Source organism: Xiphophorus hellerii, chromosome 22, assembly GCF_003331165.1.
Source record: "Xiphophorus hellerii strain 12219 chromosome 22, Xiphophorus_hellerii-4.1, whole genome shotgun sequence".
NCBI classification, from domain to species: domain Eukaryota; kingdom Metazoa; phylum Chordata; class Actinopteri; order Cyprinodontiformes; family Poeciliidae; genus Xiphophorus; species Xiphophorus hellerii.
The window spans coordinates 22,551,408-22,695,586 of record NC_045693.1 but is presented as its reverse complement, the minus strand read 5'-3'; the positions used below and the strand labels follow the sequence as shown (position 1 = coordinate 22,695,586).

The window sequence follows — 144,179 nt, the reverse complement described above, 5'->3', positions numbered from 1 at the left end:
TGCTCATTTTTTCATTTCAGTCCCAGTCTGCTGTACAGTTAGAAACTCCAGCTATTGATTCAGTTCAGATTTTATTACTAAGCGAGGAAGTGTTTCTTTGCACCAAGGCTCCACACCACACCGGCGCTAACCTAATAAAAACATAAGGAAATGGTTTCAACAGCAGCACAAAGAATTGACCCATAAGATGAATGAAGATCCAAGAGGCAGTTTAAGGCGCGTTGCAGCACAGAGCTCTGCAGAAGCACACAGTGAAAACATTTACTCTCAGTATTCCCACGTTTTTTTGTTTTTTTTTTGTGCTGTGAAAGCAGAGTGCCAGCTCAAAAGCACAAAGGTTTGATCACATCAAGGTGACGGCTGTAACCTCTCTTTGCCACAGCCATCGGATATTGCAAACGGATAATTAAAAGTCACACACTTCTAAGCTCCCGTTGTGGGACTGAACGGTACATCTGGGACATTTGAAACAACAACCAAAAGAAATCTAAAGTAAATCTCTCAGCAACCTCGGAGAAAGAAATAACTCCGTCTAAAGCCGTAGGAAAACAATGTCTTCCAGAAGTATTTAAACCCCCATAACTTTTTCCATTTTTTCTCCAAACACAAACTTCAATGCCTTTTTTTTTTTTTTTTTTTTTTTTTTTGTTGTTGCAATTTTCAAATATTCAAAGTGGTGTGCTTTGTGGGCTCCTCTTAGCCTGTCCTATGTAAAGCCATTTTTCAATGCACATACAGCCGCTTGTGTACGGGAATGTCAGGAATGTGAGTGTTCAGCATCTACAGACTGCAATTTTTCTTTGGGAAACAACTTCGATTGCATGGTGAGCAGCTGTGAACACCAATTTGTGAAAGTGAACAAAAATGATGAATTAAGCTCTGGACTTTGCTAGATTTTGCTTTTATCTACACCGTCCCATTGGAGCCGTGGCCTCATGTTTAAGGCTGTTGCTGAAAGATGAATCTCCACCATGATCTCAACTTTTATATTCTGTTAAGTCCTCAACCAAAACTTACCCAAACAGCTACATTTATGCTGAAATTAAGTTACACTGTTTACTAATTGGATGATTTGTGGAGTCATTTGAGTGAACTTGATTTTATTTAGCTTGTCAGAGTTAGAGGGGCTGAATAGTGGCTCGACAGGCACCCTTTTCTTTGCACTTTACGATATTTTGCTGCCTTTTAATGGTTTATCACCTAAAAACTGAAGATGCCTTGGTTGCAAAAGCATATCAGCTAAAGCTATTTCAATAAATGAAATGATTTCTCATAAATTGGAAAGTGGAAAACCATATGTTCTGAGTCACCTCTTCCTCTTGATCCTCCTGGTTTTTTGGGCTCTGCAGTTTGTGCACAAAATTGCTTTGTGCCAGAATTAAAATAGTGCAGCGTCAACAATCAGCACATTTATTGGTAGATGCTTTATTTGTGAACTGCTCTGGTGTGAGCTTTACCCTTTGAGCATCTGGTCTTAAATGGGCTAAAGGGATTATTATAAAGCTGAACGTCGATCTGCAGCTCGCTGTTTGGTAGAAAAAGATCTCGCGCGGCTTACATCCCACCTCTGCCACTACTGGTTGAGAGGAAACCAGAAGGAGGTCTCACTCTGCTGCCATTTCAACTGCAAAACACCATCAACTATAACCAAATAACTTTGGACAAATTTACACCTTTCAGTTTTAATGTTTGTCAGCTTTACTGATTTGCATGAGTTTGCGCTCGATCAAGAAAATGTTATATGTGAAAAATTCATCAGAGCCGGCAGGTCACTGGGCTTTGCAGGGCAGCAAGAAGTAAACACAGCGAGTTTCACAGAACAGAGAGGAAGTCAAAACAAAAACAAAAAAAAATGAATACAGCCATGCCAGAGAAAAATGTGCAAAGGATGTGCCTGTCTCCATCACCTTTTTTTTAAAATTTGTTTCATGTGTGTATTTTAAAAGTTTCAATAATCAAAAGTGTTTCGAACAATTTGCCTAATTTCTCGAAAGACTCTCTCCAGATTGAAAGTAACAGGGAACAACTTTCAACCTGGTCTCAGTCTAAGCAGATTCTAGTGAAACAAAAAAATTAATTAATGAATTAAAATGCCAATTTTTGCACATTCACAAATAGAACAAAGGTTTAATAAATATCACATTTCTCATATTGTGACTGAAGAACCTCTGTTCAATGTGGCTCAATTCCTTCGTCTTAGCACCTCAAATTTTGGACTGTAGACCATAAAACGTAGTTTCCTCAAGAATAAATTTAAACGACTCTTTAATTTTGCACATGATTTGAATCTTTGAATCTGTCATGCACTGCACTATTTTCCTTCCAGCACCTATATTGCCCATGACACACAGGAAAACATTCATTTGCTGGAAATGCAAACTCATCCTAATGTTTTTGCAGGTGGCTGTGCTGCCACCCCGGTTGGCTGGCACCCTGGGCAGTATGCCATGTTCATCATATGAAACGAAAGACATTAATTATTTTTAGTTTGTAGGTGGACATCATATGTGGCTACAGTCAAAAACCCTGAAAGTCTGAAAGAAAGCCAGAATTGATCTGCTGTTCTAAATGTAAAGTAAAAACACCTTATCACTTTAAACACTAAAAAGTGTTTAGACTGCTAAATTCAAACGATCTCATCTCACCTATCACAACGGAGACAGTTCGAGTAAATAAGCTTAAGATAGAGTTACAGAAAATGCCTCATCTTTGACTCGATTATCTAGTCCATTTCACAAGATGAAATATGGCAAGGATCAGGATCTGCTCTGTAAACTGAGTCGGATCATGTGGTTCTGTAGATGTGAGGAAAGCTTTCAAAAGGCTTCAGGGTTGATTTTCTGTAACCGTCGTGTGAATACCACCGGGTGGAAAATGACAGATACGACTGACAAAATGTTCAAAAAAGGCAAATAAACAAGAAGGTCCAACAGCAGCATTTACGGATCCTCGTCCTGACATTTCCGCTGGTTTCTCCTTCTTCCGACCAAAACTGTTGTTCAGAAATGTTCCTTCAATAGCAAGATTTAAAATACATTTAACTAATTATACATTATAGGTTGTTCATGCATGCTTAATGTTCCTTTTTGCAAAAGTTGAAAGAGAAAAAAAGTAATTAGCAAAGTCTAAGAACTCAGCCAAAATCTTCAGTGAATAATATCAAAATATTGCATTACAGTGTTTTTAAAGCTTCTTTCCATCATACTCAAAGTCAAATTTGTTCAGTTCAGTTTGTATTTGCTTGTGCAAAGTATCCCTTTTCTATATATTTTAAAATATTTCTCTTTAATATGAACTCTGCCCTGATTATAAGAGCATTGGTCACCAAACCGTCCGAGATTTTGACTGACAAGACAGCTGACTAGATCAAGTATACAAGCATTCCAAATTTGGACTTTTTAACATATTTACGGACACTAATAATGCCAAATGTAGACCCTTTGTGGGGTACTTTATTGCCCCCAGGGCTTTTCTAGAATAACATGTTTCCAGAACAAATATATTCTAGAAAAATATCTATTATTTTTCTAGGATCAATCTCAAAACTGCTCTAAAAAGTTATTGCATGACTAAATAAGCATATTCACCTACTGAAGACACTGGCACATTGTTGATAAGCTTACGCAACTTTGTGGCAAAACTTTTTTAAATCCTATATTCATTCATATGCTGTGCTTCCAGAAAGAAAGATTTTCTTGTTATAGCAAAGTCGGTGAAAGAAAGGTGAACTTGATCAAACGAGGGAAGCAGTGGTGACTAAAATAAGAAGGTGTTCTGTCCGAAATAAACAATCTGCAGTGCACAACAGTATGAGAATGCTCTGCTGTTAAGCAATAGGTCAAAGCCAGGAAACATGACTGAGGACCCGAGAGGTGTGTTGTCTTTCAGCTAAACGTTTTTAGCTCATACCTCTTTAATAGACTTTAAGAAATACCATCTTGAAACGCCATTTTGTTTGTGTCAAACTGTGTTAATCACAAAGAAGTGGCTTAGTTACAAACAACTTGTGACAAAGTGTTTAAATACCAAGCTTAAAACCGGTCGTCTTAAGGGCGTCTACTCATTTCCTGTCCAACTCTGCAAAATAAAGCCACCAGTGCCACAAAAACCTTTGAAAGAAACTGGTTCTTTAATCAGTTTTCACATTTTGTGATGTTTTCACTGGGAACTTCTGGGAACTTTATTGAGATTTTATGAGGCAGAGCAACAGAGCATGGTAAACTATCGTGAAATGAAGGGAACGTAATGCAGTTTTGACTTTTTTTTTTTTAAACAAATCCAAATCTGCAAAGAAAGGCATTCATGGGTATTCAGCCCATTGTTTCTGTAACGCCCCTAAATGAAGTGTTAGAGTAGTTAAAAAGAGTGGCTACATTATACAAAAATATCCCAAATTTTGAACATCTCAAGGAGCGTTGTTCAATTCGTTATCTGAACTTTGAAAGAGGTTGACACAACTGCAAATATACTAAGAAATGTCTGTCCGCCCAAACCCGAAAGGCCAGGAAAAGAGAGCATTAATTGGAGAAGCAGCCAAGAGGCGCATGGTAACTCAGGGGTGAGAGTCTCTGTTGACAGGACATTTGCTGATCATGAATCATTTACTCTACAAATGTGGTTGTTATTTAAGAGTTACAAAAACAAGGCCATTTTGGAAAAAAAAAAAAAAAAAAAAAAAAAAACCTAAAAGAAGTTCCGATTTTGACAAGCCGTACAGAGGACGCAGCAAACATGTGGAAGGAGGACATCTGGTCAGATAAGATCTTTTTGCCTACATGCAAAACATTATGTTTGGCAGAAAGCCAACACTGCACATGTATTATCACACCACAACACAGTGGTGGCGGCATCATTCTGTGGGGATGTGTTTCTTCTGAAGGGAGAGAGGTGCTAGTCAAAGTTGATAGGAAGGCTATTATGGAAGAAAACCTGTTAGCAGCTACAAAAGACTTAAAGGGGCGGTGTTGTGCACTTTCCAGACACATAGTGGAATTTTATAGCATAAAAATAATGTGTACATCAAGCATGACTTAAAAAAATTGTCTTCCAGTTGCACCACATGTTTGCTAGTCTGGTAAAAGCCAGCCCCTTGCTCTGCGCTTCGCTTCATACGGAGGATCTGAACCCTCTGCTATTGAGAAAGATTGCTTGCTGGAGGTGTGGACTTAAATTTTACCCAACCTAATGTTTTGGTAATCCACCAGTTCACCTCTATGAAACTTACTGGAAATTACCTGCGCTGTAAACAACCATGCCCCACTGCAAAGCAAGAAGTGCCAAACCGAACGAGATGGATGCTAATATTAATTCAATATTTGGAAGAGTGGCCTACAAGGACTGAATGGCTTCGTTCACTTCCAATGCTGTCATTGCTAAAACTACAGGCCGACTACAATTCTAAAACAGGGCAGAAAATCGGCACAGCTTCTCCTTCTGTTCACTGATTGGCCCGATTGAAAATCAGTCGGAGAAATCCATTTCAATGGGAGAAAAGCCTGCATGGAACACTGAAGGGATTTGAATCAAGTGGGATTGTGAAGGAAGGCGAGGCGCCGGACAGGTGTTTGCTAATTGCTACTGCCGCTAGTCTGAAGGAGCTGACGGCGCAGTGGAGGGTGCGTTTGCCTGCCGATTAAGGCACTGAATATGTAAGGACAATGTTGGCATTTTTATTTTTTTGTTTGGATTAAATGACTTAACAAATAAATCATTCCTGTAAAAACGGCAAAGCTTTGTTAAAAAAAAAAAAAAACAACAACAAACAAAAACAAAAAAAAAACCGGTTGCTCTATTTCGGGAAATTATTTTTAATGAATAAAAACAACAACAAAAAATTTCCTCTCCAGAGTGACACCTCTTGTTAACAGAAGATCTGTGTTACTACAGCTCCCACTGTGACTGCTGCCTCCCCTCCCCTCCCCTCTCCTCTGTTCCCCTCCCACTCCACGCTCCTCGCTCTGAGATCAAGCCTCTCTTCCCCTCTCCGAGCCTTCACTTCAGTCAACATGGCCACACTTGTAACCTCCACCAGGTTCACAGACGAGTATCAGCTGTACGAGGAACTCGGAAAGTAAGCGACCGACAACGCTGCCGCTGCTTTTTCTTGTTGCGTTCACTCTCTCTGTGCGTGTGCCTGCGTGTGTCTGCGTGTGTGTCTGCGTGTTTACACGTTTTCCTCCTCTGTGCTGCTGCTGCCGCCGCTGCTGCCATTGTGTGTGCGCTTTACTTCAAGTGTTGACAGGGGCTGGATTGGGTCTGTCAAAAAATGTAACAGGGGAAGGCTGCGGGCGATCTGCCGTGCAACAGTAAGCTGTCAGCGGGCTCTCGTAAGCGCTGCAGAGGCTTGTGTTTAATCCCGAGTGTGCGCTTTTTTTTTTTTTTTTTTTTTTTTAAAGGCGCAAGGCGCCATTGTGGCTCTTTATTAAAGGTGAGGAACACCTTGTGTGATTTATCTGCAGGTAGCACGCCTCGATACTTGGTTTGCATTTGCCCCGTTGTCTTGTGCCATCTCCGCTCAGCTCTGCTTATTCCCAAAGCAGCCTGCACAAGAGTCACAATTATTGTTATCATTATTGTTATTATTATTATTACATGTATATATATATATATTTTTGCTGCAGTGAGATTTTGGTGTTTGCAAATAGACATGCTTAGAAACATGAAAAGCGCCACTTTAGTTGCAGCATATTGTGCAGGCAGGGGCTACAAAGCCACTTTGTAACATCTTATCTCTAATAGAGCTGCTCCACCTACCAGCACAGACAACAGCGCGACTTTAAAGGAGGCGTCCCTGCTAAAAAACAAACCAAAAAAAAAATGTGGTCAGGTTGCATAGATAACTGTGACTTCTACCTTTCACTGCAGCCCCTCTAACATTTCCTTCAGCTTTTCCGGTTATGCACTAACAGACCTAAACCCAATAGGTACAACAGACTGTGTTTAATATGAATGCCCTCCCTCTGTAGGTGAAAATTAAGCATGCCTGGCGTTCAGTGTGTGTGTAAGTTCAGCAGTTGTTCATGGCTGAAGTGGTCCTCCTCACTGCTCTCTCAATCTCTCCGTCTCCAGGGGGGCCTTCTCCGTCGTCCGCCGCTGCGTCAAGAAGTCCACGGGACAGGAGTATGCTGCTAAAATCATCAACACCAAAAAGCTCTCCGCCAGAGGTTAGTAGAAGCAGTGTGAAGATTCTGCATGCTGACGAGGTTTGTTTCTTGGTGAGCAGCGAGCCGGGTGCAGACGTCCTCCACTTGAGAGAGGAGATTCCCTGACGGCCCCCGTCCTCCGCCCTCTGAGGTGTGGCGCTTTAAGCCTTCACAGAAAAAATCGGTGGATTTTGGGCTCTTGTCTGCAACCAGTTTTGGGGGGATTGTTATGGTTGGTGTGCAGCAAGTGAGTGCTTGACCCCGAGCTTTAAATATCCTCAACTACCGTTTTTTGCAACTTGTGACTAGTTGTGCAATCTGCTGCTGATCAGAATTAAGAGGAGTTTTGAATAAAGACTGACTTCCTGGTTTTACGCATGTTCTGTAAGTCTTCTGCCATCTCATTTTTTAAAAAACCACAATGACGTTGATAAAATGTTAGTTCTTGACAGCAACAGATAAAACATCTAAAGTAAATTTCAAGAGTCTCTTAACTATCTTTGTGGTTTGTCATTCTGATTTTTGGTGATTTTTAGTTTAAGTCCTGTTGATCCTGACTGAATCCAAGTTTGTTTGTTTTTGTTTAGAGTATTAAGGCCAATTTGCTTTATTTTTATTTTTTTTTTAAACTGCAGCTTATCGGACATTGTCTGACATAAATCCGTGGCTGGAAAAAATTGGAGCGTCTTCAGTTGTTGATCCACATTTATATGACACAAGTGGCTAAAACAGAATGGAAACTGGACCCATTTAGTTATGGGGGGGGAGGAAAAAGTACAAATGTTTATTTCTTTTTAAAGAGTTATTCCAACTTCTGTGGGGGGAATAAAGTGAGGTGCGTTCACTGGTGTAGGAAAAGTATACGAATTGGGTGCTCTGCTAGTGACAAAGGTAAAAAAGGCAAAGGTTTGTTGAGCTTTATCCCATCCTGTTTGTGCTCACAAGGCAGAATCATCAGTTGCAGGAAGTCAGTGACGTTGGCCAATTTAGATTAAATATGGCCGCAATGCATTGAGAAAGTTCCAGTAGTTCCACATCAAACCTGTCACAAGTAAATGCGTTCTAAATCTCTATTCATGAGAATGTTCAGCGTCTGTTTAAGTACGTCGAATTCAGAGAATGCTTTGTGGTCAGCATGCATTGCTATGTGGTTAAGGGACTACAGTTGCTAAAGCTAAAGTCCAAGAATACTTGAGACCCCACGTAAAAACAGCTATGACCTTCTATTTTCATAGTTCACACACCAAACATGTCCTAATGTAATTAATAAGCAGAGTGAAAAGTGTCTTAGCACTTACCAGAGAAACATTTACAGCCTTTCTTATTTCTACTCTTGGTGGTACAGCCAATCCGTGCCAAGGAAGATAAATGGTGCTGCTGGATTGGCCGATTTGAAAACGGCAGCCAATAGCGTGTCAGGTAGCTTTGCGTCTAGGTAGCACAGCTTGCAAAGCTGCAGCCTTCCCTTGCATCTAACCTGATTCCAAGTACCAGCTGGCCAAATCTTAAATGTTTACTAGAACTGCACCAGTAAACCAGCGAGAGATCAGAATCATCCAGTTTCCCCTTGATCTGCTCCGACTGGTGATCGTAGGGTCAAATACTGATGTTTTAAAAATTTTTTACTAAATGCCTCAAGACTAGCAACACACACAAGTTGCATTAACCAGCTGCCTGTACTTTGATGCAATTTTTGATAGAGATGGGCCTCTCCAATATTAATATCTGTATCAATCCCAATACTGAAAAAAAAAAATAGATCGGGTATTGTTGACATTGTGCCCAATCCATAAGCGCAGATCTATTTAGCATAATGCTTTGCTTTGTTCTCATGCTTTATTATGTATTTTACATTATATTCAGAATTCCTAATTGCGCTTTCTGAACCATTTGAAAGGTTGGCTGCAGTTTAATTTTTGCACGTTTGACCGAAGAAGTCAGCGTGTTGTTTCAGTTTGAGTTAGTTTCTTTATTATTTATTTTTGCGTTGCGCTGACTGAGCAAATGAAAGCTGTGTTGTTTTTACATGTCTGACCAAGTTTGTGAAGCTAGTGGTGTGTCTAAATGTGCTGTACTGCTAGAGAGTTCTCAAATCCGTTTTTAATTCAGTGATTTTATGTCTGTTTTTTTTTTAAAAAGTCACGTTTTAAGTCCATTCATCACTGTTTGTCTGTGTCGGGTCGGTATCGCCCGATGCTAAACCTCGGATATCACTATCGATATCAGAAGTGAAAAAAGTGTATTGGTGCATCCCTAGTTGTTTTGCATATATATATACAGTATATATATATATATATATATATATATATATATATATATATAAAATCAGATCAAGATTGGAGACAAGCACTTCGATGGATAAATAGGGATAATCTTTTACGTCCTCAGCTTGCTGATTAGAAAACTATTGAGTCTATCTGAGAATCTGCAAAACTTTGTTTTTCCTTCCTATAGTATTGAGGAAACCTCGCAGAAATACTGAAAATCAGTTTTGACTTGGAATATCCTCTTCGGAGCATCTCTGAAAATTACCCTTCCGTTCTGTTCATTTTTGGATCATAGCCATAGGAATCCACGTTTTTACGCGTCTTTGCAGGCATTAGAGCGCCCGGTGATGGGAATACAGCCGTGTAGCTGCGCAGTTTGCCTCGGACTTGGTCGCGATGCTACTGTGTTACTTGTTACATCAGGGAGTTTGATACACAACCCAGACTGTGTGTGTGTTTATGCCATGCGGTGTGCGTGCGTGCGTGCGTGTTTTTCACCAGCAGCAGTGGCAGCGGAGAAACGCATATTCAAATACCACCTCCTGTGTTTTGGTATTTGCAGCAGATTTGTTGTCGCCGTCTGCCCGTTAAGCTGTGCGTGTGTCATAGAGTCTCATCTGCCATGTAGCCAAATCCAAGCATATTTAATCCGTCGGTTGTTTTGGTCGCCATACTCATTTGTGTTTGCACATGTATCTCACTGCTCCTCCTCAAGTCTTGGAAGTTTGCGTGTTCATGCTACATATTGTGTGTGTGTTTGTTTGCAGCCTGTCTGGTCCAGTAAACAACAGAGCAGCCCGCCAAAGGCTTGACTGATGATGTGAGCTGCAGATTAGGGCCAGTTCTGAACTGATTGGGCTGCCGTGGTCTCCGGGGAGCCAGGCTCTCTCCACGCCCAGGCGATTTTCTTTTTCCCTTTTAAAGCGTTTTTCTCCCGTCCCTCTGCGCTCGTGTGTCTGTAAACAGATGATTGACTGGAGCAGGGATCTTTAAAAATCCCCTTTCACCATCCCATTTGATGGTGTCTGCATGCTGACGCTTGTCCGGAGCTTGCAACCCAGCGACGGCGGAGGTGAAACTCTTGGCCCAATTGAGTGTCTGGACAGAGAAACTCATATCTTTGTGGTTCAATGCGTCAGTTTTTTTTTTGTTTGTTTTTTGTGGTCACAGAGCTCATAAGAAAAACAAACAAAAACAAAACGTACTGACAGATGGCAACTTTTTACTCTTACACGCCACATTTTTTGTTTCTCACATCACTTTGCTATTTAACCAAGCAAAGTGCCTATGTAAGTATAGTTAGTCATACTGTCCTTCAGTGCACAGGGCTCTTAATCAAAGCTGAAATGTGTTTTCTTCCAACATGCAGGTCAGCTTCATTCACACTGCAGTGATGTGAAAGTGACATAGAAACATGCATGCCTAAACATGCAATGGAAGGAAAACATGCTTTTCCTTCCGTTGTAGCAATTTCTGTTTCCATCCTAGAGTCTGTCCTGCCGATTCCGATCTTATTATATATTTTTCTTTCTAAAGTGTATAACACATAAAACTGACAAATGGGTTACAGGGTTTTTTTTATGAACATATTTTTTCGAATCCAACCGAAAATTAAATAATTGCTGAATAAAATAACACTTTAGTTGTGTGATAAAGCGCTTGAAATCGGATGGTGACTTTGTAACCTATAAATGTGGCCATTTCTGAGTTGTGAGGCATTCAATGAAAGCAAATACGTGATTATTTTGGATCTATTGAGGATTTATTTATTTTTAACTTTTACATATTGTCCTAAACTATCTGATGTAAGGGGGTTTGAAATTGACAAAAACAAATACGGCTATAGAGAGCTGAGCAATAAATCGATAGCAATATATGTTGTGATAGACACCTGATCAGTATTAATAAATAATACCTGTTTACTAGTTCACAATCGAACTCTGATTCGGACCAAAAAAGCGAAGTCTCTCTAGTCTGCCTAAAAACCTAGGTCTCGATTCGGTTGAAGTGAACTCTGGTGCGGCTCAAATGCATATGTGAGCGCTAAACGGTCCGTAGACGGCTCCAAAAGCAGGAAGCAGGCTATAGCGAAGGGCATTCTGGGTAAATGCAACCAAAATAAACGCAAGAGTCAAAGATGGAGGAAGAAAAGCATTAAACAACCAGTAAAATCCACTGCTACTCCATTTTTATTTATATTTTGTGAAGGAGGCGATTGCGCTCATGTCTTCTTCTGAGGTTTTTGTTTCCTTCAGTGGTTCTTGGTGCAGCGCCACCACAGGCGAAGGGCGTGATACAGGTTTGTCAATGAGTTTGGGTTGCTTGAATCAATGCAGCGTTAAAGTGAATGGCAGCAGCTGAAATCGTCACAAATGTTGCAATTTTGTTCCCCAGTCAAACCGAGTTTACCAGACTATCAGGTGTGTGATTAGATGTGTCCCTGGTTCACATAAATCAAATAGCTGAGTTACTTCCTCAGTATGCAGTCGAGGTCTGCTGATGAACTGGATATCTGACTCAGGTGTGTTGAAGCAGTGACGCATCTAAAAGTTGCAGGACATCGGCCCTGGAGGCCTTGATTGGAAAACAACAACTCTCCTGTGGGGAGGAAAATGTTCACCAACTTAGCTGAGTTAGCCAAACCCTGCACAGGGAAAATGCCTCAGCAGTGAGATGGACAAATGAGTCATTAAGACATGAATCGCTGCCTCTGCTCAAGATGAATCTAGTTTTAATCTTGTTGCATCCTGCCTCCTCGATTTAGTAAAGACACAAAGTGTTGAATGTTTGCATAAGACTTTACCTTGGAGAAGTTCATTTGATTTGGCGTAAGTTGGGGGGGGGGAAATCCTGTTTAGGTAAACCAGATTTGCAAGGATGTTTTTTTACGGCTTGATCCAAATTTAGAGCAACTGGTCATGAATCATCATCAAAAAAAAAAAAAAGTCTGCCATCATACCAGATTTTCTTTTTCTCCTTTGGCAGAAAAATAATTTTAAAAAATGTCCGCACCTCCATCATGCTAGCAACAGAAGCAGGAGGTTCACCATGTCGCCTGTAAATAAATACACGCGGTAGCTGCCCGTGAGCTCCTTGTCACTGTTTGCAAACACTGAACATACTCTATATTAGCTCTGATAGCTTGATGTCTGGGCAACTTCATGAGGCCGTCTGTGCCTAAGAGGGTTGTGTGTGTGTGTGTGTGTGTGTGTGTGCGTGGGCGGGATTAAGGCCTCATTCTCCGCAGCTCAGGGAGCCGCCCGATGACGGCGAGGTCGCCGATTATGGCTGGGTCATGCAGCGTCACGAGCGTGTGCGCAGTCGCTGCAGCAAACAAACATGCGGCGCGTTTCCGGTTGGATTTTGCGGTGCTGACTGGTGGGATTTAACTGTGTTTATTTCTGAAACGGGGCCCAGGCTAACCGTTGCTTCATTTGAATGCTTTCGGGATTTTGACTCCAGTTAGCTGTACCCCTCACCCTGCCCAGTTGTAATGTTTTCACATTTAAACCTCACAGCAGGGGACCACACACACACACACACACACAGCTGCTCCATGTTCCCGTCAAACACCTCTGTGTTTTTTAACCTGCAGGTCTGTGGAGGGGAAAGGTTAACAAACCTTTCATTACAAGTTTATTTCTAATGCTTTTCTTGTTCTGTATGAAAGGCTTGTATCACTGTCAAATATTTTTTTTTAGCCTATAATGACAAGTGATCTCAAATTTAAAGAAAATCTGCCTGGTTCTGAAGCCAGATAATCTAGCATTTCACAAAAAAATAGTATTTAGACATGTCTGTGTTTAGGTCGCAAACGAAAATCACACAAAAGCTTCCACAGCTACTCACTATGTAAAAAGGTTAACTAATTCTATGTTTCACACAGTGATGACTTTAACGTCGTCTTCCAGCAGTATGATGATTATTCTCACCTTGAGGCAACAGTGGCACTGACAAAAATCCTAAGGTAGAGCTGGGATTAGAGCTGCTTGTTGTTTTAGTGGCTGATGTCTTTCGCTTGCTCTTATTAAAAATGGCTACAATTAAAAAGAATATTGTTTTCTCACCTTGTCTTTGTGATGACCCATGATTTTTGTGGTGGCAAAAGTGTAGAAACAGAGTAGATTAAGATGAAATGCCAGAGATCATTAGTGTGTAGATGCCAGATTCATGGTTAAGATCTTAATCTTCATATCTTTTATAGAAATTGAGTATAAGCAGGAAGTACAGATTCTTCTGGGTTGTGTTAAAAAAAATGCAGTTATATTGTCCTTACTTTGGTACTTTCAAGAATAAAACTTTGGAAGAACTATAGAGGAAAAACTGTTAATGTCCATATCTATATATGCTTATAACATATGCAGAAATTGAACAGTGAAACACTATTTTGCTGTAATTCAACGGAGACGAGGAATTAAAACAAATGTTACATTTATAGTTCAACTTGTGACAATCCACCAGTTTATTTGCAGATTCAAAGGAACAGCACGCTGAGGCAACCCTGAGAGAACTGCAAGTTGTTCACAAGCTCCATACTTCCTGAAACGATCCATCAATAACCGAGCTGCAGTTTGTCACACTACATATTACACAATAAATGTGTCACAGTTGCTCTCGTCAGCTGTGTGACCATGGGAAAACTCCTATTGTTCTGATGTATTGCACTGGTGAAGAAATTGTCCCTTCTTTTTTTTTTTTTGTCTGTTTGTTGAGCTTCAGCTCTATATCTGATTTGGCCAAGTTTGTTTTCTTTCCGCTCCTGAAACCGTGTCTGAGATTCAATAGACCTTTGGGCTAAAAAACAAAACAAAACTGGTTTCAAGAAAAACATCAAATAAGACTGGAGACGTGCTGCTACAGGTAGGAGCGTTGGAAGGTTGGCTTGATCATCACGTTAATGAAAACACTAAACGCCACTTGGCGGAGCCGAAACGGGTTCGCAGGGCTGGAAATCCATTATGGTGGATGATATGGTTCCCTCTGTCCCGGTATGTGTGGAAGAAATTCAATAAACCACAACATGTACTGCATATATGACTTTTTTTCACTTGTTAATCTAAACCTTTGGACCTGAGCTTTGTTATGATGAGTAAATAGGTCACGTGATGTCATCTGCTGCTTCCTCTTTTGTGGAGTAAACATCTCATTGGAAACTCACAAAAAGGTGAATCCAGCCTTAACCAGAGATGGCGCTAAAGCAATCGTAAACCACAACGTGTTAGCAATTCAGCAGCCTCGCTACTTTGCCCTTTTTGACTTATGACACCTTCAGGCACAGAAATAAATGTAGGTCACCAGCACTTGCAGTGTAGAATGGATAAAAACCTAAGGAAATGGATGCAAATCTGCTCCGTATGTATTGCTGGCTGATCTTTGCTGTCAGACAGAGCTTTTATTTTATTGTAGGCAAGAAAACTCGAAATCTGCGCCACATATTGTTCCAGGTTGCGACGTGGTTTTAGATGAAGCCTTCTGATGTGAAGATAAGAAACCGGGATAGGCTGGCGGCACTCATCCTACTGCTGAATTATTGAAATACACGCTGCTTTCCTCTTACTGCACATGGGCAAGAGTTTAAGATTGGTCCCTCACGTTGCTTTTTTCTCTTTCTTACTACTTTTTTTTTTTACTTCCATTCCTCAAGCAGTTTTCCTTCATGTCTCGTTTCATCCTCAGCATTCTCTCCTTCTCTCTCCCTTTCTGTTTTGTCTCGTTCTCCTCCCTTCGTCTCGTAATCTCCTGCCCTCTCCTTCTTCTTTCCGAGCCGCAGCATCACAGGCCACACAGGCGAGCATGCCGTTTGTGTGTGTGTGTGTGTGCGCGCATTGTTTTTTTAGTTTTCAGCCTTATGGTGCACTCTCTCTCGCTGCAGGCTCATTGGCGAGGGGGCAGATAAACGTGGCTGTGCCGCGCCGTCAATGTTTAATGGGACAACAGTGAATATTTAATGAGGGAGAGAATGGGAGAGTTGGATATGGAAATGGAAAGATGTAGGTCTGGAGACGGTCAGGGTGGTACAGCAGTCAGTGGTGGTTCTCGTCTTCCCACAGGGTGGAAACATTCCTCCTTCATCGGGGCGTTTGATAAAAACAAAATCTCTGGGCTTTGCAATACTCTCCTAAGGCGAAATGACCTCAAGAAAAAAAAGGCAACATAAATAGAATGTTAATTTTCTGTTTAGCTTTGTCACATTCCTGGAAATGATTGGGTGATGCAGATCTTAGGGTCTTGCATGGAAAGGTTTTGGACGTCACTTCTTGTCATGTCCAAAATAGAAATCTTTAAATTTCAAATTAGGACATTTTCTCAACATTGGCAGCACTAAGTGTCGATCATACACACACATAAATGAAAAATCACAAATTTCACCAGATCTGCAATGTATTGTATCAGAGTTAATATCTGTATCTCTAATCGTGCAATTAATGAACATCTTGGTTGCGATATTTGTATCGCAAGTGCAAATGTATGCAAATTCTGCATGTCAGGAATATATCTGACCTGTTGGAAGGAAGGACTTTTACTGCCCTTGATGTCAATACCTGATGTGGGTTTTTAGAAGCTCGTCACAATGGTAAGGACACTGCGACGAGGGAAGAGAGTCATAATTATAATCTACATCATTTTTTCAATATTCAGTATTAGTACACTTCCTGCATCCTGATTCGGAAGTTTACTCACACACATTTACCAACGATTAAATTTGAGATTTTAAATCTTTAACATATAATACCGACAGCATAGGATAAATTGATGAAGGCTCGATATTTCCTATCTGAATCTGCAGGACAACCACTACCACAGCCTGATGCTCAAGTTAGCATGTAATTTGTAGCTTTTGAATGTGGACATTTCAAGGGTTATTTCACTTTTAACGCATCTTTACAGAATCTGAGTAATCTTTTAATCAAAAGCATATCTCTCTTAACGGGAAATGACTAAAATATATTTTAAAAACTGCTAAAATAGTCCACATGCACATAATGAAACCTTGTCTTAAACCTTTAAAATGTCATGATTGCTTTAGGTGGTTGATTACACAAAAAAAATTCGTTTTCACAAATATAACAAAGGACTCGATTACCTGACATTCTGACCTCTGTACAAAACGGGGTCAATTATCAGGGATTATTTGTTTACCATGTATGACATCTTAAGTCTTTGAAATTAAGTATATTTCTCATTATGGAGATCACGAAAGTGATCAAATTTGAATGGAGAAAAGTCCTGACATCATTAGTAAACATCTCTATGTGATACAAATAATTATGAAGTGGTGGAAGATTTTACAATGGTTTTCTGAGTACTGTCAGGCTGTTCCAAGAGATATCCCTATTGGTCAACCATATCAACACAACAGGGCAACTCTAGAACTACTTCCTTCAAAATCAGAATCTCAAACTTGCTTCCATATCCAGGACTTATAATAATTACAATTATGTCATCAGACAGCCCTACATTTCTATCCACCAGCAGCTTTGATTAGACGCAACCATGAGTAGCAACACCCCATTTGACAATAGTTATGTTAAATGGAAGAATTTGAAATTCTGTTTGAATGTTTCAGCGCCAAAGGTGGTCACAGTCACTGTATATGCGTGTTTGGTGGTGTGTTCAAACTTTATAGGTGTGTCGGATACCATCCGCAGCATAATGCTGTTTCCCAAAGGAATACTTGTTTTCATAAAGATTATTTATTGCAATAGTCGCAAGAATGAAATGGCAATAAAAACAAGCTTTGCTCACGGGAGAAGCATCCAGCAATGATGTGACAGTCAGGGTTTGAGTCGCTCCGTGTTCGGCGGTTTAATCGCTTTATGCCGAGCGTGGGCTCACATTGAGACGCTTTGAATTTTGTATTTCTTTATTGTTTTTTTTTTTTTATTTTACTGCCATGCCTCACAAAGGTTTACTTTTAGTTTTATATGGTCCTTTCCTCTGAGGTGGTGTGTCTGATGCATTCATTTAGTTAATAAGTATAATAATTATTAGCATTTTTATGACGGCGACAACAATAAAAACAACAATACTAAAAGCGACAATAAAAACAATAGACTTTTAATGTGCTAACATTTATTTGGTGCTCATATACATGCAGAAGCCAAAATAATTTGGTCTATAAATGAAAGTGTTGAGGCTGTAAATAAACATAAACAGCTATATCCTAATTATGAGTAGTTTTCCGTGGGTTATTCTTCTGGTGCGTTTCTTTAACTATGTATCGGGTTACATACTCTTCAAATTTGGTTATGTAAAGTAGAGTCAGCAGGTCTAGATTAAAATTCGTAGAATTCCTGAGATCTGGAGCACATTTACAAATACATCAGGAGTGTGGACTAATAATAGCTTGCAAAATATTGATTTAACTTGCCTTTTTTTCTATTTTGACACATTACAAACACAAAATGTAATGTATTTTAGTGGGATTTTATGCAATAGATCCACACAACGGAGGGTATCCATTTCTCTAACAGCTGCTGGTGCTGTTATGCAACGCTGGTGGAGACATGCACAAGTAGAGACTGACTTTGTTTTTTTTTTTTCTTCCATTTTTCTGTGCAAAGCAGTTCAAGCTCAGTCAGGTTAGGTGGAAAGCAGCTGTGAACAGCAGCATTCAAGTTTTGCCACAGATTCTCCATTGGATTTAGCTCTGCTCTCTGAATGGTTTTGTCTAATATAAACTTCGGCTTGTATGTTCAAGGTTGATGCCCTACGGGAAGGTAAACCTCCACCCCAATGTAATATGTTTTTGGACTGTGGGAGGAAGCCAGAGTACCCGGAGAGTACCCAGGGAGAAAAGGCTCTAGGCTGGGATTTGAACCCAGAACCTTCTGGCTGCAAGTTTTTTTTGTTACACATTTATATATATATATATATATATCCATCCATCCATCCATCTATTTTCTAACACTGTTGTCCCTTTAGAGGGGTCAGGAGGTGCTGGTGTCTATCTCCAGTTAACGTTCCGGGCGAGAGGCGGGGTTCACCCTGGACAGGTCGCCAGTCTGTCGCATATATATATATATATATATGTATATATATATATACTTGTGCCTTTTGTTGTTTGTTTTTCCCAGCTCCTAGCCAAGCAGTGCATTTTCATGGTAACTGCTAATTTACATTTCATGTAACAGAAAGCCAAAATTACATAACATGGTCACGATATTCCCAGTATGTCATCCTGCACGCACTGCAGGATTTAATGCAGTCAGATTAACCTCATCTTTTCAGAATACCTCTCATAGTTGGTAATGTCAACATAAATGTTTTTCATCTCCAGCATCTTTCATTAGATTATCCAAAAGAAGACGATTGCTATTTGCAAACGGAGGGATCTGTTGGCTTATTATGTCGGATTCGCAGATTCTTGCCAAAATTGATAATAAAAAAAACAAAACAAAATGCTTTTTACTATAAAGCAACATGTGCATTCCTACACAGTTGAAAAAAGTCTGGAAATTGATTTTAGTCCTTTCTTGATCTGAAGAGTTATGAATTATTTATATTTTTAGAGTCTTCTACCTTTTCATTGTCTTATTTTCCATCCATCGATCCAAACGTCCATGGAGAAGAGATTAGATACATGCAGTGACATTAAGTGCTTGTTTGTTTCAGTCTTTTTGACTGAAAATAAAAAATGGATGCAGAGTTACGTTGAAAACCTCACGTGAAATCACCATCAAGGTTGGAGAAATCTCTGACAACATGAAGTCAGATGTGGAGAAGCTTTTTTTATTATAATTTTTTATAAGAAAAAAAAAAGATAAGATAAATCTTTATTGTCATTGTCACAAGGACAACGAAATTCAAAGAGTGACATCAGTCGGTGCACATGCCCAAAAACAAAAAATAACTGTCTCACAATTCACACACAACGCAAGAATCAACAAACAACTGGCAAAAAAAAAAGAGAAAAGACTAAATGAAAAATATAGTAAACTTTGTCCAGTTATAGTAACCTCCATCTTTGCCAAGTTTTTTTTTTCCTTTTTTCAGAAATTTGTTCAATATACGAGGGCTACTTTGAAAACCAGATTATCTTGTTGCTGTGGGGGTTTTTTTCTAACAATACATTTAAAAGTCGGGGTAAAGTACAGACAAACCCATTAAAAAATGGAATTACAAGACCCAACCCACACAGAAACACAACCCATCGATCTGTTTCAATATTTGCTCACCTTTTGTTGTCATTCGCAGTAACAGTTGGTGCTCTGCAGAGAGCAAAGCTGTTTTCCCAAGAGGAGGATGTTTAACCAGCAACACACACACACACACGCCCGCCCGCCCACAGATCATTGCCACTTCACACACATTGTGCTTTTCTGTTTACTGGTCTCTCTGTGATGTCTGTTTAATAAGAACAAATGACACCTTCCCTCGCCTCCACTTAGATCTGCTCTGCAGCTCCAACAGCTGATAATGAATATGCTCAGCGGAGTCGAGTGTGTGGCGGCCACATTATTTGGTTGAAGTGTTCACTCCTGCAAACTGGCACAACCATCAGCTCGGTTGGTGCTTTTGTGTCCGCTTCCAGGGTTACAATCTGAACAGCCTATCATATTAGGAGTCTCTCATTCAGGTCTCACTGCTTTTACGCACTTCTGTGCCAAAGGTTTTTATGAAAGCTGTTTTGAATGAAGAGCAGGCTCCATCTGCTTACTGATAAATAACAGTTAAAACGATCTGAGGCAATTTTCCAAGGCAGCCAGATGTCTGGTGTTTGCAGTCGTGCAAACCCCAGCTGCAAGATTGTTGGGGATTAAAATGCATTTCATTTTTACAGCTTTTTTGGCTGCATTTGTTAAATTCTTACATTTATATTTAAGTTGGTATGTAGCAGCTTTTAACCTGTAGGCCGAGTTTTGTCAGCTGCAAGTCATTTTGTCCCGGTTCAAGTTTCTAGAAGGAACGTCAAGGTTGAGTTTGTCCTAAGTTGAGTCTCAAGTCTTTAAGGAACAAGTCCAACTCAAGACTTTGAAAGTCTTTAAAAATACTTTTAAATACAAGTTTTTCTCAGTTTCTATCAAGACTCAAGTCTTTTATCCCAAGTACAATTCAAATCTCAACTCTTTAAGGTGAAAGTCTAAGTCAGGTTTCAAGTCTTTTGCCCCAAGTCAGAGTCTAGTCTAAATTTTTTAACAGAAAATGTCAAGTAATGTATTTTTCTATCAGTTCATATCATGTCTCACATATATTTGACCCTCAGTCCAAGTCAACTCTAACTCACAATCAAGGATCAAGTATTTTAGAAACAGCTGCACGCTAAATCTTTGTTGTTGTTTTTTTCTTTACATAAACTCAAATCTTAAAGCTGCAGTATACAGCCTTTTTATATAAAAAAAACAGGGAAAGGTCTCAGTGTTGTCAATCAATCTCGTGTACAGACTGTGTTAGTGACAGAGAAACGACTCGCCATTACAGGAGAACTGTTTATCCACCGCCATGGGTGTCTATGCTAACTAGCCTAAGCATTCATGCCAGGCTCCGCTGTGTAAAAAGTGTAGCGCAGCAGCAGAGAGTAAAGCAGTGCAAATAGTGAGCAGCACATACATGAGCCTGTTTGACAGCACTCAGACCCTCCTCCTGGCTCTGATTGGTTGTTACCGACCGAGAGACGTGCATTTCTTCAGATGGCTGTAGTACCACGCTGTATTTTTTCACTGACATTTTCTTATTTTATTTCTTTGCAAATGCTCTCCAAGTTATAATTAGTCTGGAACAACATGGATGTTGAGTAGAATTTTACATCAGCACAATATGTTGCAGAATTATTAGAACTTAAAAAATATACAGATTTTTATAGATGAATCATGCATTCTCTTTCATGACATTGCAAGTTTTCACAACCTGATTAAGTTATTTTAGGAATTCAACCTAAAAAACTTCTTCTCACGCCTCACTTCGCCCAAAACGCTGCCAAGCTTAGAAATGTATTTTACCTTCAGAGTACTGATGAATCTAATTTCCCTTTAATCTCTTGTTGTGCGCGGAATGGTGAGCATCTGCCGCCATGTGGACTCACCGGCACTTTCCTGGATGAGCCGATGTCTGTGTTTTCACTTCGACAACTCAAGAGGGCTGTCAACATTTTACAAGCAGCCGTTGCTCCTGCTCTCATCCACGATTTGAAACGAGTGGTGAAAGTAAGAACATTAGTTTGGGTTGACTGGACAAAAATGATGAGATGATGATGCAGCACTAATGCCAGAGATTTTCTCACTTTAAATTAGATGAAAAATGCAGGTTTAAAAAGGGATTCCGTCCAGTGCGAGCGACCCCTGATATAACAAACACTGTTTTTCTGAGATTTCTGCAGCTCTTTTGGTTTCTAATGCATTTTTGTACACATTCCATTCCTGCTGATGCAAGTTGCTGGGAGAGACCATCATCATCAAGTCATGTCATGTCTTACGACGTATAGTTAGGAAACAATATCATAGTTTTGTGAAGATTTGCATTAATGAAGTGTCAGGCGTGTTTTCGGGCATTTTTTTCTTTCTTTTTTTCAAAAAACCCTGCTTTTATGAGCTTTTTAAAATGTTGTAATGTTATTCCCTCATAAAAGACATACCTAGAGTTTTTGTTTTTTTTTTTAAATGCATGTTTGTTCCTTAAACATGCATTCGTGGATGTCTAAACATTTGCCCTTTTACCCAACGCTCTGAATTACAGAACACCACTACCCCACCATTCCCCACTCAGCCCCTCCAGACTAGCGGCAGCAGCAATTAGAAAAGACATGGTGGAACTGCGAGTCTTCTGAGCTCATCATACAAACTACTTCTCCAAGAAACAGTTGTAAGCCGCATAATGAGAAGCATTTTTGTGACGAAGTGCTGAAGACGGAGATCGTCAAAGGAGCACCTATTCAAAGGCCCTATTTCAAAGCATTAATTTGCCAAGTTTAATTTATAGCAGGTAACAGCTAACGGCGCTGTGTACCTGGAAAATGCATACTTACACGTTACTGTTTTTCTACTTGTTTGTTTTCTCTTAAATTATTTTCATTTTCTATTTTAAAGTAATTTTGAAATTACTTTACCACAGCAACTGATAAAACTAATATTCAATAAGACTGAAGTCCTTATCAGAAAACGACATTGGCATTGTTCAGATCCTCTTTGTTCTTTATCTGCTCGGATGAGTGGTTTTTGTTTCTTTGGTCAGTCTCAAGGGTCCAGTAGAGCAGAACTGAGGCCCGGCTCGCTAATTGGCTTGCTAGACGGATGATGTCACTGGTTAAGGGTGAAGAAAGCCAGGCCAGACATCAGAAAGCACCTAATACTTACTAAGGATTTATTGGCTAATATTTATATTTTCTTCGTAACAGACATTCCCCCCCCCCCCCCCCCCCCCATGCTCTAGCTTCCCTCCTGTGCTGCAGTGTTGTTGAACTCTGTGGCGATCATGACGGCGCTCTGACACAACAAAGCTCTCCAACGGCTATTAGTGAAGTCACTTGTCTTGGATCTAAGAAAATCTGCGTGAGAATGTGGCCTCTCCTTTCGCCAGTCTGTCACTTTCTGTGTTTGCTGATGCAGGCCGGCCCGGGTCACCGTGATCCCGGGCTGTAAGCTGGAGGAGGAGGAGGATTGGCATACTCTATTTATAGTCCCATCTGCTGACCTAAAGTCAGTGTCTGCTGCTCTTTCTTTTTTGCTTGTTTGGCTTTTGGCTCTCTGCCATTATTTACCTCATTATAAGTTCATCCTTGGTTTTATCCTGAGAATAGGAGGAAATCTCTCTGTCATTGCAACTGTGAGCAATATGATGTTCATACCCAGTCATCCTATGATGTCAGTTCTTTTATATCCCTGACTGAGAAGAATTTGATGTATGGTCATCTACGTTTACCTAGTGCTTCACAACTTTATTGTTACCTAAATATCACTGCATTCCGATATGCATTTTGCAAAGATGTGGATTAAAATAAATGCTAGCTGACTATTTAAGCACCAGACTATATTTGTGTGTACAGTATTTGATGACACTTGTTGTTTAATGTAGCGTGAAAACGTTTAGAAGGTAAAGAGGTGATAAAGTGGTCTAAAAACGACAACCAAGTTGTTTATGGAGCGATATACCAGATGTCTACCACAAGATACTTTTTCAATAGAACCATGTGATTGAGATGAAATAAATTTTTTTCCATTAGCCGGATAGAGTCCCAATCTGGGATCTGTGTTTGCAATGGACACAAAGCAAAAAGACATTAACGTGGTCGAGCACAGGACAGGAAGGAGTTCCTCTGTGCTCCCCGAGTCGTTTTAGCTTTCTGCTCCATGTTCTGTCAGATCTCCTGGCTTTGTTTCTCTCAACTGGAAAGATCATCAACTTTGGGTCACTATCTGGCTGAAAGACTCGAGAAGATTACGGTCAATAAAAACAACACAACCCAATTTGATCTAGGCTTGGTTTATCCAATCGGGCACAATGTCTTCGTTCTGTCTATCGGCTGGTCAGTCCATCAGTGGCTCTCTGGCTTGCTCCGACACAGAAGAAGTGTTTTTAACGATTCCTGCTTAGCCTTACTACAAACTTGAAGGACATGTGTATTGAAATGCATTTTTAAATAAAAAAAATGTTATCAACATTTTGGCATAACTTCTTCGCCTTTTGCATTGGGATCTTCTCAAGAGCTCCATCTATGGAGTTAAAATATAATTTAGTTCAATGTAACATCATGACAAAGGCCTTTTGCACAACCTAGGTCAACATGGTGAAATATTCATATCTGCACATAAATTTGTCATTTCTTGTATCCGTCTTTTTTTTTTTACACAACACTCTTCTCAAGTAATACACAGAAAGTTCAATATTACCACCACTGAAGGCAACATCAGACATTTCTTAGCCACTTTTGAAAAAAACAAACAAACCAAAAAAAAAACATTGCTCTCACTGCCGGCAGAAAGAGGTAGGACGTTGTATAAATGTGATGATGAATGTTTAAGAACACTGCAGGTATAAATCTTAGTGTAAAAATATTATAAAATTGTGTTTGGTCATTATTTCTTTACTATAACAATGCTTCTTAGTATTTAATCTGATATTATTGATATTGTGTACTTTGAATTAAGCAGTAGAGTTTGTGGATTTCTGACATTAAAACTGGACAAATCCACTCTTCCAATATCAAAAAGCTCATTCTGCTTGAGATCCTTGTTTGGGTTTCATTTATTGGATAGAATGATTGAGGTTTGAAGGAATAACAAACATTGGCAACGGAGGAATGTGTAATAAGCCTGGTGGCCCGCCAGGCTTATTACACACTATGGTAAACCCTGGTTTAGATTTATTGTCATGATACCAATTAATGTTTAAAATCTACCAAAATGGTCCACAATGTCAAGATTAACTGTGCTATTTTCTCCACAGTTTTCTTTTCAAAGGAATTTATCAAAAATATTAAGAAATCTGAAAATATGTGATCAGTTCAGTGATGAACATGACACTTCTATATGTGACTGTTGTCCTGAAGAAGCGTATTATATATGGGAATGTTTTTTTAAGAGGAATATTTGTTTTGTTTTCATGCAGTCGGAGCCATACAGTCATCTAAAAAAAGAAGAAATAAATAGTTCTTGATGTCACTTTTATTGTTATCAAAATAATAGGACCGCTAAGTATCGTGATAAAACTTTAGATCCATGTCTCCCATCGCTGGTTGATCAGGATACGAGCGAGAGACCTCGACGAAGCTGCAAACTGACGATCTGAATGTTTACCAGCTGGTAGTGACGGACATGATGGGGATTTATCAAAACCTTGTCCACTGATACTGGAAATGAATCCAGAGCCTGAATAGTTCCTTCTACAGCGGGTTTAGTGTTTGCTCTGGGAATTGCTCATGAATTTACCTCTGCCTCCCTGCAGGCAGAGGTAAATTCATGTACACGAGGGAGGGGCAGAGGTCGTTTTTCAGACAGGCGAGGCAGGCTCAGAGACGGCATCTATTCATCTACCTTGTGCTGTTTTCTGTGTGGAGCGTCTAGATGAGATAAGCGGCGGGCCGGGCGGGTAAATGAAGACCGTCATTTACCACGCCTTTGATCATTACTAAGGCCTCCTGGGCTAAATGCTGTGGACCATTTACCCCTCTGTCCATGAAAAAAGAAGACGTGTATCTACATAGATATTGATGTTGGGTGTGAATGTGTTGGTTTGTGTTTTTAGGATTTTTCTTTAGAGGGTTCAGACTGTTTCTAGATCTAAACTTGGTCTGCACCCTTTGAATGTCACTTCTGTTAGAAATGTTCTAATAAATGTTCCTTCATTTAGCTTAGGTTGTCTGCTGCTTTTATGCTGAGCTGCAGGCTCGGGCATTTTTAGTTAACTCTTAAGTGATTCTTCTGTTTTCTAATTACTCTCTGTTGGTTATTTTGATCCACAAATAGCACTCATTTGGCTTCCATCACAGGTTGCCTCCTTTTTTTTCCCTCCTCCTCTCTCTCTTTCTATAGAATTGGTTCCTTTAAAGACGGTTTGTGTTCTCTAACTAAAATATCTGTAGTGTTTCTGCACAGCCAGCTGCCAGGAATGTTTGCCATCACACGCAGAATAAAGCTGTCATCTTAGGCCGGTGATAAAGAATAGTCCTATTTTTACAGGCACATCTGATTTCTAAGAATACGAGCAACCAAAATAGTCCTTTATTGGTTCTGAGAAAAGGGTTGTGAAATGTCTGCAAAGAGCTTTGATTGCTCATCCTCTGAGCACACTGGCCTAATCAAAACTTGCTTCCATGTGTGAGGTCTGAACAAAAGCGTGCGTACGGTAGCAAATAGAGCAGGTTTACGTGTGAACGTCTCAGGAAGTTATGCAGCTTATCGGTCTAGCAGTTGCTTCTGGGGGTACTCTGTTGTTTCTCTTCCTGATTTTGTTTGGCTGAAACTTGCAGTTGGTTTTGGCATCCGAGTTCACAAGAAATGCATCAATGTGCTAAACACATTTAACGTCTGGTTTAGTTTTTATGTATTCAGTTACATGCGAAGTCTCTAGCCTTTTGTTTTTTAACAAGTGCCAACTCAGAAAATACGTTTTGGAAGCATCTCCATACTGACACGTTTTGAGTCAAAAACAGAATTTGGGATGGGTTTTTTTTCTTTAGTTTGTTGCTTTGTCATAACCAGTTTATTGTTACATTTTAACTCAGAAGTCTTGAGTTCCAGGTGAGAAGTGAAAACCCAGACTGAAACATTCTCCAATGGCTGCTGGCTGGCTACATCCTGATTTTTTTTGTTTTGTTTTGTTTGTTTTTCATTTGCTTAGACGTGACTTTTAACCAAAGAAAATGTTCATTGGTTTTGATGAACTTATATACTGGAACCGAAATCTGTAACTAATTTTTATACTTGGAATTGTTTAGATTACTGTGGTAACTTTTAGAGCCTCCCGTTAATTTAAGAGATTCATTTTCATCTAAGTTGTAGGAGATTTTTAGTTACTGTTTTGTCTATGTTTTTTGCTAGAAATAAACTACATATATTTTTCAAACAATCCAGTCGGAAGTGCTTTCAAGAAAGCGAGTTCCGAGAAGCGAATGTGTCTGGATCTATAGAAAATGAGTGCAAAAATAATTCCAGGTGGTTCCCATATTGTAGCTTTTACAATATGGGTTGGTCTTGGAAAGTCCTTTTCCAGGAAAATGTTGATATGTTGCAAAAGTCCAACTCTGAATGCCTTAAGAATTTTAAAGCTGGATTTTGAGTTGGAGATAATCAAATGCAATCTATGATCTAAACCTTTAGTTTTGTGAAGAATTAGAAGTTTCAAATCAAACGCCAACTTCAGGGTCATTAGGCAGCTTTGGTTCATGACAGTGTTAAGCCTGGACACAACCTTTCAGCTGCACATGTAAAAGGACAGTAGAGCGTGTATGAGGTGCAACTGACAGTAGTTTTTATTGTTCAGTAAATTTATTTTAATCGCTCTTCGGATTGCTTGTGTGCCACCTGTCTGAATGACGCCCTGGAAGATGAGCCATATGGGTAACATACGTCGCTCCCAAATGTTTCACATAATTTAAGGCCAAATAATAATTCAAGGTGTGAAAAGTTTATTTTGTCATTTCTGTACTTTCGGGTGTTTATATGGCTGTGCATCTTCTCTGCCTCATGAGAGGAGAGAGTCCGACTCGTTCGTAGCCTTCAAACACTGTAACCAGTGTGCAGGAATCAGAAGTACATGAATAACTTGATTTTGATGCAGGATAACTCACGCTGGTGTGGGCATTTTTTTTATTATGATTTCTTTATTCAAATGCTGTCGAAATATTCCACAGATGTGTCAACATGATTTAAATGTGATCAAGCCAATAAATCACAACGATACATTTAATTAGATGTTTACAGCAGAAATGTCTTTCTTTTTTTTTTCTTTTTTTTTTTTTTTAGATTTTATACATAATGGCCCAAAAGCTTTGTGTGGGATGGGTCGGGGGGATTAGGGTTGTTCAGGCATGCGAGTTCATGTGCCGTTTGCGTTGGAGAGCAGCAGCTGCTTCCTGACAAGACGGGCATGACGAACTTGACCTCTGACGGTCGGCCAGGCCATCCATCCACTGTCTGCTTTAAAACCAATCTGTCTGCGCACATGGACTTTCTCATGTCATTAGAGTCATTAAATGGATAGTGATTGGATTAGATCAGGGCCCACCGGACCCATTTCACTAAGTGCATAAAGCGTGCGCTCGTATCGTGTGTGTTTTGAGTCACCCCTGTACGTTACGTGTCGCCGTCTGTTCGTGACAAAGCTGCCTCTTCTTTTTTTGTGCTGCGTTGGTCCTTTCATGCGAAGCCGTCTGATTTGTTTGTGATGCTCAAATGACAAGTTTAATGGGAGATGTTACGAGTCGAGGACAGACAGGGAATAAATGGAACTTCAGAGACGGGTGTTCGCTCTTGATTTCTACATGTTAAGAATGCTTTCAATTTAGCCTCTAACGAAACAAATAGAGGAACAAATGTTCACATATAAGCTAATTCGTTTATTTGCGAGCAATATGGGTGAAGAAATGAGTGAAAAGTGATACGAGAGAAGACTGTTTTCAATTTACTGTACAGTGAGTGTGAGATGCTGCTGTGTTTACTTTAACTTATTGCGTTGTGCTGTTTAAGGCTGACGCATTCAGAGACTTTCCGAGAAGTGATGTTTTTTCTTTGTTGGGATTCTGGCCATCTATAACCGGAGTGAAAAAAAAAAGAAAGAAAGAGTGTAACTTAATAGCTGCTGATCCTGGAACTGACTGGATCTAATTTTTTCTCTACTCTTTTTTTCTGTTTTCCTTTTTGACCACAGATCATCAGAAACTGGAGCGAGAGGCCAGGATCTGTCGAATGCTCAAACATCCAAACATAGGTAAGTCCCCTCTGACGAGCTACAGATGTGCAGCATAACGATGCTGACTGACCAGTTTTCCAGATTTAAGTCAAGTTTTTTGTAGACCTACAAATTCACAATCCTTGAAAGTTTTGGCTCAGCTCTTTCATCGTTTTGAGTTTTTCTATTTGATTTGACCTTTTCTTTTGTCTCCTGTGTGTACAAGGCGAAAACAGAATTTAAAGTAATAATAAAGAAATTCAGTCACTTAATTTTGCCTGTACAAATCTGAAACCGTAGAGTCTGTGTGAGAGTTTTGGTCTGACATGTTTTACTGCAAAACTCTTCTGACAAAAATGTTTTAAGTTAAAATTGAGTACTTTGCAAAGATATTCATACTCTTTCAACTTTCTCCCATTTGGTTCTGCCTTTTACTTCAGTGTTAGGTCTTGAGATTCTTTTAGTAGGTCAAAATAAATCAGTGTCTGGGGGAAAACAATCTAACAGTTTTGAAGAATTTTTACAAATAAATATCTAAAAAGTGTGGTGTGCCTTTTTTTAATTAGCTGCTTGCTGTTTTCCCTTTGTGGTTTGTGGCAAACTTCTTGAAGCTTTCTCTTTCTGATTATTTCTGCCTTTTTATTTTTGGATAAAATCAGATTTTATTTAGGGATCTTCAGGGAGTAAAGGTTGAATACATTTGTAGGCCACACTTTTTCCAGATTTTTCCAACAATGTGCCACTTGGTGTTGTTTAAATAAAATTCTATAAAAACAAAAATGTGATTGCAATGAAACAGAAGGCAAAAAAGGCAAGTGTGAGGTAAATGAATACTGTTAATCTTTAAAAACCCCAAACTCTTTAACCTTTTTTTTGCCTTTTGTAGAGGACCAACTGTAGAATGGCCGCGATTAGATCCGATCCAAATCAATGCAATAGTTCAGAACTGGACCAAGTAGGTCAAGACTGAGATTATTAGGTATCATCATTCATCATTCCAGTATTTCATTAATCTACCTCATGTCTTCACCCACCGCTAAAGAAAAGCATAGTGGAACCCGTGAACAGATACACCTCAGTTCTGTGTTGTTGGTCCGACGTGGATGTGAAAACCCTCAGTTTCTCGTTTCGCCTGGAACCCCTGCGGTTGTCGTTTCACATCCCAAACAGTGAGCGGGACAACAGAGCAGAAACAAAAAGCATTGTTGAGTTCAGCTCTGGAGCTAACTGGGTGATAGTCAAACCAGCCGCTTCCCTGCTGGGTTTCTCTTTGGGATATTTGCATGCGACAGGCTGGCCAGCGGCCGCTTCCCGTTCAGACGACTCCAATAATAAGCTGCAGAGTTTCTAAACGGCGCTGACAATCGTGTGCCTTGTGTCTAAACCTTAATCTCGCTAATCTCATTACTAGCACACTTTATATCTTCCAGCGTCCTTTACGTTGCACAGCTTCGAAAACGTAGAAAGCAGGGGTCACCTGCGGAAGCGCAAAGTGCCAGGGAACTCTTGTCGTCAAACCCCGGGATATGCGCTACCTATTGCCTGGGAATCGCCTCAAAAGGTCATCAGACCTTTTTCCTCTGTTGCTGTGGGAAATGCAAACAAAAGGCAGGGGTCGTTTGGAGAGAGGAAGGAAATGAGCGTTTGTTTGACATAGCATGTAGTTCTTATCATACCATGTAGCGTCGTGCAAACAAGACTTGTTAGAGGCTGGGTTTCATTGGTCTCGCTTCATCAGCTTAGAGTACATTACATTTTTAAACCAGCGCAGTGCGTTGAATAAAAAATTTTATGAACTGATAGTGAAATTTAGTTTTACTTGTAAAGCTATGACACTCTGGAAATCTCCCGTCTCACTCGTCTAGCTTCCCTAGAAGTACTGAAATCTGAAACAGAACGGATGAGTTTCAGTCTGACTTGAGATTTAATGTCACTATCTTCACCTCTAAAACCAACACAGTTCCACTGCTAAACATGTTGGGACTATTCCTAACAAGATTTCAGCCCATCCCAGCTGGCCTTCCTTCAAGAACACATTCAGTAAATCCTACATAACCACACTCTGCTTTTGGGATCCCAGTAAACTCTGCTTTTGCGTTTTTATTCTTCTGGTGCCCTTCACCTGGGTTACTTTATTTAATCTTTTTTACTAAAAGATTTCCCAGTTGGGTGTTTTTCCAGGGCCTGGCTTTTGACAACCGCCTTCGTCTCCTCAGTCTCTGATTGTAACAAGTTTGCCATGGCAATAACAGCAACAGGCTGTTGTCGTTTCGATTGAGACTTGACTGAAGTCGTTCTCTGTCATTAAAGGCGTTTTATCCAGCTATAGACTGAACAGATTAATGCCAGAATGGGCATTGCTTATGAAGCGTGAAAGGTGTATCGTCAGTATTGTGGTGTGATTTTAAACTAGCTGTACCTAAAACGTTGGCGTCACTATTGAAACTTTTTATATAGTAGAAAAGACTCCAAAGGAGATACTCTTTTTTTTTTCCAATAGTTATTAATGCCACACTGCTCCTTCTTATGTGCACAAGGAATCTCGTAGTCATAACCTCTGACCCGGCTGTCTGCCTGAAACTTTCGGTTCATCGATGGCACATTGAGGTTTGCTTTATAGAAGCTAATTAGTGTTAGCGGTGCTTTCTGATCCAGCTAACTGGCTCTTATTTAAAGACTCTCTCTCTTTCTGCCTCTTAGTACGACTCCATGAGAGCATTGCAGAGGAAGGCTTCCATTACCTCGTCTTTGACCTGTAAGTAAATCTAATTAGAGCACCCACACTCGCTCACACGGCATGCTTTCTGGTCCAGCCTCATTTCTAAATAACGGCTATTGGACAAGTTTTTTGTTGTTGTTGTTGTTTTAAATCATAGTGCTAGTATAGCTTCTGATTTTATCTTCATGTAATAGTACTCTGCTTCTGGCACTTTCACTATATGTTTTCACAAAGCTGAGTTTATCTGTCATGATTACTTAATCCGCCAAAATTAGTCGGTTTAGGTGTAAATAATTTTTTTTACTTTTGCCAACATGTTTTTTTTTTTTTTTTTTGGCCTTTAAGCTATGTTAACATTTTGAAGTGGCCCACCAGGAATCTTGACTTGAATCTGACGGAGTCTGTGGAAGGAGCTAAAGATTAGGGTGATGGTAAAGAGGCTTTCCAGCTTCAAGATTCATCATCTAAATACTAGTGAAGCACTCAAAAAGCTGGTTAGAGATTGGGATAAAAGCTTCCTTTGCCGAAATGCTAATGAGAACTTTTCCATTGATTATCCAGAAGGATAGCAATCATTTTTGAAATTTTTTTAAAATAGCATGCAACAAATGTAATATGTTGAGAAACAAGCTTCTTGACTGGATGAGAATACTTTTAAATTTAAATCTGTTAGGGGTATGAATAATTTTGACCTTAACTACTGCATGTAATATCTTATATAACTCAGCCAGGTGTAACATTATTAATTTAAAGTGGAAGTAAATTTGAAGCGCTTTTTTCAAATTGAATAAAATAGGCTCATCAGTATTGGATTTTAGATCATTTTTAAAGCAGAATTGTTTGGTTTTATATATATATACACAGTACAGACCAAAAGTTTGGACACACTTTCTCATTGAATTCAATGAGAAAGTGTGTCCAAACTTTTGGTCTGTACTGTATATATATACTGTATATACGCTGTATATACATAAACATATACGTATATGTGTGTGTGTATATATTTCTCATTTAAAAGATTTGTGCAATTGTATTTATTGCTGTACCTCTGGAAAAATTTTTTTACAGGTTCCAGACTCTCCAAAAATCGGTCTTTCTGTTGCGTTTACTTGCAAAATTTTGCATAAAGAATAAGTGTGCTGCTCCTAATGTGGGCAGGCAGGTACGGATTCAGCTGCATTGATGTCGCACACGCTGCTCCGTCGAACAGACCGGGACGAATGAATTAAGCATTAGATTATATTTTAGAACACATAGAAACTTGAAAAAGCTGCCGGTAACGTGCTAAGTGGCTTCTTGAAGCACAAATCGAGCTTCACTAGAACCTCAGACGTGTCATCACAAGCATACAGTACATCACCAGAAGACATCTTGCATGAGCCCCTTTAAAAGGCACTTTATTTAAACAGAGAAAACAAGAAGTTTGCTAATATAAACATGTCGACTAACTTATTGTTGCATCCGTGTCTGCAGCGTAACCGGAGGGGAGCTGTTTGAGGACATCGTTGCGAGAGAGTACTACAGCGAGGCGGATGCCAGGTAAATCATGACGGTTTTCTCCAAGTCGCGGATCAGATACGCCATAATAATTTTTGTATTTATTTTATTGCTTGGAAGAAATTCATGTGATACCAGAAGAGGCATCGTGCTGACTGAAAATGTACCTCAGTGTAATGCAGAAGTGATGGATATATATATATATATATATATATATATATATATATATATATATATATATATATATATATATATATATATACTGTATATATATATAAACTGTTTGTGGCTCATTTGTCACATTTTACTTGTTGATGTTTTTTAAAGACACTGTTAAACGAATCTAAAGTTTGAAACTTTGAACTCCCCGCAGGTTTTAGTGGAGGCTTTTTTGTCAACGCAGAGAAGTTATGAAAGCACAAAATGTTCTGACGATAGAATTGGTTAATGTAGTTTGTGCTTTGGGAGAAGAAACTGCTTACGGTTTCAACTGTGCTACTAATCTGCTGGTTGAGTTTTACTTCTGACCGAGTGACTCAGACCTTTTAAATTTAATTTGATGAATAAATCGTGACAAAGTTGTTCTCCTATTTTTAGGTTTTTATCAGATGTTACAGTAGGCTTTTGTGGTATTTAGCACTTTACCTCTAAATTCTTAACTAGGTTTTAGAAATAATAACATAAACTTAAAATAACAATAATTTCAGTATGAAAATATGTGTAGACAATCAGTAATATGCAACATACAGTTATGTAGAGAAGTCCTTTTACAGGCCCCTCTGTGGTCATAATGTAGCTGGTGAGATGAGATAATCAAGATTTTCATCAAAAATTTTGAGATTTGCTTTCATGTTTCAGTCATGATCATAACTCGTGGACATTGGTGAGGGTTGGAGTGGACATGAATTGAAAAATCAAGAATTTCATCGGCTGGTGCATTGTTCTAAGCTCTACTAGTTTATAAACTACAGACTACTCTAAACATGGGGAACCAATATGTAGTTACAGACCTTTTCCCCCCTTTTGCTCTTTCCTTTGGTTTGTTGTTTTGTTTGTATTTCTTTCTAATTCATGTAAAGCACTTTGAACTGCCTCGTTGCTGAACATGTGCTATATAAATAAAATTATCTTACCTTAAATTTGTTGTATATATCGTATTAAACTCTGAATAGATGTTTTTAAGTAGTTTTGGAAAGTTATCAAAGTGACTCCCTCCTCCGAGCATCTTAACCAAATGCTAATCATAAAAGTATCCAATTATTTGGTCGTTTCTGAATGAAAACATTCCCTTTAAGCGTGAAATTTAGTCTTTTTTTGGTAGGTTGAGTTTAACACGGTGCCATCCAGCACAACCAAATAAATGGTGGTGCTTGAACATAAACAGTTTTACTCTTTATTGCAGCTTATTACAAGACAGTTTTTTTTTTAATCCTGAAGATTCTTCCCTCCTCAGTTTAAGATTTTACTTTGAAATTCACACAGGACTGCAGGCCGTCATGTCTGAGGCAGGAACCATTTAGATCATACAACTATATTGACTCCAAATGCAAAGGTTAATGACTCGTTCCTCTCATATAAATCGTATTGTGATATCTGAGCTGGTTAAAGTTAATGTGACAACATTATTTAAATTAAACTCTAAGGGAGCAAAGCTGAAGTTATTCTCTGTAGATTAAGACAAATGTTTGGTTTTGTGCTGGAAACACAAAGAATCAGCTGCTTTAGCTCCAACAGCTTCTGAAATCAAGTCCACATCATCTTTTATGCTCTCGTCTCATCAGACGCCCCGTTACACAGTAACTTAAATTAACGTAACACAAATTGTTGCTCTTTATTTTGTTGGCTTTCAGACGTTTAACTCCAGCTGAAACGAATGTCCTCTGCTCAGCCTTTCAGCACTCGATGATTTCTTCCTGCAGCCCATTAGAGTTCGCATATCTGCGTGAGAGCGCTTTCTGCTCGATATGGTTTACATGACTCGACTCATCACGGGCTATTAAGACAGAAGCCGGAGCTGAATTGATGCTCTCAGTTTGCTGAGTATGGATGTTTGTCACCAATTTGCTGCCCATGTGCCGGACTGTCTCCCCAGGGAGAGGCTGATTTGTTATTTTTCAAATCAGACCGTGCGTTATTATGAAAGCCCGAAAAGAAAGATTATTTTTATTTGTTCTTAGGATTTTCTATATACCCTTAAAATCTAGCCTGTATAGTGATTTTAAAGTTGCTTGGTGTGTGTGGGGTTTTTTTTTTCTTTCTTCTTTTTCTTTAATATCGGTCGTCGTGGCGCCGCGGTTTGACCGGCGTGTCTTGCCTGCTGTCTCTTTCAGCCACTGCATCAATCAGATCCTGGAGAGCATCAGTCACATCCACCAGCACGATATCGTCCACAGAGACCTCAAGGTGAGCTACCAGACACTGATGAATATTAGAAGAGCTTTTATTGCATCCGGCAAAGTAAATGCCCCGCACACCCAGGGCGCGCGAGTGCGGTCGAAAGGTGCGCCGGGCGGACAGATGCATAACAGGTCTCGGCCTGCGCCGCACGGACATCACGCGGTGACGTCAAGAACAACTTCTGGGATGCGCGTCATCGCTCGCCTCAGCAGCTTTTTCTTCTCTGCTCTCCAACTCTCATGGCATCTCTGCATCTACATCCTTCTTCCTTTTTTTTCACCCCCCCACCCCACCTTCCCTCCTCTCCACCCTTTCTACTCTGTCCCCCTCCTCTCCTCCCTACTGCACTGCCGAGGAGTGACGAAAGCAGACCAGCTGCTATTAATAGCGTGTGTGTGTGTGGGGGTGTGTGTGTGTGTGTGTGTGTGTGATGACGGCCAGTTACTGGTTACCGCATGGAAAAACCTGTACACCTTTCGAAGCAGATTCTTCTCCCTCTCCCCCACAGCGGCAGGGGTTTTAATTTGAAAACACGACGAGGTTGATTTAAAGCCCCCAGTTTTACCTGAGACTGAAAAACCCTGATACCTGCGCCCGCTCGTTGTTTCGTCAAACTTTAGTTCAGCCTCCAACTTTTAGCTTTAAATAATTCAGTTCTCTTTGAATAAGTAATTCAGCATGCTTCTGTTGCTCTTTTTGTGATGGTGTAAAAATGTGTCTTCTGAAAAGTGAGCTCAGCTAATGCAGATTTTTCTCTTTTTTTTTTTTCTTTCTTTGTACGTTTGCTCATGAATACAAATATCACAAGATGGCAGAACAGAAATGATAAAAGGTGACTGTGGAGAAATGTTCTTAATACACACCTGCCTTTCCATGCATTTGTGCTGCGCCACTACTGCATTCAGTTCATTTTTAAAAGAAATTACAAGTACTTGCAAAACTAAACAAAAATTAAACAACCTAGTTCTTGTGCGGACTAAATGCCTCCATTTAGTCTAAATTAATTTTCAGGACTGTGTCTTTAAACGAGTAGGTTAAAGCACCACACAAGAAGAAAAAGTGTTTAATTTTATCATTCTTGACGTATGCATGTGTGCTTGTGTCAACTTTGCCGTAGGCAGTTTGCAACAAGTGCATATGCAGATGTAAAACTGTAACTCTGAGGTAAAATTTCAACCACGAGTGCAAATGAACACCAACATCGATCTGTAAATATTAGCTGTATGACTGTAAGAGGCGTAGCAATGCATGCAGCTCATGAGATGTGGCAATATTTGACTGAGAATAATTTTGCAATATTCTTGGTAAAATCTTTTTCTGTTTTATACTGTATTCACAAATAGACTAAATGTTGGACAAACTTTATATGGTTCTAGAAATCTGGTATCCAGTCTGTTAGCCTATTGCCTTTTATGCTTGATATTTTTCAGGTGGTGCCAATGCCAAAAACAATTTTCTTACTTTTTGTGTTTTCACAAACAGACAAAAAGGTTTAATGGATGTTAAAATGCAGCATTTATCAAAGACAAACTTTTTAAAAGATGATTGCATTTATTGTAAAAGCTGTCCAAATCAACAACATGAATTGCCTTTTCATCTTGATCCGATTGAACTCTGAACTTGGCCACGCCAAAGTCTGTACTTTGATTATTTTGTACTTCAGATGTTATTCTGGATTCTTCTGGGACCTTTCGAATGACTGGTCAGCGAGCTCTTGGAGTAATTTTGCTTTTCCTAACTTGTAGATAAACTCACTGTGGTTTGCTGGAGTCCCAAACAGCTTTGTAAGCCTTTTCCGAAGTGATGTCAATGATTTGTTGTTCATCTAACCAACATCCTAATGTTTAACCTGATGTTCCCTTAGTCATGTAGCCACATTCCTTTTCGGTAGACTCTGTGTAGAGTATTGAAAATTACTCGGGGGGGGGGGGCAGAAATACCAGTTAATGTTGTATCAAGGCAGCACATTTTCAGGTTTTTGTTGGAACAATTCTCAAAACATAAGAAAAGAGAAAAAAAAAACTGTATTTTTCCAAGAACACAGAGGAAAGTAAGCAGCTTCTGCGTTTAGAATCAGAAAAACTGAACCGGTGCGAACAAATTGAGCCGTACTGAAACGTAACCTCCTGCACACGTTTCATATTTTCTGTCTTTTTGCCATCTTGGGAGGGCCGCACACTTAGAGGAGAGGTGGCGGCGGTGTTGGGGAATTAGAGAGAAAAGAGTTGAATGCTGGTGGCAGGCGGGGTTGCCATGGTAACAGAGGGGGTGAGGTCACCCGGCTGCTGCAGCGCCGGTGTAGGGACTCATTATGCCACCTCCCATCTATCTATCTCTGCATGTCTGGTTCTGTTGCTTCAGAAAAGCTCTCTGGTTCCTCCGCTCCCCCCTTTTCTTTATTTCCTATTGTCGGATCAGGGCCTCGTGGGCTTGATGGGCGGGCGGTGGAGGAGGCCGTAGGAAAAATGAAGGATGTGCGGCTAGATGACAAGGGCTGACATGTGAAAAGAAGCAGACTGAGGAGAGTTGGTGCTGCCGTACAAGCGTAGCAGATACTATATAAAAAGATCAACTGGTTTGCACTTTGGTTGTGGAAGAAAACATCCATGCGTAGAAGGTGGTTACCAAAGTGCTATGTGCGGTTATGTTGGTAGAGTTTTAATATTAATTGTCAAGTAGTCTTCAGGTGAAAGGTCATGTGACAACCGGAGACAGAGTAAAGAATCCATACGACAATACCTGCCATAAATAATTGGGGTCGTTACAGGGAAACTAACCTCCTAACATTCTTTATGCGTTTTCCAGGCACATAGAATCATTTTCTAGCATAATCACGTAAAAACTGTTAACTTCAGTTGTTATAAAAATTCAATATATATCAAATAAGACTACAAAGAAAATTTATTTTGTAATTTAACGCCTTGAAATTGGGCCTCTGTCTTTTTAAAAACTCCACCTACAGGAAGTCAAAACAACATCACTCCTCTATTAATTCTTTGTTTTTATAGTTTATTTTGTAGTTTATTTTTGTTGTTTTGGTTTGTTTTTTTTTGTGGTTTTTTTTACCAGCGTTGCACTAAGAAGTAGTTCCTATGTGCAGTTCCATCAGATGGTTGCTAACTGCTGCTGGCTAGTCTGAAGGAGCGGAGCGGGGGATTTGGGGAGGAGGGCTGCTCTGTGAGGCAGCTTCAAGGAGTTGCTGCCTCTGGAAGGCGGTGCTAAGTCCAGCCAGGCGTTTTGCACAGCTGAACGGTTGCCATGGGAGATTATAGGATTTCTCAAACATGCATGAAAGAGTCAAGGCAACACTCCAGGCATGTTTTTGATGAGGGGAAAACATAAGATGTGTCAGTGACCTCCACAGTCACCGCATCTTGACGAAAGGAACGGTGTTCTGAAAAACTGTGTATGTCGGTACCTGAGTTAGTGAAATAAAGACGTTGTCATGTTTTCGCAAAAAAATACTGCGAGAAAGCCAAGAGTCAGAAAACCTCAAATATCAAATTGAAACAATAACCGAGTTGTTAAAGATCACATGAAGCGCTGTTTGTTTGTGGGTCACAGAATTGTGTTTAGCAGAGACGATTCTGGTTCTCTATTTTTTGGAGTCGTTTCACAAAATGGAGAAAAACTTAAAAAATGAAACACGAAGTCTGTTAGACCTGAGGGTTGGTCTGTGTCCCGAAAAAATATTCAAGTTTTGTAAGAGTGGAGAAAAAAAAGCTAGATGTTAGGAATTCTTGCAATGGGGATATTATTGGTAAATATTGCGATGACCGTATCAGTTGTGACACATGCTTATTTTCTTCTCTCCTCTCTTTTTTTCTCACCTGTCCTTCCACCACTCTGACATTTGGAATTTTATGATTATATTGTCATCATTGCGATGACGATGTAATCATAAAATATTGTGCAGCCCTTTATTAATGTACATCTAAAACTGTAAAAAGTGGTCATCTTGTCTCCTGTTTGTGTTTTTCTGACGTGATGTAAGAAATTTTAACCTTTTCCAAAGCCTGGCTTTTATGCTCGATGATGTGACAAAACAAGACACGGTCAAAGTGCTGGGGTAAATACCATGGCATCTAAATGAAAAGGTTCTTCCTCTCAGGCAGTCCTCAGTAACCAACTCAACCTCATCATGCTTCAGTACAGATGCAGATGTCATCGCACTCCTAAAGCTCTCTCAAGTGACGAGACATTTCTGGAAGGAGGATCCGTGCTTATTGCCACTAATTACACACATCTACTTGTTGTTGCTCATCATTTAGCCAAGGTCTGTTTTGCGGTATTTAATGTTTTTTGTTTTTTTTATAAGTAAGATAAATGGCTTTTCTTAAGTTTTACAGTCGAAGCGGTGTTCCTGTATTTGAGTTTCTGACATTTCAAAGTAAAACCAAGCAAGAGAGAGGAGCTTGCAGCTTCACTTTGCGTTTGGTCCTCTCAAATGATCCGCCTGCGTGTGTTGCAGCCAGAAAACCTTCTCCTCGCCAGTAAGATGAAGGGAGCAGCTGTGAAGCTCGCGGATTTCGGACTTGCCATCGAGGTGCAGGGGGACCAGCAGGCGTGGTTCGGTAAGAAACGGCCGCTTTCTGCTTCCTTCTGCAGCGTTGGCGCTCCACAGCAGCATTTCCTTCAGTGAGTTCGTCAGGGCACGGGAAGGGATCCAAGTTTTTTAAAAGTCCGTGTGCAGCTACACCTAATGCCACACTTGACGACCACAGCAACCTCAAAATGATTCAACTTCTTCTTGACAATCATGTTTAGTACTTAGCGGTTAATGTTGAGTGTGCGGACCCCAAGAAGAGTAGATGCGGGCGACTGCAGTTAATGGGGGTCCAGATAAAAGAAAGTGAAGCCTTTTTATGATACGATGTTCATCAAACCTGATTTATACGTAGACGCCAGCTTCTGGCAGCACTCCTGGTTACTTTTAGTCCAATTCCTGATGGGTACAGCCGTTCAGCTTTGGGTTTGTGTGCCCAGAGGTTTTCTTCATTGGAAATGTTGAAGGATTATTTCCTCCCACTTGCTGGCACTTGAATTTATTTGCCCACCTTCATCTGAAATCTGATGGCTGTCCTTGATGGCGTCCTCTGTTTGCAACTATGATACACAGACACTTTCCTTTTAACATTAAAGTTGTGGATTTTACTTTTAGCTGCTCTTCATGGAACATTTTATTTGTTTGTGTAAGTCAACGATTTTTTTTTTTTTTTCTGAACGTTTTTGAAATCTTTTTGAAAAACATACAGTACAGACCAAAAGTTTGGACACACCTTCTAATTCAATGGGTTTTCTTTATTTTCATGACTATTTATAAGGCAAGAAATCCCACTTATTAACCTGACAGGGCACACCTATGAAGTGAAAACCATTTCAGGTGACTACCTCTTGAAGCTCATCAAGAAAATGCAGAGTGTGTGCAAAGCAGTAATCACAGCAAAAGGTTGCTACTTTGAAGAAACTAGAATATAAGGGGTATTTTCAGTTGTTTTACACTTTTTTGTTTAGTGCATATTTCCACATGTGTTATTCATAGTTTTGATGCCTTCAGTGTGAATCTACAATGTCAATAGTCATGAAAATAAAGGAAACCCATTTAATTAAAAGGTGTGTCCAAACTTTTGGTCTGTACTGTACATTAAAATCGTACACACCGTGCGTTCATTTATTTGAGGGGCTCTACTTTAAGCACGCCTGTTGGAATCAGTGCAGGTTTTGTTTGGTTGAGTCAAATGTGTTTGAGACTACACCTGATTTTCAAATCTATTCTCTGAAAAACAGTTATTTTGGTTGAAGAGTAACTTCAAGAATGTCACCGTCTCTTACAGTAGGATTTAGTTTTCAATTTGGCTGAAATCCACGTAGTATTAATAGTCAAACACCTAATTTATGGGATTAAACAAAAAATACATTTGCAGTGGGGATAAGATTATTATAAACTCAACTGTGCATTGTCAATCCTTGCTGAAAATTTCTATCCAGGTTATAGTACAAAATTAAGATTAGATTACACAACAGTTCCCACTTTTTGCATAGGAAAAATGTGAAATGTGCATTTTATCAAAAAGACGTTTGACCCCACCGGCATGCTGATTTCCCCCCAGCTTTATTAGCTTCTTTGTTAGCTTTCTTTGAAACGGTTTCCACAGAGATGGCTTTGTTTTTGACAGGTTTCGCTGGAACTCCAGGATATTTGTCGCCCGAGGTGTTGAGAAAGGACCCGTACGGCAAGCCGGTGGACATCTGGGCATGTGGTCAGAAAATTACTATTATTATTTTCAGATTACAAACACAACCCATTAATCTCAGACTGAATGCATTTTTTTTTTCTTCGTCTGTGCTCATTTTTTGACGGCATGTTCCCATGAATTTCATGTCGGTTTGTTTTATTTATTTATGCTCAGTCTTTTCCTTCCATCTGATGAAACTTAACAAGGAATCCTCTGCTTTTCAAGTGAAACTCATTCATTTCGTCTTCCAGCTTTTAGGTTGTTGAATTTTTTAAATGTGAAAGTATTTTTTTTAAAATTCTGTATAAATTCAAAGAGGAATCATTTATCATTTGACAGTCTTACATTTAACAGTTTTGAAAGCTGATAGCCACATGGTTTTTTTTTCCATTTCCAACTTTTGATGTTTGCTGTTCAGGGCCATTAAGAAATATTATATTTCACTTGCTTTTTTAATATAAGTATACTTATTTTTTTGTGTTATTTATTGTGAATTTTTCCAGGTGTGATCCTCTACATCTTGCTAGTGGGATACCCTCCATTTTGGGATGAGGACCAACACAAATTGTATCAACAGATCAAAGCTGGCGCCTATGATGTGAGTGTCTACTTGTCATATTCTTGTATTGTTTTAACCTCTATCCCTCACCTTTTTTCTGCTGTGTACAATTGCAAGATTATTCACCTTTTTGCAGAACATTTGCTGTAATATTTGCAGTGAATTTGTGATTTAAGGTGCTGTAGTTTCTTTATTTAGCAGATAACACTTACAGCCTGTCTGCTATCAAAATTAACTCCATAAATGTGTTATGAACTTTAGTATGTTATATTTAAAAAGTAAAAAGAAAGGACTGGGAACTCTGGAAAGCTGAAAAATCTGGAATTTGTACATGAAAACTGTGTAGGAATGCCGAGGATGACATGAAAAAAGTTGCTCATCGCTTTTGGAGCTCCTGGTCAAAGACGGGTCAGAACCTGAGGCTGTTGAAGGCGGACCTCCACGTTTATAGCATTTTTCTGTCTCAAATGTGTAAGTTGTACTAATTTAAAATTAGCTGGTATGTTGATTTTCAGCGCCTCCACCATATTTACCTGCCGTTTCTGTTTGCAACACCTGTCTTAGCCAGGCTACCCTCTTTAGCGGTGCTCGTCGGTGAGCAGCCTTAGGTATTGTTTAATCCTTCAGTAATTAATATTTTTGCCCATTTATCCATAACAAATGGATCTTTCAATATCTAGCAAGTTATTTTCGCAATTTACCGTCTATTAAATGGGCTCCCCTCAGATTAATTTTACTCCCTGCTTCGAAGGGGGCGAGATTACCGTAATAACCCGATTTTTCGCTGAAAAGCGCAACGTCTCCCATTTCAGGAACCGTTGGACTTTTTCTGATAGCGCAACGTGTGGCGGAATTACGGTACGGCACCTTTGGCTGGATCGTCACCGCTCGGTTCGGTCTGCACTGTTTAACGATTACACATTTACGACATCAACAACCCCCTGAAATAGATGGGTGGAAAAGTATTTTTTTTTAAAGTGTAGATTAGAATGCACAGTGGCGTAGTTGGTAGCACTGTTGCCTTGCAGCAAGAAGGTCCTGGGTTCGATTCCCGGCCGGGGTCTTTCTGCATGGAGTTTGCATGTTCTCCCTGTGCATGCGTGGGTTCTCTCCGGGTACTCCGGCTTCCTCCCACAGTCCAAAAACATGACTGTCAGGTTAATTGGTCTCTCTAAATTCTCCCTAAGTATGAGTGTGCGTGTGCATGGTTGTTTGTCCTGTATGTCTCTATGTTGCCCTGCGACAGACTGGCGACCTGTCCAGGGTGAACCCCGCCTCTCGCCCGGAACGTAGCTGGAGATAGACACCAGCAACCCTCCCGACCCCATTAGGGACAAAGGGTGAACAGAAAATGGATGGATGGATGGAGTGTAGATTAGCTCATTGTTAATGGACGAAATTCAATGGATGCATTAAACCTGAAAAACGATGGGTGTAAATTTTATCCCCTGAAGGGCGGCTGCTTTTCACAACTGCTGCTCCGATGCACTCACGTCTTTAACGTGACACAAATCAATGCAACATCCCTGGTATGAATTCCTCTGCAAAGCGTTGTAGTGAAGACCTGAACACTAAAGCAATTTCTCAGTTGGTATAAAGTTGGTTCCAGGAGTTAGACACAGCCCACCAGCTCCACTTTGGGTTCGCAACGTTATCTTGAGTTGCACTATTTGCCCAGTAATGCCTAGTGAAAAATGTTGCTCTAAAGCTTTAATTCCACATCTGTGAACTCCGTCATGACTTCCTGGCGCTTCCTTCTTTGAAATTCAAATGTAAGCATCAAAAGTCGCGTCAACGAAAGCCCATGAAGTCTGTCTCTGTTAAACTTATGCGCTTGAAACCTGAAAACCGACAAAACGTTTAACGTCATTTCATATTTGTATCTTAATGATCCGAGTGGTGTTAAACAATCAAGCCCGCAGAACAAGACCAGTCTACTGAAAAGCTCGGATTTAAGTCTTTGGAGTGATGTGGAAATGTAAATTTAGGTTTTAATTACTCACTGCTTGTTACTGCAGGATTTCCAAGCTGTTGTAGAAGGAAGAAACGCTCCATCACAGAGCAATGAGCATATTTATTAGATCATATAATCCTCTGGGAGAGGAGAATTTATTGCCTGTGTTAATTTTCAGAGTTTGAAGCAACCACTTCTAATGATTGTGCACAAAAAGAGATAAAGTGGCTGAGGCAAGCGCCCAGTAATTTACACTCCTTGAATACCATTTCTGTCAACAAGATACTTTTAATTTATTTTTCTTTCTTTTTTTTCTTCAGTGACTAGCAGCTAAAATGAATGTTGTCTTTTGTGGTAATCATAAACATTTACTGGCAACTCTAACTTTGTTAGGATGAGGTTGTTTTTCTTTTTTTTTTTACTTACATTTTTTTTATCTGTGCAAGTTTTTTAAAACTTTTATATTTTATTTTTGTATGTTTTTGTTTATTTTTACCACATTTTATGTATAGTATAAAACCTTTTCCAAAAGGCTGTTTATGAAAAATCGTTTCCAATAATTTCTCTTCCTCTCCGTTTGTGTCATCATTTCCAGATTGAAGACTATTATCAGGCTGTCATAATTCACTAATGCCAAAATGGTGATTTAAATTTTTAAAAATAAAAAAAATCTAGGATTTTACTGTTTATTTCTTCATGGATTCTAAAGACCAAACTTTACAAGGTCACAAGTAAAAGCCTGATTTTTAAAAGGATACATTCATGCACTTGCATCCATTTTTATTGACGATGGAGGTTTTATTTAACACTGCCTTCGTCCTCATTTTCCTTTCAGTTTCCGTCCCCAGAGTGGGACACGGTGACCCCCGAGGCCAAGAATCTGATCAATCAGATGTTGACCATTAACCCTGCCAAAAGAATCACTGCTGAACAGGCGCTCAAGCATCCCTGGGTCTGCGTAAGTCACACTCTTACATCAGAGAAAAGACCTCTGGGAGCTGTAGCTCTCTTTTTTTTTTCCTTTTTTTTATGAGTGATTAGGAAAAACAGGCAATTTATTTCTCTATAATAAGAAAGAAATCTGTTTGATGATTTTTTTTTTCCAGCCACACCACAATACAGAGAGCAGATTGACAAAACTTTAAATGGCATAGATTTTATCAGTGATGCATCTAAAACTTTATTTGCTTTACTGGATACCAGTGACTGGTTCAATGCTCTTGATTGATTATAAAATACTGATTAGGGCCTGGAAAATTGTGAAGGATTGTATCACAGATAAGGACTATTTTGAGTCATTCAGAGATTATAAATCTGAGCAAATAAAAATCACATGTGGAGCTCTTCAGGGTCCTATTCTCGTGCCACTAGCTCAGAACATCGCTTACATGTAACTCTGCGGACGACACTCAACTTTATGTTTTTCACCGCGGTCTATTTACGTTACTAAAACAAGCATTTCCCAGTATCAGTGGGTGACCGTTTCCTCAAATGTGTTGGTGAAAAGCTAAAAATGGGAGCAAAAATCTCGAATGCCATTTGTGATGATTCATTTACGCAACGTAGCCACAATAGTTGTGCGTTTATTTGGCCAGAACGCAGTCTGGGTTAATAGTTTATTTTTCTTTTTTTTTTTTATTTCCATGAAGTCACAGGAGTTGCTGTTTGTCTGTATTTAAGGGATGTCTTTCATGAAGGTGAATGAGTCTGTAATAACGCGTCTTCTCTACGCGCAGCAACGCTCCACCGTTGCCTCCATGATGCATCGTCAAGAAACTGTTGAATGTCTGCGCAAGTTCAACGCCAGGAGAAAACTTAAGGTGAGTGTTGAGACGATTCGAGGTCCTCAGAAGTAAAAAAAAAAAAAAAACCCCTATAGGGTATGACGTTTTATTTTTAATTTTTCTGATTGTCTTAAATACAGGGAGCTATTCTCACAACAATGCTGGTATCCAGGAACTTTTCAGGTGAGCTCGGCAAATTCATTTTAAAGCTGTGCCCACATTAAAACAGCCGCAAAAACCTCGTATTGATTGTACGCGGCAAATAGACGTCAGTGTTGCTCTGCTACTGCTCTCTTCCTCCTCTTGACGGCACAGTTTCCGCTTCACACTTTGGGACGGTAGGCTTAGGTTTCGTCACGGTAAGCAGTTCGATCACTGAGAGCTCAGGTTGCTTGTGTTTGCGGGCTGAATGATGGCCTGGCAGGCCGACGCGCTAATGCTACCGACTCTGTGTTTACATGCTTTCACGCGAGCAACGCGGCTCCAGCGGATTACTTGTCGGCCACGAGACGAGACGGAAGACAACAGACTCGATGCGTTTCTGCATCACTTAAAGTTTTTTTTTTTTTCCCCACATAAGGGAATAATCAGATTACGCAATTAAACTCTGTGAGTGTTTTGTTCCATTTGCTGCTTCACTTCCAATTAAAGAAAATGGAGTAGTGCAGTGAAACTTGGAAAATGTTGAAATTCAATAATCGCTGTGTGCGATGAAATGCATTATGGTAGAAAGTTAAGTGGTGCTCAGAAGTTTACATAGAGAAACTGCCCATACACCCCAGATCAAGAGTTTGCCTCACATGGGAGGGATGTGACCAGTAACGTGATTGGTTTACTTTCTAGCTTCCAGCCAGACGCTTGCAAGTTTTATTATCAAAGAATCAGCGGGACAATGTAGTTAAAATTGATCTAAAAAAAAAAAAAAAAAAGTAATAACTGCAATTTATTGGCATTGATAATTCCTGTGATATCTGTTTTCCAACTCTTACATTTGACATGTAAAAAAAAAATCTCACTTGTAACTTGGGGGATAAAAAGCAGTGGGACTTTTAAGATGCACAATAAGTAGAGACTTAACGAAAGTATGAAAGAAAGAAACCTGAACGTCTGGCAGACGGCACATACACACCTAAAAATGTCTGAATCAACGTTGCTTGGAGTGATGAACTTTGTTGAACTCAGGAGTCCAAAATAAGGCGTTCCACCATGACAGACTGGGCCTGAAAAATCTTAACCCACCCGTGTCCAAGCCCGGTTCGACCCAAAACGGTCAACTTTAATTATACGCCTGAGCTCGACAAAATGTGTTATTTTAATTAAGATTTTACCGCTTTTGTTTTTAGACCACCATTTAAGTAAGCGGTGTAACCTCTCCTGTTTTTAGCTTTTGTTTAACGTCTTCCAGCTCCGACTTGCCGCTTGTTGCAACCGCAGCGTGAATCAAGGGCAAATATTGTAGGATTCTTAAAATGCGCCGCAGAAGCCCTGGCCATCAAGCAAGTCAGTTTTTTCCCCGACCTGAACTTTGGGTCACGCTATCTCTGTCTCCTTAACTCAGCTTTAGGAACATTTTAAATAATAACTGGAGGCTTTTTGCCTTGAACGCCAGGTTTTACCACGCGACCACGGAGTGACCTACGTGGAAGGTTTCAAGCTGACATTGATGGAATCAGAGTCGTCTGGGTTGCTTCTGTAAACAGCTCCACTAAACAACTAATCATGAGCGAAAGAAAACTTTTTTTAAATGTATCATTCACATTCTCTGAAAAAAATGTGGCGAAAATGAGACGTTTTGCCAGGGTTGTGTAAACTTTTGAGCACAACGGTGACTGGAGGAATCCCCCCCCCTCTCTGTCCGATAGTGGGACGGCAGCACACCAGCCCTGCCGCCACCACCAGCACGGCAGCAATGGCTCAGGAAGGTACGTCTGCTGGAAGCGGTTGTGCAATCCGTATTCGGACTGCCGGCATGCGGCTGCTTGACGGCCCTCCCCTCTCCCCCCCGTGCCCCTTGCCTCCGCCTACTGCCTGCACGCTGCTGCACCGTGGTCATCAAAGCACAGAGGCGTCTCACACACACTCAGAACTCGAGCTCATAAATGGAAAAGCGCAGGTTGAAGTTTGGCCCTTGACCTTTCGGGTCTCCTGCTGCTGCTGCTCTCGACGCTCTAATGAATGCGCCTCCTTTCCTGGTCAGGACGTTTTCATTTCCTGCGCAGAATGCGGTGGTGGTTCACCTGCAGCCCCCCCCCTCTCCTCTCCCCCTCCCCCTCCTTCCCGCCCTCAGCATGACCCTCTGACCTCCTTCCAGCTGCCGCCTATCGAAGCCGCAGCTCTGCATTAACACAACGGATTGCTGCTGCTCTCTTTCACCCTAAAGCCTTTTATATTTTAAACATAAATACAAATATGAGCAGTTTTGACTCGTTTGAGAACCGACGCCTGCCTGCTTGCTGCCACCTTCCCGCAGCATGGCTCTGGCAGCCAAGCATGTTTCCCAACTTGAAGACTTTCAGTTTGGCATCCTGCATGGAAAACTGGATGAACAGAATGCAAAGTGTTTCTCCTGTCGGCTGTTTTTCTTATGTCGTCTCTGCTCTTCTGCCTGCTTTCTTGTTTGCGTTTGATGGACTGAGCTAAAACGGAGCCTCGCGGTGTCTGTGTGCTTCGAGCAAAGCGCTTCTGTCGTCATCAGAATGGAAAAAAAAAAAAAAAGCAGGCGGGAGAGTTGTGTCAGCTTATGGTAAATTACATAGTGGGAGTAAAACGGCACAAACAATGCATAAGTGTGCAGTAGAAGAGAAATAATACATGGTTTTTAGATTATTTTTATTTTTAAATGAAAAAAATCTGAAAAGTGTGGCGTGCTTTTTGTGTTCAGCCCCCTTTGTGGAACCACGATACAGTCACAGAGACACAGAAATTCTTACCCAGTACCTTTGCAAAATAACTCAATAAAGTAAAATAAAAGCTAATTTTTATCATAGATTCTCAATTAAATTTCTGTTTGGACTTTGACTGGGCCAGTTTAATATGCTTTCTATGGTAGCTCTTCCTGTATTTTTAAGGTTGATCCATATTGTTTCCAGTTTTTTGCAGCTTCTAGCAGGTTTTCTGCCAGGATTCTTATCAAAATTCCCAAACCTAGCAAATAAAAGCACCACCGTAGCATGATACTGCCACCACCAAGCTTAACCACGGTGGCAGTGGGCTCAGGTTGAGGTGCAGTGTTAAATTTCCACCATGTTTTATTTTTATTTTTATTTTTTCAGAGGTAGTACAGCACTTTTAGTTTGTTTTTTAACAATTCCTTTTTAACACTTCTAAAAGATTTGTGGAGAGAACGTAACAGATTCCCCAACCGGAGCGTCGAATCTCTGACTCCATCCGGAGTTATCAGGGGCCTCTTGGCTGCTTCTCTGAATAACGCTGTTCCTGCCTAGCCTGTCACTTCAGGTCGACAGCTGAAGTTTTGTTTTTTTTTTTTTCTTTTTGCAGATGACGATTCGTACAGTGTTCAGTGAGAAACCCATAACCTGCTGGGGTATTAATAACCAGACCTGACACGAAATCACCCACAGGTGCAGTCTTTTTTTTTTTTGCCCATAAGCCGAATATATGCACTCCACACTTTTCTGATAATAGGAGGCATCCCCCCATTAGCTCTGATGAATCATATATATATAAAATGAGATCAATCACTGTTTTTGAATCCAGGCCAGATTTGTGTCGAAACTAAAGGCGCTCCGGAGGTTTCGTCCCTCCGCAGCGTTTTGGTGTGAAGACTTTGAAGTGGATGCTACTGCATGCTGCGCTGCATGAGCCAACCACTCGAGTGAAAAGGAAGCTTTTGACTTGAAGCGAAAGCCTGACTCTTGTTTTGAGTTCAGATCTTAAGATGCAGATATTAAACGCGTCACTGTTTTTTTTTTTGTTTTTCTTCTCTGCTCTCCGTGCTTGTTTGCAAACGGAAGGTAAGGGGCCCCCCCCCGCCCCCCCGGGACGGGACTAACACAAATATGGTTTTATGTTTCACTTTTATTTAAGAGCCGTGCATTTTTGCATGTTTAATTTGCATGTCTGTACCATTGGAAATTGACGTAAAGAAACATGAGCACCTCTGGTTGAGTTTGAAACCATTTTTAAACATTTTTTTGCATCTTTCATGGACATGGCAAATTGAACCAGGAATGGGTTTATTTAGGGGTTTTCTTTCCAAATGTACAGTTCAGCTCATTGAATTCAATTAGAAAGTGTGTCCAAACTTTTGGTCTGTACTGTACATGTTTCTTTGAGTTTATGATGGATTGAAAGATGACGCCTAGAGGTAGAATAAATGTGGCATGAAAAAAAAGGCTCAACAAATAGACCTTTAATGATCACTGCTGTATTTTCAGGGTTTCTGCTGAGCAACAAAGAAAGCATTTTCAAAATATTTTAATCTGGTGTAAATCATGGCCACTAATCATTGGAAACAGTTGGAATTTATAAACCGTGAGTTATAATTTAAAAAAAAAAAGTTTTTAAATAAAATGAGGGCGTGCCGTGGTGGCGTAGCGGTTAGCGCGACCCGTATTTGGAGGCCTTCAGTCCTCGACGCGGCCGTCGCGGGTTCGACTCCCGGACCCGACGATATTTGCCGCATGTCTTCCCCCCTCTCCTCCCCCATTTCCTGTCAGCCCACTGTCATATAAGGGACACTAGAGCCCACAAAAGACCCCCTGGAGGGGTACAAAAATAAAAAATAAAAATAAAATGAAATCTTTAATTAGGAAATGTTGTTGCTGTAACACAATTTCATTACATACATTTTAAGGTGCGGAATCGACAAATGGAAATTTACTAAATGAGTTAAAAACCTTGTGAAAACATGTCACAGCTTTACTGATTAACTTTTCATTTTCACCTAAGAGTTAAAAAGAAGGGGAAAAAAAGGCAGATTGATTAAAAAATGGGCTGAAAGTACATTTAGTGAGGCTGTTGCTGCCTCCTGTAAGAAAACATAAAAATGTATATTTAAAGATTCTCAAAGTGGTTTAATTTCTAAATTGAGGCACAGGAACCTTTTCGTTCTCGTTTTTTTTGCTTCGTTGTCGTCTACCTGTCGTGATCCTCCTTCAAAGCGTCTTTAATTAGGCTGACTGTCCCCTGCGGCGCAGCTGTTGTGCCGTTTGTTGCAGTTATCCTTCCCGCGGCGTTCTTGCTGATGCAAAGGTGAACCTGACGTGAACTTTTCTTGTCTTGCTGTCTCACACTGTCCTCGTCTCCTTGTCTCACTTTCTTTCAGCGTGCAAAACCTTACTAAACAAAAAGTCGGACGGCGTGAAGGTAAGTTTTCTGAGCGATTTACTCCTCTGATTTAAATCTGTATTTATCAGAAATGCGTTTTTAAATTGTGTATTTTTAGGGCTTGGTTCTTTAGGTAGAGTTAGTTGCTCAGGGTTTTGTTTTTTGTTGTGTTTAGGTGTAGAATTGAACCAGAATTTACAAAATCTCTCGTGTCGACTGAGAGTGAGAGTCAGTGCATGCGGTGAAGCGCCATGATCAACAGGGCCGGAATAAAACTCCCGTTTCACGCAGCGATTTAAACATTAGAAACCCACCTCTCCCCTTCTGGACCCTCCCTACATCTACAGCTGTCTGCTCTCTAATATTAGCTCCCTGTATTTATTTTTCTTTTAGCTGATTATCTTTCGTTTGTTTTTTTTTTCCTCTACAGCTTTAGTATTTCTTTCTCACATTTTCTCCTCTGTAAGCTTGTGCAGCTGTTTTGTTTTTCCTCTCTTCCCGGGATCAACCTGGCAGCTTCACGTTTTGTAACTGCTTCTGATACGTTCCTTGTTTCCCGATGACTTCTTGTTTTTTTTTTTTTTTCCCTCCTCCTCCTTTCCATTGCCGTCTGTCAGAAAAGGAAGTCCAGCTCAAGTGTTTGTTTGATGGTGAGATCGCCTCTGTTGTTTTTTTGTTGGGCCTTTTCTTTTCTTTCTCTCTCTTCTTTTCGAGTTTACTTCTGTCTTGTTATCCTGCTTACTTTTTTTTTATTTATTTCCTTTTGGGGAAAGATGTTTCCGGTGTCTTTTTTTTTCTTTCTTCTTCTTTTTCTTTTCTTTTCCTGTTGGATTTCCTACATCCAGCATCTGTACGTCTCCCCCTTCCTCCCTCTCTTCCACCATACTGGCCCCATGATGCCGTTTTAGCTGCAGACAAACGGCACATGCCCAGATTGCTCCTGTGAGGGGTCATTCTCCTGCTGACCCCTAGAACTTAAATCCAAAAGCATCACAGATGTGAAACTTTTTTTTCCCTGCTGCAAATGTTCTACACCTTTACAACCACGTCCCCCTTTGTCCCAGTATTTACATTTTGATTGTATCATTATTGCGTTTTGTCTGAGAATTCATCTTTTTTATTATTTATTTATTTTTGTCCTGTGAAAACAGCTGTCTTTACTGCGCAAAGTAGTTGGAAAATATTATACTCTTTTAGATTTAATTGAGCTTTTCAGGGCTTGTTCAGTGCATCTCTCCAGTAAATGATAACTTTCAGTGTTTTTAACATACTGAAACACTCTAAATACAATAATTCAAAACTTGGCAAGCAGAATGCGTTGTAATTTCCTAATTTTCAGATGAGTTATTATAGCAAACCTATTCTAATTAAAATTTGGTGGTCATGGTGCTTAAAATGACGCGGTGCTTAATGTCATTTTAAACATTCAAAATATTTAAAATGACAACAAAAAGCATACCTAAAAAATGTCTTGAATTGCATTCAGAGGCCACAAAATGATCCAGAAGGGCCACAAATGGCCCATGTGCCACACTTTGGACATCCCTGGTTTAAAATAATCTGAATGAGTCTTAGGAGGAAGTGTTGGAAAAAAGCATGGATGGTCCCTTTGTGAATGTTAGGAGCACTGCCTATTAAAATTTGTTCTTTTAGCCTAGTAATAATTAATGTTGCTTTTCCTTTTCATAAATGAAAGCCATTAGATCATGTGCGTTTTATTTTCCTTTTTGCATTTTGGTAAAAAAAAAGAAAGTGAAACCATGATATTTTTCAATCAGGGTCATACTGTCGTACTGAGCTTCTCTGCGATTAAAGGGCCTTCACCAAGGCCTTTCACTGCATGCACAGACCTGTTCTGGTTTATTATTAGCACTTTTATTTCAGGTTTGTAGAGATGAACTCAACTTGTTTGAGCATTTATCTTTTTCTTTTTTTTCTGTCATCCATCTAGCAGACGCTAAACTCTTTTTTTTTTTTTTTTTTCTTCTGTTGGCAAAATAAAAATGTCTCCGTTTTAAAATATTTGTGCTGAGTTACTATTCTGGACTTTTTGCTCAACCTTTGATTAGTACTTTTCATTGTTTACAAATGACTGTTCAGGATAAGCTGTTGATAATCAAAATAAGTCAGATGTAGATTCATAGCAGTGAGCAGCAGAGAAATGTACGGAGCATCTCTTAACGCCCCTCCTGTAACACATGCAGGATTAATGTATCGAGTGTGTAGCTTAGCCGCGTTGTAGCTCTGTTCCTGTTTTCCTCCTGTGGCTCCTGTTTGAGGGCGAACGCCTTTAGCGGGAGTCATTCTGTGTTGTGTTTCTCTGACCCAGTCGCAGGGGAACAGTAAAAACAGTGTAGTAAGCAGCAGCAGCACCAAAGACAGCAGCATGTCATCCTCCGTGCCAATGGTACCGCATCTGTTTACGTTCACTTGCGTTGCTTTTTGTGAACTCATTTCATATTTTCCTTCTTTTTTAGCGTTTAGTTGCTCTGTGTCGCCCCCTGTGTTGAGTAAAGCCTACTCTGTCTGTGTCCTCTCTGCCTCTCTTCCCTCTTCCTAAAAAAAAAAAAAACAACTTGTGGTGTTTGTGGAGAATTGGACAGCTTCAACACTTGAACAGCCGCTCTGTGACTCTGAGTGTCTATCCTGCTCATGTTTTACCCAAACCTCTTGCAGACACACACATGCACATTTACACGCCTACAGACAAGTTACTTTAATTTTAAGGTTACAACAGATACTTTAAGTTTTCTCCAGCTCACCTGGGTGACTGTATTGTATGCCCAACCTGTGTGTTGTTACCAGTTTTGGCAAAATGTTTTTTTTTGCATGAAAACAAATTCTTGAGGAGGATTTCTGGGTACAACAGGAGCTTGATAAGTCGAGGGATGGATTAACTGCAGGAGGATGCAGCCCCTGTGTTTTATAGATGAGATTTTAACACCAAAATGAAATTCGGTATCATTGATACCGAAAATGATCACTTTGAATCTTTCTTCACTAACTACTTCGTTAAAGACCACGACTTCGTATGATGAGTGCACTCATTAAAAAAGCCGATCCAAAGTCAGGATTAAAAACATTATTTTAATAAAATTTTAAGCAGTTTGAATACAATTCTAGTCAGCAGCGTTACATGTGTAGTAAACCTCTAGAGGGTTACTTCTTTTTACAACATTACTCGCTCTACAGGTGTCCTTTCCCCATTTTTTTTGTCCAAGCCTACGTTTCTTTAATCCCACTTTAGTGAAGGGGCTGCATGTTCCCAGGTTGAGTCCGGTGCTAAATTGAACCACACATGTGCCACCACTCTAGAATACTGTGTGTTGTGTGTTTCTTGACTCTCGGGGCTCTTGAACGTCTTTGTGCCAAATGTTTCTGTGACAGAGGACTGAGGAGGAGGAGTCGTCACACAAACAACGTGGGCATCGAACGGACGTGCAGATTTCTGATGCATCCTCACAGTTCAAGCAGGCTCACTTTTCAGACCAATAACTTTAGGAGGGCTGGTGCAAGACGCTGAATTTTTATTATTTCACTCTTTGCTGCCAGGAGGAAAAAGCAGACATTTCAGTTAAGATGAATGATGAACAAGGAGCTCGGTAAAGTGGTGATTCTTGTCAATGAGCTTGAAGCTCTGCTGAGTGGAGATCTAGCCCTGCTCTGGATGATAACCCTTCAAAATAAAACGACTTGTAAATGAATGGAGATCTATCCGCATGTAGTTGGTGCTTTACCTGCGTCTTCTGATCGTGAGCTTTGCAGACGAAATTTTACTTTTGATATCGACAGAACCGCACACGGTCCTAACAACTTTCAGCTTATGAGTATGCCTTATGAAATCTGCACTGCATGCATGTCTTAGAGAATCCTCCTCCTCAGTCATGACCTCGTTGGTGAATGCGTGTAGTTTTTGTTCCTTTCTGTGCGTTTTGGAGACTCTATTGGCCACAGAATCAATGCAGGGGAAACAAACTCTGCGCCTCGACAATCTACTGTAAACGGTCTCTGTGCTTTAGCTCTTGTGCCCTGCTGTGTTTGTACTTGGGATTGTTTTGTATGTCTGTGTTTTCGTGGAATATGCTGGCATCGTCCATCCCCTCCCTGCATGGTAAAGTGTCTCCTGCCTCCCCCCAGGAAGCCCAGACAACTGTTGTACACAACCCAGCAGACGGCACCAAGGTAAGCCGCTCCTTCTCCAACCTAAAGCCACCAGCCCATACCACTAATCAGAGTACGCATTGACAAAGAAAACATCTCAAACGCCAAAACATGCAGATTTAATTATGGTTTTGTAAAGCAAAATATATTTCTGCCTCTTTTAGATTAACTTAAATTGTTTCACACTTTATTAAATTAATAATACGTTGTTAAAGATCTTTTTTTTTTTTTTACAATCCAGTCTGCTTTGTTAAAGTTGTAGTTTTCCTTTAGAAAGAAGTTGTGTAGCATAGGTATTGATAGTTCATATCATACATGTATAAGATGGAGCTTAAATTGGAGAGCAGAGCCTATCGAGAGTAAATTTCTAAACTTTTCCCAGAGTCTAACATTTGCACACCTCATTAATTATACTAGACATTTGGTTACATGTGGGCCCTGATTGTTTTGCCCCTCGCTGTTATACTTTTTCTAGTTTTTAGGAGTTTGGTATCTGACGTTTTCAAATATGAGAACGACAAACTATTGAGGTTAACTTAGAAACTATTTTTAAGGAGACCCTTCTCCTTGACTTTTAATGTTTGTTTCACTCTACAATTTGAATTTCTAACTCATTTGAACTGCTCTGTAAATGATCTACGCAAAGAGCAAAGAGAATTTAAGATTCGACTTGGATCATGGAAACTGTCCTGTGCTTGGTAGCAGTTAGCTTGGCTGCACTACTTAAAATTTAAGTGAATTTTGGATCTTTAGATTATATCAAGTGTTCATAAATGCCCCCCACAAGTTGGTATCTGACTTTTTTAGACCTTGGACATGCTCTTTTCAATTAGCCCTGCTCTTAGTAGCTGTTAGTTTGACTTTGACTGTTAGCTTTATTCCACCAGTTGAATTTCTAATTTATTTTTCACACTGAGATTGTAGTAAATTTCTAAATGCCCATAAATATTCCACACAAGAAGAATTCAAAATTTGTCTTTAATAGATGTTATAAATTCTTTTTTAGTGAGTCCTCTGCTTAGTAACTGCTAGCTTATCTTTACCTAAACCTTGTTAGCTCGACTTAACCTTTCAAATGTCAAACCTTTCAAACTCTTCGTCCCGAGATTATTCTGAAAATCCAGCTATTCACAAGTCTTCCATGCAACAGAATAGGAGTTTTTATTTTCCCACTAACCAGAAACATAGTTAGGCGAATATGAGAATCCAAATAAACGCTTTGAGCTTCATCAACCGAGTAAAATAGAAAAAATATAAGGATCCTTGTAGACGCTACTTGACGAACCTTTAAAGAAAATACAAATGTCATATTTACATAACATAAAGTCATCTTTTAACAACATCAGACTTTACTAAAACAGAAACAGTCTTCTTCTCAGATTAGTTAACAAGCTCGCAAAGTCTTACTCTTAACATGATATTCTTTTTACTGACTATTCTCACGTTGTCACCCGACATGCTTCTTCTTGAGGAGCGGTGACACGGCCAGCATGCGGCCAGACATTAATTGCAATTTAAATGAATGATTAAAAATGAATCTGTCACACTGCTGCCTTGGTGTGCGCGGGCGGCTCTGTGCATGTCCCCTCGGCTGCCGTCTCGGCTGGTTTGTGCTCCTGGGAGGGAGACATCCACCCCTCCATCTGTCCGTCAGGTTGACTGTGTCCTCACAGGCACTGTGTCCAGAGCTGTCAATCATGTCTCAGTCATAAAACTCAACATCAAAGAAAAAACTTGCTTTTTTGTTCTCTCCCTCCTTTCTCCCACTCTCCTCTTGTCTTTTCTCCGTGTGTCTTTTTGTGTGAACCCTTTGTGTTTGACAGGGCTCCACAGAGAGCTGTAATAACGCCGAAGAGGAGGAGATGAAAGGTAGGAAAGGTACTTGTCCAACTTTCACGTTCTCCGCATGCCTCTTTCAGCTCACTTTGTGGCATTTTCAGATCAGAGAGGATGGAGAAAACAAAATGACAATTTGTTTCCTTCCTTTGTATTGAGGTAATGCATGACTGCAGGGTTGGTGTCTTAAGGCATCTGTCAACTCTTATTCCACCACAAAGAGCTTGGGTGAGGGCTGGGAGTCTGGAGGATTTTGTAGTGAGATGAGCATCGCGGGAAAGATAAGTGTTGCATGTAAATGGTTTGCTTTTCTCTAAAAAAAATAAAGTGGGGGGGGGGGGGGGAAGAGACCTCGTTACCAAACAACACAACGCTTCTACTCTTTATTTATTTTTGTGATAATTGCATGTTGTTTTGTCAGACACTGAAAAATGCCAATGAAGGTTGAAAGTTCTTATTAGTAAATGTTATAGATGGGTCCAAGTTTTTCATATTGCGGTTACTTTAAGTGTTGGCACATGGCTTGAGAGTTTGCTATAAATTAATGCCACATGAAGAGTGTTTGTGACGTAAGCAGAATCAATGGAAAAATGAATTGAACGCAAATTCCTGAGCCTTGTCACCGAGTCTGCTTCAGGTGCGTTGAAGGATGATAAATATGTCCTCCCATATTTTATCTATTTTTAAGGAACCTCTTCTCCGTGAGAACATGCTCCAAAGTGAATCAGGTTCCATAGAAACGCACAAATACATCTTAAACGGTCCAAATTACCGGCAGAGTTTCACATCGTTGCATCCTTAAAGCTTAACTGCTTTCCAAAAATTGGTCTGATGTCTTCTTGCGAGAGCTAAACTTGACATACATCATATAATGTTAGATATGATATGGATAACTACTTAATTACAAAGGCTGGCTGGTTCATAAATGATAGTAAAAAATGTATGCATCTCAAAAAAGGCATCTCAAACTTTTTCTTTTTTTTTTTACATTCTGTCACCTTTCAAAGACAAACTGTAACGTGATTTACTGGCACATTTTGTGACAGACCAAGACACAATAGTGCTTAATTGTGAAAGGGAGCTAAACGCTACATAGATGTTGAACAGAAAATAATTGGGAAATTGTGGTGTGTGTTTGTATTCAGCCTTATTTGAAACTAAAACTCTTATATGCACATCTTCACAAAATAGCTCAAGATCTGTCGGGGTAGGCAGATCTTGAGGTTTTCCAGTTGTTGATTCTCTACATTTCCAGACGATTGTCTTTTAAAATCTCGTCCTTAAAATGTCTCCACAACATTATCAGGGATCTTCACAATGTTCAGTAATGCTCTCCAGCGAACCTCTGAGGCCTTCACAGTACTTCTGTGTTTATAAGGAGTTTAAATTCCACATAGTTGGACTCTATTTACCAATTCTGAAGGGCAAGTGATGGGCTGGGCTGGAGTTTGCTTTGGGGTATCGATGTAAAGGGGACTGAATAGAAACACAGCACACTTTTCCCTGATTTTCTTTAAAGAAATAGACAATTTTACTGACAATTTACAATTCCACACTACTTTGTATGTCTGTTACACAAACTCTTAGTAAATACATTGAAGTTTGTGATTGTGACAAAATGTGAAAAGGTTCAAAGGAGGTGAATGCATTTGTAAAGCAGCTCAGTATTATTTAGTATGAAGTAATTTCCATTTCTTTACATTTGAAAAACAAATCCTGATCCTTGCGGCTCACTACCCGTCCTGTTTGAAATAAATGGGTCATTACCAGAAACTACAGATGTGCAGAAGGTAATTCAGAGGCAGGGAAACATCTTCATTGAAGGCCACTGTGAGTTAGCGGAGCCAAATGGGAATATCCCACCACAGTCATCGCCGTTTGTGTTTTGTAATGTGTTAATGTTGTGTTTTCATTTTGTTCCTGGTCCAGATGAGGCGCGTTTAGCGTTGCTGACGTTGTCAGCTTGCATGGTTCGTTGTGCTTGAAGTGTTGGTGGGATTTCGCAGTTTCCTTCTCATTGTGTCATTTCAAATGACCAACTCGGATATTTATGTCCTGCGGGCTTGCTTATTGTCTTCAGGCTGGCTGTCGGCGGACATCTGTGTGTGTTTTGTGTGTTTGTCTTGACAAACAGCAGTGGCTGCTGGTACAGAGAGTTCAGAGACAGGGCAGAGCAGCAGACTGTGTCTCCTCACTGTCCACCTGTAAGTCAGCAGGTTTTTTTCTGTTACAGTCTTCCTTCAACAACCAACATCGATTTTTCATCATTTACCCCGAATTCCCTTCTAAATGGTTCACCGTTTAAAAAGGAAGTAAAGGAGTCCTCCTTCCTTCTTCTTTTTATCTCAACCGAACTTGTTTCTGCTCCCTATCCTGTATTGCCATCTGCTGGCATGCTGATATATAACTGCAGTTCTTTGCTTCTCAGTTTTCTTTTTAAATCCCTGTAAATATTGACTGTGTGCAATAAAGCTCAGAGGTCATCCATATAATTGGACCAAATGCACTTGATATGCGGTTGGTTCCCTGTAGGAAGCTGGAAGTGGGCCCAAGCCAGGGTCCGATCAGTCAGACTCCAAGCTGCAGGCGAGTAAGTGACAGGATGACCGTTAGACAGCAGGCTGGAAATGGTTTGTTAGAGATTTATCTCTATTTTGCCTATGCCTGATGGAAGACTTTATGGATAAACGTACATGCAGATATTAAGGTTTTTTTGCGCCAAAAGGTTTTTTTTAGTTCGCTTTGCTCGTTTACTCCTTTGTAACGGCTCAGGGTGTCCGTGTGTCCTTAAAAAGTCTTAAATTCATTTATATAATATTAAGGTCTTAAATTTTATGTTTTAATTTAATGATAGTTTTCAAATTTTGTCTTGATAGGACGTTTTCATATATTGAATATTTTTTTGTCTTGCACCCCCCGTAATTTTTCTGTCAGACAAAAGTTTAAGTTGCACTCTAGACATTTTCTGAGTCGGTTGAGGCTACCGCTAACTAGCTGCTAGCATACCTTTCTTTGCTAGTCAGCTAGATTTTTTTGAGTCTATCATGGGTAAGTGCAAATTTATAACCAGTTGGCTGGATGAAGTTTATCCATTTCTGTAGAGATATAGGTATTACATTTCTCAACAGGGTAACCATGTTTGGGTATTTTACGATCTCATTTACTCAGTTCCTGGTAGCTGAGTGTGCCTTCCCAAACTGAAGTGGTGTGTTTTGAAGTGGTTTTTAAAGTTGAACAGCGAGTCGAGGTGGAGCGTGTGGTTTAACCTCCAGATGATTCTTGACTTTCTGTAACATTTCCTGGTTGTGTGCCCCTCCTCCTCCTGTTTCTGCTTCAGCTCGGAAACAAGAGATAATAAAGATGACAGAGCAGCTAATCGAAGCCATCAACAATGGGGATTTTGACGCTTACACGTACGTTTTTCTCGATTTGTCATTGCCTGGGCAACATGTGGAATAGATTTAGTTTTGGTTGGCTCTGTAGGTCAGTAATTGATTTGTCTTCCTGCAGGAGAATCTGTGATCCTGGACTGACTTCTTTTGAGCCAGAAGCTCTTGGAAACCTGGTGGAGGGCATGGACTTTCACAAATTCTACTTTGAGAATCGTAAGTTCCTCAAACTCTTTACCATTTAGTCGCTATCCCTGGCATATATACAAAATCCTATGTGAGGGGGAAAAAGCATGCATTTTTTTCCCTTTGGTTGGTTCATGTCCCATAAATATGAGTCGATTTTAACATGTTACTTTCATCTTCCAATTATTTCAACAAGCCAACGCGCACCTTTTCCAAGACTCCCCGTTTTTCCAAAGACCACCTTCAGCAGGATTGCTCCTTTTGTGTTGTTGCAGTTCTGAGTAAAAACAGCAAACCGGTCCACACCACCATCCTCAACCCCCACGTGCATCTGATCGGCGAGGACGCCGCCTGCATCGCCTACATCCGCCTGACGCAGTACATGGACAGCCAGGGGCGGCCTCGATCCTGCCAATCGGAAGAGACCCGCGTGTGGCATCGGCGCGACGCCAAGTGGCTCAACGTTCACTTCCACTGTTCAGGAGCACCGGCTGCACCGCTGCAGTGAACGGACAACCCAGGCCCAGGTGAGGCAGCAGCGGCACAGAGCGGCTCAACACCTGGTTTATGTCGAGTTTGAATATAATGAGCAGGGAACCTAGAATCACTAAGCCTCTGCAGGTGTTTTCAGGCCTCCTGTCACATTGCCCTTTGCTACTGTGCCAGCACACTAATTACCTGTGAATCCTGGTAAAGTTTCATTTATTCACTCTGAATTTTAGCTAGCACTGGATGGTAATTTTTATTTTTATTTTTTTCCGATTAATCAAATTTTTTGTTTTTGAGAGCTTAATTTTTGGAAAATCTGAATTCTTTTTTTAAAGATGCACTCCTGGGGTTTTCGGCGTTCAGAGCGATGTCAGCACGCAGGGCGGCCATCTTGTTTGAGAAGCACGATTCACCAGCTTTTGCTTATTTAGACTTTGAAGTCAACTCTACAACAGAGTTGGCTTCTGGCTAGGCTATGAGTTTTATTTCCTAATTATGAAAAAAAAAGTTATAATATTACCAGAACATTATGAGAATTAAATAGTAATTTTTAGGAGAACTCCAACATGAAAAATAAAGAATAAAATGTGGAATGTTGAGCATCTTGTTGAAGATATATTTTATCAGTTTTACAGATAAGGAAATACTTCATTGCTTAACACATCATCAACTTATTACCAGTAGCAGTACCAAAAAAACCCCCAAAAATATTAAGATCAGAAATTAGATCTAGTATAAAAAAAAAAGAGAAATTTTATGTTCAAGCCGTGTGACAGAAAACTTCCACAAAATCTGCCACATCTACTCAAAAATACTCCACACACATTCGCAAAATGTTTGCCTTTCACTCCATTCTACTTTTCACTATGTAGTTTGACAAGCGTGCCGTGAGCTAGCTGCGCAGAGACTAAAATTTTTTCATTTACTTTTTCCTCTCCAGGTTTGCCTGAACTTGAAATCTACTTTTCTCTCCGAGGTCGGAGTGGAGCCTGGATCCTGGCTGGGACGAGGCTCCACGGGATTCTCAAAAGTGGGGAAAATATTACAATCTTTGAAAAGGAAAAAAAGCAACAACAACAAAAACACACATTAAAAAAAAAAAAGTTTCAAAAGCTTGAATGACCAACACCAATCCAGTCCATCCCCTTGCTAGATGATGATGACGATGAGGGGCTCAGCTGTTGGGGGCCCTGCCTTGCAGACGGTGCATGCTACTGATGGTTACACAGGGGTGATGCTGTCCTGGTCCTTGTTCTCCCACGGCCTTTTTCTCCCCTCCCCCTGTCTCGGATTTGAGTGTTAGAAATATAAATATTCATCACCACTTCGACAGATTTCCTGGGGCAGCGGGAATATTTGGAATGATATGATCACTTTGGGCCAAAGCAGAGCAGCTAAGTGCTTAATGCAAGTATTGTTTGTGTTTGAGTAAACTGGTATATGGATGTGCTGGTAAGGTTCAATAGGAGCCGGCAGTGTTTTAACTCCTTATGTTACCGAAGGGACTGTTTAGGTTTGTTTTTTTTTTAATATATGCTGAGAGCTTTGTGTTACTTCCTAGTTGAGGGTTCATTTTTTTTAAAGCATTCTGGGTTGACTTTTTTTTTTTTTTTTTTTTTAAGAAACATGGGTTTTATTTAATAGAACTGTCTATAAAGAGATATTTATATTGAGGAATTTAGGGGAAATTATTTGCTTTGTGGATGTAGGAAGGGAACTTATGCAGGCGATTTTTTAATTTTCATTTTATTTTAAATTCAAGCTGTAAATACAAAGATATCGTCACACAACATGCATGCACACACACGCTCACAGTCCTCCCCCCCCCCTGCTCTTTTAAGGTCAAGCTTTTTTAGATGCGTCATCGTCCTGAAGTTGCAGAAGGACTCCCCCCCCCCCCCCCCCCCCCCCCCCCCAATCTGTTTGGTCTGCAATGATTCAATCCAAACACAAGGTGGCAGCGTTGGTAAAAATCTGAACCTTGCCTTAAAATGTCCAAATCTGAACGTCAAGTAGGCGTCGTGGACGCTCTCTTGGTTTCATGTTTGTGTGTTTTTAAAGGTAAAGCATGATTTCTCCAACTAGCCATTGGCCTGTACTGTTTTTCTTTTTGTTTGTTTGCACACTTAAAGACTCGATGCTGTTGCTCTTCCGAAGGAGTGAGCCTTTCTGCAACTCCAGGTTACGCTTGCCCAAAAAAAAAAAAAAAATCTGACCGCCTCACTCTACCTCTGCCCTCTCTTCTCCCATCGTTGACCTTCACCAAGCGGTCCAGTTGCCGTCGTAACACCGCGCCGCGTGACGGAGACGAACCCGTCTCTTGTTTTGTTTTTTGTTTTTTGGTCGTGTTCTAAGCTGTGTGTCGTCGGTCTTGGCTCGCTGTACTTCGGTGTGAAGTCCTGCTAATGTAAAACAGGTTGCAGCAGAGGGATTTGATGGGAAGAGGGCTACAACCAGGACCTTCACTGACACCAATCAGTGGGATCTGGAACTTTATTTTTTTTACTCTTATTTTTTTTTTTTTTTTTAAAAATCAGTCTCTGTTCTAAATGTTGTGGTCATAAATGTTTCGATGTTTGCATTTCAATGTTTCTAGGTTGAAAACAAAAGGAGCGGGTGACTTTTTTTTAAAACGATTCGGAAAAGTTGTTATATGAACTGTTGTCTCCAGACTGAATCACAGCATGACAGAAGCACACGAGATCACCCATTCCCTCTTCCTGGGGGAAAAAAAAAAAGGACAAGAACGCACGTATGTGGGTGTGTGTGTGTGTGTGTGTGTTTGTTCCACGGTGTCGTCCGAACTCTGTGTGACTCTGTACCAGCAAATGAGCAAGGCTTGTTGAGTGTCTGTCTGTCCTGCGCCAGGCTGCTCCATGGTAACTCACGCTATAAATGGGCTGACGCTTCTGACCACGATGTCGTGTGTGTGTGTGTGTGTGGTCGGGCGAACTTTTAAGAAAAGAAAACCATCTGTGAGCCTCGTCTTGTACAAACTGCCTGTGCTTCTGTTCGATCGACGTGTCTGAGACGCCATGAAAACTTGTGTCCACTCCTCCACCACGCTTTGTAAATCTGAATCTGTGATGTTTTTATGCTTCTGAGTAACTAGTTTGTGCTGTGGGCACCGGCCTGGTTGTGTGTTGATGCCACCAATCTAAAAACGTATTTTTTTTTATTTTGATAATCGTATGTGGGTGAATTCCCATGCACCAATGGGAAGATTGAAATGAGGGAGGTGGGGGGGGATAATAATAAAAAAAAAGGTTCAAGCACATTTAAGAGGCTAGTTTTAGAGTTAAGGGGTGTACTATGAAGCAATAACCAATGCATTTGAAAACTGAGCGTAATGAAGCTTAAAGGTCATCACATTCACATGTACAGGTTTTGGATTAAAGTTGTGTTTTAACCAGCTAATAAGTAAAAGTCCAATTTAAATATTAGACCATGTTGAATATGTATACAATTTGTGATGGTAAATTACAAGTGTCACAGTCAGGGCAGAGCTTACGACAAATGTTAGTTACTATAGCTGATATTTTAATCCTTTAGAATAAAATATTCGAAGCGGTAAAGTAAAACTAATTTAGTAAATTATAGCTGTGCTGAGGAACTTCAGATGAGATTGTTCATTAACAGCTGTAGATTCATATATATCCATCAAACAAAGCTAAGCGGTGGCGGTACATGCTGTAGTTTCATCTTTAATTGCTGATGTGATTATTATTATTTTCAATAAAAGGCAGAAATAGCCTTTAAAATTTACTCTGGTCAGACTTGTAGCTCACAATGATTAAATTGATTTTAATAACAAAGTAAGAAACTTGTCAAAACAAATAAAAACGTTGCTGAGTGATGGCTTTACCCCAAATTCAATGACGCTGTGGTAATTTTATTTTATTCTTAGATGTTTTACTTGTGATCATTTAACTGCACTTGTCAGATTCTGATTTTGCTAACTGTCGCTGGTAAGCATGCAAGAGGAATATTTGGACATGGTTGCTATTGACTTATTTAGTAAAGTAATTGTGTACATCTTGAAATAAGTGCAGATCAGCTGATGGTTTGCAGTGACGGGGAACACGTGCAAAAGTAAGAGACGCAAAACAAAATATTTTCTTATCCAGTAAAACTTTATGCTCACAAACGTCAGTCAACTTGCTGGTCAGACTGTTGACTCCCTTCTTGAAGTATACTTTGTAGCTGTGCCATGAACTATTTTGTCCCCCCTTCCCTTTTTGTGCATTTAAAAATAAAAATAGCAGACTAAAATATGTTTAGCCATTTCTGAGCAATGAGGCTACTTGCTCTAAAATATTTGCCTTTCACTGTCCATTTGCTGATTGTACAGTTAAAACAGCACAAGAAAGAGTGTTACACTAATGTAGAGTTCTAAGAAGCTTAGAAGTTCTTCTGGTCTTAAAAAGATCATGACAAACATGAATTTAACAAAAATTGACAGAGTTGTGGATGCACTTATTGTCGACAGGGATGGATGGTTCTGGGTTTTGCCTTTTGTGTTTCACTGAATTTTCAGTTTTATGACTTTTTTTTTTCAGATATGTTCAGATTTTCTGTCAAAAATATGAATGCCTCACAGTCAGTGCTTAAACCTGAAACTGAATATCTCAGCATTAAGAAACATTTGTTAGTCTTTTCCCGTCAGCTGAAACAGTCTGGCTGTATGAAACCTGCTTCGTAGTACATCGCTTGAACCAGTCTAAGGTGAGAGACCCATTTGTCAAAGTATTTAGAACAACCTTAGTCTTTTACACCAACTTTACATTGTTGAAATTACTAACATCAAAGCCCCAGTAGTTCAAAAGTCTTAGGAAAACTTTCTTTCCTTTTGGGGCACATGTAAGATTACTACTACAAACTAAATTAGCAAGTTTATCCCTTAATCTTTAATTACACAGATTATTTACTGTGATTTTGTCTTTAAAAAAGGGCATTTACCCTTTGAGTTTTCCTCTACTGATTTCATGCAAGTGGGGGAGGGAAAATAAGACAAAGTATCTAAAATACAAAATGATGATATAATGTCAAAGCACAAAAATCAAATGGAAAGCTTGATTTTTACTGTACCCTTGTAAGTTTGCCTGCCTAACTCCAGGAACCAACTCGATATGGCAAGATGGTGAAAGTGCACCTGACAATTCCAGGGTTTTAATATATAAACTGTCAGACCTTTACACGGTTCACCAGTATGTAACTCTAACATGCACAAATCCATCCACTGTAGCCAAACATGAAGGGTATGAGAAAGAAAGCGACGCACACCCGAGAATTTTAAAAGTCTTACTTTCCATTTTTAAAACGTCAAAATTCAAACTGGTTCAAATACTTTGGCAAATGCTGAACATGCGTTCTTCAAAACTAAAGTGAAATGTGGGAATACATGCTACAAACATCTTGGAGGGGTAGAGTAAAAAGAAAAAAAAGCTGAACACTATATATGCAGTTTTACAAATGGAACAAATATGCATGTATGTCTACTTTCTGGTAAATTTTTCACTCTTGACTTGATAAAGAAATGGAAATTTATTTGCATCCACCAGGTTATGAAATGGTTGTCTGAGCTATATATATATATATATAAAAAAGTGTTATTCCACATAAAAAAAATGCATTGAAGATTAGCTGAAGCCTTAGCTTGATTGTGCTCCTTTTAAAGTTAATATATTGCATTGTGACTTTACAAACATAAGGGGCTACATGTGTCTAAATTCAAATGGATGCTGGATATTTTTTTTTTGCATGACTAAACAAATAAAATCCTACAACAACAAAAAAAACAGTTTCTCATTGTTTTGACTTGAGAAATAAAGTAACCAAAAGATAACATTCCTGTATTGTCGGTCTTCCCAGCATGCAGATCTGATCTGGGGGAACTATACCTACACTGATGTACGGATCTAGAATCCTACAAATTATCTGACCTGGACCTTTTAAGAATTCAGGTTTCATTGTTCACCAAACAAAACATTTTTTTTAAATCTATAAACATGATCTGAGTCTAAGGCTCTTTTTTTCCATTTTCCCATCCTGGTTATCCAGAGAGGTTGATCAAACCCTGGTCCTCCAGAAAGGATATCGATGGTGTCTTAATGTTTCCACACAGCTGAATCAGATAATTAGGTCATTAGCAAGACTCTGTAGAAGCTCAGACGTTTGATTCAAGCATTGGACCAGGGGCGCATGCTCAGGTTTTAGAACACCTACCCTCAAGGACTAGCAAGGCCATTGCCATTCACTGCTCCATCTGTTTTTTTCTCTCATTGAGCTAGAATTCTCCGGCTAAAACTCAACTGGGCCAGTCGGCGAACAGAAGACGATGTGAATGATTATTCTAATGTCGCGCGCCATTTTTATAACTGCAAACCGCCTGTAGTTTTAGCAGTGGCAGAGGAGGAATAAAGACGTTGAGTCCATGTTGGCCACGCTTTCAAACATTGAATTAACATCAACAGCCACTTTGTTCGGGTCGGCACTTCTCTCTTTGCAGTAGGGGATGGTTGTTTAAATTCCTGATAGGCTGCATAGCAACGAATTGGCCAAACTTTATCGATTAGGTAAAATTTCAAACTTCAGAGTCCACGCCACCTTAATTTTCTCAATTAAGTCAAGTGTCCAGAGCCTCTGTGCGCAGCAAAGCAAGGGACAACGGGCTGGGTTTTTACCAGGCTACTCGAGGACTGGAATTGGACATCCACGTTTAAGACGTCCGTCTGCTGAACTCGGGAGATAATTAGACTCAGGTGCGTTCCTAAATCCTTCCTAAAGACCACCGTGCTGAAACAAGGAGACGTACACAGTAGTAGTCTTCAAGATTTTTAATTACACCAAATGGAGACATGTAAAAGTGGAAAAGGAGAAAACATCAGGTCTCATTGTCACCATAATGTTCAACACAACAGAAACGTGGACGTGTTCTGCAGGCAGCAGGCGGGTCACCTACTCCAGTCAGACGCAAAGGGAGCCTTTCCAGAAGTTTACACTCAACGCTGTTTAGTCTTAGTGATAGCTGTACATCAGAGCAGGAGAGGAACTATTAATGACTACCATGTGGTTAACTGTATGACAGAGGAGGATTTTAGTGGAGATAAACAGTGTGTCGGGTCATAAACATCGTCTCCTAGGCAACCTGGAGACTAGGCAATCTCCATCTCTCCCTTTCAAACCAAACCACCAAAACTTTCATGGTTTTATGTCCCACTGCATCTGGCTTCTAAACCTTTGGACCCCATCCTCTTCCTTGGTTAGATAAAGAAAGTGGAATGATTGATTGCTCCATGCAGATTGTGATTCTTCAGTGTAAAACGGAAGCTGGAACAGTTTTTTTATTTTTTGTTTTTGTGCTGACATGCTTCATGTTTTTAAAGAGTGTCCTCCTGTTTAAAGTATGTAGTTGTGGCTTCAGGCAGAAGACGATCCATCTGGTGTTAAAGATACGAAGAAGATCTGGGAAAAGGAATCCTCAAGTCTGGGTTGAGATTGCCTTTTTGGCTGTTGTGTGAACATTGGCACTTAAATCATTTCACAGAGACTAACTAGTGCGCATCAAAGATCTGCCACATTGGAGAAAAGTGGCAAACTGTCGCAGCAGTCTTTAAGGGGTAGAGGGGGAAACGTCATTGTGATATTTTGCAGTATTTCACTGTTGCTTCCTTGATTCAAGGAAAAGAAAAACAGAGAAGGAAGCCACTTTTCTCCACTAAAGTGTCCTGGATCTCCTAAAAAAAAAAGCTGAATCTGGGACATACAATCTTTTCTCACTGTAGATGGCTGCAGAAGATTAGCTCTACAAAGCTTCAGACACACAACTCCAAGGCCACCTTTCTCTGAGTCGCACGCAAGCAAAGAGAAGTGCAAACAATTGGAAAAGAAAGACAAGTTACAAGAAAACTGGCAAGAAAACAGAGCAAAAGTACAGTTAGAGAAAAAAAGTTTCACTGTACCAGTAAACATAACAGAGCCCCGTAGTGGACAAGGTGAATTTTTCTTTTTGGCGTTCCCATGCAATAATTTTTGCGTTACCTCACTATAATGTTTTTAGTAGTCAGTTCATGCAGCATCTTGAATAGCGAAAGTCTTCTCCTGCAATTTAATGTTTTTCCATGTAGGAATTCTATGCTCATCTCTCCTTTGTGAGTTATCTGACATGTTTATATCTTTGTCTTTTGGATGAACACAGGTCAAACATGGGCTTTCCATTCCTACTGTAAAACATCAACATGACAGAAACTTTCTGTAAGAGAAAAGAAAGAAGAAAAGAAATGCATTCAAACTATTTGAATTTGTTATTGCCGTGACTATATAAAATAGGCTAGGGTGCACTTGCAAATTTATTACAAGGGGACGCAATACTTTTGTGAGGTAACGCAAAAAAAAAAGAAAGAAGAAAATTCACCCCATGCTCCCCTAGGGGGCTCTGTTAAACATTAATTCAACAAGGAGGGGAAGAGAAGCAGCAGCTAGCCCGGGTCTACATGCAAACAGGGGAGGAGCAAAGCCATGCAGCAGCCTGATAAAGAGCCAGAAGTCACATCATTTATACACCAACACAAGACACAGCATGATGGAGGGAGACTGTGTTGTTTCCAAGAGCTTCACTTGGTGAGTAAAGACAACAGGCAGCGTAGTGAAAAATGGACCATATGCCAAAGTAGGCTGGGTCCAATGAAAACCCCTGAGCAAGGCGTCTGGCACCGCAGGAACAGTGAGGGGAGGAAGAGCGGGAGGTGGGAGGGCGCTTTCAGGGAAGCGGGGGGCGGAGGGGGGCAAGTGCACAGCATGATGGGAGACATCTGTTACACAACCACGTTTGTAGGCGTTCCCATGGAGACAAAACTGACCCGACCATTTTTCATCCAGCGCTCACTCACCACGCGCTCGCAGCATGGTAGCGGACGGGCGAGGGCTCAGCAGCTTTGCTGCGGCTCCCCGCTCCTGCTTTTAGACTTTCTGCCCTCCACATCTGTAGGATAAAGGCAATGTTTATGTCACATCTGCAAAAACAAGCCACTTTTCATCAACTTCATCATATGCATATATAGTGTCCGTTCAGATAAATATATTTAAGAGTAAAATAGCAACTACAAAAGCAGAAATAAATAAAACTCTAAATGCAAACGGTTTTAATCAGTTTGGCACGATGAGCAATGTTTGTCTTGCGATTATAAATTACTAACTTTGTACAAAGACGTGGCCGAGTCTAGAGCACTAATATGATCCTTTCTGGAGTGTGGTGCATTAAGAGCAATAAAAGGAAAAAGAAAAATCAAAAATGAAATGATGCATGCTTCGTTGACAAAATAATCAAAAACTCGTTAACCTCCATTACCCATCTTGTATTTTAACAGCTGCCATAATCAGTCGAAATCTGAAAGGTAATTTTCACCAAGGTAATACTACGATCCACTCCCTTCACTGTCAACTTTCACTTGTCCCTTTAATGACACCCAGAGATCATTTTGAGAAAGAAGATGCATCATTTTGTCACCAGCCCCAGAGATTAGTTGGAGCCCACCACACCACCAATCCAGTAAAGCCTCCAGTTCAGATATAAGTACACATGAAATTGGAAAAAAAAAAAAAAAAAAAACATTAAATGCACAAAAACAGTGCACACGTCAACAAAAAGAAATTAAATTTAAAATCCATTATGATTCCCAACATCAAAATTGCTGTTTTAACTCAGGCTGATAGAACAAAGCCATGCAGTTTAGTGAACAACGCAAACCGTGGAAAACACTCTGATAGTAAATCATACCACAAGGTGGGAGGCGAGTCTATCATGTGACAAAGCTGCTTCAGTGTCACAGGGACAGTTACTTGTGACAGCAAAAGGTTCTGCTGGCTTTAACGGATCTTTGAGAAATGAACAGGCCTTGTGTGACAGCCACCTAAAAATAAAACTAAAGAGCAAAACCATTTTCACCACTTTGATGAGAAAACACGATAACGGTTTTTTGGACGGAGGAGAGTTCAGAGTCCCAACCAAATAATAATAGTAAAAAAAAAAAAAAAGGTAAAGCATTCAGCACCGTGACAAACAGAAAATGACCTTAATGCACCAAATAATTAGAATAAAAAAAATAGTGCTTTGACATGCAGGAAAGGAAGATTAGTTCATCCAATGATTTCGTTCTCCAGCTCTAGAAGAAGTTTTGATCGTCTGGTGAGAAACCTTCAGGTGACTCACACACAGCCGTACTCGTACCACAGAGACTGGCTCTCCTCTGGGCTCAGAGTCTGCCCTGACTCAGTAACACTACTTGGATCAATACCATCATCGTACGCCGTCAGGCGGGCTGACTGGCTGTGTGGGCTCTGGTTCGGCCCAGGGCGAGGCTGGACCGGGGGGCCGCTGATGTTGCTGACTAGGGTGGGGTTCAGGGACAGGAAGGGGAGATTTTCTGCTGACTCGCTAAAGATGGAGTCCATGAACACTGACTCTGCGGTGAAGGAGGGGCCGAGGAAAGACTCGAGGCTGTCGAGGTCAGGGTCCTCTGAGCTGTGGCAGGGTAGGCTGACTGATTTGGGCATGGGGGAGGCGATGTTGGGGTGGTACTCACTGGGTGTCGGCTGCGAGCGTACTCCAGCCTTTGGGGAGGGGGTGTGAGGAGAGGCGTCAACAGACACGGGCTGCCGGTGGTCTTTGGACAGTAGGTCATGGATGCTGGTGCGCCTTGTGGTACCTTCGGCTGTCGAGATGACGCTGCTGGCCCGGGGCAGTGTGGAGGAGGAGGAGGCGGAGTCCAGGCGCTCGGAGACGGACGTGGCTTTCCCCTGGGAGGAGAGGCTGGAGCGGAGAGGGGCGGAGCCTTTGACGCGCGTGCTCTCGGCTTTCCGCAGGCTCGGCCGGCCGGGCTGTCCCGAGGACCTCAGAGCCCGGTCGGCGCTGGTCGGCGCCGCTCTCCCACTGCTGGAGCGCAAAATGCCCCGCGCCTTGGTGGAGGCGCGATCTTTCTGAGCGTGCTCAGAAGAAGTGGAGAGGCGAGGGGAATCCACCGTGAGGTTCTCCTGACTGCCAGACTGCAGAGGATGGAAAAATAAAAAAGTAATCAAGACCAGGTCGTTCAAAACCTCTGAAAGTCCTTTGTTTTGAAGTGCTTTGAAGCGATTATTCATGATGAATTGTAGTAACTCATGATTAACTGATTAATCGATTATTGAAATAATCGTCAACTAATTTAGTAAATTGATGAATTGTTTACTGGAGTATACACCATTTGATGGGAGAAAAAAACATATTCAGAGGATTAATTAAATCAAAACTGAACAAATAAAATGTAGACATTTAGCATTTATAATAAAAAAACATCTTAGACTGTAAATGTGCTTAGCCACATCTCCTCAAATTACGAGCATTCATCTTTTAAATACTCTTCAGAATAAGAGTTGTGCTCTTTTCTCAGAACTATGTCAGCCCAACAATGAAATCGATGCAAACTGTCAACACCAGTCAACACCTGAGTTAGTAATTTGAACTTTATAAAGTTTATTGTATTCAAAATAAAAGCCCTAATATTTTATAGGCTAGATTATTGCAAAAGTGGGTTCCAGCATCATTCTGTTGACCTTTGAAAATGACACTCAGACACATGGTGCTTTTTCATGCGTTAGTTAATACAAAAATAGTTTCCCAATAGGCTTTAAAGCCCTAAGCTGATTTAAGTAGGTCCAAAACTAGAAACGTAAACAGCATTATTTTGGATCATAAGCCTAAAAACAAACGAGGTTCTATGGCTTCAGCTTCTGAATTCATTCTGCAGCATTCTCCTATAACGTGATGCGATTGGGGGAAAAAAAAAAAAAAAAAGTGCAACATAATCACATTCCGAGCCCTCACCTCTGCAGGATCAATACCCTCATCTAGGAACTGCTGCAGGGACAGAACCTCGCTGGGGGAGCCCATCTTCCTGATTTGTGCCTGAGCGGAGACGGCGGTGGAGACGGCGGCGGTGCCGGACGGCTCCAGGGACCTGCGCAGCTGCAGGGGGCTCTGGTGGGAGGAGCGCAAGGAGGCAGGCTGCTGGACGGGGCTGCTGCCGCTACTGGACCACACCTCCTGGTCCAGGCTCAAGCTGAACTCCCCGCTGCTCTCACTCTGAGGCCTGCTAAGACTGCCATTCAGCGTGCCTGTGGGAGGGGAATGAGTTGAGAAAGAGGGCAGAGATTATGCCTTGATCCCAATGAGGTTTTCAGAAACAAACAGCTTCAATATTAACACATTTTTCCTTTAAAAAACATCAGCTTTTTAAAAATGGTTTCCAACCCGTAGAGGAAAACTACAACCTTTAAATTAGGAAAGGTCAGCATCATCTGATCACATTTCATATTGTTCGAAATAAACAAAGACTAGGGATGCACATAACTGTGCCTCCTAGCAATTAATTGCCAGTCAGTCAATGAGATCAATTACTGTATCATTAACTTGCATCCCTACTGAAGACGTTAGTGGAGAGGACTAGAGCTGAAGGGAAGATGGAAGAGCGTACCTTTGCCCTCCAGAGGAGAGGTGAGGTGTGAGTTATTGTTACTATTGCTACTTGTCCTGTTGCTATGAAGGCTGGAGGGTCTGGAGGCTGGGTAGAGGAGGAGAGGGAAGGTGAACACACATTCACAGTTAGGATTTACAGAGGCTTACATGTATCCACCAACGTGCACTGACACAGGGGGTAACACGTGGGAGCACGTCAACAGTCCGACAGAGCGTCACCTGCTGGGGCGACAGATGGCTCGTGCCAGGCTGAGGGACAGGAAGGGTGGCTCAGTGCCAGACTACAGCACCAATATGTCCATCTAAGAAGACAAAGAGACCACTGACGGAGACAGAAGGAACACCTAAATGTAAAGACCACTCCACTGGAGATGAAAGGGGGATGTTAACGATGTCAGTGAGAGCTTGTTAGTCAAAACGAGAAGCAGATGAAAAAGAATTAAAAGGAACACGAGTTGAGAACATTTTTATCTTGTGCTCTCCTGTTCCCAGGGCGGTTAGTTTGAAAAGGAAAGCCAGTGCAGGTGAAATCATCTCAGACTGTAGCTGCGCTTTCATTACAAATGTGCGCAAAAACTTTGTCGATTTTCCGCCAATGTCAAATAAAGACAATTTTTCAATTGGAGCATTCCCATTAAATACGAAAACACAATTGAGATCACACATGAATACGTTTGTTCACGCGATAGGTCATTAAAAAAACAAGACTTATCGCGCCATCATCCTACCGCTCCCCTTCATTGTCGTCTTCTTTTCAGCCAGTAGTAACATCTGGTTGTTCAATTTTGGTGAATACACTAATGTTAATACAGCCAAAAAGTCGCCTGATGCTAGCGTAAAATCCTTTTTATCAAAAAATGTAAGGTTTTTTTCGACATTGGTCCGTTTCCATTAAGCAAATTTATTTTCGTAATTTCAATTTGCTCAATTATATGGTCAATGGAAACGCAGCTTGAGTTTCATGATACAAGTGACACCAAATTAGAGGCAAATTCAACACTTATAATCAACACAGGTGTTATTTGTAGAAAACCTTCACTGTGGCCCAAAGTGATAGTCTCTGCACAGTAAACGGCACTTACTACAGATGCTACAGGGCACTCTGCACATAGCCTTCAGCTCAACAGGACGACACAAAGCGAGAGCACCGCTAGACCCCTGCCGGCCTAATAAAACACACGCACACACACATAATGCAACACATCCACACGGTGGAATCTGAAATGTTTAATGGACATCAAACTTGTTAATATATAATAATGCTTGGAAACAAAACAGAGGTAGCCAAAAGTATTGCTCCATAAATCAATAGATACCTCAGACATGAACCTGATGCATTAGAACTAATGCGTGGAGGATGAGTAAGACCGGATGTCCATTTCCTTAATGCCATTATAAGAATGCAGTGGGAAATGGGTCTTAAAAGATTGCATTTTATTTTGCAAATGCATTATGGGAACTCATTTTAAAGTAATCGGCAGTGCAGTAGTATAATGCAAAACAAATTTAGGAACATGGCAAAGTTAAGTTCAAAGTAGATATTTTGTCAACACAAAAAGAAAAAAAAATTGATTTTGAGTAAAATACACTGAAAAACGAAACGGGACAACTACTAATAACCACATGTTTTAGCTAGTTTAAATCCGAGTGATGTGCAACAACATATTTGAGCAGCAAAGGCTTGAGTAATCTCTGCCTGGCTGCTGGACAACATCCAAAAGCCTGAATTACACAGTTTTACTTTACCCTGACCCGGAGCTCTCAACTAAAATTAAATCAGAAGATCAGGCTTAATAAAAGCAACATCAGGGAGTTTAGCAGAGGACATGACTTTCTTTTTTTCTGGATCTGCTCAGTTTTCTGACAGCCACTAGCCACACTTGTTATTGACCCATCTGATTGGCCATTATCCAGTTTTCATGTCGATCTTACCTTGACTCTTAGGGTCATCTAAGGAACCAGCAACATCCTCGCATGAGGCATTGTCTGTGGAGACAAAGTTAAACATTTTGACATTCAGTGAATGTTTAAAAAAAGAAGGCAGAGGAAGAACGAAGGGCTGTAGGAACCTATTTGAAATTAATTAACTTGCTGTGTCATGTCAAGAGAGTGAGACGTAAAGCAGATAACAGGAAAACTAAGTGGAAAATAGCAAAGTTGCTCTACTTTTGGGAGCTTGTAAGCTTCCGTTACTAAACATGCTGCACTACATTCTAGTAAATAAATGTGCACTGCTGTTTTAGTAAGCTGGACTCACTGACAGCTAATACAAGATACTAAGGGTTGCTTGAAATGGTAGCACCCAAAGATTTATTTTCTTTAAATAGTAAATTCATTCTTTACAACAACTAGCCTCTTACATCAGGCAGCGTGATGAAATTTATGTTCCCAATAGAAATAATTAATGATCGCTCACCACAGAAAAGCTACAAAAATAATCTGAAAGCTGGTTTTATATCTTTTACATTATAGTTCTTAAAGAGAAACTGAAATGTGCCAAATCCATATTTTTACGGTAAAAACTTAAAGCCTACAAATTGGATATCAGAAACAATATTCTTAATGTTGCATCAATAAAAGTAAATTCAAAAAACTTTTATTTTATTTTGGTTTCTCACCTTTGACCTGAAGCTGGAGTTTAGCCCGCCTCGCAGACGGCAGTGTTAGTGCAGCGCAGTCGATGGCGTTGGTGGACAGGGCCAGCTCCTTCATGCGCTGTCCGCTGCGCCTGCTGCTGCCTGTCATGCTGCTGTCTCCTCCTTCAGGTCCGTCCAGATTCTCCGTGCTGCCCGCCCACTGTGACCCGGAAACACCGGCCACCGCCATCGTCTGCAGCAAGTCGTTCATGGCTGAGTGGACGGACGAAAAGAGGATGTCACAAAAAGTAACTTGCAGTAATTTAATGTTTACAGCCATTTTCTTTGATATAAAATGATTTAGAAAATCAATTTGTGTTTATATCTATTTAAAAAATACCCGATTTCCCCCACATATGGTCCTAAATAACTCAAGACATATTATCCAATTATAAATGGGGATTGAAATATGTCACCAATTGTCGGTGGTAAAATGCAAATTGTTGTCTTTTAGTTTTTGTTTAGAATATTTAACCTCAACTTTTTCCCCTAGAGATTAGAACTGCGTCCTTAAATATTGGTTTTGAGACATTTTTCCCCCCACAACGGCTTTTAATGTAGCTTAATATTTTCAGAGCAACACTTAGATTTGTAAATCCAGCCAAAAATCCTGCCATTTTCTGAGACCGAGTTCTTACACTTGGAAGCAGGTTTATTCATATCAAACAGCATTATGACCTTATAGCACAAAAACAACTCTTCAAGAGGCACATGCCGGTGTGTACAGCCATTTTACAATCAACCAAAGTGCATAAAGAGGAGCAGCAGCGCAAATCAATCATTTTAACTGTTTTATCTTGTAGACGTCTTTGTGCACTTTGCTTTATTGAGCCATGTTATGAGATGGCAGAAAAGCATGAAGACATGCAGAGCTGTTCGGAGCTGCAAGCAGCACTCGGCAGATCCGAGTCGGGCGAGTCCATGTCAGCAGAATAAGATCTGAAATGCAGCACGCTGACAGAATGAGAGAGTGAGACGCAGAGTGAGACAGAGAGAGAGAACAAAGGGCTCCATTTCAAGTCCTCCATGGTGAGTGCGAGTGTTGGTCGAGCAGTCGGTGATTCATGCCGTAAAGATTGGAGGAAGACACAGCACAGGCACATGAAAGGCAAACCCACAGTCTTCCCCCACTATCTCACCTGAACAGGCAATCCCTCCACACAAACGCACACAACGCAAACACCCACAGCCTTTCATTCAGGAGGCGCAAAATGAAAATACAGAGCACAACAAAGCTGCCCGACAAGTGTGACCAAACTGAAGGTTTTTGTCTCAAAATGCAGAATGTGTCAGAAGAAACACATCTACATAAGGAGAAAACCCAGAATGTTTGAGGTTGTTTAGTTTTTTTCTATTTAAGAAGCTAAGACATTTATCTGCAAACGGTGAGAACAAAGTGAAACAAAGGGCTTAAAATACTTTACAGGAGAAAGTGGAGGCATTCAGCAGAGAAAGTGATGAGAACTTGGGTTACAAGGAAAGAGTTGGGGACAATAGATCACTGATGTAATCAGGTGTAATAAGGGGGATTACCCAGCCTGAATAATGAAGGTTTAGCTTACCAAGCCTTATGCAGACATCTAAAACATACAATAGAACCAGACAAGCTATGGCATACATCTATAATAACAAACAGAAGTGCCATAGTGTCACTGCCCCGCTCTCATCACCTTGACATCAGTGACCACGCCCTCTGTTTCTCCTAAAGTGCTAAGAGGTACTGGAAAGGCTAAGGTGGCGGCTAAACGGAGATCTTACACATCGAGCGTCGGTAGATGGCCTTGTCTTTGTCTTTGTCCTTGGATCTGTTCCTCATGAAAGGCAACCTCTTTATAGCTGTCCAAGCACAGCCAGAGGCAGGCAGACAGTCAGACAGACAGACAGGGAAGGGAAGGGATGGCGACAGAACAAACCCAGTGAGGTGGAGGAGAGGAAAATAAAGAAAATAGGAGGGCAAAACAGATGGATGTTGTTAACGTTGGCACAACCGGAGCCAGGGGAAGACATGAACTGAGAACTTAGCCTCAGCTAGGCAACATCAGGCATAACATCTAAAGCTGGATCAACCGGAACCAAAATCAGATTGTCCACTACACTGATGTACATCACTGGGCTGGACGTCACATGACAAAGTGTGCAACACATGAGAGCCATTGCTCTGTCTGAAAGAGGGACACAATATTTGTTATTAATTGTCAACGCTACCACAACTATATAATAAAGTCCAATGGCATCACATTTTGAGGATCAGGAAAAGGTTTTAATTTAAAGTGGGAAATGGGTCAGTTATGCTAGCTTGACTGACCACACTAACGCATATGTGCTCTGCAGTTCGGAGCATTTTGGTTCAGTTAACACTAAGATAAGGTGATCCACACACCTAGTCTGACAGATCGTCTGTAGAGCAGATGATTAAAAAGCTAATTAACCACAGCTAGTGTTCAGTCAATCACTTATCAATGATCGCAAAATAAACATGAAGCCTGAAAAGCTGTAATAGACTGAATGTTCTGTTCTTTGTGTAGGAAATGTTTGTGTGTTTTTTGGTATCCACTCCTGACACCCTTGAACTTAATCTCTGCTCTGTGGGCTAGTGGAGCTGTTGTCAGTTGGTTTCCAAGGCAACGAGTCTGCGTGCGTGTGTGTGTGTGGAGCAAAGTCGACTCGGAGAGCGAGAGAAAAGAATACGAGTGGTTTTGGTTGTTTTTCGGCTTTATTTTACCTTTCAATAAACAACAAAATCTGGGCCAATTGTCTCGGTGTGGTGGTATTCATAACCAGTCATCAAATAGGATGAAATATTTCACAAAGTATAGAAGCCAGAGTTTGCTAAATTATAACAAACTATGGTTCCTACTGCGGCAATTATGCAAAATGTAATTATCCGATATAAAAGAAATTTGCTTAGTCCTTTTTTGTAGCTTGACAGAACTGACAGAAATCAAAATGTGTCTATATTTATATCTATGGCGAATTCGTATTGTACATATTAAAACTTCAGCAATTTTCTCAACTTTAATTTAAGCCGTATTAGAAATTGGATAAGAAATAAAGGTGCTACAACCATTTTTGTGACACATTTGTGCTCATCCTGCATTGAAACACTGTGGTTTTGTGGACATGACTATGAATAGTAATGGCACCTGCAGATGTGGAGCTGGTTCAGTTAACACTAAGATAAGGTTAGCATTAGCGGCTAATAAGTGCTGTCCAATCCAGTGATGTATATTGATGATCCAGTATCAGGTTTTTCAGTCTAAGCTAAAAAGCTGTCCCATACTAAAGTATGGGCAATGTAAAGAATATAAAAAAAATCTAAAACTGGAAAAGTTTTGTTCGGAAAATAAACATTAACAGATCACATCAAGTCTTTTTCTTTGTATTTTAAATTCACAGTCGTTTAGAGGGCAGGCTTGTATAAATCTTATAAACAATAAAACAAAAATATAAACATGGTATTCAAATACACATTCACACAAGTCGCAGCATTCTCACATTGACGATCCAAACCTCTAAACACTACTACCTTACAAACTCTCTGCAAGACATTGCGATTTTTCAACACGACTGTCGACACAGAACCACATCTAGACGAGACGAAGGAAATGATGAGTATTAAAGGGTGCAATAAAGAGAGCTTCCAGAATTTCTAGAGTGTTCCCAAAAATACCAGACATAGAAGAAAACAGCTTGGACATTTTCCAAAACGACCAGGCCTCCTAGCAAGCTGTGCTCTTAACCGGACCGGGTTCAAAACATTACATACATACAGGTAAAACTCAATAGATTACCATATATTCACTATCAACCTAATTTGTTTCAGCAATTCAAATCAAAATGTTAAAACTCATTTGTTACGTATGAAGTGGCATAATTCAAGTGTTGATTTCTGTTGATGTTGATATTTACAGTTAATGAAAAGAAGTAGCAACTTTTTTCTCTTTAGCTCAGGTTAGGGTGTTTCTGGCATTCTCTGTAGTTCAGAAGAAGCTTAGCAGAAAAAATGAGACTGCTGAAATCTTAAATATGATAATGTGCTTAGTCACACAATATATTCAAAGTTGCAGATATCACTGTTGATACCCTGTTTTCTTTTAACAGCAGGTTTTCCTTCCACTCAACTTCCAATTACATACAAAACTCTGCGGCTGAACTGTCAAGTAAGTCGTCTTCACTTTGATTGTGTTGGCCACATCATAACTTTTCGATATCAGAAATCCTTTTGTTTTTAGCGATATTTAAACTTACTATTGTGAAACAGAATCTGGGGTTTTCTTTATTCGTCAAAATCAGCTGAAATTAAAACAATTCGGTGGACATAAGGAGTTTAATTTTTGAACTGAATCACTGAAATTCATTTTCCCAGTATCTAGTTTATTTACATGCAACTTTACTCTTACCTACTAAACTTAAACAGAAATCTTCAAGGTCATAGATCTACTCCTGTGGTAACCTCTTGTAGAGACTAAATGAGAGAAGCCATGTCTTGCACCCTTTAATAGTTTTAATGCTATGATAGAGCGTGATCCTCTCCCTCTTTACAGGTGAACTGCACGTATCAGAAGGTTAACATACTAGCAGCTTTACTCTTACTTGGATTTTTAGAGATGTTGAAAGAAGTAGACCAAGGTTGTATTATGGTGCAACTGGCTTCCAGCGTTTGAAGCACATGAGGTACACTTAATTCTGCTTAAAATGGTGGCAACCTGAACAACTCTACCAGAATAAACAGTCGAGCAACAAAGATACGTTCAAGTGAAATTAAGGAAAACCAGATTTTAGTCACAATGTATAAAATTAATGCAGAGTTTTACATCACAATAGTTGTACTTGATTATTTTATTAGAGTAACTACTACGACTTTACACTATTGTGAGTTTGAGTGTAATGCTCAATTTCCTTCAAATTATTGGGCTTTTTTGTTTGTCCAAAGTCACAGTAGTAAAAACAGATATACCAACACCTATTGTAGTTAGTTGAACATCAGTAATTAGATACCTCAGAATAAAACGTTGGCACTATTAAATCAATGCGGAATATCTCTGAAAGATAAATGATTTACAATTTAGCTTTAATTCAAACATTCATAAAGTAGGTTTCTAAAGATTTAAGACTATGCTTGAATGTTTTTTTCTTCCTGCAACTGTGAAAAATGTTACAGGTTTTATACCAAACTTTGAACACAGTGCCTTTTACTTAAATACTTTCTCTTGATAGAGACTTAAATATTTTTTTTCTGTGGGAAAAAGATCCAGACATATTTGCCTAAAAACCTTTAAGCCAAAGGAAAAAAAGAAGTCTGCCTCCTAATCTTTATTAACATTATTGCTATTTTCAGCGTACTAGCTGTAGCTTACAGCTTGTTTGAGAATAAACGATATGAATTCTGCTGAAGGAGAAAAACAATTTGTTGATAAGTGTGCAGCCAGCTGCAAAATCATCGTCCTATGAGGTGGAATACGAACTGATTAAGAAATATTAGACATAGTTGCAAAATAGATTTCATGACATCTCCCTTTATTTAATTTTGGTTACCATCAAAATAAGATTCAACAAATCCAGTGCACCTCATGTTGCTCCAAACATGAACGGCATCTGATTTCTTTAGGTCAGAAGTGTCAGAGTCAACCTTGTCCTGCTGCACAGCTCAACTGTAACCTCTATGAGTGACACAGACAATGGACTCACAAGGACATGCCCCGAGAGACATGAGAGCCGAGTCATTAGCCCCGCCCACCCTCCCTATCCACGGCATACCATTGGACGAACCCTGACTTTGGGCATGGGAATGCTGCCCTCTCCTTCCTTCGCAGAGAAATAAAGAAGCAAAGGAGCGGTTAGGGAATAAAAGACTCAGCGATACTGTACAAACCCACTTGAAACCCGTGCGTTCCTGTCCGTACATTATTAATCAAGAAAGTGTGCGTTTCTTTTGCACTCACTCATGCTCCTCTTTTGTGTGAGCGCGTCATCCAGAGAGTTGGACCCAGAGCCGATGGAGGAGCTGTCCTGGCTGTCTGGAACAAAAGTGAAAACGCTTTCCCCCAGCTCCGAACGAGAGGGGGTCAGCGTGAGAGAACGCATCCTCTCCCGGCTCCTTGGCTTGATCAGCTTCTTCATCTTCAGAGTGATCCAGTTGCCACGCCTTTGACGAGAGGTCACAGAGGTGAAATAAAGACAGCAACAGGAAACCATAAGTATGTGGTAGATCATAAGTTACGACACAACATAACCTTTTCTTTACAGAATAAATATTTTTTTATACATCAGGACTCATGTGACCACATGACGTTGCTTTTTTACCTGCGTGGAGGCGAAGGATCAAAGAATTTATACTGGTCCATTATTTTCTCCTCGAGTTTTTCCTTCTGCCTCCTCAACTCGTTTAGCTTGTCTCTAAAGATCGTACAAAAAACAAAAAAATGTGAACTTACAAAGCAAACATCTTACAAGATTACAGGATTACTACCATTCTAGCCACTATTTACAAAATAAGTGATTTCTTATTTATTTAGGGGTGAGATGGAAATGTGACAAAATGTGAAAAATTCAGGGGCACGGATGCCTTAGCAAGGCATTGTATCCAACAATCACTCCAAAGACAAAACAAATGTATCTTTTGTTTTACATGTATTGTCTTTGCTCTACATGGAACAGGTCCTTGCTCTCCATCGTCTGCTCCAGAAGTGTGCGGTTCTGCAGCATCAGGGTCTGGATCTGGTCCAACAGGTGACGGTTCTCCTCCTCCAAGTTGCCTTTCAGCTGGCTCAACAACTAATTCACACGAAAAGGGAAGACTGGCTTAAAACGAAATCGTTAAAGAGATTTATCCAAAAACATTCAATAAAAATACACTTGAAGTCTCATTACCTCACACTGGTTGGTGAGTTTAGTGGAGGTGATGTCCAGCTGCTGGTATTGCTCCTTGAGTTTGGAGAACTCGGCTTCTAGCTTGGTCTGCTCCAGCTTTGCACTGTTCAGCTGGGTCTTTATGTTCTTATGGTCCACCTGCAGACTTTCGTTGTCCTTCATCAGCAGGCGATAGACTGTGTTCAGCCTGGAAAGACAGCACAGACTCTTTGGTGGAAATATGTATGTCAGTCACTCTGAAAACATTCATGTTCCCACTCATTTTCTATTTCAAAATGTCAAACCTTTCCAGACTAAACAGTCCAGAATCTTCCAAATATTTCATGCATTTTGAGCTATTATATTTCACAATCATGAATCAACAGCAAAGAATTTGAATTCTGATTTCTGTGCGGGTTGATTTGGTTGAAGGCCTTTGCCTTCAATGCATTTACAAGTACAGATTTAAATACATGAATATACTACATATAAATTTATAGCTTTTTTGCCCCATTTTCAGCAGTTGGACCAGGAATATCAACCTGAACCAGGAATGAAACAGTCGACCTTTAAATTTTAGACTACCTGCATCTGTAAGTAAAATTAGAAAACAAATTCATCAATTAGATGGAGCAACAATCTGATGTGGAAAACAAAAATACACTGTTCACATACAGATGAACGAAAAAGATACATTTTGTAGCAGTTTTCAATTTCACCTTTAACTGGAAAAAAAAGACTTAAAACTGAAACATTTTTCATATGCCAGTTTATTTTATAGCATTAAAAGCCTGACCTGTCGTTTTCCTCTTTGAGCAGTTTGCACTGGTCAGCTGTGGCTTGGTGGCTCTGATTCTCCTGTGCCATCTTGTCCTGTTGCTCCTTCAGGTTTTTCTCCAACTCCTCCAGCTCACCCTTTCTCTGCAGGAGCTGCTTGTACCTGAATAGAAGGAAAGAAAAATACAACTTAGAGACGACAATCTTTTTAAAAGTTCCTCAAAAAAATGGCAGAGTTGATTGAATATTGCTATAGTTTGACAGAAGCTCACCTGTCCTCCAAGTCTCTGTGCTGCTGCTCCAGGCTCTTGTGGGAGGTCTTCAGGCCGCCGTGTTTCCCAATCAGAGCTTCGTACTCGGCCGCCTGCCGCTCGTGGAGCGCTGCCAGCTTCTCGTGATCCCGGAGCAGCAGCTCGTAGGTCGCCCTCAGCTCCTCCTTCTCTCTCAGCGCTCCCTCCCGTTCTCCCTCCACGCTGCTCTGCTGGCTCTGCAGCTGGGCATTCTGGGCCATGAGGGCCGCGCTTTGAGAGCTCAGGGTGGAGTTCTCCACCTACAGGACAGAGGTGGAGGAGCAGCACCATCACTTAAAACATATGATTTGTGGTATACTTCAAGTGAAGATGAAATATTCAGAGCCCAGATCTCTGCAAACCAAACATCAAAACCCAAGGAAGAATTTATTGGAGTTTTTGCCTGTAGGGGGCACCGCGTCTGTATGGGATAATCTCCAGCTTGGGAGAGGAAATAAAAAAACGGAAGCACGTTTCTTTATCAGTTTATGAGTTCCCTTTGTTGGCCACAGTGGTTTACCTGCCCAACATCCTTCTACAGTAATCACCACAGACAATATTTACACTGACAAACAGACTGGGTTCAGGTAAAACAGCAGCAGCAGCACAATCACACAGTACCTGCCAACATGGAGCGTGCCATTATATATACAACTCGCAGCAACCTACTTGAACATTTTCCAGATGCAGTAAGCAGCTACAGTGTGTCCCTGCCACACATAAGAGGAGTTTGAAAAGCTGCCAAACAGTGAGAGCAAACGACAGCAGGGAGCAAAGCTGATTGGCTGGACAACTGCACAACCCCAGAAGACGGGACGAGATATCTGTTATTTTTGACATACGGTCCTGAACAGGCACCACAGCACTACTATAATGTAACCAGTATGATACAAGGTCACATTAATGATAACCAAGTTATTCTGAAACTAGTGAAATGTTCACAAAAACATTTTAAACTAAAGTCCCATTCACAACATTAATTGATTTGCATTTTGCTACAAAGTATTTCAACTGTGTAGCATACTGGATTGTGTTCAACTGGATTTTCCTTTAAAAAACTGATGTAATTCACATGATCTTCAGTGGAAGGCAAAATAAATGTCGACAATTTAGACTTCTAATAACCATAAAGACAGAGCTTTTGTTGCTAGTGTTCCTCTTTAATTCCCGATATTAACAGAAAACAACACTTGGGATGTTATGTTTGCTATAAATATCTATGAAACGGTCTGAAACAGCAGTGTGTGGGTCTGAATCATCCACACATACACCACTGACACAGAGCTCACCAAGCTCCTGCCATTGTCAGGAATCTGGCAGCGTTGACACCCAAACATGTTCCACTTAGTTACACCAGGAGGTTTTGTTTTCATATCCAATTGGTCACAATAGCATTATCACATGGAAAAACTGAATTCATCACAGAAAGAGATCCATTAAAATTGAATCATTATATACTGTACATGCCTGCCCTCAGAGGATGAAGGGTGTTGATAGTGAAAAGGTTGCAAAACCATTAGAGGACTTTGAACTTCATGAGTTCAAATCATTGTAATGCACAAGTAGAAATAAAACATAAAAGTGTTTATTAAGCTGCTCTTATAAGGGAAAAGAGCCAGTATATGACTTAAATGCAAATACTTAAAAAAATTCTGTTCCTCAAAATACATACGGAATATAGACTAACCACTATTTAATGTTGGGTTATTTCTGGTTTTCCCTGTTTGTATGATGGGTTTACCTGCAGTTTGGCATTTTGCGTCTGCAGAGTGGTGTTGTTCTCCTGTAAGGAGGCGGTCTGCCTCTGCACCGCTACAATCTGCGCCTGCAGGTTGGAGCTCTGAGTTTCCAGTTGTTTGAGTTGGCTTCTCAGAGCCACCTTCTCAGCCTGCAGCGTAGCATTCTGAGGGGAAAAGCACGCAAATATCATAATGAATAATACAGAAATTTGGAACCGAAATGGGGGAGAAAAAGATAAACACACCTGAGAAATCTAAGATTCATTTAAACTTACGTTTCTCTCCACTTCAATTAGTCTGTCTTTGACTTTCAGCAGCTCCCTGGTGGCTTCATGGCTCTCCTTTTCCCATTTATTGACAGTCTGGGAGTTTTCCACTCCTTTTGGGGGAGAGCTGTGCACCATCCTTTCCTCCTCCTCTCTCTGGCGAAGTGCCTCATAGTTTTTCTTTACCTGAGGTGAATCAAGTAAACCATCAAGCTAAATACCTAAATAGTCTTAATAGCTGCTGCAGGAGAACATTTTAAGATGTTTTGAACTTTAAATTTCAAGGTTTTGTTTTTGTAGTAAACTTATTTTGCAGTTTAGCTTCAAGTCTGCAAAGAACAACTATTATTTATATTTATTATAGAAGCAAGGATTTCAATTTTGCTTACCGTTTTTAGTTCCTGCCGAAGTTGCTGGTTGAGGTTGGAGGATTCCTGTAATCGCGCCTCTAAAGCAGCGATTTTCTCCTCTTTGATCTCCAAAGATGATTTCAGAGTTGACTCCAGTTTGGTTTCAAGCAGCTTAAACCTTGGAAGAAATAAAGGTTTAAGTAGTTATGTGTTAAATGCATAAATGCATTACGACAATGTGGAGGAAAAAAAAGGTCAATTATCGTCTCATTAAGGACGGGATGATTCTGGCTTGGAAAAAATAGAGAAAAACATTAGTTCCAGTAAAATGGGTCATTATTCTGATTGATATAAAGTAGTTTAATTTTGAACCAGCCTTCAAAGATTTTAGAAGGCTCCATCACAGATCAGCAATCATTGTTCACCTGTCATCGGAGCTCTCATCGTGCAGGAGTCTCTCTTTGTTCAGTCCAATTTTCTCCAATTCATGAGTAAGTTTCTCAAGGTCATTATTCATCTGCTGCGTCCGCAGTTTCTCACTCACAAGCTCCTACACACACACAAAGTAATACATGTTGAGCATCTTCTAATATAATCTCACATTCACTTAACATTTATATAAAAACAACATTAAATGACTTTGAAGTAGAGTAGATCAGTAAAGCTTTAATTTTATCTGCTGAATCTTAACACATACATAAAAAAAACAAACAAAAAAAAACTCTGCTTACCTCTCTTAGTGTCATCAGCGTCTTCTTATCTATACTGCCCTGTTTGACCAGCTCCTTGTTCTCTTTCTCCAGGTCCTTGACTCTCGTACACGAGTCCCTGAAGAAGATCATCTCCTTGCCCATGGTGCGGTTCTCCTTCTCCAGGGCGGCGATCCGTTGGTTGCCGTCATCCAGCTTGGAGTCGCGGATCTCGGCCTGCTGCCTCAGCCGCTTGTTCTCCTTCTCCAGAAGCTTCTTATCTTTCTCCAGCTGGGAGCTTTCCAGTTCCAGAGTTTTGTTCTGTAAGTGAGACAGGATGCAATAAAGTAAAGGTGGATGCTAACTGCGGAACATTAGCGTAGCGACTACGGCCTACCTCCTGCTCCAGCTGCTCCAGCCGTTTACTCGAGATCTTCAGTTCCTCCAGGTTACGCTGAAGGGTTTGATTCTCAGTCTCCACCTCTTGCAATTCTGCCTCCAGCTGCTGGATCTTCTTGCTGCTGTTCTCCAAAGCCTTCTGAAGCCGCTGGTTCTCTGTGTCCAGACCTTGGTAGCTCACCTGGGAAACAAATGTGCAGGAAAACTTGAGCATTGCAATCATTTTTGAACTGTTGTGTTGAAGAAAGCAATTTGCTGAAAGAACAACATATTCAGAGCAGTGAGTAAGCCAAAAGTGTACTAAAATACATACAGTTTGCATGTAAGACAATATAAAAATAGAAATGTTGTAAATATGTTCTACCCAAAACTCAATGCCATAGTTTTAGCTTCACCAGATTGAAATTCTGTAAAAAAAAACAAAATCTTTTATCACCTTTTGCTATCCAGATATTTATTAGTTGTTCCAAAAAAATAATCAACAGGTCAGCCCTACACTATGTTGGTGTTGAATCGAGCAGAAAGCACTGAGCTTTTCACACTTTGATGCAGTGCTTGCTACAAAGGAACAGGCGCTATGCTATTATAGCATTTTAGGCAATAAATTATTTTGCTATTTAAAAATGAAATTGAATTGTTTATTAGCATTTTTTAAAAATATTTCTAACATATAAAAAGGGCTTAAAAAAATCTGCATAATGTGCCAATTTTTTAAGCTCCGATTAATCGTCAATAACTTAATTGATAACTAAAGTTATTGTTAGTTGAAGCGCTGATTTATTATGAAGAATATGATCTCCCAGACCAACACCAGGCAATCAACGAGATAATTGTGTTGATAGACTTAGCTTATTTTCTAAACCAAGAAAACCAGCCGACATGATCTTTAAATTACAAACAGCAGAAAAGTGAAAGAGTTACTACACACCAGGGTGTAGGAACTGTGCTTCAAACAGACTTTTTCTCTGACATTTTACTAGAAAGACCTTAAACATTCAGAAAAGTTTAAGAGAACATTTTCAATGTTTTAAAGCCATAACCTTTGGTTTATCTTGATGCCTCAAACCAGGCATTTCCTGATCCTAAACATGGTTTTATCACAGTCCAGGAGCACCTCCTGGATGTGTGTTCCTACCTCTAATCTTTCTGTCTTCTTAAACGAGGCTTTAAGCAGTTCCAAGCTGCGCTTCAGCTGGGTCCTCTCGCTCTCCAGCTCCCTGTTCTCGGCTTCCAGCTGAGCGGCCTTTGCCCCCGCTGACCGGAGCGTCTCGGTTGAGCGCCGGAGCTCCAGGTTCTCCTGTTCCAGCTGGCCGTTCTCTTTTTCCAGCGCCTCTAACTGGAAAGCCATATTTTTGAGACCGTCCAGTTTTTTCTTTAGACGGCGGCCCTCCGTCTCCAACTCAGAGTTCTCCTTCTCCAAAGAAGAAACCTGTAAGAAAGAGGTGTGAGAAGTTGGGACATGCAAGTCTAAAACAAATGCATTATTTCTAATCTAGAGGGACGACATTTTTTATGTCTTTGTTCCCAAAAAAATTTAACAAATTCACAAGGTTTCAGTTCACATTTTATGTCCCATTTTAAAACTGTAGAGGCAAAGGTTCCCTGTGAAATGACTGCATATATTTCTGTTTAGATCAGACTTTAAAAACACAAAAGCTGCACAAACCAAAACAAATACAAAAAAAAGATAATCTGCAAGTGACATCATCAGATACAGCTGTGAAATAAACGTTCCATACTTTTTTCTTTTTCTATACCTGAACAATTATTAAGTCAAATTCCATTTTTTGTCTGGACTGACTTTGAGAATCTACATTCATTGAGTTGAGATTGAACAAATGAAATTATTAGTAAAGTACAAAAATATTCCACAACTCACATGAAAATGTATTAATTAAAAAACAAATAATTTAAAACATAAGCAAACCAAGGTAATGTAGCAATATGTGGGAAGATGGACCAGACCTTCTCACAGGTAATTCCAAGAGTGGCAACTTTCTTCTGCAGGCTTTCATTTTCTCTTTCCAGCTTCTGCAACCGAATCTCCAACTCTTCTGCTCTCTCACCTTTCTCCTTCATCAATTCAAGCTCCTTTCCTGCATTTAAAAAAAAAAATCACTTTTCAAAACACTCAAAGCTCTTGTTAAAATGAAGCAAACAGTACTGAATACTCACGTAGCTGCTTCCTTTCAAATTCCAGCTTATTCAGTTTGCCCGTGGTCTCGCAGATCGACTCGTGAAGAACTCTGTTCTCCTTCTCCACGTCTTTCACGCGGGCCTCGGCTCCAACCTGGCAGCGTTGACGCAGCGAGGAAATGGTTTGGCTCAGGTGCTTGTTCTCCTGCTCTAGACCCTTCATCTGGAGAGAACGGAAAGGAGCTTCGATTTAATTGTGATTTATGTTCTTAGTGGGATGGGAACAGAACAAGGCACCGATTTCCCAGCAGAATAACCACTACAAATACAAAAAGCTAGGATAAATCTGCTGTTTGTCTGACAGGTGTGCGTACTGGAATAGCACAGCATTAGTTACATCTCATTATGTTTGCAACAAAGCTGACAGGGGCAGATAATCTGCGAGTGCGGTGTTCTGTGTGCTTTCCCCTCTGAAGCTCATCAAAGCTGGATTTAACAAATCAGAAGGTTAAACTAATCAAAGGTGTCAGATTTGGGTCTGACAACTGCAAAGTCCTGGCTACACACAGTGAGCGACTGCTTCTAAGCTGCAGACTGCAAGAAATCGGCATTGAATGAAGCATTCAGCTTGTTGATCCAAATGCAAATGGCTGAAAATGAACTGTTTTCAGAAACAATCAGTGAAATGTATTTATTCGGCATGTTTTTGTGGGATATCTTGGAACAGTGAGCGAAAATTTTATAGGAAAAAAAAAGTGTTTATATCAAATCTATTTGGTGTTCTTTTTTCCTAATGTGTTAAATGACAGTCCAGTAGAGTCAACTGTTAACTTTCTGAATTAAGGTGAATCCTACATGAGATTAGAGCTAAATAGCCTTGAAGTCACTCTTTAATCAGCTACATGTGTCACAGTTTTAAAGGATAACAACAATCTGACTATTCCAAACAATTACAAAATGGCTTATGAATAGCACTGAGTGTGTGCTGGCGTTCCCACCTGTCTCTCTGAGTTTTCCCTGAGTGTCTCCAGAGTCTTCTCCAACAAAGCCTTTTCCTTCATCAGGTCCGTACTCAGTGACTCGGCACTACGGAGCGACTCCCTGTCCACCATTAGTTCATTCTCCAGTCGCTCCAACTGCAATAAATAAGAGCCTTTTACCTGTATTGTATATATAATAATACAAAAGTAATTTCAAATAACTTTAATCTGTTGAAACAAATGCTGAATTTTTGGTACTTCAAAATGTTTTTAGTTGACACTAAACCTTAAGCACAGAAAAAGTATTCATATGTCGATTTTAACCATAAAATGATTGCGATACAAATAGAACTGTTTAAAATAGTACCCTATTCGGTATGAATTAAATTCATATTGAAACAACATTGAAATATGCTTATTTGTGAGCTATAAGTCTCCCAACAGCTGCTTTCAAATTTAAACGCATCTTGGATTAAGTTTTTTAAGTCACTTAGAAATTCCACAAGGTGGATTTTCTCTTTGAGGAAGATGAACTAGGTGGTATGCTTTTGTTCAGAGGGCACACAGAGAATCTTATGTTTCTGAAAATAGCTGCGAAACGTCTTTTAGCACAGGGTGTTCCAGAGTTAAAGGCAAAGAGAAAAGGCAGTTAAACTGTGTGTGGATTTACAGCTTTGCTTTCATCTTCCTATCCGCCCCTCTTTATCCTAGCCCAGTTTTGCTTTCTCTGTGTCACTGTGGTCTAAAGGTCTACAGCCAAAAGGAAGCATTTACATTATGGAGGGAGTGCTGGTGTAGCATGCTGGTTTTGCTGCGGAAGAAGAAAGAATTAAAGATGTTCTAGAGATAAAAACGTCACAAATCCCAAAGAGAGTCTTTTTTTTAGTAACAAGGAAATTAAGGCTTACTTTCTGGTTAAGTTTCTGGTTTTCCTGGTTGGCTTTGGTCAGTTTAGCTGCATTGTCCTGACTGGCTGTTCCTTTGAGTTCCTCCACCTTCTTCAGCAGAGCTTGATTTTCTTTCTCCAGCTTTAACAGGCGACTGGAGGTCAGTTCATTTACCTCCTCGCCCAAAGACTTCTGCGGAGCTAAAATAAAGACAGAACAGATCAATGTTGTGGCAAAATACAAGATGCATCATGTCTATTGCCTTATTACCACTAAATATCAACAACTCAGATTAAATCTTAGAGGCTGTAATTCCACAAAAGCATGCTTTGACAAACATCCACCTTCACAGAGTCTTTATCCAGATCCTGGGCTTGCTAAACCTATTAACAGCTCTTATTATCCAACCCCACAGCTTATCTTTCAGGAGTCACTGAATATTAATTACAGCACAGGTCTTTACCAAGTGGAAAGAAAACCCTGTGGAGGCTGGCACATACAGACAGAGCCTGGAGGGACGATGCCAGGATTAAGGGCCAAAGACCAAGGTCTGGTCCATCACCTGTCTGTAGCTTCCAGTAGAGTGAACTCTCAAGTGTCTGTTAGCAGCTTAACTTTTTAAGTGAATGACTTATTCTGTATTTTCTCATTCTTTATATGTTCTATGTTACTAGGGTTAAAACGATTAATTGAACTAATTGTGATTAATCAATTATTGAATTAATCGTCAACTGATTTAATAACTGATTAATCATTAACTAGCATAGAGACTCTAAAAAAAGTAACTTATCGAAAGACCACACAGATATGGTAAAAATCATCTAATCATCTAATATATATAAATCATCTAACATATAAACCTTTGAACCAGATGAAAATAAAATTTGAGTTTTGGGTAGAACATGCGTACAGGTAAATTCTGCAAAAAAAGAAAAGAAAAATAATTTTGATCAGTTAATTAGAAATAAAACAGATCAGCCCTGTCAAAGTCAAGCAGAAAAAGCTGATGTAAAATTTACACATTTATTTTAAATGCTTATTTTCATATCTTAATGTACCTCTAATATTGTATAAAAAGGCTTAAGTGGTTAAATTAAAAAAAATCAGCAGAATGTGCCATTTTCTTATCTAATTAATTGATTAATCGTTGGAATATTCGGTTAATTGTTGGAACAGTTGATTAATCATCTGAATAATCAATTAATCAACAATCTGGTAAATAGTAGGGTTGTCGCTAATGACTATTTTAGTAACAGATATCGTTGCCTTTTTTTCTCACCATCAGTCAGCTCTGGTGTCTTTGATAATTGCTCCAGCTCCCAGCCCAGGTGCAGCGACTCGTCCATGCTCTGTTTCTGGGCCATCTCCAACACGAGATTCTCCTCCAACAGCTCCTCCATTCGCTTCCGGTCAAGGTCCCGCTCCTGGAGATCAGATTAAGTTCAACAAATATTGTTGTTATACATGTTCCTACTGCAATTTCTGTCCCAGATTACACCCAGAAAACACGAATATACCATCTCCAGATCATGCATCTTGGACTTGAGCTGGAGGTTCTCTTTCTCCAGAAGGTGTAGTTTGTCAGACCGCGTCCTGGTGGAATCCAGCTGCTCCTCCAACATCGTCTTTGTTTCTAGCAAAATCTGGTTGTCCTCCTTTAGCTCCTATAAAAACATTAACAAAGAAGGTAAGTCTGACACAGAGGAGAATGCTGTCTCCATGCTGAATCCAGCAGAATCCAGCATGCCCATCTTTTAGGGCCAATGTATATTTGCAATATAAATTAAGAACAAAAAGCTGTTATTTGTATACAAATGAACTGCATGCATGGTCAAACAGTATGAACTCAATTACTCTCAATACTTTCAAGATGATTTTGAAAAATTAATAGAAAAGTTGACAAGAAACTTGAGGCTAATATTTGCACAGAAATCAGATTGGATGAGTAGATGGAAAAACGGATCGACAGACAAAGATGGATGGCACAGCGGATTCACCATTTCATGAATATGGAACTGACTGGTAGATGGATAGATTGATGGTTAGGCAGACTGATAAGACGGTTGACGTGAATAAATTGACATAAGGACGGACGAATATAACACAGGCTGAAAGATGCTGAACATGTGCATTTTGTTTTACTGCCCCTCAAAGTTAAAATTGTCTTTATCCCGTTTTTGGAGCCGTTTACCTCGACTCTGGCCTTGTAGAAGTCAATGTCATGAAGTCTCTCCTTGTACCGGCAGAGCTCGCTCTCCAGTTTGTCGACACGTATGGCTTTTTCTCGGAGTGCGTCCAGCTCATCGCGGTAGGCCCGAGCCGAGCGAGCGTCGGACAGCAGCTGGTAGCTCTACAGGAGTACACAAATTTGTTTATGGAGCATACACAAAAGTAGAAAAGTTCAATGAAGTGCTTAAATCACACAGACAGCGAAAACAGAAAACCACAAACAGAAAACCAAACATACTGAAACAATGGCTTTAATGTGTTTATATTATATGATCCGTGGAGTATTTGAGAACAAAAAACACCAATGAACAGAATAGCTTCTGCACATCATCAGTTATAACAAAAAGCATATATACTCGCATTTCTCCACAATGCCCCAAGCTGGGGTTTTTTTGTGTTTTTTTTGGTAAACAATTACATCAAAAGCCAGGAGAATCTGCAGCCAAACTAAAAATAGTTTGAGCACCCTCTAATGTGCCAAGTCACTTGCTAGCTGATTACACCCTGGCATCAATTTAGAAACCGAGCGCTAAGGAAGAGAAAACCAGGTGGAGGGGAAGTGAGGTCATTCGAATATTTGTAAACCACGCAACATAGAGCTGTGACTGGTAACTTTACCTCCTGCTGGATTCTCTTCAGCTCCACCTCCATGTTCTCCAGCTCCTGCCTGGTGTCCAGAAGCTGCTCGCTTTTTTCCTCCCTGCAAAGGAGAACCAGAATAAACAAAAGCAGAGTACAGATATAGCAAATGAGAAATACAACAAAAACATGATATGATGTGTGTTTTCCGGGGTTTTTTTCTCAAAGGAGATACTTATGAAGACATCAGTCCAGTTAGGAAATTCCTTTTGTGCTTATTCTCAGTCAGTACTTTAAAGTTGTATTCTATAACAATAGCCTTTGAGTAGTTGCATAGAAAAGTAACAGTAAACAAAATCTGCACAAACATTTTTGTGATGTGTAAGGAAATGGGGATGATTTGTCACAACAGAAGTGGTGCTATGACTAATCATTTGTTTTTAACTCACAACCATACACGTCTGATTCAGGGCATGCAAATTATAAAAGCACAAAAAGGAGAGAAAAAACATAATCCAATATTTCATAAGAGCAGAGATAAAAGCAGATAAAATCCTGGTTTGGTAGGCTGGTTTAAAGCTGTGGCTTGCCATGTTTTCAGTGACTTAATTTAGAAAAACAAAAGGTTTTTAGGTTTTTTTGTTTTTTTCGAAGAATTTTTAAAAACAGAATTTTATCAATATGTTCAACCAATTCAAAAAAGTGGCTAGTGTAGAACTGGGTGGAGACTTGGTGTGATTTAGTCCATTAATAAAAATCAATGTACAAGAATAATCCCATGCTAAAGAACATAAAAAGCTGTTTAATTAGACTTTGACAACATTTAAAAAAAAAAAAAAAAAAAGCCCTACTTTGGAGTTGTTTTGATATATACATAACGCAACGTGCAACTTGTTCTTGAACGCATCACCTGTAGGGAAACGTCTTCTTGACACACCACCATGTGTGGTCGTTCGTAGGGGCTATAAATGCTAACATGGTATTTATGGCTTGTTAAATAACATAGGCAGTGTGGAATTGCACTGTGTCTGATTTTTCTCGGTATCAGTGATGTTTAAGTTGGGTTAAGGTCACTTCAGTTGAGTCATTTAATGTAGGGCTAGCTACATTACTTTCCTTTTGAACAACACTGAGGTAAACCTTTGCTTCAGTCTGCCTCCTTTTCTCTGTTGTCAGTGTGGCTGAAAGAGAAACCTTAATGTCCCTCCAAAAAAGTAGACTAATAGATGGGAGTCCTTACATCTTGCCTTCATGCTGCTTTCTAAAATTGGTTAGCTTTATTTGCACAGATTTAAAATATATTCATACAAGTACATAGAAATAATAATAAAAGACAGTAATATCCCACTACACATCAAGTACTGTGCAGCATTGGCAAGTCCTATGTTGATGGACAAACACCACTGAACGCCAAACCAGCCTAAAGTGTGTGTCTTACAGGAGTGAGAGATTTTGTTTTCTGTTGTCTCGTTTCTCAAAAACAAAAACCCCACAGAAACGCAGAACTAGCTCAAGCACCTGAACCTCCTGTGACTACAATCATGCTGAACACGCAGCAAATATTCCCCTGAGGCAACAACCCTTCATCCTCCTTTACTCAGAGGAAGAAACAAGTCAGACCTGACAAGTAAACGGAGTTCACAAGGTGAATTCTGTATTTTTAATTCTTCAAAAACCGCAGTGTTTTTTTTTTTCTACCTCAACACTAGTAGGCTACATGTCTGAACAGAAGTGAAATAAGGCGCTGAGTGTGAGTTTTAGTATTTCTCACGTTGTAAAAGCCCAGAAGTAGTGCTGTTTTTGGGTTAGGTATAGACTTTAGGTTAGGTTTAGGATCAGGGAAAGGCTACAGAACAAAAACAATAAAATAATAATAGTAATAATAGAATAATAATAATGGAAGATGATGCAAAATCCCTATGAAGATACAAAGACGCAATATGTGTGTGTGTGGGGGGGTGTGTGTGAGTTCTCCAGGCTCAGCTCACGGGAGAGAATGTGTCACACCACATTGGGAGAAAACGACTGCATTCCTGAGATGCTGCTCAGTCTGTGCATGTGTTTGCATGAAACTGGTCCGCTGAACATCTGATGGCCCATTTGATTACAGCTCTCTGGAGTCTCCTAGCGCATCTCAATAAGGAAAGGAATCCTATTCTCTCTCTCTCATTGTTTTCTCTCCACTCATTCACCTTCTGTTTCCTCCGACAGTTATCTGGGAAGTTAAACAATCGTGGCACAGGAAGTCACCCCCTTCGATTTTTTTTTTTAAACCTATTAACGCGCTGATTCTCTGCAGTTTTGCCTCGTTTTCACACAATCTGTTTCTTGAAAATTACAAGCACCTGTCAACTGCTGCATGCAAGATTAGCTCGGCCATCACATTACAGATTCAGCTGGAACAGTTTCCTCCGCTTTTTGAAAACAAGCTGCATCTGTGCAGGATAAGGCTTTCGCATTTAAAGCTACATCATCAACTGCAGCTGTGAGATTTTGACCATTTGGCAGATTAAAAACACATTGCAACTGCCTGGAACTGACCGAGGTCGACAAACGTATTTATTATAGTGAATAAAATCTAATTTAGCTACATAAAATGTTTATGACAATCACTTCTTCTTGGCTCAAGAGACGAAAAAGCAGTCATATGACCAGATTCCATAAATTGACAGTATTTTTTTTTTCTTTGTGCACTTCAGGTTACAACAACTTTCCATTACAGATGCCACAGCTTTAAAAAAATAATAATAAAAAAAGAACAATGAACCAAAATATTAATTAATCTTGATGGTTGCAGTTTTGTATTTGAACTTAAAGCAACTGAAAAAAAATAGTATTGTTCACCCCCTTCCTTTGACCAAACACAGACTGACCTACGCATATCTGAACTACAATGGCCTTAATTTAGCCTTTCATTCTGCCCACACACACACGCCCACACACCCCAACACACAGCCTTGCTTGGAAAAACCAAACAAAATACACAGTCTTGCTAAATACAGAGAGATAATGATGATGATTTCTCTAAGACTTGAGGCCTGTTTCAAATTATGGACAAAAAAACCCATTTGTATTCATAAGTCTGCTTTGTATTTTACTTTGGTACATGGAGAAACAGAGACAGAAAATATCACGCAGTTTTGCAAAGTTGTTTTGTTTTGGGTTTGCATATGTATATGTGAAAAAGATGGAACATTTTTCCATAATGACTGCAGCAGGAGCACAAGCTTAAAAATGATTGAGAAATCTGTTGAGAGCAAAAACTAAGAAAAACCTGTTTGTGCAACACTGTGCCACCGTTGCTTCAAAATTACCTCCTTTTTATTGCCAAAAAATGATTTAGGCAAACAAAAAAAGTCCCTTTTGGCAAAAAATGACTATATATATATATTAAGTAGCCTCATAATATCTAAATAAAAATCACATTCAGCTCTGGAACCTATTTGTCTCCACTACCAAAAGTCTATGTACACACCCCATTTAAATAATTGTTGATGAAGCTGATAGGAGGACAACGGCACTCACAGTTCCTGTCGAAGGCGTCTGATTTTGGCCTTGGCATCGGCCAGCTCCACCGAGAGGTGCTGTCGACTCTCGGTCCTCCTCATGCTGGGAGAGTCACCAGGAGACTGGGTGGCGATGGGAGCCAGGGGAGAGAGCTGCACACAGTCTCTCTCCTGGGTGAGCTCCACAATCGTCTGAATGCAGGAATGACGGAAAGAAAAAGTGGATAGGTGAAGCTGTGCTACACTCCAATTCAAGAAAGAAAGGAAACACAACAGACTTAAGGATGAGTTTTAATATTTGGAAAGTCACTGGCAGACGTAGTTAGAAAAGTTACACAGAGGCCCCACACCAAGCCTATTTTAATCTACTACCCTCAACAGGAAATGGGATTTTAATTGAAAGCAGCTGGACGATTCTATGATAATCTGGAGGCTATTAGAACCCCTCGCATGCACACACACACAAAATCTGCTATCGGCAATAGGAATCTGAACCCCATGGCTTGGAAACTCATTTAATGCTGCGTGTAGTCACATCACACACACCAAATGATAGTTAACAGTCTCAGCCCTTCCTTCCTGAGGCTGCTCTTTTGTGGCAACAACAAAAAAGGAAAAGTTTCCACATGACCGTGCTAGAAAAAGCTTCAGTCGCGTATCTTCTTGTAAAAACATGGAACAAGATAAATGGGCTTAATAAATCACACCATTACCTCCAGCTGTGTGTCCCTTTCATCCACCAGACGTTTGAGGTGGAAAGTCAGATTTCTCGACAGGCTGTCCAAATCCTCAGGGGGCATTTCTCCACTCTCCAACCACTGCAGGTCCACCACATTCTCCTGGTTATGGGTCACCTGAAACCAGGACAAACGTGATTAATCCGACTTTATTGTACTGACATGCAAGTAGGTAGTCACTATGCCACCCAAATATTACTACAGCTTGTTGTTGGTCAAAGAGAGAAAACACCTCTTGAATGTGAGATGCTATTGCGGCTTTGGTGTCAAAGTCCAGAGTCTGGATACGTTCGATGTATTCTTCTTTCTTCTCACACTGTAAATAGAGAAGTAAAATGTTAGGAGTTTGTCCAGCAGAAAGAGCAGAAACGGGGTTTATATTAAGGCGTTTCATAAGTTGGAAAGTGGAGTGTTTGAAGAGCACAAAGTCACACCAAAATCTAAGGTAAAAAAAAAATTATAGTAATGATGTAAAACAAGTCACAAACAATGATAAGTTAGCTCTACAGGGTGAGGATCCAAAGTTCATTCAGGGACAATTTTAGCTGCAGCTGAAGTGTTGAAACATCAAGAACAACTAAAAAGTTGGTGAAAGGTCAACAGTCTGGTAAGAAATTCACCAACTCCACATGTCTGAGTTGGTTTGTAAATGACGAGGAAGTTAAATGAAAGGTTAGAAATATTGACAGCCTTCAAGCAGTCTAAGTGTGCTCTTACCTGAACAGCACATCCTAAAAGCAGCAGCAACATTTTCCTCATCTCCTCCAGGCCTTGTTCTGAAAAAAAATAAATAAATAAATATTGGGACAAAGGTAAAAATAATAATAATAATAATAATAATAAAAAAGGGTAAAATATTTCCACATATAAAACTACATGTAATAAATCAGAAATGTCCATTCTGATTAAAAGGTACAATGTTTTGTAAAAGTACTCCTCACCTCTGGTCACGTTAGAACCTCAAACTTCAATATATTTCTCTGTAATTTTATTTAGTTGACAAAACAAGAATACTGTCTAATTTTGAAGTCCAAGAAAAAAAAAAATCTGCTTTTTGGAATAACCTGAAAAGTGTGGCATGCAGACCAGTGCAACCATTTACCTTCAGAAATTACCTGATAGTGACTACAATGCTTTTTTTCCAGTCAGGGCTCAATGAGCATCCTCAGGTGACTTATACAATATGGCCGCCACACATAATAGAATGCTGTGAAAGTTGCGATTATAAACTATTTATCAGCTATTCTTTTTGTAAAATATCTATCTGAATGCATCAAATGAAGTGAAATCCATCCCCAGCTTGCATTGCTAACATTTAGCAGCAAATACAAACTTATATACATATTTCCTCTACATGGAAAAAAAAATACCAAATATACGTTGCAAAACCAAGTGTTTTCCCACAAGAAACCCCAACAATTTCTTAGTTCCAGTTACGGATCAATTTTAAGGCTTATTTTTCCTAAACAGATGTATGCTCACTCATGTGAAAAAAATGCAACATACTTCAGTTAAAATCTAGATTTAGAAGATCCTAGTTGGACCTCTGCCTATAAAGACAGAATCAAGCTCCCCATCTTTCCCACATCGAATTCCAATTAGCTAAATTCCAGGCTTGTTACAATTTCCCCCTCTATAAATCCTGCCCTCCAGATACAGAGCCACAAGGTTTTCCACAGAGTAGCTGGCTGGCCGGATAAACTCCCAGCTCTCCTCCACATGTCGGGACATATTGTCAAAAACCGCTGTAACCTGCAAACAGCTGTCTGCCTACTCAACAGGCCTGAGCTCATCTGGGGATTTGGAGCTGCACAACAGCAAAGCAGGTGGTGTGTGTGTGTGTGTACCGATTTAATGTACAGGATTTCTGCAAGTTTCTCCAACTGAAATGTAGCATTTTAAGATGTTTTAAGACCACTATGGATGGAATTTATGACCTATATCTCATATTCAACAAAAATCTATGAACTTCATCCAGCTAACTAGCAAGGAATTTGCTCTTAGTCATGATAGACAAAAAAAAAAAACTAGCTAGACAGCTAGCGAGCTAGCTAGCAAGAGTACTAGCAGCTAGCTACCAGCAGACTCAACCATAGAGTCAGAGAATGTGATAAAGATGCGAGTTTGACTCAAACTTTTGCCTGACAGAAAAATCCAGAGAGAAAAAAAGATACATAAAATCTACTAGATTAAATAACAAAATTTAAAACCTGTGATTAACATAATAAAGACTAACCTTTTAAAAAAATGTATTTAAGACATTTAAGGTCTTAATTTTAGATACATGGATTAAAAACTTTAAGGATGTGGACACCCTGGTATAGAATAATAGTTTGAGTCAATGCTTGTGTGCTCTGTTATGTTGCCCATTTCAGACACTTCCTGGTACACAAACTATCCATGATTGATTCCTGGCCAATCAATCAAGCTTGATTGGCTTATGGCGAGCCATAAGCCAATCAAGCTCGGCCTTACGGGGACCAAAGCTCGATTCTAATGGGGCGGATCCTGCTTTTTTTAGAGCTATGAATGGTTGGAGTAATTGTTGGGGTATGCATGAAAGCAGTTAATAAAATAAATGGAAGTGAATACAATATCCTAATATGGGTAGGTAGAAACACAAACTTGTGTGCATGAGAGTGATTTAGTGGTATACAATAAGTAATTAGTAATTTATGTGTCTGTAAAAACCACCACAAGCTTCCTCTGTTTGAATTGATGTGCAGGGGCGTGCATGTGTGTGTGTTATGTGATAAGCCAAGTCATGATGTGACGAATGGAGCACTGAGTGCCAATGCTGTTCCGGCTCTAATGACAATAAATCCAGCTTAGTGACAGCAAGTTCTCTGTGCAGGGTGGCCTGCTTGCTTCTGGGTTTATTAGGCCACTCATCAGCACTGGGCCAGACAAAAATAAGAAAGAGGAATACAAGGTCTATATTGAATTTGTAGTTCTTAAAATTAAGATTACTAGCCACTGGGGAGAAAAGGTAATCCGGGACAGTAGAATAATTTTGACGCTCTCAGCTGTTTCTTCATGATCTATCCATCTAATTTACAGAATACACTAAACAATTACCTCTGAATCAATAATTCAACCCAAAGCAGTGGCCTTATTGACAACATAGCAGCATGCACTCAAGAGGGATAGTATAAAATTTAATTTTTACATAAAAAAGGTCAATATACAGTATATACCAATTACAAATACTACTGAAATAAAACAAAATGATTCAAAGAAATCTGTCTCTGAATAAAACAGTCACAACATGAGGAAATAGTTGGTAATCCAATCTCACGGCATATAGTCCATCTGCCTTTCACTTCCACTGAGATAAAGAAGTGGGACTGTCTGTAAAAGAATAGCCGTAATTTGCTTAATTCTGCCCATCAAGAAATGCATTGTTTGGCTTCTCTGTAATTCTGAGGAAAGCTTTCTAGCTTGGATCAAACACAACAGCTTCAGGAAGGGAGAACCTGAGCTGAAAGGTTATTAATATTTGTACATTTTAAGGGTCAAATGAGGACACCAACATAGTCTAGTTGGGACAGTGGACGTGGATATGTGAAGGCATGGAAATTTCTCACTCGAGCTTTATTTTTGAGGTTTTGGTCAAAACAACAAATTAATTTCTAATGTAGACTAAAATAATTAATGAAAAATTGTCATGTAGACAAATGCTTACTTTACTGCAAGAAGCTTTGTGAACCTAGGGGAACAGTTATATCCTCAACATGAGTTGAAGTTTTTTAATTTAGTGCCTTGTGATTAAACGTTTTTGAGATTTTATGCTTTACGAATAACAACAAACTCTGAGATGAGAAATATTTTGCTGATTTTTAACATAAATTTCTTTTCTGCAGCAAGTTTAGGGACATTTTTATTTCACCTGCTCATGTTTTAATCAACGCACGCTAATGTAAACAAAATGCATTTCGTCTAGAGGAGTACAACTTTCTTCTAAACTGTCTTATAAAACAATAAATCTGACAGAAATCGGTTGACAATTATTGTCTGTTGTCGTTTACTGCAATAAAACTGAATCGAGAGACGAAAATTCACCAGACAACATAGCCGCTAGCCAGAGCACTTGATTCTTCTGAGTAATTTCTCATCTTTGTCTCTTTTCGCTTATCGTTTGTAAAAGGATGGAGCGTTTGTGCCTCCAGGCATGCTCCCAGCAACTTTATCTGCACAACATGGATATGAGGTGCATCAACCAGAGCTGACATTGGAAGAACAGGGTTGCTGCTTGACAACAGGAAACATGACAAGATACTGATCTGTTTGTTCACACTATTCTATGTGAGGCAGGTTTGTGTTAAAGTTTTGACATATTCCAAACAAATACCAGAAAAGAAAAACTGAACTTGTGTTTAGTTGGATAGTAATAAAAAAAACAACAGATTTGGTCATTTGATAATTAATTCAATGTATACATGGAGCATTTTTTCCATCCGGTTAAAAATACAATTAAGGAGACCTGATTTTGCCATATTTATCTTTGTCCAAATGCTTCAAAGTTGTCTTCCTTTGACTTTTTTCTGATTAGATGCATTTGTTTGGTGCTGTAAAAAACATAGCTGAAGAAAGAACTTTAAGTAATGCTTATTTAAAAACAGCTAAATAATTGTTACCATGTGAAAAGTTGGCACTTTTCTATTTAACCAAATCAAAGGAATCTGGGATCAGCTCAAAATCTGGAGTAGTTACGCAACTCAAACTTGAACTCAACAGATATTGATGATAAACACAAAGTGTATAGTGTGTAAAACTAGTTAGTTTCAAAATATTTTAAGTAAATGTGCAAAGCCAATTACACACCAGTACCTCATTTATGGCATGAAATATATTATGTCCCATATGAAATAGAATTTGTGCAGATTTGGGTCTAGAAGAGCAGCAACAAGTAAAACTTCCCAAACCTATAGAGCTTAAAGACCCTCTATTAGAAACCATAAAAGCCTATTGTAGTCAGTGAAGGGATTTAGACCAGCAAATCTACTGGAGCTACTCAGGAGAGATAAGGAACCCCACTGGATAAATAATTTATAGGGTTTGAAAGGAGGAACAGGAGAGAGAAGCAGGCAAAAGGTGAGATAAAAGCAAATGGAGACAGGAGGAGAAAAAACATCACAAGCTTAAAAAAAAGACGAAGATAAATAAAGTGAGAGACAGAGCAGCAGCAGGGAGGCAAGGCTGAAAATAGAAGAAATCTCCCTCTAGCAGCACAAGCTGAAGGCTTAAAGGAGGAGCCGTTGTCTCACTTCACACCTCATCTGGTCTGCATCCCTCTTCCGCTGCTGCTCATACATTCATTTCATCCATGTATTCTCTGCAGCACACATCCACCCACCCGTCCTTCCTTCCCATAACATTGTTACACATGAGCTGTTCCTTCAGTGTCGCCACCTGGACTAAGTCTTCGTTTTCACCTCCTGTCCTTCCGCCCCGTTTTGATCCTCTTGGCAGGAAATCAGAGGTCAAAAGGACAGTGACTAACCCTTCACTCTACAATGCCATTGTTAATCAGTTTGTGAGGATGTTGGGAGGGAGGATGAGAGAAAAAAAAGTGTTTGTGGGCATGTGCAGTTTATTGCTACAGCACCGTTTCTTCAGCCATGACAGACAGTCATTGGGAAAATGCTGACCTCTTCACTAGTGATGACACAATTATTTCCAGGCTAATATTCATTTCATCCCAGAGAAAGAGAAAAAAAAACAGCGATCAATCTTAGTTTTGGATTATTTTAGGGTATTTGTGCAATGGAAGATGAGATACAATGATCAAAGTCAATGGTTGCCATAGACAGCAATGCAAATGTTCTCAAATTCCATTTATTGGAGAGACTTGTCTCGTCTATTCTGTGCTAAAGAGACATGGGAGAATGATTAAGACCTCAATATATTAAGTTATCACCTTAACAGTTTTCTTTCTTTTATCAAATGATTTCAGCAAACCTAGAATTATTGATTTCTAATGGGTTTTTTGAAAGAAAACAAGAGAAAGATGCCAGCTACAGACCACTCATATACAATAACAACAACCCTTTAAATGCTTATTAAAAGTATTCAAGATGTCAGGTTTTTTAAAAGAAAACATTTTAAAAGAAATTTAAACAATTAAGTTTCATAATTTACAGTAAATGACAGTAATCTCACATGTACAGGTTCTGTACTCACACCGACTAAACAGTACTTGCAAGCAAAGGCGTGTGTGTGTCTCACCATGCGTGTTTATGCAAGGCAGCCGAGGATAGCTCAGACTCAGAGCCTTGGGGGGTGGGAGGGTGTAATACAGTGCATTTCCACTGTTCACTGTGGTAAGGACACCCTTCCCCCAATCGGCAACCAAACGCAAGCCTGCATGTGCTCACACACATTCAGCACTGTCCCCTAGCCCCCTCAAACGGGAGCATAATAAAAGCCACATGGCCAATGACTTTCAGCTGGCAGCCACCGAACCCTCGCTTCTCGTTCGGTCCTGGTCTGACCGATTATCTGACAAGATAAAGGTAAAGGAGAGGCAAGTCTTTAAGGAATCTAATACTTCCTGTCTGCCCCCGTCTACCGCACTAGAGGCTTCACGCAGAGCACTGGCCTGGCTTTCACTACTCAGTGGCTGTAGAGAAGCTTTAAAATATATCATCTTCTGAACTAATGTTTTTTTTGAAAAAGTGTACAAATTAGAGAAGAGACAATTGGGATTCTCCCGAGCAATACCAGTTTCTGAGGCTCTATAGTGGTTTGTTTATGGTGTGAACATGGTTCGACATCACAACTGGGTATACAATGTTAGCATGAGCCAAATGCCCTTCCGTCACTCAGAAATGCGGGATGCGGAGAGTAGATAACCTTCAGTAGCTTGCCAAAAATAACTGGCAGGCTCACAAGGATGAACAATGAGGTACGTCGCCTCATTGAATTTTAGACAAATGACATTTGTCAGCTCCTACTACTGACTCAACACTGACGCAATAAAATTGTTCAAAAAGCAATTTTCCCTTTAAAAAGCAGGAAGAAGAGATAGAGTTTGATTAGTCACGTAATTTTCAAAATGTCTTAAAATCCATTTGATACACTGCCTGGACATTTATTTGAAATGGTATCCAGAAATGTAACAGCTGTAAAAGAAGTCAAAAAAACATGACGCAGATGATTAGCGTGAGTGCATTACCTGCAGCTTCCTTTGTTGAATTATTTACTTTTGTCGCTGGTGGGAGTGAGTGAAAATTGAGGAGGCGAATAAAGACTGTTGAAAACCCCAAAATACCAATGACTGTTGTGGTGAAAGTGTGACGAAGGAAGCCGAGGGAGGACAAGGGTTAAGAAGCCATTTTATTTGCTTAAAGAGGCATAGACATCTCTCATCAAAGTCTGAGTTGAGCATGGAACAACTCACTGTTTTGAAGGGCTGATGATGAACTGATGAACACAAAGTCAATGAACCGTTCTGTTGACGATTGTACTGGCTGACAAACACATTTTAATCACAGCGTTCTCCTTTTATCTAACAAACCTTTTAACACTCGGTTTATGATCAGTTTCAACAGCCACCTGCGTTTACTTTTGCTCTCCTCAAAGGTTTCATATTGAGATATCAGGTAGCAGAAAGGCTGAGTAGGTCAAACTGCTTTAACATGTTTTCATGACACTCAGCACTTGATACTGCATCACTGCTGCCTAACGCCACTCAGACGGATCACATAGCGTGACTAAGTTAGAGGGTCAAAGGCGTACTATAAGCTGATTGGATGAATTTAGCATTTCAGGTCAAAGAGCTCCACAGATTTGGCTTGCTGTGGCACCCCTGCAGTAAGTACATAGTAACCAACAAAGGTAACCTGAAGCCAAGCAATTAAACTTCAGTTTAAAGAAAAATTCGCTTTTTTCCCCTCCCACTTTCTTTTTAGTCCTATTATTTACCATATAAAGTCCTATTGTTACACTTATAACTTCTGAATTGTCCGCTCATTAAGAAACATATGGAGACAGAGATAGTAGTAACTGTAAAATTAAATCCTCTGTCAAAGAAGAAAACATCAGAGTACCAGATTATTGAAAGCAAGTCTGTGGCTTTATTTTAAGGAATCGACAAAGTTTATGCAAAAGTGTCATGTCTTCATTTTGCACTGCTACTACACTCACTATCTGCACTGCTCAACCAGAGAACTGGCTTGGAGTACTCAAATAAAACCTGTATGGCTTTATTCAGACAGTTTACTTGTGAAATCCTGTCATTGTACTGTCAAAAACTTTACTCACCAGAGAGTGGGTTCCGGCCCAGAACCAGAACGTTTGGCAAAGGCATCATCACCAACTGCTGGAGACTCTCCTGTGGCAAAAAAAAGAGTTAAACTAAATTTAGATCAAGTTTTAGATCATGTTTGTGAGACAAACATTATAAATTTAAAAGTTAAACTTTACAAAATTTTTTATAAAAATATATGTAATGCTGCTTTGTTTTTGTTTTTTTTTAGATCTTTATTGATTTTGTTTATTATCTGCTGCTGCTAAAAGGTCATCCAAATGAAGACATAAACCAGATAAGTAAATTGTTACTTAGGAGGAGTTCTGAATGATCTAGGGAACATGGGTTATGATTGTGATGCTCCTAACACAATCTGAAAATTTTGCACACCATCATCTATGTAGTAACAAAAAGTTTGTGAAAATTGGAAATGCGGCTGAAAAATATGCATTCCAAACGTTCCTCTAATATTCTGCTAGAAGGCTGATTGATAAGATGATATTGTGAAACCTTTATTTACATGTCCATGTAAACTATATTTACATATAAATCAGCATTCTGCATTGCCAAAGGTCATACACACAGTTTTCTAACAAACTCAATATAAAAAGATTTTGGGGGTGGAGTGGTGGCGCAGGGGCAAAGCACAACCCACCTATTGAGGCCATAATCCTCGTGGCAGTGGTCACAGGTTCGATTCCTGGCAACATTTGTCTTCCACCTCTCTCATTACCCTGTTTCCTGTCGAACTACTTTCAAATAAAGGCCAGGAGAGCCAACAAAACGGTTAAAAAAAATTATTATAAAAGCCACTAAACTAACTAAAAAACTAAAACAAGCGCTGTATTCCTGCCTTCTTTAAAGTTAAAATCAGTCAACTACCTTGAACATTTCATTGTTTACTATTTACCTACAAGCAAATGTGACATCAATTGAAATCACATCAGCAGCTTTTAATGTCGAGTATTTATCTCGACATTTTACATCAACCAAATACTGTGATGATGAAAAGATGTAGCTGTGATTAAAACAATGATCCTGGCAATAATAACTCAAATTTGAAAGCTCTACTCTCAAACCACCATCAGGTGTGAAAACTCAGGCAGATTGACTCCACTTGCTTCTGACAGGATAACAAAACAGGCAGTCACAGTTTATGTCTCACAGAGAGACATTTGGTGTGTCTGACAGCCAACTGACCATGAAGTCATGACAGCAGCTGGACACACACACACACACGTGCACGCCCACACACACACACACACAAATCAACAAACAAAGATTTGAATCAAAAGTGAAAAAGTTTGAGGCAAAAGTCATTCATTCCTAACTGTGTAACATTGTACCCAACACCAAAATAAAAAAAACTATCTGTCATGAGAAGTAACACGCAATCTCCAAACAGCTGTCGCAACACACCTGCCCCCTTCTCTAGCAGTGCGTATTTGCAAAGTATGATATGAAGACAGCTGTGCTTTCAGTCACTAACCAAATACATAAGACTTCAGCTGGTCACAACATGCCACAGTAAATGTACATCTGTCACCAAGTCAGAAATCCTTTTTGAACACACCTGCTAGATAATCCTGAAACAAAGAGCAGACGCCTAGCATCTTAGCATACCGTGATTCAACACTTATCTTAAACAATTTTCTTTCTCTTTATTTAAGACAGCCTACCAATTGACATGGTGCACACTTTGCAGAATCTACGCTTACAATTTTAATGCGTTAATATACAGTCAATAAGCCAAAACTATGAACCTTACTTTCCAATAGCAATTCAGTTCAGCTCAATTTGAAATAATTGATGCTTTTCTGCTAAGAATAACACCTATGACACATTTTTATTTTAAATATTTGAGGTCATTTTGTAATATTCTATGTGGCACGGTCAAGACCCCTCATACTGCCCATACCTACATCCAATTCTACTGCTCTTATTTCGCTTCTGAATCAGCTGCACTTGTTTGAGTGATCTGCAGGCTGATTAGATTGGTGTGTTGAAAAAGAGCTCAGGTACTTTTACTTTCACCTTTAAATGTTTTCTAAATATGATTTCGCAAGCCTCAGTAGAGGTGGAACACTGATTTGATGTCTACTTAGTATCTGAAAAATATTCAGTGCCGACACCTCAAAGTTCTGCCATTAAAGATTTTCGCTTCACACCTAAAGTGTAAAATGTGCAAAGAATTATAATTCAGCCTTACGCAGAAGTTAATTTTAACACTACTGGGCCCTGACTTTTTAAGGATCTAGGACTGGATAGAAAACAATAAGATCAAGTGAAAGTCAACTCCTCTTTGGCATTACTTCTTAAAAGTGATACAAACCAAACGGTCTGGACTTGGATGATGGTGATAATATGCTGTGGGGATTAGTCGCAATAAAAAAGCCAAAGCAGAGACGCCCAATATAGATCTCGGCTTATCGAGCAATAGCTTATATTTCATACATAAAACATGACAGAAATGGGAATAACAACCACCACACTGAGCATGGTGTAGCAATATGTGGAATACTGTGAGGCAGGCATGTGAGGAAACACTAAGGCTTTTAAATAGAAAGCGTACTGCTCTACTGAGGCCGTCACTGCCGAGATGTCTTACACTCGGTCAATATTTCAGTCTCTCCAATGTTCTATCTAGTTAATCCTGTCAATGCCCCACTGGGGAGGGGCGTGGAACAGCCAGTGCTTTGTGTCGGAGAGAAGCATGTGAAAATGTAGATAAAGATGAAATATGGAAAAATTGTGAGGTGCTAAACCCATCACGTGTCACTCCAGTACTGCAGGACCGCCGTTACCATCTCTTTCCACATCCATCCATCTGTCGAACCCCATCCCCCCGTACCCTGACACAACGTTGCTGTATTATTGATTCCTGCATCATTCAAGGCTTTTCAACACTGGATCCTCTTCCATCCCACAGAGATGTTTGCACAGACTGATTAAATGTAGTCCTGGTTAAAGGACTGATTCACAACTCCGTGTGTGCATGGGAACAAGCCAGCTTGGGGAAATTTATCATCTCAGGAAATTCTGTTCGTCTACAGAAAGTGAGGAAAAATAGCTGTGGATGATACGAATGCAGCATCTTGATCAGTCCATCTCTGTAGGTCTATTTTGTATAATAACGAAAACCTCGTTGATTATCCTCCATCCCATTCTGATAAGGCATTTTTTTCCTTCTACAACAAAAACAACGGAGGCAAACTACACCTGAATTATTATGAGATTCTCATTTTGAACTTCTCGTCATATTCACAAAGATTCAAACAGCATAAGGGCCATGCTGTGCTTAATGTTAAATTCAGTAGACATGGCAGTGTGTATACAATTGTTATTTATTATTTTAAATGCAGACGGGTGGAAAGGTTACAAAGTGGCTGTGTTTCTATTGGCCCGGTTTGGCCTCCATAACAAACTCCACCACCTTTCCATCCCTCCACCCAGGCACAACTTCCACTAGCGGCAACGCTTTAACAGGGGACTAATTGTACAACTACTCCATGAGTGCGAGTGTGTGTGTGTGCGCCTGAACCCTGAAAGCTTGAATCACACCCATTCTGCAGACATTGAGAGTTACCATAGAAACGAGGAGATGGGTTTATTCTCCCCATGCTAGAGAGCCTCTTGCACATGATACAGTAAATGTACACACACAAACACACGCCCACACACCCCAGCAAGCTCTCATGACCACTGCAGACTGCAAAAAGACTGCAGCAGTTAGGAGATCAAAAAGGTTATTTCCCCACCAGCAAAGGGAAGAAACATCCTTCTGCTTTTTCTCGTGTAAACATGCATATTCAAACGCAGATAAGTCATCGAACACAAGATCTCACTGCATCCCCGTGAAGTGAATCAATGCAAAGAAAGCTTTTTCCCCAAATCAACAAGACTATAAAAAGGGTTTAGGAAGCAAGCCATTATCACTTCAGGCCTTTACAGGAAATCCAACTAGCGCTTCCAAGAAGAGGTGGGTAAGCTGGTAAAGCAATACGAACACACCAGCTGCTGAAAACCGACTAAATTAATTTAAGTAAATAATTGCACTACCCTTACCACCGTTTTACAGCATCAAGTGACAAAGACAAAAAAACTCAAATCAACAAATGTTCTACTTTAATGGCAAATTAAAATTTCTCATAAGATCATTCGATATGATAAAGGTTTCTCACTTTCAAATTTAAAGCCAATTCATATTACTACAAAAAAGTAAAAAGAAGGGCAGCCTGGGAGAAACCAACAGGCAGATGGGCACCTGATCTTTTACACGAGAAGGTGGAGGAAGCTGGTCATTAGTATCTAGTTTCTTTTGTATTTTTATGTTATCTATCAGCTAGAAAATGTGTTTTACAACACAGCCTCGAGGCACAATGAGTGGAGTGGTTATGGCAGGTGGGCTGGGGAAGCCTGACCTCTCCAAATTCAACCCATCACCCAAGAGCTCTGCTTCACACTGGCTGGAAAAGTTCACACAGTCACCATCCATTTAAGTCAAGGCTGCTAGTATTCTCTAGGTAGATGTTTTATAATTTCCATGACACATTTTAATAAACCTATGAAGCCAACAATGAAAAACAAAAAAATTATTTGCCTTTAATACTCAGTCTCAAGTCACATAGTTCTGCATTTGGCTAGCACCCTGATTGGCATGAACACAAACAGTGACTGTAACTTTAAACTACGCCAAACAGATGGTTACATTTCCACACAGATGTTCTCAAATTGACAACCAAAGAGACAAAAAGAGATAATTGGTCAATTTTAACTATGTTCAAAAGAGCTGGCAGCTAATCTTTAGTCTTGCTTTGCTGCCCACGCTGCAGCATGATTTCATTTCTGTATGTTTTAGTTACACACTCACTCCCGAGAAGGCAGTGGTAGTCAGACGTAAGCAGTCGACTGAATGCAAACATATTCATTTGGCTGAATATAAATCATCAATGAAATCAACATGGAGATTTAGTTTATATTCCAGGCATTCATTATTTGTTCAGCAAAACAAGAACCCAGCTTGACGTTTCCCCTTATTACTTTGAAATGGTTCCATTTTAGTATATGGGAACCAGCGCCACATCATTACTGCCACTAATTCCGCTTCAAAGCAAACACAAGGTAACTGCATGCAGACATATTCAGTTCCAAGTGAAGGCTGGGATTACGTGATGATATACGTGGGCTGTTATTTGTGCCAAAGTTAAACTAAACATGCAGTCGGACAAATATTCCGTTATTCTACAGACGAGCCCAGGAATCACTGAATGTACTTCTCTTAACCATCTCTTTTAAAAAACACCTGATTTAGAAATGCACATTATTAGGAATGTCAATCAGGATTCATTTCGTATGGGAAGTTGAATTTAATAAAGGATTCAGAAATACCTTGATCAGGATCTCGATTCAATCAATGAAGTGTTCTGATAAGAAATAAAACATAAACGACAAGGTAGTCCGAAGAACTTCCTCCTTAGCTAAGTCGAGCTTGTAGATAATTTAGAAGTTCTGCCAAGTCCCATCTACTGCTAAAGTAACAGAAGTTAGAGGAGACCACTTGTCATCCACTTCTCACTAAATCAGACTGAAAAATCATTCAATATCAAAAAATATTCAGCTTAAGTCATATCAAATACATTTTCCAAGAATGCATGCTGCTTCTCATCATATAAACCAAGCTGTAGAGATTAAGCTCATGCAGACTTACTAATTGTTTTAATATTAAGTAAATATGTAAATGGTCACTTCAGCAGGTCTGACTACTGAAATGCATTGCTACACTATAAGCCTTAAAAGTTAATTAAATGAATGTGCTTTTATATCCAATTGTGATCTTTGCTGCTTTGTTGAAATTCAGGACCAAAGCAAATAGATATACAAATAAACTTTCAGGATAGATTCATATAGCTACTGTATAGCTACAGTATATAGTATATAAAAAACCCTAGCCAGTTAGCTGACAACAACAAAAAAAAACTCAGACTAGCATGTGACTTTGCATGACGACATGCAGTTAGCCTGCAGCTGTCAGCTTGTGCCCTAATAAACTGGTTTGTTTAACCACCGATGCTGGAAAGAGCAGCAAAACATGGAATCAAAAGAGGAACTAACAGGCTTTAGCAGCACATGCGGCGCACTGTGGCATGTGAAATACGGCAATAAAATGCATTTTTAATAAAAAGTTAGACTAGGGTAATGTTAGCAATTTAATAGAGGTCTATAAGCATTTGAAACACTGAAACTGAAGTTTAATCAAAGTTTATCAGCTATGTTGCAATCTCGCCAACATAGTAAACCAGTACGAAACATCAAGCAGTTTTCATAAGCCACCATGCAATATTCACACTGATCCTTGCAGAGATTCAGGGCCAGACATAGTTTGCATGAATAGGGTTCTCTGTTACCCTTTTAATAGTTGAAACACAGCTCCCAGCAGTTTTGCCACACCTCAAACTGAAGAGATGGGAAAAAGGACAGACATGCTTTTGGTTCAAACATAACATCTACAGCTTTAAAGATGGGACCACAGACAAGTGTTACCGTCTAAGAGATAAATGTATGCAAGTTTTAACATTTCACAGATCACAAACTGTACAGCTATACACAGTACAAAAAGTTAAGATGACATGCGTCAGTCTGAATAGATAATTTTGACAGTGAGTGAGAACAGATTGCCTTTGAACACAACTTTAAAAACTCCACAGTAAACCCCTTAGAGGAAAAAAAAAGAAGAAAAAAGAAGTTAATGCTCAAAGATTTGAGTTCATCTGGCTTAGGCTCTGTGCTACATTCTGCCTGAGAATGCCAAACCAAGGTCACTAAATTAAAAAGAGGCCCAGCATATATTTGGACAAACCACTGAGGTTACGAACCCTTCAGCGGACTAAGCCGTGCAAAAATCAAAGGAAAAATGACCAAGCAACCGTAAAAGTTAATACACTGCTCCAAAATAGTGCTGAAATTTAAGAAAATGTGTCCCATCTTTCAGAAAATGGGACTTGAGCATTTTAACTTCTGTTAAACAAAGAAAAAGGAAGAAAAAAAAAAGCGCACAATTTATACAGGGGAGGCAGGTCACAGCTCCCCCAGTCTTGATGTGTTTACCAGATTCTGAAATCAAAGAGTAGAGCCTGTCTAGACGTAGACGACCTCCTACACAATATATCTAAACTGGGAGGGGGAAAAAAAAAAAAAACTATTTACACCAAAATGACACATGATGTGGAAACACACTCAGCTCAGTCCAAGAGAGCTCATTTTATGAAATGTAAGCCGTCATTATTGAATTTCTTGTCAACCTTCACTCATCCTCTCATACACACTCAATACAAGCTGCTAAAATGACACACAGTACAGAGAAGAGAAGAAGAAGAAAGAGTGGGGGGAGGTGAAGGACAAAGAACAGACCCAGGAAAGGTCCTCAACTGTCTGCCTAAAAAAGTCCAACAAACTCAATGAATTAGGTTTCCTCCCAACACCTGAAGATCCTTTAGGGAGTTAGCAAAGGCTCAGATTTAACGAAACAGCTTTTGACATCAGTGCGATTTTTTTTGGTGGTATTTACAAAGTGCTGCTGACTTGCCTAAATCTTAAAAGTGAATTACTTTCCATTATCTCCCACATTTTAATTAGAATTAATGACTAAAAAGGGACTGTGCAATTGATTAGCTCTTTCTTTTAGTGCTGAGTAGAGTTTTGAACAAGTAAATACATTAGAACAAGCACAGAATGAGTCTGGCTTTAGAGATATCCCTATGAAAAGAGGAGAATGAGTTTGATCAAAGAGGAAGTCGCAACAAACTTCAAGTTTAAGACGATAGAGATGAAAACAAGAAAAATGTGTCACCATCTGCACAGCATGTGTTGTACCACCATGCACAACAGGAGAGCATCATAACTCTGCCTGGATCTTTGGGGTTTCAGTCCGTATTTGACAGAGAACATAAACAATAACAAATGTAAATAGAAATGGATCCATGTCCTGAGATTTTAAAAATGTATGGCTTTCAAACCGCTTCTCCACTGGCTCCTTCATTTACAAACATAATCTTACTTAGGCAAATTATGCCGTTTGAAAATATTTTTGGTTATATAAATTAGGGATGCACAGATCCACTTTCGATACCGACACAGATCTTTGAGGTTTAGCATCAGCCGATACTGATCTGACACAGAAAAGAAGTCTGTCAAAACATCTCTTTATAAAAAAACGTAGAATTAGACTGAATAGATCTGCCCTTATAGCTCAGGCACATAGTCACTGATACCGGATCTAGAATATTTTTCAATATTCAAACCAATACATTTAATAATATATATTAATTTTAAGTGTCAACACCTACAACAGACAATTAGCAGCTCAACACAGTTGTAATATACAGTCTTTCCAGCTCTCTGTGATATTAATACTGCAAACATTGATAATGAAGCAGCCCTACTTTTTTAGTACGCAAGAGGCAGAATGGCAAAATAGGGTTGTTGGGTTTTTATTGCTCAACTCTATGTATTGAAATAATAAAATGCTGATTGGATCCATTTTGTGTGCTCTCCACCCGGAATTTGTTTCGCTGCTGGATTTATTGTAATTTCAAAAATAATAAGCAGGACACAGATGCATATAATCAATTGGAATATTATTGGGAAGGTCATTTATTCCAGTAACTCAAGTCAATAAGTGAAAAGGTTTGATGTTTTAAACTCGTTGTTTCTGTTGATGATGACAATTTTCCACTTGCAGCTAATGAAAATATCACATTTAATTTTATATTACATCAAACCAATAAAATCTATAATTGAGAACCCATATTCTAGTTTACTGAATATGGCTGTAAATAGAAAAGAATAGCAGCAAAAGAAAAAGAAAAAAGGTTTCAACCCAATTTTGGCCTTCTACCTCCACTTTGGCATTAAACATGAATTACATTCAATCAAGGAACTTTTAGGGAGCAATAAAGTCTTTGGAATGCCATCATGGGGGGGATGAACACATAGCGAGGGATTTAAACCCTATAGGTGGTCTCTGTGAGGCAGGGGCCTACAGACCCAAGTGGCAGAACAATAGTGTGACCCAGAGGTCAACAGGGCGACACAGACACAAATAGGCAGGATTAATCAAACGTCAAACATGAACAAGAGTTTCATTGTTGGTTCATAATGTTCCCCTAAATCTAAAACCATGCAAACTTGACAGCCGAATTGTTCAGAAAACAGCACCAGTTCAGCAATAACATGTTTAGACATTTCTCTGCCGCCATTTATCAAACACAGGTACCAATACTAATTATTTAATTGGGCAGAATTAGCATGCTAATTGTTAATTTTCCCCCCCAAACAATAAATGACAAAATTCTTATATCAGCTACTGAACTCAAAAACTTATTTGTAGCTCTAGAACAGTTTAATTTTAACAACAATACAGACAATTTATAAGAAGAGAAAAATCCCTAAGTCTTTTCAGAATATACAGAAGCTTCATAATAGGGTAAAGTGACTTAAAATTAAAACACAAATTTAAAAATTCAACAGTTGTGCACAAAACCAACATTTTATTACTCCTTCAAATGCTACTATCATATAATTGCACTGGACTTGTCTCGTAGCTTACAGAGTCACAACGTTGACCCTTATTAATGCCTTTAACCTTTCCTCCTCTCATCCTCCACAGACTTTGAAGGTCACAACTTAACCCAAGTAGCCACTTATAACGGCTAATTCTGCTGGCAATTTGAAGCAGCCTAGTGGAGCTTTTAATATCATCGGCAAAACAGTAGAGTGACTGTTTCAGTAAGACGATCCAGGAGTAATTAGCAGGATGTTCGCAATCAGTGAACAAAAAACTAACCAGTGATTGCTTTTGACAACTTGTGCTGAACTAAAAACAGAGATTTGAGGCAGAAATTTTCAAAATTGAGTGGTAATATATTCATTTGCTTAAGTTTTGTTGGACCAGTGTCCTAAAAGTTTCAGGACACCGGCCCTCCAGGACTAGACTTTGACATCACTGCCTTAATTTACCACACTGATGCGACTGCCTGTTGGGTCACAATCCACCGAGATGTCAAGCTATTCCAGCAAAAATGATGACTCATGTTAAATGCATATTGCAACATTTTGCTTTTGATGGCTGCTTTTACATAGACGTTATAGCAAATTACTGACTGGCAATGCGCTTTCTGGTCAAGACAGTACAGAAACAGGACAAACCACAAACCAAGCAAACAAGATTGCATCCGCCATTCCAGCTGACAACTGGCACCATCATTACCAAGCTGAAGAAGACTTTGGACTTCGTAGGAACCTGCATCGCCTCACTGATACCATCTCTACATGTACCGGCAAAGCCAACTCCACCTTGAAAGAAAAACAAAAAACCTTTTTCCTAAGCACTCTCATTTCGAGTTTAAGAATAGATTTACATTTCAATATAGAATCTGAAAGATATTGCTACAAACACGAATTTCTTCTGACCTGAATTTAGATGTGCATCTAAATTCTTAGAGCGTTGACCCATTTCCATAATCTCAAGACGAGTCTGAGTATGTATTGAAATACGCTTTTTTAAAGTGATATAGAAGAAAAAACAACTTCAGTGTAGAAGGGGTATAAAACATTCATTTTTTTCCAGAAGAAAATTTTTTTTCCTCTTCTTTCATGTCAACTCGAGGACCAAACAGCAAAACCAGAATAAAAAGATTTGTTTCAAAAGTAGCAGCACATATCTACAGCGCTGTACTTGAAATCAGTTCACAAAAGTTTTATTCTTATTTCAGACAACCATCTTAAAATTTCCTCTTCTGTAGTTTATTTTAGCAGTGAGGGAAACTGCAATTATGTTCTTTCGGATCAAGTGAAGATTAATCACGGCGTTAACAAAAACCAACATGTTTTGAAGCTTGCTGAGCTGATGCAAGCCTATGAAGTGGAGAAAGGCTGATGACAAGATAAAACCTCCTTAGAGGAGACTCCGAGCACGTCTCTTGCTTCCACTTCTGAGTTTGTCTTGTGAAATTTAGCTGTGTCCAAACAAATTTCAGATTAGTGTGTCAACTCGTTGAGAGGGATGATACTTACACTGATGCTAAGATTTTAAATTAATGCAAGAGAGTCAAAACAAGCAGCAGGCATGTTGCTGCATCAATGCGTTTTTCATTTCGGATGTCAGTTTAAATTTATGGAGCCATCCGAGTTCTGGATAATCTGGATACCACATCACACGCATTCACATCTGCAAATATCTTTCTGTTTATACAGCCAAGTAATTATGGGTATGTTCTTGTGTGGATCTATAAAAATACGTGTAGGTCAAGCAAAACCTTGGATGGGAATATTTGATTTGTGGGCTAAATGGTTGAAAACTATGAACCAAAACCACATAAAATATGACATGTACAGAGAGATACAAAAACATATTAACCTAAGCAAGAAAACTGAACTTTTGATTAAGTAAAAGAAAAGCATCTTACCTGATAGTAGGCTTTAATCTGCCTGATGAGAATAGAAAGGTTCTGAATGCGCAGTGTAGGGTCATTGTTTACTTTCTTGTTGGTCCTCTGCACTGTCGCTTTTGGATTTCTACATAGAAGACAAGAAAATTAAATGTTATTGATTTTATATATTTTTTTATTTATTTTTTCAAATATGGCACAACATGATGAGAAAACTCAAAAATATGATGTGCAACGAACCACACACACTTTTAAAGACAAAATAAAAATAAAAAAAAGTAAACCGTTTCAGATCTAGAGAAGAAATGTTTGTGAAATAAAGTGTAGTAACATTAAGTGATTAGTCAGGCATAAAAGAGTCACCTGAAAAATTTCTTCAGTTTAAGAAAACATATTCCTTCTGTTTCAGACAGTCAGCTATCGGCCTAACAACAACTTTGCAATCACTTTTGCTAATCACTTAACAGGTAATTTCAAGATGTTTAGCTTGTGTGTATCTATTATGGCCAAAACTGCACCAAGATAGAAGGAATGATGAGCTCAAAGCTGAAGTTTAAGAACTTTAAAACATTCCACCACTTTGTAAAATCAAGGAATATCTTTTTGTTACAAAGAGATATTAAAAGTGTCCATTATTCTAGTTAGAAATCTTCTGTTGACCATGATGCTGACCGCAGCAACAGTGCGGTTTGAGAAACAGCTCTCTATAACTTATGAGATTTGTCGACTCAAAATTTGGAGAATTTTAACACCGACAGCAATGTAAAGTTCTTTTTTTTTTTCACGTTAGCTTTTTTTTAACTTGAACTTCAAATCGACAACACATATCCACATGACGACCTAATTTTGATTCAAATGCTTGATTTAGCCTCTTTAAGCAGAAGGAGGAGGTGGGGGTCAGATTGTTTTTGAATGGATGGTAGCTTGCAGTGCAGCAGCAAAAGTGAAGTCATGCATGTACTTGCATCATATTGTATTTAGACATCTGATCTGTTGCACCATCCTATGTGTAATAATTTACTGTTGGAATAAAGAAATTAAAAAATGTAACTTTCTCAAAACTCAGAGTAGAAATGTATAATCAGTTTTTACTCAATTATCTGCCTGTGGCTCATAATAGATAGAAAAACTTGTTTTATAGGTAGAAATATTTAAAGGTCTAAAATTAACTGTTGCTTTCCAGAAAACTATAAAGAAACACGGTTCCTTTATATCAAGGCTATATACCCAACCTTTGATTAGTAGGTAGTGGAACATTCATCAACATATTTGTGGTGTTTGCTTTATAACCAGGAGTCTAAAAATATAATAAGGCTCAAAAATTTAAGATGCCAATCAAGGCATGAATGTAAGTTTTACATTTAAAAAAAAAAAAACAAACAAAGAAAAACATTTTACCTCATCCAACAGGCTAATTTTTGTATGTGTCAATTAGCCTTAAGCTAGCCTCCACCCTAATACACACAGACAAACATTTATGCTAATTGCAGAACACAGGGTTCTTTTAATTCTGCTCTAAATGAACCCCCATGTGACTGCCCCATCTCTCCCCCCCCTTCACACACACACAGCCCCTTTCGAAGCCCATTGTGGGGGGTCTGTTTAACTCAGTAATTAAAATCACAGAGGAGGCTATAATCCTATCAGGGCGAGCAGGGTAATGTGGTGTGTGAGAGAAAAATGGCATTCCTTCATCGTCGTTGCAGTCAGCTGACAACATGGCGGCCACAGAAACACGACCAAAACATCGTTTTGCGGATGCAGTCCCTAACCAGTGTAGGGCGGCCTGACACACTCTTTGATTAGTAGGCAAATAAATACGGAGACTTAAAGCAGTAACGGCTGTCAAAAATACACTTATTACCCCCACCCGCCCTTCTTAATCCGGCTGATACAGTAAACCTAACACTTTAAATACACAAAAAGATTAGGGATGACCAGCCAAAGCCAGTTCAATTGCCAGGAAGGTAGACAACTCTTGGGCCAGACGGCCGGTCAGTAAGCCGACCCTTTGGTGCTGTCCGTCGTCGCCGCAACCTCAGACCCCGGGGCCGCTGGGCCCCCTCCTACCATGTCCCGCCTTTGATTGGCTGAGTGGGTTATGGAGTAGTGTTAACCTATATATGACAGGCTGAATTAGGCTCAGCTTGGGCAGCCACGCACATACACACAGACACAGAAAGTGGCCTAAATGTGCACACACACTCACACAAAGAAAGAGAATGAAGGCCACATTTTGCCACGTGTTGGAACTAGGGATTATAAACTGTACTGTCCAAGCACTGCGGGGCAGTGTGGGCTTGGCCCCTGAAGTGTGCCAGGCAACACAAACAGAGAACCACTTAATCCCAGTGCAAGTTAATAGTTCAGTTTGTGAAAATGAGAAAAGAAAATATAACCTGGCACACACTAAAATGTCTAATCAGGATTTCGACAAGGATCTCAAATCTAATAATGTATATCCAAATTATTTTTGATACTGAAGTCTCGGAGTTGACAACAGAAACTGAACAAATTAGAGTGAGAACACAATTAAGCTTTATAGTTTTAGTTTAATGAGAGAAAGTTACTACCTCAGCGTAAAGTCTCCCTAGTTCAATAAACTACACTCCCTTGCGCTTGATGAGATAGAGCTGTTTGCACATACAAATCCATCAATCACACAGTTATGCTTCTAGATATGGTGGCGATGACTCGCTAATGTTCCAACCAACCATCAGAATGCTTCAAATAACTTTGAACCTTGCATGGTGCCAAACAACTGGGTCTGGTCTCAGTATTTTTAGAAACTGCTAATCTACTGGGATTTTTTTGTGCAATCTCGGGATTACAAAGAATTATGTGCAAACTGGTTGCTTAATGCCATCTCTAAATGTAAAACTTAAAGGAAGATGGGCAGTAAAAGACGGACCCAGATGGCACTTCTGTCAGTCAAGAACAGGAAACTGAGGCTGCCATTCAGATAGATGCCTGGTTTGATTAGCTTAAATCTCATCTGCAATACTAAAATAATAGGGTAAAAAACTGCCATAAACAACATTCAGTCATCCGTTTTGACCTCTATCCATGGTTGAGGTTGGTGGTATAATTGCATGAGGGATATTTTCTAGGCACACTTTCAGCCCCTTATTATCAACTAAACCTCAAACACACCACAACCTACCTGGGCTTTGCTACCAACCTTTACAATCACAGTGTACTCATTTTCTAAAGGTTACTTCCAGCAGGATAATCCACCATGTTGCCAAGCACCACTAATCTCAAACCCATTTCTTGAAGACGACAGTGTTGTCAATACATCTCAAACCAACAGAGCGCCTTTGGGATGTGGTGGAATCTGAGGTTAGCGTCACGACTGTGATGTCAACAAACCTGCAGCAACCGCCTGATGCTGTCACGTCAATATGAACCAGAATCTCTCAGGTATGAAGGTTTAAAGGCTGGCCCAACTCAGTACTCAAAAGGTTTACTCGCTCATTTAATGCAAACTGTCGTATTTCCTATATTGTCTCTCTATCCACAATAGTGGCTTCTTAAGGAAAGCCCCTCCTTCATTTGGTTAGCAATAAATCTCATTTGTTGAACATGCTTACTAACACAACTAAAACTGTCTGCATCAAAAAGATTTTGCGCACCATAAAACAAAACAGATTACTGAATTCCCGACCATTTATTTACTGTATGTATGTTACCCATTGCCCAATTTTCTTGTTTTTGCTCCACATGAGGTCAATTCTATCCCATCTTTGTCTTCAAGCTTCCATATGGCTTCTTCACTTTCTTTTCTTCCCCTCTCCACTGTATTAGTAGGAACTGGTACCATTGTGATAACAATAAAAGGGATGATAATAACTATTCATTACATATTTTCTAGGTGACTATAATTGTGTGTCACAGCAATTATAGCACTACAAACACAAATACTACTCTTGAAAAACATTGCCATTTGTAATGCGCTTCTTTATGACACCGGTCACATGAAGTCAATCATTAAATTGTACAGTGAGTGTATTTTCAAATTTATTGACGCATTATTGAACAAACAGTAGAGAAAATAGCAAAACTATGAACCCCGACAATGAGGACAGTTTTGGTGGGTTATAAACATTAATTGGAATTCATTGCGACAACAATAAATCAAAATCCTCATAAGAAATTCATCACAATAAATGATAAACGATATGATAAATGCCCACCCCTAGTTGGGCTCATTTGTTATTCAGTCAGTATCTCATATGACAAAAATTACTTAAATTGTAATCCTGTGAATTTATTTGTACCGAGTATGAAATCCTTTTATAAATCCATTTATAATGTGTTAAATAAGTTACTCCAAGTTCCTCTATGGAACAGAAATGTTGTACCTGGTTAATAATTATCACAACCCTGCTGCTAATGCTCAATGTTAAGCTGCAATTAATGGAACTCAATAATCCTGCTGATGTTTTATAGTAAATGTCTTTAAGAGGAATATCGGGGGATTATATGTCCGCTAAGCCATTGGGAGCCTAGGAACAGATGGACAAAGTGTCGACTCTGCATCAACTGCAAAAAAGCAGCACTAGCAAATTAATGCAGATAACATAAGTAGACAAAAAGGAAATATGAAAGTTTAATAATTAATCCAAATGGATTTCTAGTTGCAAGAACGTCTGAAAGATATTGTATTGCAGTACATCAGAAAGTAAGAGGATAACTCAGATTTGGAACTATAGGTTAAGAACTTCCTTGGTTATAAGGCTAACAGTGATTCGCTTTACCACCACTGTGTGTCAAGCTTTCTTCCCTTAAGGTCACAGCTGCAGTTTCCTAACAAGCATGATGCACATCCTCCCGCTTTATAGACACAAAGGCACTGGCATGACTCAAAGATGACTGCGAGTGATTGACCGAGAGTGATACAAGATGAACATCAAACTCCACGTTCTGACAAAAACGCCTCGACTCCCACTGTGCAGACAGTAGCAGTAAAAGAGGAGACAGCCCAGCAGCAGATAAGCCTGGATCTCTTTTGTCAGACCAGGAATCTGAACTATGTATGCTACAATCTGGCTCATACAGGAAACAGAAGAAAGCAGAGGAGTGAGATGATTGAGAACGGCAAACAAGAACAGGAAAAGTTGTCCTTTCCTGTTGTCTTAGCTTTCAGACTGAAGTGAAGATTAAAAAAAATAATGAACCAATGACTATGTTGGTTCATTAAATACAATGTAGTGCATGAAGTATTTCAGCATCTTCTTTTACTTTCTAGCCTATCAAGAAAAAAGCAATTGCAGACAGGAATGACTTTCCAAGAGGGAGTTATAACTAATCTTCTGCTATAAACCATAAAATTAAATTAACTCTGCCACATTGATATGTGCCACAGTTGGAATATATATTCAGTACATATTTCCTATGTGGTTTTCCTGTGCTAATTGTACTTGTATCAACTCGTTTCTGTTTAACATGCTAACTAACTAAATGAGGGATAGAATTTTGGGGTGCTTCCCATGTATTAAGTAGCGCTTTATAATAATATAAGTCCAACTTTTTCCTGATTTCTACCCTTCATAAGCAAGGGTAGAAATCCTTTTTGTGCACATCCTCATCATGTGCACAAAATTCTGCAATGTCAACAAGTTTTTTCTATTTCAACATGGTTCCTGTTGTCCTTAGCTTTCAGACTGAAGTGCAGTTAAAAAAATAATGAACCAATGACTGAAGTCATTCGTTTTAGGATTACAGAAGCTTTAAAGTATTACAAAGCAAAGTATACAAAATGAATAATAAAAAGTCAAGAAGATCATGAACAAAAGAGCAGTCTTCAAAAATCTGGGATTTAAGTCCCTACTGCCAACACTTCTTATCTCAAATGCCTTTCAACAAATCACATCACACTCAAGTGATGACAGTCACAAGGACTAAGCAGCATGTAAAATAGGGTTGTAACAAGGTCTCGAGCCATGAGATCATCAACTCCACTGTAAAGTGAATTCTGTGTTACAAACTGTTTTCCTTCTAGTTGCTTTACGAATGCAAACTGCCATGAAGAGCCCCAGATACGCACCCTCACCCAGAATATGTTTTCAGCTCTTATTTTCAAATAAGAAAGGAAGCAAAATGCGACAAACTGTTAGTAATCAAAGTAAGAATACCACTGATCAATGGCACAGAAGTTAACAAATGATTCCTGTTTTTCTTTAAGAAATTTTGACAAAATACTTCCATATCCAATTACGTTAAATGTAAAAGACTTACAATAATCAAGCATGAATGGGATAAATCCACACTTTACAGATATTCTTTAAAAAAGACATTTCTAACCTGTATTCCACTTGTAAAAATACAAACATCAGAAGAAAACAAGAACAAACATCAAATGTGGACTCAAACACCATGGTCATTACAGACCTTACATGACATTTTATGATTCATGAAACTTTTGGTGTGCTGAAAAAACAAAACAAAACAAAACAGGTATTACATCTTCTCCTTGTGAGCATGGACTAACCCAAGTGCAGATCTGTGTTCGTTTTACTGATTCTTAGATGCATCTTGGTGTCGATGGTAATGATTCTGCATCAATGCATAATCAATGAAAAATAAGAATAACTGTATTGTTTTACAGTTAAACCAAATGAAAAGAAGCACAGTTAATTTGGAAATATAAAGATCATGTACGACGTTACTGTCAATAATCTTAAAGAAAAGTGTTGACCCATTGACAAAGAATGGCATCCACAAAACATGAACATGACAAGTTTCACTTTTAGGGTTTACGGTCAGGAACTCTGACCAAAAACTTTAAAGTAGTCTGATGTGGAACTACACTTTGTGCACAAGTAGAACAAAGGAACTGCTATGCATTTAAAATTATTGCCTCAACTTTACAATCAATGGCTATTAGAGCAAAGAGAAGGTCACTGAGAGGAGCAACTTACTCATACCTCATCTGGAACACATTGCTGAATATAATGCACGTCAGAGTGGAGTCAGAGAGGCTGATGTGCATTGAGATACAGCTAATGCTTGGCTGAAGAATTATGATTGAACTGTGAAGTCAACCAATAGTAACCGGTCTACTGAAGCATGGCTAGGGACAATCAGTAGTGCCTGAGCCTGCATGGGTTAACTCACAAGAAGATTTGGACAGGTTTTATACAGATATCTAGACTAACACATACAAAGAAGTTAAATAAAAACTAAACTCGTTTTTTGTGGTATTCTTGTATACAGTAAAACAGTACTGTTCGATGAACTTTGAAAATAGTGTGAAGCTGGTTAGAGGAAAATCTCTATTGCATCGATTTTCTTTACAACAATTCCAATTGTTTCCCCAACAGTCTGAAGAAGATGGAATAAACAGTTCACTGGAGGGGCCAGCCAGCCAGCACTGCTCCACAGAACTGCCAAGAAAACAGATTTCAGACATGCAGCGTCTCTGACAATTATTAACTGGCACCTTCTCCGCTGAGCGTGGAAGCCAATTGGTATGACAGCAGAACGGAGACAATGTAATTGGCTGGATGATGTCAGTCACACGAGGGCACAGGGGGAGGGGTCCCTGTGCCATCTGGGTGTCCGTCAGCAAACCGTTAGATAATCCCAGGTTCCGTCTACGCTCTCCTGATGACAACTGCTGCTAGCCGATTTGCCCCGTTTTCGGATCGGTGACACATTCACACAACACTGCAGCTCATACTGGAACAACTGACTCCATCAGCAAAATATTAACTTTAAAATTATTTTCTTAAAAAAAAAGGCCAAAAAGGGATTCAAGAGGAATACTTGCACAATTTTTCTGTGTTTTGTAAATACATTACTGCATGTTAGGGGTGGGTGACATGGAATTGGAATTCAGTCACAATACTTTGTGGTATTATTGTGATATTGATATATTATTGATCAAATTTAGGGTATAGGAGTTTAGCATGATATGATTAAACCAAATTAATCCATCCCCACCTTCAGGCCTTCCAAAATGATGAAAAAATAGGCATCCCAAAATTAGCTAACAATGACAGTACCAGGGCAGCGAGACATAGATAAACTACTACAGTTACAACGTTTCTGTCAGCAAACTTGGAACAAAAAGGAAAAATTGAAACGTCTCTGCAGAAGCTGAAAACAGTATTTTCTGTTACCTGAGCTCCTTGTTGTTCAGACACATTTCTCATAAATCGAGGAAGCAGACAAAGAGCGTGCAGTTTCACCAACACAACTTCTAACCAGTACTGAAGGCCTTTGTGTGGGAGGGCGGCTGGGCCAGACAACTACCAACAGCTGCCTCAGTCCATAACCAAATGCACAGGGAATGAAAAAACTGAAAAAGTATCCACAAATCCACACACTCTCCCACGCAAACAGAAGCCTTACAGAAATTCATGCACACAAACACACAGTGCTGCCTCTGTCTGGCTATCCCTGGTATCCTGTAAGGCAATCCCCAAATCAGTTACAGTACATTTCATTTCAGTGCTGTCCTTTCCAAGATCACTAAACCATCAACAGAATTTTTTTCATTTCCACAGCATACATTGATAGACAGAAATTCTACCTAGGTCTCATTTTTTAACCTTGAAAGCTTGGGCTAAGGTGCTGTCATGAGGTTGCCGTCATACAATTAGCATTTCAAACACTATGTTTCCTTTTCCCAGGATGCATCATTGCGTCAAAGGTGGTTATCCTTTAGATTTTGGCAGAATTTCCTCCATGTCTGTTCCTCATCCAACCCTTCCCCCCAAAATCCTTCCGCTTGCCAATTTCTGTCGGTCCCACAAGGGAAAAAATGATCTGAAAATACCACGGACTTGTTCTGTTTTTGCACAAGCTATGTGTAAACAAGAAAAGGCTGAACCTAAAAAGAGCCTTCCTAAACATTTTCTCCTTTGAAACAACTCAGCCAGTCAAGGCAGCCTGAAAGAGGAGGAGGAAAACAAGTACTAGAGAGTGAGACAGAAGAGGCTGCTTTAACTTGATTCATCTTAGCTGACTGATCGCTGGAGCAGCAGGAGGTCAGGGACTTAGGAAGGAGGCGACGGCAGGAGAAATAGGTTGTCATCAAATGACAGGAAACAGCCAGCAGGGTTAATCTAGTTTTTGTGCAAAAAAGGGATCCTACACATATTTCATGCTAACGGTTTATACTTTTCCAAACTAAGGGTGTTCAAACCAATTGAAAAACCTCTTCCTTCTTAACAAAATGTAAACAAATATGAAGCAGTGTCAGATTTTAGCAGGACTTCACTTTTGTCGTTGGTAAAAGACCACGAGACATTTCGCCTACTAGCCCTAGAGACACAGGTTTGTTTTGGTAATATTTACCCAAAATAACCTGCTTCCTGCTTTTGGAGTGGTCTCTGGTCAGCTTGCATTAACATAGAAATTCAAACCACGCCAGAGTTCACTTCAAACGAATTAAGACCCAGGTTTTTAGGTGGACCAGAGTTCGCTTTTTTAGTCCGCATGAGTCTGATTGAGCATTCACACCTCCCCAAAAGAAGCGGACTTTCTAGGCAAACCAGAGTTGAATTACGGCGGACCAAACATGTTTTCTGTGCTTTTTATCCTTTTTTTTCTGGAAATGCACAATGGATGAATGGATTAAGAAAAATACTTCCTGAATACAAATGTTTTTGTATTTAAAATCATCTGTACACTTCTTCCAATGTCAAAAAAGCTCTTGATAATTGCACTAAATACCTGTATTCAAATATCTTGTATCAAATATCAAGGCTAAAATACTGCCTTTGTTTTTTTTCTCTTCACATTATATATATTTATGTTTATTTATATGTTCTTTTACTTTTATAACAAACACTTGCGATCCTCTTTATGTACTGTAACTATTGCCAAATTGGCGAGACTTTGACTCAAACTGATGGGAGGCGACACAAGTTGTGCCACACTTAATCCCCTCCTGCAAAGTGACGATCCCTTCGACTGGAAGAAGCCATGGCTGAATACTCCCTAAGACTGGCAAGCGGGATAAAACGCTGACAGTGTAAAGCCTGGTATTAGTGGAAAAAAATCTAAAAAAAAAATGAATATGGAAAATCCTAATAGCAGGAAGTAGCTGCCTGGAGCCAGACAAAGGAGTGGAAATCCGTCTCCTTTCATGCCCTATGCATAATTCAGTGAGTGGAAAGAGACAAATTTGACATGTAATGCTCCCCTCAACACCAAGAAATGGAGCAAACAGTCTAATTTTGCTTTAATTGGATTAAAAAACAAACATGTGCTTTTGGGTCTTCCTCCATGACCAGCTTGCATTTTTTTCCCCCAAATCCAGATTCTCTGCAGATACTAAGTGGTTCTCATGCTTAAGGCTTCTATTTGCAGACTAATCTGTAACACAACAGGGTGCCACCTCAAGGAGCCAGGGTATCTTCCAATCTGCTGCAAATGACCGAGTAGTACAAAGGAAAAAGAAAAAAAAAAAAAGCATTTGAAAGTGGAGCAGCATGCTGCAGCCATGCACCACAGATTAGAGATGCAACAATCAGTTGGACAGAGATTGGAATAAGCTCATTTTTCCTGCATCGGCTCTGATCAGATTGGCAGTCTCCCATTCATTAAACCCAATCAATCTTGCAATTTTTGTTCCATCAACGCACCAACCAATAGGATGTACGACAACCCATTCTCACTGCATCCAAAACAGAGCTGCATTAGGAACTAACCTACATTCAGCATCTAGCAAATGACTTTAGAGTGGAGTAAAAATCATGGCATTTGAAAGTTGTGAAGCAGTGTATCCGCAAAACAGGGCAGAAATGCACCGACCAATCAGACACAGCGCTTTCCCCCTGACCGGTGATTTACACATTTGTTTTCCCCCTAAAATGCAAATATTTATATTTAATTTTAATTTATAATTCACTACAAATGGTTATTACTCTGAATAAATTGGGATAATCATACAATTTTTCATTTTCTGTTAGATTCCAAACTAACATCTCCATCAAAGGACCTAGAGCACAATTTTCATATGAACTACATCCTTCAGGGGACAAAATTGAAAATTGGAATCAGCCGTTTAAATTGACTAAAAAAAAACAAAAACCAACAAATGGGCCCAGAAAGCCTCAAAACGAGCCTTGCATAAACATTTTTGACTGTGCATTGGACCCAAAACAGTGTCCCTTTGTGAGTAGCCTACATTCAATTGAAAAACTCGACAGAAGCTGCAGTTGTTTTAATCTGTTCAAAGGGATGACCCTAAAAAAAAAGAAGAAAAAAGGCCTGAGGGTTAGTGTCGTTTTAACCCCTCACCACAATGTAAATGATCGCAGAAAAAGGCCACTACACACACACACACACACACACGCACACACACAACACCCCGACTGTAAATCTAGTTTCGCATGCCCTCATTTGGCTAATTCTGTCCCTCGATGTAGGCCAAAGCAGAGGGACAGATGGGAATGTCTCCCTTCCTGTCAAATCACTTACATCTCAAACATGATCTCGTTCAGGTAAATCCCATCCACCAACTCGATGTATTCCGACAATTTAATGCCATCGGTCACTGTCGAGTGCCCAACACTCTTTACCTGTAACAAAAATAAAATGCAAATTAACATAAATAAAAAACAAAACAGTGTGATAATTTTGAGAGTACATCTGAATATTGAATTGAGGGGGTCCTCCTTACCCAGCAGACCAGAGGCGTGAGCAGGAACTGCTCCAGCAGTGGGGTGAAAACCTCGTTTTCCATATTCTTTTGGTGCCCTTTATTTCAGCTGATATGTGGAGGGAAATATGAGAGAAACCTGCGTTTATTTACACTCCGCTCATGTTGCTTATTCGACCTTTATTTGGGGGTAAAACAAAGCCAAGAAAATGGGGTTTCTTTAATAAGGAGGGGGAGAAAAAAAAAACCCGTTAATCCTCAATCTTCTTGACACGACCCAGCTGTGTCAGATGCCAATGAAGGGGCTTGGCTTCCTCCCAGAAAAAAAAAAGAGACATGGAATCACATTTTTCAAAATTAAAACTTTCAAACCACGAAGGTATTCTGTGATGTAAGGTCAGCCGGGTTCAGCTAGCTCGGCAAAAAAAAAAAAAAAAAAAAAAAAGCGGTCAAATGCGGCGAACCTGTGCCAGGTAAGCTGTGGACCGTTAGTGGCAGAAGATTTCAGCACACGGGAAATCTAATATTCATCCGAGGCGGTTAATTAAAGGGTACATATCCTGCAGCGAGGCAAAATATACATATAAAAATCCAGATGTTTAAGGTCCTCCTTTTCGGGTAGTCGGCTCTCTTCTCGTATTTGTCAATAAAATGACTTCCAGACGCGGGCTGCAGTCTGACTCCTTTCAAACGCCGAACACTAACTGAGCTGAAGAGTTGAGAGGATGACTGGAGGACACGAAGAACCGCCTCCCTGGTCGCCAAGCATCTCCCTCCGCCCTTCCTGCTCAAAGAAAACTAGGGCATGGATCAAAGCATCCTCTCTGTTCAAATTTCCTCTGAGTCATTGCAAGGAATACTTCTTAGTCAACACTTTATCATGCAAGTCATTTTTATTTATTAGGCTCTAGTAGAATGTGTGGAAAGGAAGCAAACCAGCTCTTTTTTCTAAATCAAAAACTATGTTTATAATCTCTCCACTGGCATAATTTAGATCTTAATGAATATGCGTTTGCTTATTGCAGTTCTATTTAAGCATGCATAGAGGTCATCCTTATTACCCCCTTTGTCTGCAGCGACCTCGTGCAGTGTGTGAGAAAAGTGCAATGATGCTACTGACACCTGGTGGGTAAACAGCGAACTCATACAGTCGTGGACACGTGTGTTGCATCCTTCTATGTAGAATAAATTAATATTTTTATTTTAGTAGCATAATCTTAGACTGAAAATTTAGGAACTTCTAAATTGTGGAAAACCCTGAGCTTCAGAGTTTTGGTGCCCTGTGTCCACCAAAGAAAACATTAGTGCATGTGAACCGATGCATTGTAGGTTTAATGCCCTCCCCCCAGCCAAAGTTATGAAGTTATTGTATATGTTGTTACCCCAAAAATATACAATAACTTCATAGGTTTCAAACACTTGAGAACTGTTTATGTTCATAAAAATCCCAAGCATATTAATAGAACTCACCTGATATGAGAGGGTTTTTTTTTACATATAAAAACCTTTTCATATGAAACTCTCATATAATTTCTTTCTGCTGCCAGCCTCGGCCCGGTCTCTCCTGAAAAAGAGATTTTGTAATCTCAATGACACATACCTGGTTAAATCAAGGTTACATACATTCACACATTTTTCAGTCACCCTTCAAAACAGCAAATGTTGAAATTCAGCGTACTTATAGGAGACCTCTGATGGTTTGGGGTTTAGTTGGCTAATACCTTAGGCCAGTTCTGGGAATAATTTATGATGCAACCCATGTTTTTCTTACATCAAATGACTACAGGGATCACAGTTAAGCAGTACTTTGAACAAAAAGTAAATGTTTACTACTTTATATGAATAACCTTCAAATGAAACTTCTAAGGATGGAGCATATTTCATCTCCTATATCTTGTGCTTATTTAACTCTATGGTGAAATTGCACTGTATGTGGGGGAGAGGGGGGTTTCATATTCATGGTTATTTAGCTTAAGACTATCAGTCAAAAATAATCATAATGAATAAAAGAATCAAGTCATGACTAAATTAAGTGGATTTAATTTGGACTTTCTGAAGGAAAATGTTCAACAGGGAGTCACTGTCACACAAGGTTAAACTGTCAGAAACGTCTTGGGATTTGAGACACCTACTTGATGAACGGCTCTGGTTGTGTGCAAAAGGAGCAGAGGTCATGCGGCGAAACTGCCAATTAAAAGGCAATCGCTGATATGGGAATTTGGGAAACAGAGTTTCCCAACTGTGTAGTATGAATAAAGGTATAAAAGCTCAGTGAAAACTGTCACTTTAAGCAGCCTTTCCAAAGAAATAGTTCTCACTCGCATTCAGAATAGCAGGCAGTGTTGTCCGTGCTTGTGCCTGAGCATGTGCAGTCAGTTGAAATGGTAAACATGCATTGAAAACTAGATATATCCTAATTTCCGATGTTGGATGAAACAATAAAAATAGTAAAGACTTCCTTAACAATGACTTCCTAAATTATTTATACCTCTTTAACTTTTACTTTACTATTTGAAAGTATGTCCCTAAAAGCTGCGCACATTTAGACAATTTTCATTTTAGACATCACTTTTCAAGCTCATTCACACATTCTCAGTGGTTAATGATTCAGACCTGGACTTTGACAGAATCCTTCTAACACAAGAATATTCATGAACCTAAACCATGCCCATGGTGTTAGTTTAGGGTGGTTTAGTCCTGCTGGTAAGGTAAACGTGAACCTCCACATTTCATATATGACCTTTAACAAATTGCAAGGAGGATTTTGTATGATTTTCATTCAACAACATCTTTCCTCTTGCCATTCTTCCATAAAGGTCAGATTTGTGCAGTGTATGACAAATAGTCGTGGTGTTGTCATATTATTCTAATTGAGCTGTGGATTTCTGCTGCTAGTTTTTCTCTCTAAATCACCCTAGGGTAAGAGTGTGTGTGTGTGTGTGTTTTGGTGTGTGTGGGTGTGTGTGTGAGAAGGAGAGGAAGGAACAGACGAAAGAGACCTGCGCGCACACACGGACACTCTCACGCCCACACCCAAGCACTCTCGCTCTCCTCCTCTCTCTTTTCGCGGAGCCGGGGGAGAAACCGGGAAGGGAAGAATGAGGAAGAGGTCCGCTGCGCCGCGCGCCTCCTCTCAGCGAATGCGGGTTTGCTGATGAAGCGCCGCTCCGGTCATCCGATCATACAGGTCACTCAGGTCGCGCTGCATGGAAACGAGGAGTAGGCAAGAAGAGCGAAAGATAAGGGCAGCAAATAAGGGGTGGGGGAAAAAGAAACCCCAGTGTGCATGGGAATTCGGACTACTCTTCCCTCCCTTTGTGCGTCTCGGTGGTTGGATACGCTGTCTTGACTAGCGTATAAGAGCTGCCTGAGTCTCCATTACCGTTCCCCACTACGGGCTTTACCTCCGCCACCACTCCTCCTCCACCGCCTCCTGCTTTTACTCCTTCGACTTGCTCGCATCGCAGAAGAGCCGTTTTACTACTTAACTGCGAACCGTCAACTCCGGATCGAGAAGGTAGGACACGGACTCCTGGATGCTTATTTATTTTTTATGTTGCTTTTTAAATTTGATTATCATTGCGGGGTTCCATGGTATCGTGTTGGTGTGTGCAAGTTTTTTTTGTTGTTGTTTTTTTTTGGGGGGGGGGGGGGTAAACTGGATGTAAGAAGGTGTGTGTGTGTGGGGGGGGGGGGGGGGGGGGCGCAGTCTCGGAGACCCGAAGAGAGACTTGGAAGCACCATGCGTCAGATGGCTCTGGATGAGGATGCGTTCCCTCACTCCATCCTCACTCGCCAAGCTGCGCTTTTCATCTTTGATTTGAAAAGAATACAGTAAAGGAAAATAAAAACCTTTGCTGTTTGTAGACAGCTGCGTTAAGGCGTAAGCTTTGTTTTTTAATTTTTTTTAAATTTATTTCCACCCTGTTATCCCATTCATTCTTCTAACCCCCCCTTCACGTTTAAGCCCATCCTCCTGCCTCACCTATTTATGGAGAGATGGTTAAGGATTCAGGTCACGTTCGGATCGCTGCGCTCTCCTCGCCCCCTTTTGTTGGCATCCGGTGTGGAAGTTTGTGCGACAAACATGCGCAGTGCCCGTTAAACCAGTGGAAGGGACGGATGCGCACCGGGAGGCACTTTTGCGCAATCCTCCTGGGCCTTGCATCCTTTGCGCCAAACGGCACCGGGGCTGTTGTTGGTGTAGCCAATGCGCTTTGGTCCCCCATCAGGTGTGTGTGTGGGGGGGGGGGCTGCAGCGTAAGTATGAATGGGTTCAGTTGAATCGGCTGGATTTGGACATAAATAATAATAAAAATGTGATTTTTAGATGATAGGTTAAATCAAACCAGCTTTTATTGCCCAGATATGACTCTACATACAAGCTTCTTTTGTTCAATCAAGGGCTTTTTTTCCCGCAGATGACTTTATTTTTTTTATGGGTATGACACAGAGCAACTGTGGGACATCAGCCATGAAGTATGAAATATTTATTTATGACGGTGAGCGGGAAAGAATGAAATGGTGCCAGGGGTCTGAATCTGCTTCATTTAGCCGTTTTTACAGCAGGGACACTGATGGAACCGGAGGTCTCATGATGCAACAGCCATGCTTCGTTTCAGGCAATGAGATGGGATCTGATAAGTTCCCACATGATTAAAAGCTGCTTTTATTTCTAGATGCGTGTTGGGAGTTTTGGGTGGCTCGACATCAAGCAACCCTCCTCATTTTTATCTTTATATATATATATATATATATATATATATATATATATATATATATAACTAGCAGAGGTTGTAATCACAACTTTTTCCAGGCTTGTAGCCACTGCAGTGCAACATCTGACTGCTCAAAGGAGACGGTGGCAAATGAATGTCTAGGCAGAGATTTATTGTGGTTGGAAGACAATAACATGACATGTTATGTAGGCTTGAAACCGTAGGAGCCGTGCTTCAGGCTGCATTAATTGAAATTCTGCTTTTTCTTAGACCATCTTGTGCACCATACCAAAAGGTCCTTGTACAAACCGCAGCTTACAGCAAATGGAATGATCTGATTTAAAGGAAGCTGACAGAGGGCCGACGCTGGAAATTGTTTTTTTTTTCCAAACTTTTTGCTGGCTGCTCTCAACCCAGTTTGTTTTTTATTTATTTATTTTTTAGTATTTAAGAAAATATGTCAATCGCAGACTCAAACGTGGGTTCTCTTTGTAAACAAAGGTAGTTTCAGAGTTTGCTTAAAAACAATCCTTAGATCTGTGTGAAGCTAACAGTTAGCTCTAGCTAGCGTCCTATCTGATTTATATCACTTTAAAAAAAAAATACACACAGCATGCAACTTTGATATGAAAAGATATCACTTTAAGTTTTTTTTTAAATGTCTGAAAAACAATCACAAAACACCATAATGTAGCCATTAGCTGCTGCCGTATTGCTCCTCTGATTCTTCCAGAAGTGTTGTAAACTTTAGCGTTTGTAATTATGTTGACATTTTTCAGGTGACATCTTGCGCTTATTCCCTGTCCTCTCTTTGATTTTTTAAATTTCTTTTTTAGATGCTGCAGTTTCCTGGAGGTTGAGTTGCAGTCAGGTGTATGAACAGGAGTACAGCTCACAGTCTACCTTTGGTGAACATGGAAATTGTTCAGCTGAGGGGGGGAAGAAACACAAAAAACTTGTCAGCAACCTATTTTGAAATGCAGGAAGATGAAGTCTAGCAGCGCAGTACCAACGGGATATGAACGTTTTGTGGTTAAAAATTCCTCTTAAGTGACCAAAATCGGCTAAAATATGAGATCTGTTTGAACAGCCTTCCAGTACTGTTTCATCTAAACTCTAATGCAAAATACTTTGACTACAGGAAAGGGAACCAGTAGGGATGACTTCACACAACCTCACTCCTAAAAATCCTTTTAACTGTCAAATGTAGCACATTTCTGTTACAGCCTACATTACCACGATTCCTCCAAACCACACCGACTCATTTAAAGCTCAGTTAGTCCTTTGTTTAAGCATTTAGGATTAACATGACCTACAGTAAACCAGAGGCAAAGTAGGATTTCTTGGAAACCAAAAGCTAACTTGCAGTCCTTTTCAGATATTGGCTGTGCCTGTTTGACCCTCCAGGTAAACTGTTTGCTTGCAACCAAGACTGACTCAAGCAGGATTTTTAATCATATCTTTTTATGCAAAATGGAGTAGAAAGTACAAAGTTGTCGATATGAAAATATTTTTCATGTTCACATGCGACTGTTTTGTCAGAGACAGCGGTAAGCAGACAAGTCCATCGATGTAACCAGAGGGTGATTTCTAAATGCCTCCAGCAGTTGTCCGTCCTGGTCTTCAGCGGCTGTTGATCCATGATGAAACATGACATTTGGTTAGTAAGAGGAGCTGCTTGTCTAGCTGCAATTAACAAACAAACAAAAAAATAAATAAAAAGCTGCGTTCAGAGTTGCTTATTATTGATAATTGGTGCAGAAATTGGGGAAATGACAAACATTTTGGTAAATAAATGAGGAAATTGCCCAACATCTTTCCAAAATGTTTCTAGTTCTGCTAAAAGTTATCAGTATTATTTTTTGTATTTATAATTTTTTTTTTAATATAAATAATTTAAGACATAGAACATGCATAAAAATAAGTTCAAGATGGTTTAATTTTAATGGCTACTCTTGAATTCACGTTTGACTTCATGTTTTCTTTAATGCAGGACTTTAATGTAGGACTATAGATTTTTGCTTTTAATCTTTGTTTCTGTTAATTAATTTTCTGCAGCTATATTGCATTCGCGCTAATATTACTTTGGATCACTAAACAGGAATTAATAAAAAATATGTTTAATACCTGCTTAAAGGCCAAGTTTACTCAATTCTAATTAAATATTACTATACCGCAGCAAAAAAGGTAACATTGGGGCAAAAAGGATTTTGTCCCGCAACAAATTAATAAGTAGAATACGACACAGAACATTTGATGCAATTAACGTTTTAGGAAACCTAATTACCGTTGACTGTTTAGCTCTAAATGGCTTTATTATTTATCTTTTATCAAAGTTCTAGTAATTGAAAAACGTGAATTTATGTTTGAGAAAAGTAAGAAATGATGGTCCAACAATTTATTGGACTCAAAGGGGGGAAAAAAGGTCTGTGAAATTTTCTGGCTTTTTGTTGGGTGTGATCGAATTCTCGAAATAACATGAACTAACATGAGTCGAAGTAAATGAAACAAAAAAAAAGCACACATAATCCGTTTGCTTTATGGAATTACAAATAAAGACGGCTGATCTAAAGAAGATTGCCTGCAGATTGACTCGTGACGCGGATATTTTTCCTTCAATAAAGGAAAGATCAATATAGGGAGGCAGTTGTGAAAGATGAGTTTGACTGGATGTGGAGATTGGACACTAAAAAAGAAGATGGAATAAAGGTTTGCCTTCCCAAAAGTTTTAATTTTCTTTATTGACATTTTTCCCCCCTGCCTTGTGTTTCTGTCTTCCGTTGTGGCTGTAAGACACTCTGTTCAATTTGTTTCTGGAACAGTAGGCGAGCGTGGACTTGCATGCATCAAAAACAACTGAGGAGCAAGATTGCCTCTGTGGTGAAAAGGGTGAGCAAAGACAGCAACACAAGCAAGACAAAAAATCTTAAGATAAGAGAAATTCACATAAAATACCATTCCCTGTTTCCATTGCTAATTCTGTCAGGCTAACACAAAGCATTTGACACGCACTAGTCACATTTTCCATTTTGATCCCCTCCCTAAAGTATGAAATATCCTCAAGTAGCTCAAGTTATATAATTTCCATAGTCAGGGAGCCTGTAGAGAAGCATGGTACAGTTGAAAATCAAATTATGCTCCCTCCTACACACACACACACACACGCACACACACCCACACACAAATAGAAAACTACACATTTCATGACAGTCATTCAGTGTTGACAGTCTTCCTTCTCTCGTCTTGCAGGATGCTGGTTTTCATTTTGTGGCGGCGGTTTTCTACCTCAGTGCGTCGGTGGTGTTAGCCTACATCACCATTGTGATAGGGAACGTTTCAACAGTTGGTATAGACGTACTGAAGACCTACCGACTTGACATTTCTGCAGTGGTACGCAAAACACACCTAACTAAAGACAGTTCACTTTAATTGAAGGGCCTAAATATTAAAAATTTTGTGCCAAGGAACTTTACTTGTTGAGTAAAATGTTTTATTATTAACCTGGACTTTTGTGGGTCCAATGTCTTCACCTAGTGTAAAAATAGTTCTGTCCAGTTTTTCTTCGGAAGGGACTGGGGCGTTTATCAAGATGGAGGAAATTATAAATAGCTCCAGAGTGGATTACAGCTGTCTGCTGACGATGAGGACTGATTTTATTTTCACCCATAGATCCAAGTGTCCACAATTATTATGGAGGATTAGGGTCAAGCTAGGAAAATGAGAAAAATAATAAAATTACAAACATAAAGTCACAATATTATGACTGTTTTCTTAATTCCTGTATTATTCTGACTTTATTGTCGGCTTTATTTTCATTACATTATGCCTTTATGTTTGTAATATTATGACTTTATTCTCATACGAGTCTATTCCTGTAATATTATGATTTTATTATTGTAAATTTATGACTATATCTTTGCTATTTTTATTTTTTTTTAGTGTGGCTCTAAAACTCTGCCGTACAAAACAATGGGTTTAGCAGGTGAAAAATAAGGGAATGTTCTAGCAAGGGTTCGTAAATCAGTACGGAAACACGTTTTGTCGTTCCAATTTGATTGATTTGGAGAAGATTTGCAGGGCGAAGTGGACAAATACCAGAGACGGGGGGAGAGCGATAGATTGCAATCACAGAAGACGATGGAATGCAGATACTGAATCAAAAATTGTTTTGACAAAATATTGGTTGGAAAGTGTGCCCACTTCAGCAACCTTGATTGCTACATGTGTCGTACTGTTCATATTCTTACCGACAGGTTTGTTTGTTTTGTACAGAACATTTGATAAAGTCCAGAAGTTTAAAAAAAAAGAGCAACGTTTTGAAATCATTTATTGCTGTTGGGTTGTTTGTTTTTTTTATATTCATAAAATCCACTGTTGATCATACAACTACTGCAGGCATCAGGGGGATTGTTCTCAAGATCAGAATTACAGGATTGCAAATTTCACTCCAAAATCTAAAATCCTCTGAGTTATTTTTCCATTTCGAATTTGGACTTTTGTTTCGTAAATAGCGCTACTGCTGATGTACGTCTCTCTGCTTCCTATTTGGCATCCAGGCATTGTAATACTCCTGTCTGTATATTTCAGGTGACGTCCCATGTGGCTACTCTCCTCTACTTCCTCCACGCCATTTTCTCTGCCATCCGATGGAAGAGAGCCTGAAGCACAACCTGAACCCCTCCGGACGTCAAACACAAGAAGAGGCGCAGAATAATAATGAAATATGTGATGCATTTTTGTTTTTCTGTTTTGTTAAAGCAAATGGCTAAAAAAAAAAAAAAAAAAAAACTAAATTGATGGAACCCATTATGCACAATATAAGTTACTGTTTTGATACGATAAGCAGCCATTTAGACTAGGTTTGTGTGAGATAAACCGGAGTGACACTGCTGATATAAGTACGTAAAAAATGTCATTCTTTTGGAAAAATGCATTCATTCAGACAGTCTGTGTTGTTTAACAAATAGGGGGGAAAAAAAGATTTTCAATGTTTTCATTCCATCTAACATTTCATGGCATTTGACCTTCACAAAGCAGCTTTTTTACAGCAGCAGAAACCTTTAAAACTAAACCAGATACAATTTTATCATTCACTCCAGATGTTTTGACGTTGCTTTTCTTTTCTTTTTTTTTTTTTTTTTATGAAAGCAAGAAAGTTACTTTTCAGGTATTTGCCTTATTATTTCATTAACTGGACATCTAACACTCTAAATCTGTGACACAGGGGTACCAGAACAACATAAAGGTCAAATCAAGGAAAATTCTAATAAATTACTACTATTATTACTACTACTACTAATACTACTACTAATAATAACAATAGTAATAATAATGACAAAATAAATTAGAGTCAAATTGCAGTGGTCAAAACTTCTGTGTTTTTGTTTTTGTTTCTTTTTTTTAGAAAAAAATAAACAAAGTTTGATGTCTGACACATTTCATAATCTATTTCACATCCGTCACGGTCAAGTCGACTGTGTTTGCTCTTTTTGTCTGTTTTCTTAACATTTTAAATGAGAAAATCATAAAACGAATAAATAAAAATGAAATAAAAAAAATGAAGAGATTAGTTTTTGATTCACTTTTTTTATTCCGTTCCTAGAGAACAATCGGTGTGGTTTCCCATTCTTATGCGCTGTGCTGTGGAATAAACGTTGAGATTTTGAGATTGTAAATAAATGATTTCACTTTACAGGCATGTTGATAATCCTTGTCACAAAAATAAATAGATTGGAAATTAGAATATCTGTTGGTCTGCTGATTAAATGAAATTTAAAAAAAAAGATGGACATTGAAATGAATTCATTAAGGTATATCTGTGTTGATAAAATCAACCTGACATTCTGACTTCTATTTCAAAATATGGATGTCGAAAAACATCTGAAACTGGACTTTGTGTCGTTTTAGTACGAGATAGAAGCAGTTCAACACTCACTGTGTTTCATTTATTTAATCCTACTTCTTTTTTTTTCACTTTTTGTTTATTTAAAGTTTTATTTATCACATCATTTATTTGTTGATTGTTTATGTTTTGTCCAATTTTTTTATTAAAATGCACAAAAAGCTACAAATGTTCATAACCACACATGTTTTATTTTAGTTTAAAATAAATCAAGATTCACAAAGTCAATGCAATACCACCATAATGTCTATCTAATAAGACTTTTATTAACAAAATAACTGAAGTATATATCATTTAATTTATAAACTGATGATTAGTATTACATGGACCTTAATCTTTATTAAATAATTCTAGCGTTTGATAAACATGTTTATCAGAATGTACTCTTAATGATCCTAAATGATAGTTTTGTTTGTTCATTTAACCAGGCGAAATGACAGAGAACTAGTTCTCATTTACAACATTGATCTAGTTGTTTGGAACATAATACGATGCATGGTTCAGTAAAATACAATTTGAACCACACCACGCAGCTATAAAATAGAAAACAGTCCCATAAATGTATTTCAAACGAGGCAAACATGAATGGGATTTTTTTATATTTATAAAATCTTGTCATGATGTGTGTACTGACGGTGGACCCAATGGATTTAATGAGAGGAACCAACGGGGAAAAAGAGGAGAAGAGGTGTATAAATACTGGGAGAGTGAACACCAGAACAAAGGACCTGAGCTGATTAGTTAACGAGCTGCAGGTGTGAGAGGGGAGAGAGAGAAAGAGAGAGAAAAAATGGCACAGGGGACGAGCAAGTGTACACACCAGGGGGACTAGGCAAATAAATCAAAAAAAGAATAACTGGACACAAGGAATAAATTAACACAATAAAACTAGAATCGCTGAGAAGAACTGAACTAAAGTAAAACAGAAACGAGGCTGATCTAATCAAAGAAAGAAACACAAATAAAGAGCAAAACCATTTTAAAAACCCAGGAACTGACAAATCTTGTTTTAATTAGTTTTTTTTTTACATAAAACACACACCTGACTTTGCAATCGATTGAACTGCTGAAAAGATGATTTTATGGACGTTTCTTTTGCTACAACAGACAGCAGCCACCAATGCTACGTTAGCTAAAGGCTAATGATAGCTTAAGTGAACAAATTAGTTCAGATAAATATACAAGATAATTTTACTATCTCCCTTCTTATTATTTCATCCTGTGAAAAACTATATTAGTGACTTTTGATCAGGTTGTTGTTCATCATAAAATGGCCGTACGTTAAACAATATGAGACTTCTTTTAATTTCTTTGGTAGACCAACAAACTGAGTGACTATTTCTGACCCAATGTTTGCTTGAAATTACTCAACTTGTGTCAGCATTGAGGTTAAAGAAACAACCCAACACTTTCTGTGTTTCCTTTCTGAAACTAGCCAGCCGAGAATTAGCTTAATAAATCTTATTGCATCAGAGACAAAGCAGATTTTCTTTCATGTTATATAAAATTCTGAAACATTTTCCCACCCTGGTCAGCCAGCCTTGCCTCGATTTGAGTTTATCAAACACAAACAAGGTTGTAATAAAGACATGTGCTTTATTGCCACTTACTCATTCCCTTGGGGACATGTGATTCACTATTGATATAAAAATCTTGACTCATGTTATCACCAAATAAAGCCTTTTGTGTGAGAGGTCAACAATTAAATGTGCTCACTCACGTAAAGCCCTTTTATTCTGAAGGAAAACGTGTTTAAAAAGTGAGTGTGTGCAGTACAAACAGAGGGCCGCAGCGAGACCAGCGAGGGCCAACCGTGTCGCTGTCACCTGAAAACGCATTCAGCTGTTTCTTTACTCGACAACGAGCGGCGACCGTTTGTCACAGCATCTCTGCCTGCTGCCTCGGGTCACGACGTTTCAAAGGCCCCGTCACACACCATCCGCTCCCGGTAAACCAGCGTGCTTGAGAGGAGGGTGTGTCTGGATTTGCCCAACAATGATAAGCTGTTGTGGGAGGGGATCCCACACACACACACACACCCACGCACACACACAATAGCAGAACGGGTTTGTCTGCTAAACCTGGCTTATGTATAAGATTCGGTTACACCTGCTGCTGCCCCGTTAGTTCAGAGGAGCCCTGGGTCGTTCGCTGAAGAAACAGGGAGAGATGGCTGCTACCACAGCTCAGTCCATGGGGACGCTGCCCAGTGGAATGGAGATATGCACCACAGCCCCAGATATATTTTATCTGCCGGAACTGGTGAGTTATTATTATTATTATTTTTTTTTTTTAAGTCAGTTTTTGTCCTTTTTGGATACTCTTTTGCGACCTATTAGAGAAGAAACTCAAAATTCCTTGCCCACATTTCAATCGAATTTATTCCAAATGTTACTTTTTTGTTCACATTGGCTTTAGAGTTTGGTCTGTTTAGTCCAAAAGGCAAACACATAAAGAGACAAACAAATATATATATTTTTTAAAATATATTTGTATTCATCTAAATGATGCTACATCAATAAATGTGTTAATTGACGCAAAAGAAAGCAACAAGACAGAACTCTGAGAGCACCGTTTGAAGAAAATAAAGCATATTTTCTCCAAACTAATTCATAAACTACATAATATCTTGTTAAATGTGTCTTAATTTGTCACGAATAAAGACTCAAATTAATGTCTAAACTAATGGCAACTAATGTGAGTACACCCCTTAGTGAAGATTCCTATAGTGTCAATATTTTGTGTGGCCACCATTATTTACCAAAACTGCCTTGACTCTCCTGGGCTTGGAGGACATGTCAAAGATGTTTTATTGGGTTTAGGTCTGGAGACATGCTTGGCAAGTCCATCACCTTCACCCTCAGCCTCTTCAGTAAAGCAGTGGTCGTCTTAGAGGTGTGTTTGGGGGCTTTATCATGCTGGAACGCTGCTCTGTGACCCAGTTTCCAGAGGGAAGGGATCATGCTCTGCTTCAGTATTTCACAGTACATATTCGGGTTCATGAAATGTAAAGCTACACTCCTGCAGCCCGAGACCATGGCATTCCCACCACCATGCTTGACTGGAGGCATCACACACTTCTCTTTGTACTCCTCACCTGACAGCTGCCACACATGCTGGAGACCATCTGAACCAAACAAATTAATTTTGGTCTCATCAGACCATAAGACCTGGTTCCAATAATCCATGTCCTTTGTTGACATGTCTTTAACAAACTGTTTGAGGGCTTTCTTGTGTACGGACTTAAGAAGAGGCTTCCTTCTGGGGTGACAGCCATGCAGACTAATTTGATGTAGTGTGCGACGTTTGGTGAGTACTCTTAGGGACCTCTTAGGGGTGTACTCACTTTTGTTGCTGGTGGTTTAGACATTAATGCCTTTACATAGAGTTATTTTGTGGGAAGAATAAATTTACACTGTTATATAAGCTGTAATCAGACTACTTTTCATTGTGTCAAAGTGTCAT

General features: G+C 39.6%; 3 protein-coding genes across 32 annotated transcripts; 2 read left to right on the top strand and 1 right to left on the bottom strand.

The window, feature by feature from the left end:
• Positions 1 to 5,935: 5,935 nt before the first annotated feature.
• camk2g2 (calcium/calmodulin-dependent protein kinase (CaM kinase) II gamma 2) lies at positions 5,936 to 64,539 on the top strand. Of its 20 annotated transcripts, none has more exons than XM_032553110.1 (21): positions 5,936 to 6,070; positions 7,069 to 7,163; positions 28,709 to 28,768; positions 31,430 to 31,484; positions 32,922 to 32,987; positions 35,276 to 35,348; positions 39,814 to 39,916; positions 41,519 to 41,602; positions 42,082 to 42,176; positions 44,927 to 45,049; positions 45,828 to 45,911; positions 46,016 to 46,058; positions 47,738 to 47,797; positions 51,163 to 51,203; positions 51,782 to 51,814; positions 55,302 to 55,346; positions 57,149 to 57,194; positions 60,499 to 60,574; positions 60,672 to 60,766; positions 61,012 to 61,263; positions 62,166 to 64,539. In XM_032553110.1, the coding sequence occupies exons 1-20, from the start codon at positions 6,006 to 6,008 to the stop codon at positions 61,242 to 61,244; spliced, it is 1,575 nt and encodes a 524-aa protein (XP_032409001.1). In that variant the 5' UTR covers positions 5,936 to 6,005; the 3' UTR covers positions 61,245 to 61,263; positions 62,166 to 64,539. The 20 variants fall into 20 exon arrangements, 18 of the variants coding, with proteins under 18 accessions (XP_032409001.1, XP_032408999.1, XP_032409000.1 ...); XM_032553108.1 differs by having other exon boundaries at positions 57,149 to 57,203; XM_032553107.1 differs by lacking the exon at positions 51,782 to 51,814 and adding an exon at positions 53,494 to 53,571 and having other exon boundaries at positions 5,937 to 6,070.
• A 3,507-nt stretch (positions 64,540 to 68,046) lies between these two features.
• Positions 68,047 to 130,819, bottom strand: ccdc88ab (coiled-coil domain containing 88Ab). Of its 10 annotated transcripts, none has more exons than XM_032553104.1 (39): positions 130,116 to 130,819; positions 129,914 to 130,014; positions 118,496 to 118,604; positions 107,048 to 107,117; positions 99,500 to 99,558; positions 99,015 to 99,098; positions 98,759 to 98,899; positions 98,065 to 98,237; positions 94,579 to 94,660; positions 93,923 to 94,081; positions 93,249 to 93,395; positions 93,011 to 93,155; positions 91,753 to 91,931; positions 90,863 to 91,000; positions 89,904 to 90,087; positions 89,694 to 89,824; positions 88,864 to 89,157; positions 87,727 to 87,909; positions 87,372 to 87,650; positions 87,066 to 87,190; positions 86,680 to 86,818; positions 86,300 to 86,476; positions 86,027 to 86,188; positions 84,268 to 84,545; positions 84,015 to 84,158; positions 83,240 to 83,426; positions 82,998 to 83,143; positions 82,673 to 82,765; positions 82,312 to 82,514; positions 82,127 to 82,174; positions 78,128 to 78,205; positions 76,352 to 76,582; positions 75,666 to 75,719; positions 74,816 to 74,899; positions 73,732 to 73,818; positions 73,083 to 73,372; positions 71,929 to 72,265; positions 70,114 to 70,205; positions 68,047 to 69,069 (listed from the first exon to the last, which is right to left on the bottom strand). In XM_032553104.1, the coding sequence occupies exons 1-38, from the start codon at positions 130,176 to 130,178 to the stop codon at positions 70,150 to 70,152; spliced, it is 5,640 nt and encodes a 1,879-aa protein (XP_032408995.1). In that variant the 5' UTR covers positions 130,179 to 130,819; the 3' UTR covers positions 68,047 to 69,069; positions 70,114 to 70,149. The 10 variants fall into 10 exon arrangements, with proteins under 10 accessions (XP_032408995.1, XP_032408993.1, XP_032408994.1 ...); XM_032553102.1 differs by having other exon boundaries at positions 71,806 to 72,265; positions 130,116 to 130,818; XM_032553103.1 differs by having other exon boundaries at positions 68,047 to 70,205.
• A 2,296-nt stretch (positions 130,820 to 133,115) lies between these two features.
• Positions 133,116 to 140,591, top strand: LOC116713125 (myelin and lymphocyte protein-like). Of its 2 annotated transcripts, XM_032553105.1 has the most exons (5): positions 133,118 to 133,611; positions 136,355 to 136,472; positions 137,635 to 137,701; positions 138,062 to 138,202; positions 139,400 to 140,591. In XM_032553105.1, the coding sequence occupies exons 2-5, from the start codon at positions 136,453 to 136,455 to the stop codon at positions 139,472 to 139,474; spliced, it is 303 nt and encodes a 100-aa protein (XP_032408996.1). In that variant the 5' UTR covers positions 133,118 to 133,611; positions 136,355 to 136,452; the 3' UTR covers positions 139,475 to 140,591. The 2 variants fall into 2 exon arrangements, 1 of the variants encoding a protein (XP_032408996.1); XR_004337792.1 differs by lacking the exon at positions 136,355 to 136,472 and having other exon boundaries at positions 133,116 to 133,611.
• Positions 140,592 to 144,179: the final 3,588 nt, after the last annotated feature.

Excerpts from the sequence above, each read along its gene's own strand:
- camk2g2 (XM_032553106.1), top strand. The coding sequence starts at position 6,006 with ATGGCCACACTTGTAACCTCCACCAGGTTCACAGACGAGTATCAGCTG. Across the intron at positions 60,575-60,671 it reads GGGGATTTTGACGCTTACAC|GAGAATCTGTGATCCTGGAC; the intron begins GTACGTTTTTCT and ends GTCTTCCTGCAG. Across the intron at positions 60,767-61,011 it reads CAAATTCTACTTTGAGAATC|TTCTGAGTAAAAACAGCAAA; the intron begins GTAAGTTCCTCA and ends GTGTTGTTGCAG.
- ccdc88ab (XM_032553095.1), bottom strand. The coding sequence starts at position 130,178 with ATGGAAAACGAGGTTTTCACCCCACTGCTGGAGCAGTTCCTGCTCACG. Across the intron at positions 87,651-87,726 it reads TGGAGCAGCTGGAGCAGGAG|AACAAAACTCTGGAACTGGA; the intron begins GTAGGCCGTAGT and ends TCTCACTTACAG. Across the intron at positions 73,373-73,731 it reads CTCTCCTCTGGAGGGCAAAG|GCACGCTGAATGGCAGTCTT; the intron begins GTACGCTCTTCC and ends CCCCTCCCACAG.
- LOC116713125 (XM_032553105.1), top strand. The coding sequence starts at position 136,453 with ATGATGAAACATGACATTTG. Across the intron at positions 137,702-138,061 it reads TTGCCTCTGTGGTGAAAAGG|GATGCTGGTTTTCATTTTGT; the intron begins GTGAGCAAAGAC and ends CTCGTCTTGCAG. Across the intron at positions 138,203-139,399 it reads GACTTGACATTTCTGCAGTG|GTGACGTCCCATGTGGCTAC; the intron begins GTACGCAAAACA and ends TGTATATTTCAG.